Source organism: Ursus arctos, unplaced genomic scaffold (assembly GCF_023065955.2).
Source record: "Ursus arctos isolate Adak ecotype North America unplaced genomic scaffold, UrsArc2.0 scaffold_22, whole genome shotgun sequence".
Lineage (NCBI taxonomy): Eukaryota > Metazoa > Chordata > Mammalia > Carnivora > Ursidae > Ursus > Ursus arctos.
In genome coordinates, this window is record NW_026622897.1 from 23,712,854 (window position 1) to 23,857,032 (window position 144,179).

The window sequence follows — 144,179 nt, forward strand, 5'->3', positions numbered from 1 at the left end:
AGAAAGGTTCTCAAGCAGACTCCCTACTGAGCGTGAAGCCCGACTCGGGGCTTGATCTCAAGACCCTGAGATCATGACATGAACTGAAACCAAGAGTCGGATGCTTCACTGACTGAGCCACCCAGGTGTCCCTTCAGGACTTTTTATAAAAGTACACACTTTGTACCTTGCACCCAGGTCAGGGCATCAAGCATTTCCAGCACCTCGGAAGGCACCACATCTGCCAAAGGTAGACCCCATTCTGATTTATTTCACTACAGATTAGTTTGGTCTACTCTTAAAAGTAACAAAAATGGGGGCACCTGGGTGGTTCCTTCGGATGAGCATTTGCCTTTGGCTCAGGTCATGATCCTGGGGTCCTGGGATCGAGCCCCGAGTCAGGCTCCCTGCTCAGCGTCTCCCTCTCCCTCTGCCCCTCCCCCTGCTCTTGCTCTTTCTCTCTCTTGTTCTCTAAGTAAATAAATAAAATATTTTTAGAAATTCACATACCTCTTTAGGAGAGATGTTTAATTTAAAAATAAATAAATAAATAAATGGAGGGTACTTCATATAATGAGCATTAGGTATATATACAACTGATGAATCACTAAACTCCACCTCTGAAACTAATAGTGCACTATATGTTAATTAATTGAATTAAAAAAAAAAAAAAGAACTGTACCTGGCATGGAGAACGTACCATCATCATCATTATCATCATCATTATAATGGAATCACACTTTACTGATCTATTGTGCCTAGCTTCTAACACTTAGTTTTGTCTATGGAATTCATGCACGGTGTGTGTCTAGCAGTTGTAATTTGTTTGTGATTGCTGTGTAGTATTCCATTGTATGAATGTAACACTATTTATCCAATCTCTGGTTGATGGACTTTGGGGTTGTTTCCAATTTTTAACTATTACAAATAATAGCGCTATGAACATTTGTATATACAATTTTGTATAATTGTATATTTTCTTCTTTTTTAAGCAGATGTTTGGGGACGATATGCTTTTTTTAAAAAAAAAACATTTTTTTATTTGAGAGAGAGAGAGCACACAAGTGGGAGGTGGGGCAGAGGGAGAGAGAATCCACAAGCAAAACTCCCACGGAGCACAGAGCCCAACGTGAGGGCTTGATCCCAGGACCCTGAGATCATGACCTGAGCCAAAATCAAGAGCTGGCTGCTTGACCGAATGAGCCACCCAGGCACCCCTGATGGTATATTTTCAATTCTCTTGGGTATATACTGTTTAAATCCTTGTTTTGAGTTATTTATGGTATGTACCTCGGATCGGAGCTGCTGGGCCATATGGGAACACCGTATTGAGTTTTTGGAGGCATTGTTTTCCACAGCAGCATACCATCATATATTCCCACCAGCGACGTACAAGGGCTCCAATTTCCCCACCTCCCTGCCAACACTGGTTATTTTCCATGTTCTTTGATGATGGCCATCCTAGTAGGTGTGAGGTAATAACTCAGGGTGGGTGTGATTTGCGTTTGCCTGGCAACTAAAGACGTTAAACATTTTCTCATGTGCTTATCAGCCACTTGTGTCTCTTCTTTGGAGAAATATCTATTCACAGCCCTTGCCTACTTTTTAATCGGGTCGTTTGTGTTCTTGTGGCTGTGGGAGTTCTTTTTACTCTGGGTATTAAATGGATCTCATTCTTGACTTTGCCTTCCTTATTTCCCCACCTCAAAATCATTCTTGAGTCTCGGATTCTGTTTTCTGAAAACCACTTCCACCTCTCCGTTCTTCTCATCCCCTTTACTTCGGAAGACTACCGCCTCTCACGTGGGTTAATGTAGTCACTTCTGAACTCGCTTTCCTGCCTCCAGGGGGATGCCCTGCTCTGCTCTGGTCTGTACTCTGCAAACACGCATGGCCAGGGCTTTCGGAAGCACAACTGGGGTTATGTCATCGTCCTGCTATAGACCCTTCAGCGCCTATCATTGTTTCAGAATAAAATTTAAATCGAAAACGTAGCTTAAGAGATGCTTTATGATCCGGCCCTATTTTCTCCTCTCACTTCCTCTTAAGACTTTCCCCTCTAAACTATGCTTCAGCCACATTCAGGACTGCAGATGCCAGGACCACAGGACACTCTCACTTGGCTTTAGGTCTTCGATGATTTTCCTGTCTGCCTCGAATGCTGTCCCCAGTTCCTTTACCCCTTGCTCACTCCTGCTCTCCCTTCCAGTCTTAGCTAGGATAACAGTTCCTCTCGAAATCCTTCCCTGATCCCTCTTGACACTAGGTACCTCTCTTTCATGCTCCCATAGTTCCCAGTACATAATCTTGGGTATCAGTCTGTCTGTTTTGGGTGTATTACTCTGAGGACTAGCAGTGTGTATTTCTTTGAACAAACGCGGTGCCTGGGGCAAAGTGGATGCTTAACAATTATTCGTAGGTTAGATGATCTCTTTGTTCAATTTGCAGACATTAGATATGTCACAAAATCACAAGGCACTGCCACCATTAAGACAATGCAATGCAATGCAAAAAAGAACATGGTACTAAAGATATTGAAGTATCACAGTATCCTGTCCCCAAACTCAGTTATCTGATTGGCTGAACAGTCGTTAAGAAAGTAGCACTTCAGCCAGCTTCTTAACCACTGTCCATGGGCTCACGGTGCTTTTAGCAAGTCACGTGAATTGAAGTTTTGTTTTGAAAATTTTGTGGAGGGCAGGGGGAGTTGCTGTAGTTACGTAAAAACTTGTTTTTCATAACTGGCAAGACTGATTTGCTCAGGATGATCCATTGCAAAAAGAGGGAGGATAAGGAAATAGGGTTTTTTGTTTTTATTTTTTATTTATTTTTTGTTTTTATGAGAAAATAGCAAAGACACTGGCAGCTTTGAATTTACAATTTATAGGGTCAGGGCTTTCTCTCCATAGGAAATATTGAGTTCTTTCTCTTTCTCTTCTTTTATATTCATCTCATTATTAATATTTTACATCTTACATTTTCCTTTGTCGGACCTTCAACTCTTCTTTTCAAGAGGGTTTATAACCTGAGTGAAAGGACACCCGGTGTCACATATGAATTCAGAGTACTGTTAGTGCACCTGATTCATAATTAAAATGTAAAAGTATGTACATATTGCTGAACACATGAGAGACCTACCAACATCCACTAATTAGATCTCTGAGACCAACTTGGGAGAGTGAGCCTTTCCCTACAGTTGAGGCCCCCAAAGCTACGTGGGGCTGGAGCTGCATTCTCTCTTAATCCGTGGCTTGGGGGCACAGTCCGGGATCTTGTAATTTCGTGCCGCAGACTTTTTACCTAGTATTATGGGTTCTTTTCATATCCTCCCTTGTTAAATGCCTTTAGTAGAATTAAATTATATAAAACCATTTTAGCTGGAGAGTTTGAACCTTTGAGAGTGATAGTATGAGGACGAAGACTAGAGTTTAAGATCAGCAAAGAGAAAGAGTATCCCTTGATCCGCTTCACTATTTTAGGAATGAATAGCCACTCCTGACACTTGTGTCACAGAATTGGGGTTAAGGAGCCCCCAGACTGGAGAAGAGGAGAACCTGTTAGCCATTGGCTGAGTTACTTAAATTTGCCCTGAACACCCATAGAATGATAGCTGCTGAAGACCACGTGAGCTTGGCTGTGCAGAGACCACGTGGAGAGGACGGACCACAGACGGACAGTCGTGGACTCCACATCACTGAAGCGGATCTTCGGTGTAGTTATTTTTTCTGCCAGTAGAGGGAGACGGGATTCCACAGCACAGACGCTGCACTTCCTCTTCATCCGATAGAGGGCAGTGTCGGCCACACCGCAGTCCTGAGAAGCGGCTGCTCCCTTAGAATCCCCTCCCTGTTCCAGGCGCGGTGGAAAGCCGAACTTGTTTGGCCCCAAAGCTCTGTTGGACGCCTGGGCCTGACAGCTAGGAGCTGAACAAACCGGTGAGAGCTCAGAGAAACCCCGCTGACAGTCCACATTCTACATCATTGTCAACTCACTTGCTTTGCTCCTGGAATTTGTTAACTTTTAACAGGCGATTGGGACTGTATTTAGAGGGCTGCTTGTGTCCCCCAAAGCTGCGGGGCACGTGAATGGTGAAGACTGGCATCAGACACCTGATTTTGATATGTTTCCATATCAGGCTTGTTAGTATTCAATTTATCTCAGTTTTATCAAATGCTTACCTTTTTTTTTTTTAAATGCAGAGGATAAGAAAAATACACATCTGTAAAACTGGAAATCCCTCCACCCCCGTTTTTTAAGATATTAACTGGGATCAGTGAGGAAGCAATGTCCAGTAGAAAGTATGCTGTTGGGCTCAGAAGACCTGGGTTTTCTCAACCCCTAGGATCTGCGATGTAAGCAGTGTGTGGGTATCGAGTAAACTCCTACCTTCCCTTTTCTCATCTGTAAAATGGAAATAAAACATCCTTTTTCATTCACAGGCCTGTGTGAGGCTTCCATGAAGTCACATACTTGGAAATTGTCTGTAAATGATAGTGTTATACAAACATAAGATATTATTGAAGTACGATTTATTTTTTTGAAGTTAATACAATGTTTTGGGAGGAAAATGATAAGTGTTAATTGTAAAACAATTCGAGCAGTACTCAAAACTTAAGAAAGGAAAGTAAGTTCCCTTGAAATTCCACTGTCAGGAACTTATTGCTGTTATGTCTGAACGGGCTCCAGGATGCCCCTATATGCATATGTATATAAACAGTGTTTCAAAAATTGAACTGTGGTATACGTTCTATTACTTAAATACCTTTTCCCCACTCAACATTGCATAATGTAGCTAGCATTTGTTGATCTTTAACAACGTGTCAAGCATAGTCTAAGGCTTTTATGTGGAATCCTTACTTAATCTCACAGCAACGGCATTGAGTATGCATTTTTATTGTAAAGACAGGGAGCTGAGGTTCAGAGATGTGAAAGAGATTTTCCCATTCCTGCAATTTTATGGAATTTTACAGTTAACATATTTGTTTCTGCTTACGGCTTTCCCCACTTTTACTATTATCTCTTTAGCACCTGTTTGATAGACAGTAGCAAAATTAAGAAGGCCGCTTGTTTAAAAATACCAGCTCTCACACCTACAGATCTCCGGGGAGAGAGACCCAGGAGTTGGGAATTTTTAAACAAGCTCTCCTACCAGGTCGTTATGCGTACAGTCATGTCTGAGAACCACAACCTTGGTTTAAATTCTTAGGTTGGGCTTACTGGATTGATTTTGAATTTGAGACACAATGCCAAACTGCCTTCCAGAAATGTCATACCAGTTTACATTCCCACAAACAGTGTGTGACTAATTTGGCCTCTTTTGTTTGGGTCTCTCTGTATTCTACAATGTAACCTTGTAAATTACTTCTTACTTTGTCATCAGGACAGTAAGCTGCTTGTAGGCTAGTTGGTGTGCCTGCGCATGTGCGTGTGTGCATGTGTATTCTAAAGTTTGAAGTCAAGGTTGAGCACTTTCCTTTAAGCGCTCGTTAATCATTTTGTGGTTCTCAAGACCCTATCTGCATATTCTGTTCACAACACCCAGTCTGGGGCTCTCATCTCTTCTGCACCCTCCCTTAGGCCCTGTTCTCTGTCTGGTCTCCAAGCCATTGTCTTCAGGGCAGTAAAACCTAGTCTTCTAAAATTATACTGGATACATGAAGGCATAAACTCTGCATAATTAGTCCTTACAGATGGAAAACAAATTCTCGTTCTTTCCACAAGAAGTGAACTACGAGCTACCCTCCACACCATTTCATCTTCCTCATTCTTCCTGTTCTTGGTTCCAGAATCTTTCTGCCTAATTCCCCAAAAAGTCTTGACCCTACCAACCTCTAGCCTCCGTGTGTCAAAGCTAAAACCCTTGCCTTAATTGGACCCCAGATTCTATAAAGCAAGATGTTCCTTGGATTGAAGTTCTAAATACAACTCTTTTTTTCAAAAATTATCTTCCTCCTACCTGGAAACTGGATTTCTTTTAATTTTTTTGTCCTTGAAGTAAAGAACTATTTTCTCTCCCAAAGGAGACAGACTTTTTTTCTTTTTTCTTTTCTTTTCATTCTTTTTCTTTTTTTTTTTTCTTTTTTTCTGATTCACTGACAACCCTTAACAGTTAAGCTATAGACAGTTAACAAGTTATACGCAGACATCAGCCTAAGAGATCATGTACTCTGGAATATTCAGTGGGAGGGTGAGTCATCTCAGACAATATAAAGTTTACATTATTCAGTTATAACAATAATTATTTCTAATTGTCTATGGCTTTAAAAAAACTTCAAATAAATGCACAGAGAATAAAGCCATATAAAATTGGACATGGGTAGATTAGCTGTACTTAATGTTGCCCGAAATGAATATGAAAATATTTTCTTCCAAGTGCATTTATTCAAGTAGGAGTTTGCATTCTAATACAGATTTCTGAACCAAATCATTCCATAGAACATTTTGAATCAGAGGATTTTTAGTCCCTGAGTGAGAACCTTAGTGTGAGAGGAAAATGGGGTAATATGAGCAGAAAGTTGGGCTGGGATCCCAAAACTCGCCCTCCCCTTCTCTGAGTAGTTGTTTCTTCTTGGGGCTGTCTCTATGCACTCCATAAAGATAATGATTTGAAATTCCAAATATCCATTGAAGATATCTTAGAAGATTATCTGAAGAAATAAAAGAAGTACATTATTTCTATTTTACAGAGAAACATTCTGTGCAACAGTGACTTAGATGAAAGCTATATGCACCTACATTTGGTAATTTAAATCATGTGTCAGATTCCTCAAAGTGAGGTCACTTGCTCACAGGAACGCTAGTAAGTTCCAGGGGGAATAAATACTATTCTGTGGTTTCTAGTTTTGCTACTTTTATTTCTCAACATTTAGCAAACACAGTCCGGCTTAATTCTGGCGTGGTCCCAGCCTGGAGAACAGAGAATTCAAATGAGCACAGAATTGTCTCAGAAACGTGGCTATGTCATCTTCATACCGATAATGTTTTGGACTGAAATTCTGTCAGAACACCTCCCAAACATTAACTTGATAAAAATCACAACCTCCTTCAGGACTATGGACTGTGTTCTGGTTTCAGAAGAGAAAACCAAAACCTTTTGAGCTGTATCCACTTACTGTCTTCCCTGAGAAAACAATCCATTGTTCTGCCCATACAAAGGACTAATTTGACTAATTTTTCCCTTGGCTTGGCAGAACCTTTTATTGAACTGATTGAAATGGCCAGATGTTTTGGCAGCTTATGTAGACATAATCTAAGAGACTCAATAATTGAGTTAAGTAAACGTATCAGGATGTGGATTGGCAATAGTTGCAGGGATTCTCTGTTCTGTGATGACTTCAACTCCCTTTTAAAAACGCAGGCTGCTTGGGTCATTGAGATGCATAGAGATTGGCACCGCCTCATTCATATACTTTGGTAATTTATAGCCTATTTGGATCTTAGCATCCCTGTAACTTTTGAAAGTAAGCAAGGAGAAGCATTAGAGATCTATAAAGATGGTCCTTGAGGCTGTCTACTCAGAGTGAAATGGAATATTTCTCTGCATAAAAGTCTCCAGATGAAAAAAATTGAAGCAAAATTTCATTTGACTCAGATTATCTAAAAAATGATATGTTTGCATTTTTCTTACGTTCTGGGCCTTTTAGATGAGAGTGTTTAATACCAGAACTTTCCATATTATTTTTTGATGCTCCATTTTGCTTGACCACATTTGCTGTGTTGTAATCTCTACTGATAATAAAAGTATTCACTATGAATAGCTTACAGAGCTCAATTTTCTCTTAAAAGCTAATCATCATAAGAAATATTTCAAATTGAGGTTTATTTCTTAGAAAAGGAAACAGTCTAGGGGCACCTGGGTGGCTCAGTTAGTTAAGTGTCAGGCTCTTGGTTTCCACTCAGGTTATGATCTCAGGGTCCTGGGGTCAAGCCTTGTGCCCAAGTGGGTGCTCAGCACGGAGTCTGCTTAAGGATTTCTCTCCCTCTCCCTCTGCCCCTTCCCGCCTTGCTCTCTCTGTCAAATAAATAAATAAATCGTGAAAGAAAGAAAGAAAGAAAGAAAGAAAGAAAGAAAGAAAGAAAAAAAGGAAGGAAGGAAGAAAGAAAGGAAGAAAGAAAAAGAAAGGGAGGAGGGAGGGGTGGATGAATTTAAAAAAAGAAAGAAAGAAAGAAAGAAAGAAAGAAAGAAAGAAAGAAAGAAAGAAAGAAAGAAAAGGAAACTGTCTACATGCCGTTCCCAGCATCAAGGCCTACTAACCCAGACTGAGCCCAGGAGAGGAGGACCCTGCAAATATGAACGTTTGGTGGGGCAACTTGGCTCCATTTTCTTTTTTCTCCTGAAATTAAGGCTTTCTCTTGAATGTGTTTCGCCAACAAGGTTTTTTTGTTTTGTTTTGTTTTTTGTTTTTTAAGATTTTATTTATTTTTCAGGCAGAGAGAGAGAGAGAGCACACAAGCACAAGCAGGGCAGAGGCAGGTTCCCTGCTCCGCGTGGAGCCTGATGCGGGACTCGAGCCCAGGACCCCGGGATGAGGGCCTGAGCCAAAGGGAGATGCTTAACTGACTGAGCCACCCAGGCATCCCGATCAACAAGATTTTGAAATATCTCTTCTTAACTCTTTAAAAATTCCTCTTTCCTACCCATTTCTTCATTCCTCTTAAAAAAAAGAAAGTTTACAGGCTCTGGGCCCAGGCAGCTGTGTGAGCAAACAGCTGTCTAAGCCCTCTACGCTTAGAACTAGGCAGGTGCTTACCACCTATATCCAGGAGTTTCTACAATCTTCCTTTCGTAAGAACCTGGAGCGCCGAGAACATTGCATTCTCTGATGGGCACACGGCACGCCGTGTTGCTAGTCAGTGCTCTTCTGTATTAGCTGATAACAGTCATGTCAGCGATTTCTTTAATCACCCAAAGCTCTCATGAATGTTATTTTACCTTCATGGGTTCAGAAGGCTGACTGGCCCTTCGAAGCTTTCCCTGTGCTGGCTGACACAGAAACTTTCTTGTCCTTGATAGCAGGATTTGGGAGTGTTCAACTGCTCCCCATTTGTTCTCTGAAATCCTGCCTTGCTGGGTAGCTGACTGGCCCCATGTTAGGGAAGATTAGCAAGAATTCATGAGAAACCTAGCCGAGGCCCGCTTGAGGCAAAACAGAGAATAAAATATTTTATGAGATAATTTGAATGGGATGTCACCCAGTGGGTGCAGGATCATGGTTTTTTTGTTTTGTTTTGTTTTGTTTTGTTTTGTTTTGTTTTGTTTTGTTTTGTTTCTGGCAGACAAAACAATGTAACAACTATAACTGAGCCAGGGCCGGTTGGAGTGATTGACTCCTGCAGATGTGCTGGGTCTGTGGCTCGAGGTGCCAGATGTTAAGGAGCACTTTGGGGACTCTTGGTGGCCAGGCCATTTCCTTGATAGTTAACGACAGTCCCACACTCCAACACCTCCCCCCCCCAACTCTTTATTTCTCCGTTGATCCTGGCTTTTGAACACTGAGCCAACACCGACCCCAAACACATGTGAAACAGCAAAGGCTCTGGGCTTTTGAAAATGCAGTTTTATTTTGTGACTTTTTTTTTTTAAAGATTTTATTTCTTTATTTGTCAGAGAGAGAGAGAGGGAGAAGCAGGCTCCCTGCTGAGCAAGGAGCCCGATGTGGGACTCCATCCCAGGACGCTGGGATCATGACCTGAGCCGAAGGCAGACACTTAACCGACTGAGCCACCAGGCGTCCCTGGGGTGGTTTTTGGTAGTCGATTGCTTAGTATTGCGCTCAGGGTAAATGTGGAGGGAAGACTGGCTTTGCATAAGTGAGTGTTGGGCACACACTCTTCCGTGAAACCCTCCAGCAAACCTTGCAGCGGGCTGTATCACTCACATGGTACTGTTGGAGACCAGAGGTCAGGGAAGTTACTGAGTGATTGGGTAGGGATGGCTCCCAGATTTGCCTGGGTCAGAAGTTCTTTCCACTTAGCCCAGACAGCGAGGGCACCGCTCCCCTGAATATTGAGAAGTGCCTTTTTTCTTTCTCTCTGGCTGTAGCTTTCTCCTTAGTGAAGGGTTAAAAATAATGTCCAAGCCTGGGATGCTCTAAACGTCCATGTTTGTTTTCACCACATTATGAAAAAGATAGGAAAGATTACATTTTATTTTCCTGGCTATGTCACTCAGCTGAGATAATTGAGGCACACAGGCTAGTGGCAGAAATAGGGCTGTTTGAGGCCAGGGAAGCACCAGTAAAAAAAGGGGGGGGGAGGGGAAGGGAAAGGATTAGCAAAATAAATTATTTTAATCTGTATACCAAACTTCTAAAATTTTTGGAAACATGGGGTGGCTTAGTGGCATTTCCATGCACCGTAGATACAACTATTGTCTGAGTCGATATGCTTTTTTTTTTTTTCCAGTTAAAACTTTTCCTCCAGAAAGATGTTTTGAGAAAGGACAGAAGGATTTAGTCAGACCTTCCCAAACCCATTTATCAAGTGGATGACATTTGCGCCCTCTCTTAAAAAGATGCTTTACAATGTATGAGAGCAGTTTTTGTAAATTAATATCATCATTACAGATAAGCCGGCCTCCTTGTGTGCCTCCGATAGCTTCTTGTGCAAGACGGCCGCGCTGGGCTCCCCATACGGCAGTTTTGGCATGGCCCTGGGGCCCAGGGGAATATTAGCTTACAAGGCTTTCCCTCTCTTGCTTTTACATGTCTGAAACGATTTCAAAACTTCGCGACTGAAATACAAGTTATTAAATACACTTTATTAGAATAGAAAAAGTTCTTTTATCCCCTTCTCCTCTTTGGAGAAAAGCTGGTGGGAATGTACTTATAAGACTTCTGGCACGGCTCGTTCTGAATATGTACATCGACACATAGTCCAAGATCAGAAACGGCATAAACTAGACATCAAGCTGAGTTCATCTAGGGTTAGAGCCTGCATGCAATTTAAATGCAGCCCTAGGATTTTCAAAACCATTTTGTTTTAGGGACACCTGGGTGGCTCAGTCGGTTAAGCTTCAGACTCTTGGTTTCAGCTCGGGTAGTGATCTCAGGGTCATGGGATTGAGCCCCACATTGGGCTCCACACCCTGGATCGGGCTCCATGCCCCCGGTGGGGCTCCATGCTCCGTGCGGAGTCTGCTTGAGATTCTGTCTCTCCCTCTCTCTGGCCCTTCCCCCCACCCTCTAAAATAAATACATACATCTTTTTTTAAAACCCACTTTTATGAGTTTTAGTTGAGTGGAGATACCAGATACGAGCTGAAGTAGGAAAGAGGGATTCTTTGGTTTCTGATTGTCAGAGCCTCCCAATGTTGCAGAGATGTCCTCGTCCCCTTCTTTCTGGCTGGGCTCTATCCCGAGGTATCAGGTGCCAGATGGAATGGGGGGGCTGATTTTCTGAAACCTCTGGGAGGGTATGAATTGTTAGCCCCTTCTATGCCTGCCCAAGTGTGGCTCAGTGCAGACGGGCCCGTTCCTCTCTGTGTGTGTTCCCCTCCCTGGGCACGGGGGGCAGACACTGCCTGGGTAGAGTCACTGGAGGCTGGGAAGTGTCTGTGGGTCTCCAGCAGCTGGAAAAGGTTTGAGTCTCTTTGGCAGATGTTTGCTATTCCAGCCACTTCATTAATGTTGGAAACTAAACCCCTGACTATTCCTGACCAAAGCCCCACTTCGTGATTGACAGCCGGGGTGTGCTTCCTCCCACAGAAGCCCTTTACAGCCTGAGAGAAGGAGAGAGCGAGTGAAAAGAGAGAAATGGGAGCGAAATGGGAATTGGGCTAGGTGCCATTCCTAAAACACCAAAAATATCGAGGAAAGAGAGTGGCAAAGACTCATTTGAGGAGAAAGACAAATTCAGTACAACAAATTAAGATTTGAAGTCCCATCATGTGCTTGGGTCTTTCACACACATTATGTAACGATCCCAGCTTTCATGCATTCATTTCTTTTAAGAGATTTTATGTATTTATTATAGAGGAGGGGGAGGGGCAGAGGGAGAGGGAGAGAGTCTCAAGCACACTGGGCGCTGAGTGGGGAGCCCCACTCCAGCTCCATCTCAGCCCTGAGATCATGACCTGAGCCCAAACCAAGAGTCCAATGCTTAATGGACGGCGTCACCCAAGCTCCCCTCTGCATTCATTTATTCATGACACGCTTACTGAAAACCTACTGTGTGCCAGTTGCCAGGCTGGAGAACACACCAGGAGTTTGTCCTCCAGTGGGTGAAATAAACATGCAACAATAGTGCAAAAAGGAACCACTAAGGCAGAGGTAGGAATCAACAGCCTTGAGGAGTGGGGAGACGGTTCTCAGCAGAGGTGACATTTGAGATGGGTCTTGAACTAGTTTTTCAGGCAGTGAAGGAGGGAGGGACTGAGCTGTGGAGGGCATTCCCATAAGGGACACAGCTTGTGTGAGGGCATGGATTATGAAAGGCCAACCTTGTAAGTAGGTAGGTATTCTGATTTCCACTTATAAATGAAAAAACTGAGGCTCAGCTTCAATTATAAGCGACAGAGAGCTGGAGGCCCCAGATTCCACGATCTGGAATCTCTCTGCCCCCTACACCTGGAACGTATGTCCTCAGGCCTCCTCTGCGAGGCCTGGCCTCTGTAGCAGAAAATCGAGAAGGTGGAAAATCCAAGGAGTTGAATCGAAATTCTTTAGCTATTTAAAACCCTGCAGATTTCAAATCAAAGGACAGTCTCCAGGAGAGTGTGAGCAAATTTTGGTCAAGAGCCCTAGCGGGGAGCAGAGGGCTGGGGGGCGGGTGGGGGGGCGCTGAGGCGAGGCCGATTTCCGCCCGCCGGGCACGGTGACCCGGACTTTCGGCGCTGTCACCGCCGCGCGCTGCCGGCAGCCTCTCGTGTGGCAGCGCCGCGACTCAGGGACACGCGAGCGCGGCTGCAGATCCGGATGTGGAGAGAGGGAAGGAAGAGAGGAAGAGGAGAAGAGGCAAGGGAGGGAGGAGGAGGGCAGAAAGAAAAAGAGAAACCAGGATGGAAGATGGGGTGAAGAAGAGAAGGGAGGGCAGAAGAGAAAAGAGGAGGGGGACGTCCCACAGGGGAGGCGAGGCCGAAGTGTTGGGAAGAGTGGGGGAAAGGGAGGATTGGGGAGGAAGAGGTGGAAGGAGTCAAGGCAGTTAAAGGAACAGGGAGAGTGAGACGGGGAAAATAAGTCCGGGAAGGGAGAAAAGACTTCGCAGGGGGAAAGGGCCGGGCAGAGGCAGGGCCTGGAAGAGTAACTCGGGGTAAGCGCGTCCTGTAAGCGCCCGGCAGGACCCGGCAAACAGTCCCCACGGGTAACGCTCAGTCCCTCGCAGGGTCGCCGGGTGCAAGGAGAGTCTGTCGCTCAGGTGCTGTGCCCCAAGCGCTCGAGCACGCCTCGCGGTCCGCGTTGCGGGTGGGGTCGCCCCCACGCCGCGGTCTCTCGAATCCCACCAAACACTCCGTTTCTAGGCTCCTGTCAACAGCTCTGCGCTTGCCAGGGGGAAAATATAACCCCCCACCCACGATTGTCTTCGGAGCGGGCGTCGTGCCCTTGGGACCTGTCCCCGGCTCGCAGCGCCGCCAGTCCCAGCTGCGCCCGCGCCCTGGAGAACCCCTCGGGGCTGGCACCCGGCGGCGGGGCCCGGGCTCAGCCGGGAGAGGTTCCCCCACCCCCACCCCGCGCCGGACAGCGGACAGGCGGCGGGGACTGCTGGTCACCAGAGCCCGGGGCGCTCCCGGGCCCCTCGCGGCGACCTCGCGTCCCTGCGGGGGGACGCGCTCCGCCGCCGGGACACCTGACCGCAGTCTCCGCGGGCCCCGGAGCCGCCTGCGCGTGGGGAATGAACGAAAACAATTCTAAATGGAGAGGAGGAGAGGAGTAGGGAGCCCCGGCACCCGGGAACACATCGAGAATGAAGATCCTCAAAGTCGCGTTGTGAGCCATGTCTAATACCAGGCTCTAATTCGGCTTCTTGCTATCTATTTTCTCTAAGCGCCTACTCAGTCCTCCAGGTGTGTCCCTTCCGTCCGACTTGAAACCCCTGCCCAGGGGCGCGGGTCCGCTTGCAACCGCGGCAACTCGGGCTCCTGGGCGAGCAACTCTGCACCGAGCCCGCCGCGACTCCGGGCCGCCTCCAGGTTTCCAGCGAGATGTCACCAGCCCCAAACTCGGTTTCGGAGAAGGCCATCCGCGTCTATAATTCTCAATCTCCCTCTCGTGCTTTTTCCTTCCGGCCCCGCGCACACCAGTTCAGAGACAAAATCGTGGGAAACCGGTGCTACCGGGAGGTTGTGGCCGGAGCCTTCCCGGGCGCCGAGACTGGGTGGGGGGGTGGGGGGGTCCCCCTCGCCCACCAATTCCAATTTAACACAGAAGTTCGTACAGATACTGATTGGAACAGACTCGGAGGTTGGGAGCCCAGGAGGAGGGAGGCAAGCCACCCAATAAGCGCGTGTCTTCGGGGCTCCCCGAACCCTAAGCGTCGTGCAGGACCCAGGAACGAAAGCCGCACTGCAGGGAGCATCGGGCGACCAGAATCCTCGAGAGGGACTGACCGCCGGAGGGCCCGCGGGAACCTCGGGATCGCGCTGCTCTGGCCCTTCCGGCGGCGAAAACAGTTCATAAACCTTAAAATAGAAAAAAGAACGCAAGCTTTTGGGGGATTGCTTTTTCATTTGTATAATTTATTATTGGGATAACGGTCAGGGCAAGGGTCAGGCATGGTTTGGGATCTCGTCGGGGCGGTCAAGTGTGCGGCTCCGCGCGGGCCCAGAGCGTAGTGAACTGCAGGGGAGGCCGCGGGTCCTTGGGAAACCGGGGAGAAAGACACACAGGTCCTTGGGGCGCTGGCTCTGTGGCCCGCAGCCTCGCAAGCCTCAGCAAGGACTCGACTTCTTTCTGGCAAGAGACCTAGACGCGCCTGCTCACCGGGTTGCGGGTTGCGCGCACGGGACCCAGCCCAGGAGGTGCGCGGGGTCGCGTCCCGGAGGAGCAGCCCAGGCCCGGCCCGCGGGCGGGGGCGGCGCGCGCTCCTCGCACCGCGCGCACACCCGAGCGCGCACACTCGGCACACACACCTGGAGCTCGTCCCAGGAGGGGGGCGGGGAGGAGAGCCAAAGCGAGTGTCTTAAAATAGAGAGGCTGGCAGAGGAGCGCGAGACACCGCGAGGCGGGAGGAGGCGAGCGAGAGAGGCGGGCACGAGGCGTGCAGGTCCGAGGCCGGCTTGCACGGGCGGGCTGGGCGGGGTGGGCGCCGACGCCCCTCGGCGCTGCTCGGCACCTGGCCCCGCAGGAAGCGCGCGCTGATTGACAGCTGCGCTGTCCCAAAAAGGCTCCGCGAAGATGCTGATCCGCGGGTGGGTCTAGACGCGCGGCCGGCGCGCCCGGTGCCCGCTCCCCTCCGCGCGCCTCCCTTGCCCGCCGCCTCCCCGGCGGCCGAGGAGCGGGGCTGAGGCCCCCGCCGGCGCGCCAGCCCCCGCGGCCCCGGCCGGCCGGTGCTCTCCCCGGCTCACCATGCACTGCCACGCGGAGCTGCGGCTGAGCTCGCCCGGCCAACTCAAAGCAGCCAGGCGGCGCTACAAGACTTTCATGATCGACGAGATCCTTTCCAAGGAGACCTGCGACTACTTTGAGAAACTTTCCCTCTACTCCGTGTGCCCGTCGCTGGTCGTGCGACCCAAACCCCTGCATTCCTGTACGGGTAAGACGCCCCGCCGAGGGTGGGGGACTTAGTGGGGTGCCGTGGTTTTCGCGCGGGTGTCGGGCGCTTTCCCGCCTCCGTCCTCCCACCGGAGGGCGAGGGGATTCTTCTCCCGTGCCCGTGCCGGGGGTCTGGACTCGTCAGCGGCGGGCATCGCCAAGGCGTCCGCGACCTGGGACGGGCCAGGCAAGGTGTCGATCGCAAGGCTGGAAGTGGAGCGGAGGCGGCGGGCCCCTAGCAGCGGCCGCTCGTGCCACGCCGGCGACCCTGCTCGCGGGAGAAAGCCGCCTCCTGCCCAGCGCCGCTGTGGTTTTCGGTCAGAAAGTTCAAACACTTGACCCGGTTCCCCGCCTAAAATCACCGTTTCAGGAAGTGGTGTCGCTCCCCTGGAGTTAGCTTGTCCAACCTCCTCTTGTCTCCACTGGGAAATTAACAAGTAAATCGGTATCCTGAGCTTCTCAACAAAATCCTGAAATCCTTGAACTTTTCCTAAAAAGATCTCCCTCTGGGGCAGTGGTTCTGGAATACGTGGCCTGTGGTGCCCGCTGAGCAGGTCACCCCCTTTTGTTTTAAGCGACTGAAAAAACAACAGTTATAACAATAAAAACAGTCTTCACGTCTGGATTCCTCTAACCACAAGAGCCTAACTAAGACCACTAGGAAAGATAAAAAAAAAAAAATTTAATAAACATATTGAAAAAGTCGTAGGTTTATGTGGAAAGGAAATCCGAAGGTATTTTTAAAACTTTGAGCGCATTAAGAGAAGCTCCAAGTTTCAAAGTGCCCTGGCTGTATAAAGATTTAGGCTATGGAAAAGCAGGTATAGAAAAAAAAGAAGTTAAAACAGTTTTTATCAAAAACAAGTGACCCCCTGTGCTTTCAACTAAAGGTAAAAATTCAGTATTTCCCAACTAAAAGAAACTTTGAGGTTATGTTTGTTGCGTGGGTGCCCTGAAATAAATAATTTTGTTATACTTCCGTTGAAAAAGTAAAGTGAAGAGCTAGCAGTGTTTTTAAAAGACTTTTTTTTTTTTTTGAACTTTTAGGCCAGAAGCTTCTATTGCACAAGGCTTAGAATCCTAGATTTTTCTTTCAGTTTGATGAGTTGTCCCTGTAGGACAATCAGTTCATAATGTATGTAAATACTTACAGCAAAGTTCTTTGAAAACCAAGTTGTTTCCATATGTATTTGGTTATGAAATGAATACAATATTCAGGTATGCCTTCATAGAATAAATTTTATCTGTAAGGTAGAATTAGGCCTGATAGCCCATAACAGTATGCATGCAATACTAAATTTTAAGGACCAAGAAGTATATGAGACGAGAAACAAATAAAAAACTTTAGAAATAAGGTAAATATCCTTGATGTTTATATTTTTACAATTATGTGCCTGCCATGGGTGTATAAACCCTTGAATGAATAATCTGCATGTATATTAGGTAGGGGTGGTAGGCTGAGTCTTGTATTGAGCGTAAATCATCACTTGCTATAATAACTCAAGCCTCTCTGAGGAAAAAAAAAGATTTAATCACAAATTTCAATGCATCCTGCTACAACATTGCATTCCTGCAGGACCCTCGGACTAAACAGAACGATTCTCAGCACTGAAGTATAGCACAGGGCCGGCAAAATTTTTAGTGGCTTTGTGCTCTGCATGGACCCAAAGGCAGATTTTCCTGGCTTTTAGCAGTTACAGAATTGGATCATAGCAAAAACATGCTAAAAGAAAAAAAGAAGAGTAATAAATAGCCTCAGAAAACAGTGGTCCAGTCATCAATAGGGGCTGAGTAAGTTCTGTGTTTCACGGAGCCTTGTATGGAAATAAGTCAGAGGAAAATAAGGTGATTCATATGCAGTTTTGAGAATGTATAAGGGTGAATTGCATGTGTATCACGAACTAAGTTTTGCTTGGTCTTGTGCTTTTGAAGTTCATTGATGGTTTGTGTGAAAGGGTGGGCTGTTGGTAATGGTTTTCTTGCCTTGTCATTCCAGTGTTTACTTTCTTTAGATTGTTCTTTTGAAAAATGTTGTGATTTTGTGCTAGTTGAGATTTAAAATATAGAAACTGGGATTTGCCAGTGGAATGAAACCCATAAAAACTGGCTACAATATTCCATACTTTCAGGTCATAAGCCTTTAGTGGGTTTACGATTACAGTTAAAGCCTTACATGTATTAGATCATCGGAATCCCATTAGTGACTTCTCAAGGGTTTTGCAAATACCACACCTTCAAAGCATTTTTGTTGTTTTTAACGGTTATGTTCAAGATCAAAAATCTTAGCCTAGATAAATTTAATCTTTTTTTTATTAATTAAAAATGGCATTAAGTTACTGGCATTCTGCATTCAATACAAGTGTGTGTGTGTGTGTGTGTGTGTGTGTGTGTGTGTGTGTATTTTTTTTTTCCTGGATAGAAATAAATATTTAGCACTTTTGGCTGAACCGATGTATAAAAAGTTCAAATCAAGTGAAAAGCATACATTGTAATTAAAGTTACTGAACTTTCTCTCATCCTTCAGTTTGCTGTTATTAAGATTTAAATAGCTACCGAAAGTGAACTTTGTCAGGTAATGAAATAAGATAATAATGAAATAAGATAAAAACCCAAAAACCCAAAAAACGTTACTACCCTGCACAATGAGTGTATAAAATTGGGGTGAAAAAAAAAAGCTACAACATTTAAGAAACCTCTGCAGAATTAAGCAGTCCGCATTGTCTAGATTTAGTAATCCAAATGCCAGTTTATGGTACGGAGTCTCCTCGGGCAGAAGAGCATGTATTCAAGTAAATTGAGAAATGGAAACATTTTTCATGAGGCAGATGATCACCTAACAGAAATGTATTCTTAGACACTCTAACCGTGACGGAATACTCAACCTCCAGAAAAAGTGTTGTTCGTTGGAACGGGCCCTTTCTTCTTACAAATACAGTCATTTTAGGCTTCGAAGGCTGTCTCTAAATTTATGTAAGTTTCCCAAGAGATGTTCTACATCACGTAATAAGCAGTGAGAAAGGGAATCCTGTCCTTTGAAGCCAAACTGAAGGAACATTTGTCATTAGATTTAAAAGAAAATTTAAGAAACCAAGCCCAAAGAGAGCCTTGCTTTGGAAAAATGTTTGTTACTTGGACCACTGATGGGGTGTGAAATATGTTTAGGATTTATTTAGTGTATAACACGTTGGGTTTTTTTTTTTTTTAATCTGGTAACCGTCATTCTCATTGAGAATGGAAATATATTGCCATTTAGAAATCACGAGCAACCTCTCATAAACGTTAGAACGTTGTTGACAGTGATTAAAGGCCAAAACGGAGGTGCCGTTGAGGATATCATACATACTACTTAACCCTCGAGTGCATTTTTTCATTTTCCTGGTTGTTGATTAATGTTTTTTGGTGGAAGTTGCCCGAAGAAATCTGGCTTCTCAGAATGGAGTATAGTGCAGAGATCTCAGCAGGTCGTTGTTGAAGGCTCTCTCTTTCAGTTTGATCTTTAGAGACAGGCAGAGTTTGGAAAAGATGAATAGCCTGCTTCACGAAAACAAGGCTACAGCCATTTATCCTAAGATACATTGTCTTGTGGATACTGAGAAGCCAACCTACTGTGCTAATTACTTACAATTCTATTATAGTTATTTATACTTACAACCTAGAATTACCCTAGATGCGCACATGCGCATTCTGTGGGGGAAGGTGAATGTAGCTATTAGGACATTTTGCAGCCTGTGACCAGCACATGGCTTTTAATTAATCCACTGAAACCTACAGGCGAACGTCTTCCTCCTTCTCTGGCGGGACGGTTCTGTTGGGTCTCCCGGTCACCCTCAGTGGCCAGCCTTGGAGATCCGACTGTTGAGGTCCGGAGCTGGAAGGGACCACAGAGATCACGGACCAATCTCCCTCAGCAGAATATCCCTTTTTTTGTGAAGCACCAGGGTCACATCAGTGCTTAGACACAGTTTTAGTCCACGCTGTACACCACTGTCCTTCTTTTTAGGGTACTCAGAAATCAGGAAGACTTTTCCAAGTTGGTTACATACCCGGGAGAAATCCGTGCAGTCACACCCAAGGGACAGTCAACCAGCCAATTAAAAGGGGCACTTGGGGAAGGGTGTTTATCTTAAGAGGTGGCACTGAGAACATTTTATCCTTTGGTAGGTCCAAGAGAAACACGTACTCTGGGGTGGTGTCCTTGGGTTCATTTTTATCACAAAGATTGGGTGTCATCCCAGTGAAAAATGAAAGGAGGTGGGGACATGTGTAATGACTTCTCTGGGAGTGTGGCAGCCAGCTACTGCTTCGTGGAGTTGGCCCCAGAGACGCCCCAAATCTCAGTGCGGTCTTCCAGTCTGAGACTAAAACCCGTAGGATCTTGGGAACCTGAGGGTAGGGAACTGGAATGTGAATGGAAAAATGTAAACTGGGGTTCGGGAGAGTGATCATTATCAACACGCATCTGTATTTCTGCCAGAGGCAGATAGTTTTATTAGCAGTCATTCATAACTGCTTCTCCTGTTCCCATTCTAAGGGTAAACAAACCGAGGGATGCCCAGCATATAGGACTCATCGAGGGTCAGAGTATATTTGGAGCGGGGCTCTTCGGGCCTCCTCAGCCGCTGTCTCATTGACTCCTTAAATTTTATGACTCGTTTGTTCAACAGACGCTGAGGGGCTCCTCAGGGGTCAGTTTTAACCGGTGAATGGAGTTCATCCGCAGGCTCTTCTTTGGTTCTGATTTTCCTAATAACCAGGGGAAAGTGATTTGAAATTGAGTCCACAAGTTAAAATGCCTCTCCAGATGTCTTCAGTCTTCAGTATCATTTAATTCAACAGTTTCGCTCAGCAGATCTTCCTTCTTGCTCGGTGATGGCCCTGTTAGCGAGTTCATTACATTTCAGTCTATTCTAAATCTTTTTTTCCTTTTTTTTTAAAAGATTTTTTATTTATTTATTTGACAGAGATAGAGACAGCCAGCGAGAGAGGGAACACAAGCAGGGGGAGTGGGAGAGGAGGAAGCAGGCTCATAGCGGAGGAGCCTGATGTGGGGCTCGATCCCATAATGCCGGGATCACGCCCTGAGCCGAAGGCAGACGCTTAACCGCTGTGCCACCCAGGCGCCCCTATTCTAAATCTTGACTCACAGTTGGGATACTTCACAAATTCTTCTACTCTCTCTGTAGAACCACTGCCAAGCCCTTCTTTGTCGTTCTCTAGAATATACTGGGCAGTTTGGAATTGGGATCGGGGAACATTGTGACGATTTAATACTTTTGCTCACCAGATGGAATTTTCTGTTTGAACTCCCCCTAAAGGGTGTCATCGCCAGCCAACTTGTCATAGTAGCCTTGTTAAATACAGCCAAAACGAAACGGTGTTCATGGTACCTGTTTTATGAAGCCAGCCTGCCAGTGTTCTGGTGGGCTGTCCTTCTGGACTGAACCCGCATTTGGATGTAAGCGTGGACTGTGAAGTGGCTAGTTGTAACCCACCTCAAGAATCGAAGTGAAAAGATGGTTAGGTTGAATAAGACCCAGGAATCTACAGGAAAAGCAGTAAGGATTTTAAAAGGATGTTAAATTGTAAGGAGAGATTAAACTAAAAAACAAAAACAAAAACCTACAAAAGGAAGGAATAGGGAAGAAGAAAAAGAGCAGGTTTCCCTGGAACTTCTGTAGCTGCTTGACGGAGCCTTGCTGCATGGGCCAAGCTAAGGGGGCATCTGAAATTCATGTCGGTGTCTGGATAGTAAGTGGCGACGGTTGATTTTACTTAGATATGCACGGACACCCTTGAAAACAAGAGACCCAGGGCCTGGGCCCTGCCCCACATTCAGCATTCGCTGTGGACGACTGAATACATGTCAGGCCAGAAGCACTTTTGGGTGTCATTTGCACTTCATTTTTGAGGTCTGGCAGGAACAGAGATGGAAAGCTAGGTAGGCCACGCGAGCTGAGGCTCCCTCATTGGTATGAAGCCCATGAACTTGTATGGGTGTCGCCCCCGCACCGCCGGCCTCTCGTCCAGCTCCAGATCCAGGTGCACTCGGGGTCCTGTGGCTGAACCCGCTGATGGACTCTTCGCTGGAAAGTGGGACTCGAGGGCTGCCACAGAGGGCCACAGGGATTGTGATGACATGTCCAGATTTAGCCTCATTCGCCATTCTTCCTGGGGGAATGCTGTCACCGCCCCCTGTCGTTCTGTCACCGAGTCGTTTCTAGTGTGTCATCGGAGCTGAACCCCACTCTCACAGCTTCCTCACAGAGGGCTGCCCAGAGCCCACAGGGGCTCACGGAGCTGTCAGGAGCCGGGGCCGCAAGTGACCCACTTCCCTTGGCAGCCACAGGAGCAGAGAGAAGATAAGGGGACTGCGGGATATTCAGGGGGAAGGCCCCCCACATGTGACAGGCCCCTGGGGGCCACCTCTCCGGTGCCTCCCCCTGCGTTAGCAGCCTGTGACATTGGAATGGCTATTCCTTTCTCCACAGCACAGATGACAGGATGAAAATTGGCATTAGACTATATTAACAATGCGGTTCGGAGCAGAACCTTGTATCAACTTGGTGATATTCACAAAGTCAGTGGTTCCAGAAAGAGAAGTGTGTGTGTGTGTGTGTGTGTGTGTGTGTGTTTCTTTTTAACCAGAAAACCTCTGCAACCCCTCAGGATTTAATGTATTTTTATTGCGGCTTAAGAACAGTTACGAAAAAAAAAAAAAAGTCTTGTTAAAATGAATGCTCTAAATAAAAACACAGTTAATTTTCCATTACAGTGTCTAATTACTCATCATCACCAGGGCATTTTTATATGGCAATTTAACTTCTTGAAAGTGGAAACCTGGCACACGTTTAAGGAAGAAAGCAGTGCTCCTAGATAGGTATCAGAAGATGGTCTAATTATGTTTGGGCTGGGGTTGACTCTTACACATGATTGCTCTGGACAAGATAGGGGGATAGTTGCCTTTAGTTGCAAAGGCAAGTCTCTGGTTTCTTCAGTGCCCGTTGAAATTGAATACGGAGGGAGAGAATTCTGAACGTTAAATGATGTGCAAGTACATCTGAAAAGGGACCCTGCCAGTCCCTGGTGGAAGCTGATGTCAGGACTACTTGATAGGGCTGGAGGACAGCTATCTATGCTTTCTGACTCCCCTAGCAGAGTTCATAAAGATGAACGTGGCCTTTCTCCAAGGAAAGGTCAAGATACGACTGAATAGAAGCCAATCTGGGAGGATCTCCACACGAAACTAGATATGTTAAGAGTCCAAGCAGACAAGCTTACGTCGTTCCTTTTTATTGCATCGCTCTAGCTTACCAGCATGTCCCTAGGAACATATTCTTCTGGATATTGGGGATAGATAAGCATTCCCACAGTGTGCATCGAACAGGATTACCTGCTGCCTCGGTGATGTCAATGTCATTATTAAAAGAAAAACACCTCAGTGCGTGATAAGCGATGTGATGATTTTCTTTTCGCTTTTCTAATTCAAGGATCGCTTATGACGTGTGGGAAAAAGGAATGGTCTAGGGCTTGGTGGAATCTTAGGAAGTTGTAGCTGTGTTTCCACCCCAGGAATGCCCAGCAGAATCCCTAATACTGATTCACCTGCCAGCCTCCACCACCCGCTTCCCTCTTCTCAGAGTTCTTTGCACTCTGTAACTTCACCTTTGTCGAAATTCAGGATTATGGTCATTTCACAGACAAGATCACAGCCACTTGTGTATCGAAGGAAGTGTAACGTGGCAGTTCAGTTTAAGTGATGTCTAGGAGAATCGACTTTGTACACTTCCTTCATGGTACCTTACGAACAACCAAGTCCTGGTATTATGTCTTCTGTGGTGGGGGAACAGCCTAGGCAGAGAGGGTTGCCGAGACTCCTCTTCCTGAGTCCTTCTTTATTTATATCAAAGGCAGCTACAAACTTGGGAGAAATGCTAGAAATACCCTGAACCCCTCTTCTTCACATTTGTAACAATAATGGAAAAGTGACTTTTTTTTTTTTTTTTTGAGTGCCTCTCATGTAATAGGCATTGGACTAAGGGCTTTAAGATCAGCTAGAGATCTTCCCTAGGAGGTCGGTAGTATTATTGCCATGAATGGGAAGCTGAGAAATTAAGTAACTTTCCCAAACACAGGACACATAAAGATCACTTACAAAGCAATAAGAAGGCAAATAGAAAAATTTGCAATTCATAGAGATGAATACCTAGACAGTAAAGATGAAAGGATGTTCTTCTGCCTCCCTGGGAATCAGGAAAACAAATTAAAACGAGATACCATTTCACACCCATCAGATAGGCAAAAATGAAAGAATCTGCCACTATTGATTGATGGCAGCGATGTAGAGTGATTGGCATTCTGATACACTGATGGTGGGAATATTTTTTTTGGTACAGTTCCTTTGGAGAGCAGTGTGGTAGCACCCAGTAAAGCTGCGAGTCCACACACGTCCTGCAGCTCAGCAGCTCCACCTCTGGGTTGATGCCTTGAGAAACACTACGTGTGTAAAGGGACACGTGTTTAAGAAGGGCCATTTCTGTGTTGTTTCTGATAGTGACAAATCTAAAACAGTCAAACCCTTCTTCAGGAGGAAAAAGGTTGAAAACCTATGTGCTCTGTTCATGCAATGAAAGTCTATGTAATGAAAATGAATGAACCAGAAAATGAATGGACCAGAGCCATATTCTACATGTATGAATATGGATAAGTTTTAGAAACACAGTGTTGAGAAAAAAAACCAGTTGTAGATTGATACTTACAGTCTGATACTATTTTTATCCCGCTTGAAAACATGCAGATTAATATATTGTTGGGGGAGGTAAGGGTATGGGGTGAGGAGGGCTACCCACAGGTTTTTATTTTCCTGTGTCACAATTTATTTATTAAGGAAAGAAAAGGCCTAATGTGACTATGGCTAAGCATTAAGCTTTTAACAAGGCTGGGTCATGGGTATACAGATGTTCATTACATTATGCTTTGTACTTTTTCTGTATGTTTGAAATTTTTCATGATATAAACATTGAAAAATGATAGTATGGGAGACCTCACATGTTCACAAAGGTCTTGATCTTGCGGAATGCTTGATGACTTTCTTAATAGCTTTTCTGTCCTGAAACAGAAGCTTTTAAAGGCAGAGCTTGTTGTACACAGCCTCACAGTAGGGAAGTAAGAACGCGTTATAATTAGACACATGTGTACAACTCTCACTAAAACAACCACTGTAGCTTCTGTAATTGGTTGTTGGATCTCACTTACCTACCCTGGCTGGATGGGGATACTATTTATCACCAAGATAGCGGCTGTTCCTCCAAGTGATACTTTGGCAGATGAGTAAACAGTCTCTGTGCCAGGCACGAGGACTAGAAGGGTGGGCACTGGAGCTAGAAGGGGTTTGCTCTGTGAAGTATTTGTTTATTTCATATATATATATATCAATATTCATACAAGCAAGAGCCATTAGGTTTTTTTCTCTTCTCAATGATGTTTAAGATCACAGTAAGTTGTCTTTTATTGCATCTTGCTTTTGTATCTATTTGCTGAGATGGTATACCGCCTGTGGCTTTTGACCTGTGGTCCGTTGCTTTTGACAGTTTAACTGAAAAAAAAAAATTGTCTAGGGACAGCTGTGAATACCAAAGAATTTAAAAATGTTCAAATGTAGCTTATTAGCAGGGAAGAATGATGTTGGTATTGACGTATAAACTGGCTGTGTTCTCCTTATTCTTTGGAACCGTGATTTGCTATGAAAACTTTGATGTGTGGTAGCAGGGCTTGTTAGGAAGGGATGAGAACCGTTACCATGGAAATCCCAGAGAGCTGTGTGTTAGGGGTAGTAAAGGGCCATCCTATGGTTTGAAGAAGGTAACCTAGATCGTGTTACTCTACCATGACATCTGCGGTGGCAGGTGCTTTGCTCAGTCTATCTTAACAGCGAGAACCTTTTTCGTTTCTCTGCAGAATAGTTCCAATTTAGAAATAGTGCTCCAAGACATTTTGACCAAAAAGGTGACCTTTGGGAGCTTTATCCTTTTGTGTCCCTTGAGAGGGAAAATACTCTCGAGTGTGGGTGGAACAGTTTGTACAGTCAAGAGTTGGCCAGTGTGTTCCCCTTCCTAGACCACCCCCCCTGTCTAAATATGGCAGACCCTTGAACAGCACAGGTTTGAGCTGCATAGGTCCACTTACTCACGGATTTTTTTTTTGTGGATACATACAGTACAGCACCGTAGATGTATTTTTTTCTTCCTTATGATTTTTTTCGTAACATTTTCTTTCCTCTAGCTTACTTGTTTGCAGAATACAAGATATGTGTTAATTGTTGATGTTACCGGTAAGGCTTCTGGTCAGCAGTAGGCTGTTAATAGTTAAGTTTTTTGGGGAGTCAGAAGTTCAATGGTGATTTTTTGAGCGCACCCCAAGCCCCTTATTGTTCAAGAGTCAACTGTCCATACAAAGAAGCAAATCAGTCCAAGCACTACAGGGCCCGCGTCCCACCCAGACCATCTGCCGCCAGTGTCCTAGAGCTTTCTTCGGTGCTCGGCAGTGGCAGCCACGGTCAGCAGGAATTAATGACCACATCTAGAGGCCTGTGGCCAAATTGGACTTGACTGAAGGGACGGTGGATCTGTCAGATTTGTTGCCAGTGAACAGACTTTCACGGGTTGCAGGAGTCAGTCTGCAATTTATCTGACCCGCATAGATACAATGCAATGGCTGGAGTAGATCAGACGGACTGCAATTTTCGCCCTGTCTTCCTCAGTCAACCTTCTGGATCTTTTCAGTGGAATCTTATCCCTCATAAAATGGACTCGCGGCTGGAGGCTGCAAATGGAGAAAACATTACGAAGAAAAGTGCCAAAGAGCTGCCGTGCGACTCTCTAAGTGAGACAAAATGCAGAAAGACTTGTTCTCGCGACCCGTGGAATCCGTTCACTGGCAACAAATCTGATAGATCCACCTTGGATCTTCTGTTTGGAACTACTTGGGAAAAAACGGGCAAGGACTTAGAATGTTTACGGTCGCTTTTGAGAAGTTTCACTGAGGGAGAGAGAGAGGAACACATTTGACTTCGGTTCCAGTCCAACTCCTTTTCTTCTCATGACTGAACGTTTTATTGGAATAATTGGTAAATCGCCCCAGAGAAGGTTGTTTGGGAAGACGTTGTTAATTTTGTTATCCCTGGATATCATGGCAACTCATTATTGCTCTTAGCACGTTAGACAGCTGTGTAACTTGGAAGCGTGTTTTCAATCCTCGGTTTAGAGCACAGCGTAAAGGAACGCTCTGTTGGAGTGCTGGTTTGGTTTTTTTAAACTGGGACATTGAGCCTGGGCAGTTGGAACAATGAGCTGCACAAACAGAGTGCGTTTCACTTTTTAGGTAACTGCAAAGTAGCAAAACTAACGATAATTATAAATGGTAACCCTGTGGCAGATACGAGGTCCTTGGGGCATTCAAGTTAACAAAATAGTTGTTGTGATCACTGCTTTTCCGGTGAGAAAAGGGAAACTCAGGGAGACGAAGAAATGGCAACAAGGTCATGTGAGTAGGTGGCACAGTAGAGATTGGAACTCAGGTCTGTTTCTTTTGGTATAAATCTCCATACTATATATAGTCATACGGAAATATGCAAATTAGAAGTCAGGCTGGTCCCTTTCCATGGGGGGTCCATACTGTATAGAAAGCAAGGTCCGATGAACGTGAAGGAATTTATTTGGCACCTGTTAACTCCCTTATGCATATTTACAATCACTTAGTATGTGCCAGTGTTTCCTTTCCCCTGATTATTTGGGTCTCTGAATGATTCTAGATGAATTCTAAGAAGTGGTACTGTCTTTGGAGGAAGCGGGAACATAGACCTCCTGCTTTCCGGTGCTGTAATTCTGAACTCATGTCCTTGCTCCTGGGTGTCCTCTTCAGTGTGACATGCCTAAGGCTTCTTTGGTCACTTTGCTTCCATGGGCTGTGGTTCTCTGAATAAAGCTTTTCTGTGGGGCTCAGGGGTGGAATTCCCATCCATCCATCCATCCATCCATCCATCCATCCATCCATCCATCATCCATCATCCATTCATTATTGTGAACCAGAGAGAATATGCTTAACAACTAAATGACAGCCTGGAGAGTTAAGACTTGGAACGTTTTTCATGAAATACTCGCTATTAAGTTTAGCGGGGAAAAAAATCTGGCCACTTGTTTTGCATCACTTCAAAGGTTAAGAGACTAATTTGTTTCACATTATATGTTGTGGAGCTTGGGGTGGTTCTGGAAATTTCTGTTTTTAAAAAAGGTTATAATATTTATAATGAAAAGTCAAGTTTGGGAACCACTGTAGTGTAGATAACAGCCTAATGGTGAGATTGATGTAATTTGCACCCCACAACTCAAATACAGGAAGCCGTTTAATGGAATGACCCTAGTGGATGGATTTTGAGTCAGATGGTCCTGGGTTTGTGTGCATTTTATTGTTTCTTTGACCTTCGGCAAGTCATTTAACCTCTCTGACACTCGATTTCTTCATCAATAAAAGGAAGAGAATATTAACTGCCTAATGGGGTTAGTCATGTAGGTTAAATGAGATAATGCCTTTGTGTAAGTGCTCAGTAATTGATAGCGTCTATTAAAAATAATCACCTTATAATCATTACCACCTCTTCGTTGACTGAAGCACAGCCCTTTAGAGAAAGATCGCTCTTCTTGATGAATTAAACTCAAGAAAAACTAAATATCTTTTAAAAACCCACTTCACTCCAGGGCATTCTTGTGAGTTATGTCATAGCACGGAGTGCCTCTTAAGGCCTCTCGCAACCTGGGTGGTCTGTGTGCCAAGGTCAAGTCTTCATGAATAGGTATGTTTGATTCCCCCACCTTCCTGTTTTATAATACAAATTCAGAATTTTGTAAATTCCTAAACGCGTGGCACAAACAGGTCAACACGACATCGTCACAAAATGTGCTTTGTTACTTTATTCTTTTACAAGAGTTGCTCAGGACTAATTACCTGTAAGAAATGTTTCATCATGCAGCTGTGTATCTCAAGGACTATTGCAGGAAAGTGGCAGAATTTCCCAACAAGTTTGAATTCTTTCCTTCTTTGAAGAGTACAGTTAGGGATAGTCTTTTCCTGTGCAAGAGAATATGGACATTCTCTTATTTCAGAGTACTGAGAGAGAGAGAAAAATCAGTTGTGATCCTTCTTAATTGGCGATGTGGAAAAGGTAGCAGGTTGGGAAACAGTTGTTGTCCTAGTATATTATTGGGTCTGTGATTCACAGGGAGTTCCAAATAAAGCCCCTGTTTTACAGCTTTTAAATTGCTCATGGGACTAGTTTGAGATCACATTCTAAGTGGTCATGGTAGCTGTTGTGTTGAAGGAGCTGCGTGGACAAGGGTCTGACGTGGATTTCTCCTGGAATTGTGTTTCTCAGCTAGTCACTGCTATCTTAGGAGGTCCAGTACCTGCTAATGAAATACTTTAATCGACGAGTCCACTCCACACGGTGAAAAAAATTCTCTTGATGAGGAGTCCTCTCCTTCCATGGTGTGAAGGAAGCCCCGATGAACAGGGTGGTACATCTCTCCCACCATTTATAGTGATGATTCCTGCAAGCAGTGTCTGGTGACATCATCCAGGCTCAGTGGTGGGGGGAGGCAGTGGAGGCAGGTGGAGTAGGACGCGTTGGTGTGTCATCATGGCCGCCATGGAGTGGGGCTGATTTGTGTAGAGAGGACTCACCTGGTTCCCTAAGTTCCTCAGGACCATTGTTGAAATAGGACTCAGCGGGAGATACAGATTTTGGGGCAGCCTGTTGAGAGTATTCTGTTAAAGCTATGAATCTGGAGAAGCAGTGTGCGAGCACTTATAACCCGGTAGGAGGGGAGTAGGCAGAAACGGGTGAGAGGTGGGAGGTGGGGTGTGAGAAGGAATGCCCGCAAATGGGAAAAGAAGAGTCAGGGGTCAGGAAACAGGTTGAACTGCTGAAGCCTGAAGCATGGCTCCTTCGACACCTGTGCAGCACGTGCTGTCCCCAGTAGGAAAACAGATTTAAAAATGAGAATGGAATATTTCATTTTGGAAACTGCCCTGTGAGTACCTGCTTATTACCAGGGGCGTTCCTCGTCGCTGACAGCAGTTGATGACTTCTGATTGGGCAGCGGCCCGCCCAGCCACACATGTTGCCTAATTATCATATATATTAATGATGTGTTGAAGAATTTCATCATCCTGGGTCACAAAAGATCGTTATTATTATACGATAATACAGTAATCATATGCGTGCAGGGCCAGGCCGGAAATCACGCGTCCTTGATGTAAAGAGGCCTGTGGGAGCAGGGTTCGCAGTGCAGATCCTGTGGGAAAACCTCTCTTGGGCCCTTCGCTGCCTCCGTTTCGGGGTAATAACACGCATTATTGTGTTTTTCTAGACAGGGGTGGGCCACATTTGGCCTACACCTGTTTTTCTACTGCTAGGAGCTGAGCATGGTGTTTACATTTGTAAATGGAAGAAAAGAAATCAAAAGGAGAAGAATATGTTGTGCCCTGTGAAAATCACACGAAGTCCAGGTATCGGTGTCCATGAAGTGTGATGGAGGCGAAGCCACGCCCATGTGCATAGCGTGTTTGGTGGCTTTGTGTTCGGTGGTTTTCATGGGGCGACAGCTGAGGGGAGCAATGTCAGCAGAGATGGTATGGCCCCCAAAACCTAAACTCTTTACTGTCTGGCCCGTTACCGGAGAAGCTCGCGGGCCCTTAAACTGGACTACTGGAAGCAGGGTTCCTCAGTTGGCTAATAAAGTTGTTACCGATCCATAATAGATGACGTCATCCTAGTTATTCTAGGCCACAAAATCCTTCCTTTGATTCATCACGGACCAAGGTTCTGTTGTCATCTTGTGATGTGTGAACGGCCTTGCAAGTGGGAGTTTAGTGGGGAATTTTGCAGGGCCTCTCTTAAATTGAGACAAGGCTCTTGGAACTAAGGATGCATTTCTAAACCTTTCTAGAAAGAACACAAGATTTTTCTGCACCGAGAGAGGGGTTAAAAAATATAAAAATAAAATAAAAATAAAGTGGTCAAGATTCAGCTGAATGCTGGGGACTTTTCTTTGCTGTCCCCACCCTCAACTGGTTTTCCCAGAGGAAGGCGATGGGTGACAGCTTGTAGGAGCTCGGGAGTATCAAAATTACAGACAGTTATCCATTTGAGGTATGGGTGACATTTTATATACTTCTTATTTGACTTGAACTTATTGTCCACCCCTGGAAATACTAGCAATAATAATATAGCCCCACGTGGGAGGCTTTGCCTGGTTGGATAAAGCCGTTGATGTGTTCGCACATTCTGCTGTGGAAATGCACGCCCGTCTGTATGTGCCTTTGGAAGTTTCAACTGTTCAGGGTCAGGGGCTTCCAGACCTTTCAAGAAGGACAAAGCATGAGGCTCCTGGTGCCTCGGTGCACTCTTACTTTGTTTTTGGCACTTGGGTTAGGGTGAGGCTTCTCGTGTCCCAGGCAGCCTTCGAGCTGATGAAACCCATTGGGAAGTGGGAAGTGGGAAATGAATCTGACTCGTGATAACTTCCGCCCCATCGTGTGTATCCAGCCACTGGGCTGAGAATCCCGCAGATGTTGCCCTTACCACTAAAATGGACTTGGCGGGGGTGTGTATGCTTGGAAGGCAGGTTCACTCGAGAAGAAGCAGTCATTGATGTTGGTAGGTAAAATTCGACCTCAAAGAGAAGCATGTGTGCTACATGCAACCTCTGATGTCTTATTCCAAGTGGAGATGAATTTGGCCAAAGGACAATAATAACCATGAGAAACAAAATAAATATAAAAACAAAAACACATATAACAGCAAACACTTATTTGATACTGTGTGCCAGGCACTGCTCTGAATGCCTTACAGGAATTAATGAATTAAATCCTGCCACCATCGTGTGAGAGACTATGATTCTTTGCACTTAAAAATGAGGAAACAGAAATAGAGGGACAGATCTCTTCTTGGGTGGCATGGTAGAAGAGAGGAAGTCACATTTTAGGTGGTTAGAGATGAACTACATTAGGGGATAATTTCTAGTTTCTACAATGCTAATACAGACTGTGACAAAAACGATTCTCAAAAAATATGGGCGCCAGAGCAGAAGGTAAATCCCAGCTTCGTCACACATGGGGAGCTCTGTTGCGAAATTGGGAGCTTAGACTCCAGAAGAGTTTCTTATTTTTATTTATTTATTTTTTATTTAAAAAAATTTTTTTAAAGATTTTATTTTTAGGTAATCTCTACACCCAGTGTGGGGCCGGGACTCACAACCCTGAGATCAAGAGTCACGTGCTCGGGTGCCTGGCTGGCACGGTTGGAGGAGCGAGCGACTTTTGATCTCCAGGTTGCAAGTTTGAGCCCCGTGTTGGGTATAGAGATTATTTAAATAAATAAATATATATTAAAAAAAAAAGAGTTGCATACTCTACCGACTGAGCCAACCAGGTACCCCGAATTTCTTTTCTGAGCCAACCAGATACCCCAAATTTCTTATCTTTAAAAGCAATGCTGCGTACAGAATAGATCGTAAGCAATTTTTTTTTTCAATTTCTGATTTTCTTTTATTACAACTCATGCGATTTTCCTTACCTGGTTCTTTATTTCCGGACTATACAACTGTCCCTGGAATGACTAGGACATATTTTTCCCCAAGGAACAGTGAGCTTCTTGGATGGCTGAAGTCCTAGGGAATCTGTTAGTGTCCGTATTTGCAGAGGGAGCTAAAGACGGACGCATTCAGGATTTTACTCATTACGCTTTACTGCCTTAGGTGCTGGTCCAGGATGAATATAATTTAACTCAAATTTATCTTATTGTTAATATCGGAAAAAAAATTAAATGTGAGTAGATAAAACTATTTATACGATATACATACAGTGTAAAGAATATCAGTGCAGTGAACACCTGTGTACCTGCCATTCAGTTGAAGGGAAGGACATTTCTTCTGTGGTGACCCTGTGCCCTTCACTGATGCTGCCCCCCCTTCTTTTCCTCCACTAGAGGCAACCAGTGTCTCAGTGCTCTGTTCATGCCATGCTCTTCTCTGTAGTTTCACCATATGTTTGCATCCCTAAATCAGAGATTGCTTCGCTTTGTTCATTTTTGAACCTGATATAAATGCAAGTGAGCCGAGTGTATTTTGGTGACTTGTGTTTGCAGGTAGCATTGCGTTCCCAAGGTTTATGTATGTTCTGTGTAGCTGCAGTTTGTTCAGTTTTTCACGGCTCTGTGCTACCCAGCGTCTAAATATAATGCAATATATTTACCCATTCTGTTGATGGACTTTTGGGTTGTGTCCAGTTCTCATTAGAGATAGTGTTGCTTTGCTTTTTTTTTTTTTTTTTAAGATTTTATTTTTAAATAATCTCTATACCCAATGCGGGGCTCAAACTCACAACACGAAGATCAAGAGTCGCACACTTCCCACTGAGCCAGCCAGGCACCCCAGGGGTATTGCTGCTTTGAGCATTTTGTTAAATGCCTTTTCTTAAAACCGAGTGATGAGGAGGACTCACTTAAACAGTTTTCCTATGAAAAGGATAGTCTTACAGTTTTTTGAAAATGGTAATACCTATTTTTTGGACAGGTAGGTATAGTTTTTATTTGGGGACACAGACTGCATATTTAATGGATCTATTTTTAATTGCTTTTTTGGTTAACTTTTTCCCAGAATTGACAATGATTTGTATATTTTCTTTTCTAAACAAATTGAAACATTTATTGTAAAAAAAAATCACTGGAAAATAAGTCTGTCCACTTTTACAGTAGAGATTATATATATATTTTAATACAATAAGTGTTTGAAAACACTAAATAATTTTAACTAGAATGTGAAGTAAGCTTTTGTCATCCAGAGCAGCAAACAGCAAACCGTGCAGTTAATTAGGTAAGATGGTCTTTGCCCCACCCCTGTTTATTTGGAGACTAGAAAAGAAATTTTTAATTTGCACCTTTTTCAGCTGAAAAAGGTAGTCCTTAAGAACTTCCTGAAATGATCTGCAGAATTGTACAAAGGCACAGAGGTTTAAAGCAGGTAAGAATCCACAGTCCATCCCGCTGTTTTTGACTGGAAAGAGAACCAAAGCCCAGAGTGCCTGAGTTACGATCACAGAGAGGCCTCGCTATGCCTTTTAAATACAGCTCCTCTAAAATAACGCGATGAACCTGTAGTTCCACGGGGGAATTAGCAGCCAGCAGCGCCTGCTCAGGGTCCTGTTTTGGGCTTCATTGCATCTTATTTAGCATCATTTAAAAAACAAAATCGTCAATGAAATCTATCATGACAGTGGAAGGTTTGATTTTTCCCCTTGCTTCTCCCCACCGTCAACTGTGCTGACCCCAGAGCGATTGTACTTCGTTCCCGGAGCCTGGCTTCTGTCACTGACAATATTTCCATTGTCTCGTGACTCAGCTGCCGCCACCCACGTTCGAGGAGAAGCACTGAGCTTGAAGAATCCCGCTGTTGGGTCAGCGAGCCCCGGCACAGGGCACCTTGTCCCCAGCTCTTCCGCACACCGGCCTGGGGCTTTCCCCCTGAAGGAAACGGCCGCTTTGCAAGAGAGATCTTAATGAGGTCATTTGCATTAGACTGGGTTAAGGGGCAGTGAGTTCCGGGCATGTGCTTGGAATCTCCCCGGCCCTCCCGTCACACCCCTGCAGCGCCCTGTCCAGCCCTCTCCCTCTGCCCCCATCCAGAAATAACCACAGTTCAGCACGGAGGACATTCGCTCCCCTAATCTTCCTGGGCTGGTGAGCTCTGCATTTGCCAGGGGGATGGGCAGGGAGGGCGTGGGTGTGACTTTTTTCCTCCTTAAGGACAGTCTCCAAAAGCTTACAGTCTGTTTTAAGAACCGCACAGGAACGCAGTGGGACTTGGAGACACACCGCGCTGCTCATTGAGTGGGTGACCAGACAGGCGGCTGTGCTTTTCTCGGCCTCTCCCTCCTGGACTGGGAAATGGGTGTGTAATAGCGCAGGTGCTCCTGGATTTACTGTAGACACTGACTGAGCTAGATCTCCTGAATCGCATGTGGACAGCTCTGAAATAAAATTAAAATGCATCTATATCTATATGTATATATCCTACATGTGTCCTTATGTTTCTGTATCAGAAAGCCAGGGAATGCATCTGAGAGTCGGAGGTCACAGGGATTGCTCGATGCTGAGCATGTCACACCAGCTGGCCTCTATCCCGGCGCTCGCCTCCAGCAGCACCTGGCTGAGCCAATAGACTGTACTGAAATTTTGTGTTTGACCGTCTCTCCTGTGGCGCTGTGAGTTTCCATTGGGCAAGAATTGTGCCTTATTCATCTTTGTGCCCCTAGCACCTACCATATTTTGGGTACTTAAGAGGTCCGGAAAACAGTGTGGTTTTGAACCTTACTAAAACTTACTGACCCTGAGATTTGTCTCTGTCTGGTGTTTCCTTCCAGCCCTTGTTTTACTCTAGGCAATATATTTTTCTCTTGCTCACCTTCTCCCTGCTTTCTCCACGCAATCCATCTTTCTCCTATCTAGGGACCATCTCGATCTTACACCTCCAATTTTCAGATGTTGCTGCTCCTCCCCGGGCCTGCTTTTTTTTGGCGGGGGGGGGGGGGGTGTCTAAGAATTTATAATATGCAGCTCGTCACACTTGGCTAATAAACTTTATTATCTGGAATTGTCTGCTCTGGTGTGCGAATCCTTAAATTAAGCCCTTATTATTTATATTAAAGTGTCTGCTATTGTTTTAATTCTCTAAGTTCCTATTGATTGTACTTCCCCACGAGGGATAATGGTTCATTTCAAGTTAATCTACAAGACTCAAGTGTAACCTACTGGGGTGGGGGGATAGGAGCTCCATGGCAGCTGTTAAACAGTGCATAGCAACTCCTCACAACGGCTTAAACATGAAAAGGGAATGGGAGTAATAGAATATGCTGGAATTTGATGAGGACACCGCGTGCTAGAGGACATGGGATTGGAACTCGCAGTTGTAGACAATGACTATGCCTCATAAGGCCAGAGCCCCTGAAGCCTTAGCCCCACGACGCCCCAGAAGAAAGGCTGGTGGAATCATCAGCCAGGTTCAGCATAGCTCAGGGAGCTTTACACTCTGTTGTCACACAACATCCGTTCCTTTCTTCCTTAGTTAAATTTCCGTATAATAGAAGCCTAGAGTTCTTGCCACCTTTGTGTCCCATAAAGTTAATGATCGGAATAATTGCAAAACATTCTAGGACTTTGCGGGGTGAAAAGCACTAAGAAACTGAAAGAATTAAGTCACCTGGTATATAAAATGGGTATTAAACGTCTTTGCATGAAAGAATCTATCCCATGCTGGAAGTTATTGGAAGATGCCCTAAAATGTTTGGAGTGGGACCCATTTGGAAATAAAATTATTAATGAACTCGCTTGCCTCTTTTCATGCACAGGAAATTGTACAAATGGCCGTGATTTTATCAGATTTTATTCAAATCAGATTCTAACCCCCCCCCTTTTTTTAAAGATTTTATTTATTTACTTGACAGAGAAAGAGTACAAGCAGGGGGAGTGGCAGGGAGAGGGAGAAGCAGGCTCCTGCTGAGCAGAGAACCTGACGCGGGGCTCAATCCCAGGACCCCAGGATCATGACCCAAGCCGAAGGCAGACACTTAACCGACTGAGCCACCCAGGTGCCCCAGATTTTAAACAAGTTGATCAAAAATTTACAAAGTTTGCATTAAAAACTTTAATGAGTTAACAATGAGATACCACCTCACACCTGTCAGAATGGCTAAAATCAAAACCACAAGAAACAGCAAGTGTCGGTGAGGATGTGGAGAAAGAGGAACCCTCGTGCACCTTTGGCGGGAATGCAAACTGGTACAGCCCCTGTGGAAAACAGTATGGAGGTTCCTCAAAAAATTAAAAATGGAGCTACCCTGTGATCCAGCAATTCCACTACTGGGTACTTACCTGAGGACTATAAAAAACCACTAATTCAGAGGGATATATGCACCCCTATGTTTATGACAGCGTTAGTTACAACAGTCAAATGACGGAAGCAGCCCAAGTATCCACCCGTAGATCAGCGGATAGAGAAGATGCAGGGCGCACGTGTGCACCCATGCGTGTGTGTGTGTGCGTTTATAAAATGGAATTCTGCTCGGCCATACAAAGAATGAAATCTTGTCATTTGCAAAAACACGGATGGATCTAGAGAGTATAATGCCAAGTGAAATAAGTCAGCCAGAGAAAGACAAGTACTGTAGGATTTCACTCATATGTGGAATTTAAGAAACAAAACAAGTGAACAAAGAAAAAAAGAGACAAACAAAAAAAATAGACTCTTAAATACAGAGAATAAACTGGTAGTTGCCAAAGGACAGGTGGGTGGGGGGATGGATGAAATAGATGAAGGGAATTAAGAGCACATTTGTTGTGATGAGAACTGAGTAATGTATAGAATTATTGAATCACTATATTGTACCCCTGAAACTAACATAACACTGCATTAATTATACTGGAATTAAAAAAAAAAAAAACTAGTGAATTAGGGGCGCCTGGGTGGCACAGCGGTTAAGCGTCTGCCTTCGGCTCGGGGCGTGATCCCAGCTTAATGGGATCGAACCCCACATCAGGCTCCTCCGCTATGAGCCTGCTTTTTCCTCCCCCACTCCCCCTGCTTGTGTTCCCTCTCTCGCTGGCTGTCTCTATCTCTGTCAAATAAATAAATAAAATCTTTAAAAAAAAATCATTTAAAAAAATAAAAATAAAAAAATAAAAAAAACCTAGTGAATTAAATGTAACTCTTAAATGATGGAGTGATCCACAATGAGCTTTCTGATTAAAACTAAGAAAAGGCAGGGCTCCTGGGTGGTTTAGTCAGTTGAGCGGCCGACTCTTGATTTGGTTCCAGTTGTGATCTCAGGGTTCTGGGATCAAGGCTGCATCAGGCTCCACACTGAGCAGGGAGTCTGCTTGAAGATTCTCTCTCTCCCTCTGCCCCTCCCCCTGCTCACGTGTACGAACTCTCCCCCCCAAATAAATAAATAGATCTTAAAAAAATTAAAACAAACAAAAAACCCCCAGGCCTTATTGTTTCAACTGGAGTTTGTTAATAAAAAAACCCTCAAGCACTTACCCCCAGGTGTGATGACAGAGCGTCAGAGTCTCTGCCCTCATTCTTGTGGGAGATGCAGAGGAGTAAATACGAAGTCACCGGTACGATACAAATGGCACATTCCATGATGGGGGTGGGTCGGTGTGCTGAGTGGCCGCTAACCCAGACAAGGACTGGGGCAGCCGTGAGGGAAGGCGCAGGGAAGGCAGCCTCTAAGCTGAGGCGTCCAGGATGAATAGGCAGAGACAGACGTTTCTAAAATGAGTTCCTTGGGGCACCTGGGTGGCACAGCGGTTAAGCGTCTGCCTTCGGCTCAGGGCGTGATCCCGGAGTTCTGGGATCGAGCCCCACATCAGGCTCCTCTGCTATGAGCCTGCTTCTTCCTCTCCCACTCCCCCTGCTTGTGTTCCCTCTCTCGCTGGCTGTCTCTGTCTCTGTCGAATAAATAAATAAAATCTTAAAAAAAAAAAAAAAAAAGATTTTCTCAAAAAAAAAATAAAATAAAAAAATAAAATGAGTTCCTTTTCCTGAATGTCATAGCGAATAGGATTGAACATTATTTTGATGGTTGAAGATCTTATGACCTTTGGGGGAATTATTTTTATCACCAGGCTTTATGTTGCATTGTAAGTGTCACTGTATAAAATATTAGTAGAATATTAATGATAATACTGTCTGAAATGCCTCTTTGTAAGTTGTGTTTTAAAAATAAACCCACGGAGGACCTGGGTGGCTCAGTTGGTTAAGAGTCTGCCTTCTGGGGCGCCAGGGTGGCACAGCGGTTAAGCGTCTGCCTTCGGCTCAGGGCGTGATCCCGGCGTCATGGGATCGAGCCCCACATCAGGCTCCTCCGCTATGAGCCTGCTTCTTCCTCTCCCACTCCCCCTGCTTGTGTTCCCTCTCTCGCTGGCCGTCTCTATCTCTGTCAAATAAATAAATAAAATCTTAAAAAAAAAAAAAAGAGTCTGCCTTCTGCTCAGGTCATGATCTCAAGGTCCTGGGATCAAGCCCTGCATGGGACTCCCAGCTCAGCAGGGAGTCTGCTTCTCCCTCTGCCTCTGCCCCTTTCCCTGCTCGTGCTGTCTGTCTGTCTCTCAAATAGATGAAAATAAAATCTTTAAAAATAAGCCCACATAGGGGCACCTGGGTGGCTCAGTCGGTTAAGTGACTGACTCTTGATTTGGGCTCAGATCACCATCTCAGGGTCCTGGGCTCGAGCCCTGTGTTGGGCTCTGTGCTTAACGTAGAGTCTGCTTGTCCCTCTCCCTCTGCTCCTCCTCCCACACTCATTCTCTATCTCTCTAATATGTAAATAAAATCTTTAAAAAAAAATAAAAATAAAAATAAACCCACATAAACTCAGCCTAACCCTGTGTAACAGAAGGACAATGCAAACCATTAGGGTAAGTTGTGTGTTTTCTAATCATGACTCACTGTTGCTTCAAAAATCCTCCCTTTTCATCATTACTGTCTTACGGGGTCAGGATAACATCCATGTCTCTTGATGAAATTAGGGCTTTGTTTTACCAGGAAAGGAGGCTCGTTTTTTACAGAGTTTACTTTTAATTCTGTCATGAGCTCCTGGAGTGACTTACGTTCCTAGAGTAAGTTGTTTCTCTTCTTTCGAACTTTTCTTCTGAACACAGATAATGTGTTCACAGGTGGTGTACTTGAAGGTTCTTCAGTATCGACAAGGAAACTTAGGAAAATGCACAAAATATAATTACGTGCATGCACATTTGCCTGTTCCAAGCAGATGCTCAATGTCTGCAGGAGTAAGTTTAACTGAGACTTCAACCACGCACAGTTCATTGCAAAGCATTAGAATCCTAGTTGCAACAGGTGAATTAAAAAAAAAAAGTGTATCATTGCTGTTCCCTTTGGCATTTCAGAGCTTCAAATGTGAGTATTTTGATTCTGGTTCATGGATCATTTGGTTGGCCGAGTTCACCAGAATCTGTACGGGAGCCCAGCAAATGTGTTATTCACCCTGTTCAGAACACAGTTGGGCACTATTGGCAAAAGCCATCCTTGATTCCAGTTCTAAATACGTGGCTTATAAAACCTTGAGAGAGCATGGTGCCCATATTAGGGTTTGTGGGAGAAGGGGCCTGTGTAGATCTGAGTTTTCTCATTCTTAGAACCGTTGGGATGACTGTTGTTCCTTAGTGACAGCCGGTCTCAGAGAAAATCCTGCCAGACTACTTTACCTACCTAAGCTACCCTTTGGGGATGGCAGTTCAACTGTAGGGATATTTTCAGAAAGAGAAAGAGCATGACCACGTTTGTCAGTAGCTGCTCGAGGAACAATATGGCGGACGACCTGTATGGTGGTCCGTGTACCTACGCGATGGCCGCTGGAGCAGCTCCTGGCTGCCTGCTGGATCAGCCCATCAGTGTTGCATTGGTCACACACGGTGCGTCAGGCTTGTAGTCTCTCCAGGAGGCCACCAAAATAGCCAGCTTCCCATTTGGATTCCTGTTCTCATGGGAAGACTTTCAGATTGACTAAGGGGGCAAAGTGGGAGGACAAGAGAACAAATTCGACTGGAACTCAGCTGCTGTGTCTCTTGAATCTAGAGAGACCGTCCTTTGATTAGAACCATAGACCCTTACATGGCTTCTCATTTGCCGAGAACCTTCGTTTAGCACGGGAGCGATAGAGATTTAAGTCAGCTCGGAAAACATTCATTGAACGCCTACTCCCTGCCAGGGTGAGGGAGCAGCTACAAAGATGAATTATCCCCTCAGAGCTTACTGAGTGGTAAAGAGATACAAACATATTAGAAGTCAATTAAGTACTCTGTGGAGAGCCCTGGAAAAGGTAAGCGTGGAGGCACTGTGGGAGCACAAAGGAAGGGATTTAGCTCTCTCTGTGTAGGAGGCAGCAGGAAAAGGCTGGGGAAGGTTTTATGGATGAGAAAGCCCAAGCTGAAATCTTAAAGGATGAATAGGAATTAGCCAGGGGAATGAGACTCCTGGGGGTGAAGCCGGGGGCATTCTGGGAAGAGGGAGAATAGGACCAAGGATAATATGGCTTGAGACAGCATCGTACGTGTCTGGGAACTGTAGGAATGTCAGTATGAATAAAATGTGAAATGTGCTGAGAGGTGAGGTTGGCAAGGAAGGGTCCCATGCCTGTGGGGGCTTGATTCTGTAGGCCCTGGGCCATCACTTCATGGCTCCAAGCAAGGGACTAGCACTTGGGTATGGTTTGAGGGGAGAGTCATTTTAGTGGATGGCTTTGACAGGCACAAGACTGAAGGCAGGAGAACCAGTTAGGAGGCTGTCATTATCCAGGCAAAAGATGATGAACCAGGGCAGTGGTGGGAATAGGCCAAGGACAGAGCCTTGGGGAATCCCAGCATTTAATGAGCAGCAGAGAACCAGGAGCCTGAGCAAAACCCCAGTCAGAGAGATGAAAGAAAAATCAGAGAAGAGTGTCAGGAAGAGAATTTCAAAAGGAATAAGTCATCAGGGTGTTAAGTGCAGCTGAGGGATCCAATTAACTCAAGATCGAGAAGTGTCCAGAGAAGCCCTATCCAGAGTGTGGTCCGTGGGCCAGTGGCACCAGCAGTATCTGGGAGCTGTTTGGAAATGCAGAGTCATGATCCACACTTGGTTGTTGATGACCTTGACATATCATTTTCTTTCTTTCTTTTTTTTTTTTTTTTTTAAGATTTTGTTTATCTATTCATGAAAGAGAGAGAGAGAGAGGCAGAGGGAAAGGGAGAAAGCAGGCCCCCGGAGGAGCAGGGAGCCCGATGCGGGACTTGATCCCAGGACCCCGGGATCATGACCTGAGCCAAAGGCAGACGCTTAACCATTTGAGCCACCCAGGTGCTCGACATATCATTTTCATTCAGATGGTTGGGACAGAACCAACGTCGTGGTGAATTTGGGGGTGACTGTGTAATGAGAAGGCGAAGATAATACAGTATTGCCAGAAACTTGGCTAAAGTGGGAAAGGGAGAAGTTGTCAGAGATGGGGATAAGTCAAGAAACCATGTTTTTAGCATGACAGAGACTTGAGTGTCTGTTGTTTGGCCTACAGGTAGAAAGATTGCGGTTTATGACAAGGACGGTGGGTAACGTAAAAACAAATATGTCGAAGACATACATACCGTTATAGAAGTGTCTGAACAAATGTAAGTCATTGTCGTGTGGGATGAAGTGGGGTGATTGGTGCCCCGGAGTGGTGAGGCTTGGCTCTCAGTGCTGGCTCTGTTTTCCCAGGTTTCGTGGAGAAGCATCATTGTGTACGAATCATAGCCTACAGCTCTTCAAGGAACAGACTCGGTTTGAATGCTCCGTCCATGCCCATCAAGTGTGTAAATGTGGGCAAATTATTTAGACACTCTGAGCATGTTTCCTCATCTTTAAAAAAGGCATAATGATACCCACGACGTAGGATTGTTATGGTGATTAAATGAGAAGGTATGCATGTAAACTCTCAGATGTCACATACTGGTATAGATCTGATAAGCACATGACAACTGTCTGAATGAATGATTGAGTTGAGTGCGCTGATGTGAAAATCAGTGCGTGACTAGGCAGGCTGTTGAAGACAGGAATGTTGCAATTTCCTTACCTGTGAAGAAGGGTGAATAATAGTGCTTTCATTATGTGCAGGGCTTTATAAAGAGAAAAAGGAGCTATTTATGAAATGCTCTCATGAAATGTTAATGTTTTGGAAGTTAAAGGAAGTATTTCACTATGTTTGTAAATACTGCGACTTCAGTGGTCTGAGGATTAACTGGTTGGTTGACTCCTCTTGTGCCGGGTTCCTAGTAGACCCTGTCCCGGAAAAATCAGTCAGTTAATAAATCAGGCAACGACTGCTAAGTGAATGTCTCAAGTATGTTAGAGAACATTCTGGACACCGAGGGAGATCCAAAACAAACAGCCAGACAACAGCAGTAGAAACCAGGAGTGAGGTCTGTCCAAGGAGAAGACAGTCAAGGAGGGAAGTGCTTCAGGCCAAGGGAGGTGCTCCAACAGGGCACCTAAAGAAGTTGGTCTGAGGAGGAAGAGAACGGTTGCAAATCACTTGTTTACTCACATGCGCAGTATTTGGAGAAATTGACACATAGCAAGATGAGCAGTGGAATGCTGATGGTGTCCTTGCAGTAAAGTACTGCAGTCCTTGGGTTGAACCAGCCTCCCGGGCAGCTCTGCGGCTTTCTAGAGCTCTGAGCTCCACTGGTTTTCTCAGCCTCCTTCAGGGTTCTCAGTCAGCAGCTGGCTGTTTGGGACAGTCGTCACCGTCACTCAGTTGCATACTTAAAAATTCGTTCTTCCTTTCCCTTACTCCTTGCCTAGAAGTGGGTATAGCACAGCAGTGTTGCAGATGTAATTTTTATCACAGAAACTGGGTGATCCTTGCACACCTTCTTGGATGGAATCCTATTTAAAAGCTGAGTGAAATCTGGATCTGTCCTGGATGTTATTCCCAGGTCCTCCAGGAGACCCCTGTTGGCATCTCCACCTTCAGCCTTCCAACGGCAGCCTCCACCCCACATGCGCTGCTGCCTTTGGCCCTGGTGCTCACGCAGTGTGAGTGTTGTGCCGGCCAGCAGAATTGTGCAAGGCATATCCCTCTACCACCCATGACTGTCCACTGTATGTTGGTCATACAACTGACTGGAGTCTTTTGCTGTAGACTTGATGGTGAATTGCAGGTACCTGGACACAGAAGCCGTAACCAAAGTCCCCACCCCATTTCCTGCAGACCTAGGTCTTTATGGCTCCTGCTGCTAGTGGATTTGGGATCCAATGACAACTCGTACTTTTCGGAAGGCACAGGAAGGTCAGTAGGGGTAAAGGCAGCCCCAGAACAGGGGTTAGGGTACGGACCTAGGCTCCCATCCTAAATGATGATTTGATCCAAGTTTCCGTGAGAGAGAGTCTGTCTAGTGTCCTTTTGGCCCCGAAATTTCCCAGAAGTGTCGAAGCCCACAGTCACGCACACTGCCACACAGTTGATGGGAACTGGCACATCCTGGGTAAACCCCAGTCAGATTGGAGGAGGGCTTCATGGGAGGCCGCAGGCTGACACGGGGAACAATGCTCGATTCACAGGTTACAAGGGCCCGCCTGTCTCATGTGCCAAGCAAAATGGCGCTGGGAGTAGATGTCACTCTAGAGTCTTGCTTCAGGTGATTAGAACCAATTAAGAGGGTGACACATCGTGGAGACGGGAAGAGAAAACACAGAGGGTGTTGATTTCCCCTCCCCCCCACCCCGTTGGCCCAAGAGAGAAAGCAAGTATCTGCCGTCTGCCTGCTTCCCGAGTCCGTGTACAAACGGCTGGATACCTTTCCTTTGCCGGTTGACCTTTCCAGGCTCTTGGCCCTCCTTGGTTCATAAAACAACAAGCGATGCTACCTGTTCTGTGAGAGGAACGCTGTCTTAATAAACCTGGTGGGAAGTGCTTTTCTCTTTGGAGAGCCTGGCTGTTATTTCACGTTTCATTCCCAGGAAAACACAAAGCCCGTCCATTTGGTGTGAGCAGTGAAAGGAGGCTTCTAACAGGTGCTGTGGTAAGCTTGCCCGTGGAGGAGCCATTCGGAGGGCAGCAGGCTTGTTTTGATTTCCGCTCAGATGGAAGGCTTTAGTGGAATACCCTCTCCGGGCCGGGAAAGGGACTCTTTGATCTCCCTGCGCCTAATAGGCAGAACCCTCTGCTCTGTTTCCTCTAAGGACAAAAATAAACAGAGAAGCTGAGTTTGTGAACAGCTGCATAAACAATGCAATTTGGAAGTATGCAAAAAATACGTGGGTTATATATACATTCATGCATATATCCTCTTGATCCGTGTTTTGCTTCCTTGTGACCATCGCATGATCTGAGAGAGATTTCCATCGGATGCAGTGAAATCCAGCCCCTTAATGCTCTGAGGGGTTGAAGGCCTCCGAGCATTTGGGCAGAAGCATTTCTTTCCTCTGGACCTGAAGCAGTTCTGAGACATTCTAACAATAGTATAATAATGAGCGAATTTTCTGTGCTGCTCACCCTACGAGAGGGTAGGTGATTCGCGTTGACGGTCTCATGGAGGTGACGAATATACACTTCTACGACTGAGTCTGCAAGTCTGAACCCAAATTCATCTTCCTTCCTGTGCCCCTTCCTTCCAAGGAGGTCTGGCTTTTGACATCCATCAGTTATTTAATGGGATCGCCATTTGCCTGGACCCAGGCAGCAAGGTCTGGCATGAGTCTCCCTAATTTCTCCTTTCCCCCCCACCTCTGGTCCATCTCCATCAAGTGTGGAGTTTTTCTTTTTTTGCCTGTCTCTTCATTGATATTCATAGTTTTCAGGCCATTATGACCCGGATTAATGTAACAGCTTCCTAGCTCATAATATACCTTCGATAATAAATTCAAATCATTTTAGTAATGCATATGGTAGAAGGAAAAGCTCAGACATACCGTGTTGGCTCCCAGGAGAACTTGGAAGAAACAAGTGACTTTCAAGAGACAAGAGAGGTTAAAAGTATAGAAACTCCGTTTCCCCATCTGAATGCTAGTCTCCAGTTCTCTTCCATGACTTTTTCTCCCTAGCCTCTCTTGCATGTTTTGTCTTTTTATCTCAGGCATGATGTTTCTTCTGCCAACAACGCTTGCGTTCATTCCTTCTGCCGATCAAAGTCCTGTTACTCAGAGTGCAGCTCACTGCCGTTCCCTTTCCTGAACATTGTGGGGAGAAGTTTTCACCCCCTCTACCGAATTTCTACAGGCCTTCTATTTTTTATCCCACACTTAATTGAACACCTTACTTGATAGATACCTATGTGTCTAACTTACCTATTTCTGTACTAGATTAGGAATTCCTGGACAAAAGCCTTCTTTTTCTCCTTCTGTGTATTTGTTACTACAGAGCAAAGCGTAGCGCATTGCATAAGGTAACGCCTTAATAAATACTTTAAAACATGAATGGAACGTGCTAAACCATGATAACAACACGTTCAGCTAATATCCCTAGTGCCCATTATTGGTTTCCAGCTTTATTGAGGTATAATTGACAAGTACAGTTTTAAGATTTTTCAAGTATATATGATAATTTCATGTATGTATCCACTGTGAAAGGATTTCCCCCCCGTGGAGTTAATTAACATATCCATCACCTCACATACTTTCCTTTCTTCCTTCTTCCCTTCCTCCCTCCCTCCTTTTCCCCTTCCTTCCTCCTTTCTTTTCTTTCTTTCCTTGTTTTCCTTCCTTCCTTCCTTCGTTCCTTTTTCTTTCTTTCTTTCTTTCTTTCTTTCTTTCTTTTCTTTCTTTCTTTCTTTCTTTCTTTCTTTCTTTCTTTCTTTTTTCTTTCCTTTTATTTTCTTTCCTTCTTTCTCTCTCTTTCTTTCTTTTTCTTCCTGTGAGAGAGCATTTAAGTTCTACTCCCATAGCAAATTTTAATTATACATATAATATAGCATTATCAATTATAGTCACCGTGTTATACATTAGATCTTCAGAACTCATCTGATGATAACGGTGGTCCACTTCTATCAACCTGTCTTATTTCCCCCATCTTCGGGGCCCCTGGCAACCACTTTTTAACTCTGTCTCTATGAATTAGACCTTTTCTTCTATCCCATGTATGAGATACCAGGCAGTATTTGTCTTCCTCTGTCTCTGCGTCCATGGTTTTAAACAAATGTTTAAGGAGCTCTTCATTAATAAAACTCACAGAAATGTCATTTAATTCCCACAGTAATCCTATGGCATAATTATTATTTTTGTCTTCGTTTCACATTTTAAGAAAATGGAGCTCAGAGAGATGAATGAATTCCATCAGGACCACCCAACTTGTTAGTCTGAACTCAAATTTGGGTCTGACTCCCAAAACCTGCATTTGTATTTTGGGGCCATGTTGTCCCTCAGGTGTCCTATGTAGAGACAAGGTGCGTAAAGCACAGTTGCTTCTCGGGGGCCAGCAGGCTGGCGGGGAGACAGAGGGGCAGGCCATGACCACGCTGGCTGCTGGGGGAGACGCACCTGTGGTCAGGCACCGTGAGACTGGGGTGGGGGGGGACCCTGGCAAGGGCACTTCACAAAAATCAGTGGACTGTGTCTGAGAGGGACCTGTGAGGAGGATGGACGCATGGGTTTTCTCTGTGCTGGGCTAACTAGTCTCAATGGGGCTTGAATATATAACTGTTCCTTAAGGTTTCCCTTTAGCTCGACGTGCATTTTCTGGTAAACAGTGACATTTACCCTTGAGTTTTTGGATTTTTATGGCTTCTGAGTTAATAGGTAAGTCCATAAAATGCATAAAATTGATGAAGAGAGAGACCTGTGAAGAGACTACAGGAATTTGTTTTAAAGGGCAGATAAATGGGCAAAAGGAGGGGAAAGAGATTAAAAGGTACAGATTTGCAGTTATAAAATAAAGAAGACGTGGGTATACAATGTATAGCATAAGGAATGCAGTTAATAATATATAACAACTTTGTATGGTGACAGATGGTCGCGAGATGTATCACTTCATACACAAATGTTGAAGCAGTATGTTGTACACCGAAAACGAATGCAAAATTGTGTGTCAACTGCACTTCGATAAAAAAACAAAATAAAATACGTGTTTGGTAAAAAACAAAACAAAAAAAATCAACTTTAAAAATCAGTTTAAAAAATAAAAAGCAACTGCGATTTTCTGTTGTTTTCAAGAATCCACGCTGTGGAGAAAAACCAAAGAAGCACCGAGTGGGCATCTAATGAGAAACACCGACAGTGGTCTACCAAAAGGATATTCGAAACAGACACACCTTTCTCATGTTCAAGTGTAGAGCCTCCGAGTCCTAGAGCCCGCTGGATGGGACCAGAGAGGCCACCTGGTTAACCTCCCACGTGCGGGAGGGCACTTCCTCCCCAGAATTCCCAGAGTGTCCTAGCCTCTGCTTGCACGTCCGGTGGGGAGGGAACCCCTTGCTGGTCTGCCAGGCCACCCGCTCCTTTGTTGGCGTTCACGAAGTTAAAGCCACCCTACTCAGTCTTCATTTCATACTCTGGAGCCATTCATTAGAAATCTAATGGCCTAGGTGAAGGCCCCTCAAATTCAAAAGCAACTTCTTACAGTCCTGCTAAGTCACATCGGACTGAACTCCCTTTACCTTCATTTAAAGTATGCAGTGGGCCTACATGGAGCCCTTACTCTGTGGATAGTGCTACTTGCCCGGGATACAAAGATGGTAAGACACAGCTCTTCCCCCCTCTAGGAGCGCATAGTCTAGTTCATCTAGAAATTCCTGACATGATACTGTTTGCATCACCCCGTCCTAGAGAGTCAAGTCGCATTTAAAGGATGGTTTCAATGATCGGACCCAATGCTCTGCGCACGTCTGTGCTTGGTACTTCCATTAGTGAAGCCTTGGTTGGGCCCTTGGAACTGTGATCAGCTCAGATCCCCCTTTTCACACATCTGCACTCCACAAACAGCTGGCAAGCCGGATGGTTTCCGTGCTATATTTACTTAATTCATTTGTTCGTTCATTCAGTAAACTCTGAGTGCTAAATAGTTGGGGCTCTACTAGATACTGCTTCTCAGTTGCAGTTCAGAACCACGATGTAGTTTTGGAATCAAGCTCAGTCTTGTAGGAAAGATGTATAAATGAATGGAAATTTCCAAGATGGTGGGACAAGCGCTCTGATAGGAGTGTATGCAAGATACCGTGCAATCACCAAGGAGGGCCCTCAAACCCTCTGGGAATGGAAGAGAGAGTGTGGGGAGAGGGCCAGAGGAGGATTCCTGGAGGATTTGGTACCTTTGTTACCTCTTCAAACACAAATAAAAGTTAACCAGGTGAAGGTGAACCAGGCAGACAGAGCAAACGTGGCAAGACTAAGGGGCGTGAAAAGGCCCGAGGGTGTTTGGAGGACCCGCTGAACAATAGGCTCGCTGATGAGGGCGGAAGCTGCCGAGGTGGGCAGGGCTTTGCACGCCTTGCTAAGGAGATCGGGTTTTGTCCTGAAAGCCACTGAAGGATGGATTCATCCTTGTTGATTTTAGCCCCTTCCAAGCGTCAAAAATCCTGGGTATGTCATGCAACATATTACTTCTTTGTGGCATGAGAGGATTTGGTAAGCACACCTTTTGTGCTTCTAGACAAATTCTGGGTAAAAGTAGTGAAAAGGGATCGTAAAATAAGGGCTGAGCATCTCAACCTGCCTTGGAAGGGACCCTGAGCAGGACGGGTCAGCAGGCCTAACAAAGCCCACTTCAGCCTGCCTGGCCTGGCCCCCCCGGCCCCCCTTGCCCCCCCCCCCCCCGACCCCCTGGCCCTCCGAACTTGTGCTTCATCTCCATCTTCTGTGCTCTTCCTGGAATACGCTAAACTCTTCTCTGTTTCTGGTCCATTTCATATGCTGTTCTACTGCCTGGAACATTTTCTGTGGCTGGTTCTTAACCTTGAGATATCTTCTAAAAGATCACCTCCTTGGTCCCCAAACCACGCCCAGCTATGCTCCATCACTCAACCTGTTTTCTTTCTTTCATAGTCCTTGACACGAGTAACGATTATATATTTGTTTACTTGTTTATTGTATTATTATTCATGCATGCTCTCTATCTAGATTGCAAACTCTAAGAAGAGAGACCATCTCAATTTTGTCTACTGGAGGAGCTCAGGAAATATTCAGGCGCAATTAAAAGAGAAGGTTTCTGTGGGAATACTACTTGAATATGGTTGACTGTGAACCCTAAGAGACGGACGATGACCTTTGCTGCCCTCAGCTAATCAAAGATTAGTAAAGGGGAGTCTAATACGCTATCCAGAATCCAGAGTAATGGCCATATTAGACAAGCCCGCATTGTAACAGGATTCCTTCCAAGTACATTCTTGGACTGGCTTGAAATAGGTCTGTAATACAGCGGGATTTCACGGTCTCTCTGGTTGTGCTATGGTGACCCTCCATCTTAAGCTGAGAGTCTATAAGGAAAGGCAGAGAGTGGATATCAATGAGAACATTATGGACACAATGAAGTTAGGCTTAGTAAATAGCCCTTTAAATCTTCAGAGAGCTGGGCTTAGATGGAAATTCTGTAACTGAATGTTGGGCTACCAGGCCGGGTGAAATCAGGAGAACAGGAGGAGTTGGGATGTGGCTCATGTGGGGCAAAGGACACAGAAAAAGGCTTGATTAACTTAGAGTCAGGAAGGCTGGGAGGCTTCCCGAGAGTCCGGCAGGCCTGTGGATCAGTAAATCACAAGAATCCATTGACTTGTAGTTTGTATTTGGTTGTGAGTTACTCTGAACCCCGGGTGCACCATCGAATCCCCAGGCCTGGCCACCGGCCAGTGAAATGAGAATCTCTGGGGATGGGACCTGGGAATTAGTACTTTTTTTAAAAAGCTCCCTAGGTCATTTTAATTTGCGGTTGGAATGGACACTCCTAGGAATGGAGTCTCAGTGGAAGATAATCAGATATAAAATAGGGTTCCTGTCCTTAAGGTGCTTGACTGGAGCTTGAAATTAAGTGCTGAAAACTTAAGCGATCATGTAAGGTGTGCTGAATAAGTAGTTTATAAAGTAGGTGTAGGTGGTCTTGGCAGAGGGAGATATTTTTGTGCTTGGGATAGCCGGGGACTCTTGAGTGCCAGTTATGCACCCAGCCCCAAAGGAAGGTCTGAAGGAGACACCGGGGAGACTAACACACAAGAAACTTCTGTTTTGAGTGGAGGAAAACAGAAACGACAAGCCTGAAGAAAATAGGAGTTATTTGCTGCTAGGTTATGGCTGGGAATTTAAAGCGCGCTAAGAATTCCAGGAGGTAGCCCTGGATGAATTTGGGACAGGTTTCTAGTTGCAGGTGGACTTGGAGAGTTGCCTTAAAGAGCTGCAAAGAATTCATTTAATTTTATAATTTATAGAGCAAACAACGAGGACGAGCTTCTAGCCAGGCACCCTACGGAGCACTGTACGAGGATTATCTCATTTAGCCCGTGGGCGTCGTGCTTCGGAGCTGCGTGCTGTCCTTCCCTGTGCTGCTGGTGCGAAGCCATAGCTTATGGAGGCGAAAGAAGTGTGCCCACATTCACACAAGTTATTAAGTGGTGTTGGCTCTTGAGCTGAGTTTGTGACGACCATCTGTAGGACCGGCGTGAGCAGAAGAGGGAGGCCAGTGTGAGCAAAGTGGATATTTTGCACGTTGACCAAGTATCAGGTTAGGTTGAGTAGCTGTGTGATTATTGGAAAGGTAACTTGGGGACCAGTTCCATCCGTCGGGGGTTTTGATTTGCCGTTCTTGGAATTTACCTTTATCTTCTGGACCCTGGGGAGTCCTTGAAGGATTTGGGGGCAGGGAGTGCAGGGATGAAAAGTCGTTTTCAGGAAAACCTTCAAGCCTGAAGACCAGGGACACCAGTTAACAAGATGTCTCAGTGGTCACGGCATGAAGCTTAAGCAGAGTCAGTCAGTGGGATGGGAAAGGGTGGGAATGCTGTGGGGCGCCTTGGAGAAGGAGGGCTGTTCTTTGTGTCCAGAGACGGCAGGGCACGTGGGATTGGACAATAAATACTTCAGGGGTAATTTCGGTTTGATGTTAGTTTGAATTTCCTGCCATGACTAAGGTAGAGAGATTTTGGAGTGAAGAGCGTACATTTTTTGAGCGAATACTAAGAGAAAGGCGAGTGGCGATTTTCCTGCAGGTAAGCCCTAAGTGAGTGCTAGGCTTGTAGGGATAGGATGGCCTTTGATCCGGGTCAGTTCTGGCTGTAATTTAATTTAGGCCCTGTGACTAAGCTACTTTCTATGGCTTCGCTAAGAGCTTCTGACAAAAAGGAATTAAATGAAGTACCATCTTTGATTCTAACATGGGACTCTGGTAGTATTTCTCAGCTCGCCAATAAACCCTCTTCCTCATTCCCCTGCTGTCTTCTCTTTAGTATGAATTATGGTTACTAGGTACGGATCGTTCTTTAATGACCTGAGACCTTTCTCCGCTGAAGGAGATCTTCTCCAAGTCTGGGATGGGAAACTGCCACACATCCTTTGCGTCGACCTCCAGAATGCTCTCTTGAAACCTGTATCTTCAGATCCTTTGTTAGCTCTCTGCGGGAATGGGTTAGAGTCAGCCCGTAGCTCCGTTGTGATCCTTGTCCGGCCCTGGCTTAGGAAAGACCCAGTGCCTCAATTCCAAGTAGGTATGTGAAAATCCGTAGGTATGTGAAAATCCTACCTGAGCTAGGTGTGAGAAATTCAAATGCATTATTACTAATGATTTTCATAAAGGCTAAAGGGTTTAGGCCAAAAATAATCAGGGCGAACAATAGAGCTGTCAACAAAGCTCCCAAATAATGAGATAGCAATTAATGAATGGACTCATTGTTATTTTTGGCTCTAGGGCATTAAGTATTTCATTTTCAGTCGTGGTAAGTAGTATAATTCATTTATGCCTTTATTTAAAACTTAGTGGATTTTTCTTTTATTTATAATTGAATATTCAATCTTAATTTAAAAATTAGGTGATTCCCCTCACCTCGACCCCATTATAAACCTTATGAGCAAGAGACGTTTGGGTGCTCTCAGGTCCCTCCCTATGCTAGACCTCGTAATTAGGCTCTTAATAAATGTTTTGATGGTATTAATCATGACAATGATGCGTTTTGAGTGTTGCCTACTAAGACGCTCTTTGATGTTTTCCATGACGTCATTGTGTGGGCCCTGGCTGGCCAGTTGTTGTCCTCATGGCCCTTTTCTCCTTTTAGATCCAGCAGCATCAGGAAAAGCCTTTAACCTCATCATCATCATCATTATTATTATTTTATTTTATTTTATTCTATTTTTTTAGCAAAGCCTGCAGGATATCATGGGAAATGCTTTCACGTACCTATTCCACGCAGCAAGCTTTCCTTCCTACAGCTGTCCAGAGATTTCAGATAAGCAGTATCTGTTGCTCGGCTGAGCGCATTTATTACGACACGTATATTAAATGCATCAACCATCACCTTCAGCGCCTCCCTCTTTTCCTCAAGGAAGACCAAATGTTTACAAACCATTTCCTAGATCATGGAGCACTGGATCCTGGGACTTCTTTTTTCTTTTTTTAAGATTTTATTTATTTATTAGAGAGAGAGAGAGAGAGGAAGAGTGGTGGGGAGGAGCGGAGGGAGAGAGAGCAGCAGACTCCCCGCTGAGCAGGGAGCCCGATGCGGGACTCGATCCAGGATCCTGAGACTATGACCTGAGCCAAAGGCAGCTGCTTAACAGACTGAGCCACCCAGGTGCCCCAAAGGTTGGCCAGCTAATCTTTTGACTCTTTCTTTGACCTGGGACCTTTTGACTCCTTCTTAGAACTAAATTGTTCAAAGAGTCGTAAGCTGAGGAATGCTCAGGGTACGTTAAGACATTTATCACGATTTGGTTTTACAAACTACTCTCCTCTTACCCCAGCTTTCCCTCGTACCCTTCCTCCTGCAGAAAAGTCGTGACCCTGGGTGTTTTTGAAGTGAGTAGAGGGCTTAACATCCCACCAATTTCCCTGTATCTCCCATGATACTGTTTGTTGAGACTTCTTATTATGGGGTCTGGTATCACCTGGGCTTTTAGCTCCCTTCTTAGGCTTTTCAGAGTCCGTGCCCAGAAAGACCCATCCAGTTTCAGAGATGTGGGCTTCTTAAGAGTCTCCTGCCCTTTGCTTTACCTGTCTCTTTCATGGGAAAGGTTGGATTGGAGGGGCTCGCTGCTCTCTCTGTGGGCCTTCCCACAGTATGCAGGTGCGTTCAGGGCCAGGGGCTGGTACAGAAGATGAGGCCGAATGTGCTTTTTTATTTTTACGTCCTCACACTGTGTCCCTGTGAGTTCTGCTGCTTCCTTTCTCAGTGTTTGGGAATCAGGCCAGGGTCTTGGGCCTGGATTGTTTACCCAGCCTTGACAGATGGGTGATGCTCAGGGGTTGTTGTGGAGCGAGTAGGGTGTGGTTAGGGGTGGAGGTGGGAATGCTGGTTAAGAAAGACTCACGAATGTGAGCGCGTTGAGAAGCAGGAGGGGCAGTGCCGGGGAAGGGAGACGTTTAGCAGGACATTCTTTTCCTACAGGAACTTTCTTTGAGATGGCTTGGGGGAAGTGAGTTGGCTCAGTGTTTCTGATTGGTCATCTTTGAATATACGTGCAAAGAATTGTGAAGCTAAGATACAGAGCCTCGCTAGTTAAGAACAAGCAGAAATTGCAGAGTCCATCAACTGTATTCAGAGTGGGTATGTCGGGACCGATCATTCTCTCCCCCTTGCGCTGTGACCAGCCAGAAGTCTTAATCAGTAGGTGAGTGGGTTAACAAGTTGGCCCCACTAGTTTGTATTTAATTACTGCCTTGGAAAAACGACGACTTGAACCTGACTCCAATAACTTCATTATAGGCCTGAAAATGTAAAAGGTCAGCTGTGGTTCATCCTCTCTGTGAATGGATGGTGTCTACTGAGATGTTGGTATGGTATAATCTGGCTGCTGCCTGCGGCTATCTTTGGAAGCTTTTGGGGTGTCCTGGGAGTCTGTCTATCCAGTGGTTTTATCTGTATGTAGCGCTCCTGCCGTCCACCAGTCCTTCCCTGAGTCGTGGGGTAATTACGTAGACACATCTGGATCAGACAGAACACTGCTATGGTTCTGACTCACTCTCAGCCCCTGGCCCCAGGGCAGGGGAATCACTGGCCCCGGAGTAGCTCTCATCTCACGCTGTCAGCTGTGCGATGGGAGAGGGAAGGCAGGGTCTGGCCTGAAAGGGCCCTGAATGGGCAGCTGGATGGAGAGCCTGTGGAGTTGGGCCAGTGGAAGAGAGCCATGGCCCAATTAAAGGAGCACAAGGTGGCAGGGCAGATTGCACGTTGACGCTCTTCTCTTTGGGGGCCTCCAAGTTGCTCTTTTCCAACTCCTCTTTTCTGTCCTGCATCTAAAGAGCAGAGAGGAACACACATCGCAGGTGTTAGGGGGCCCGGGGCCTGTGCCAGAGCCAAGTTGTGTCTGTGTTGGTGGGTATACTTGGCGTGGGAAGTGGGATCTGCAATGCTGACAGCAAGAAGGGAGATATTCTAGGAAAGTTGTGCCAGCCCAGAGGTCCCTGTCGGGTGATAAGGATAGCTCACGTTTGTATTGCCCCTTTCAGCTGATAAGAGTACCTAGAAAGTGAAATATGCTGACCATGACATTAACATTTCTGATTACATTTCAGAACCTTGTTCTGACATCCATCTCATTTAGGAGGCCAAAGAGATCCTAAAATTTAAAAACATATACTTATTTTAAAAATCTGTGCCTTTGACATAAATCTTGGTCCAATTCTACACTGCAATTTATTGGCCTTATTTTTTTTTCTGTTGCTAGAATGACCATTTTTGAGCCTATAATCCTGAGCTCAGAATCTACTGAAGAAAGGGAGCTTTTGTTTTCCTCCTTACTTTTCTCCAGCATTTGCTAACTTGTTACCAGTGGGGAAAATATATTTGAGTAATTAAGGGAAACCCAAAGCAATATTGATACACATCTTTGGGAATAATGGTTGCAAATTCTATTAACATGCCTCTCTACTTCTCATGTGGTCAATGGGGAAAAGGCTCATGGAAAATGAGAAAGTACCTGGACATCTGGCTACAAACCTGAGTTCTTTGCCCATGTGTATGGCTTGGCTCACTTCTTTGGTCTTGGTAATAGGGCCATTATTTCTGTATTAGATGGATTTCAGAATGTCGTATGTTGTTTCAACTCAAGCTGTTCCCCAGGAAACACAACTGTTTGTTCTCTTTTCTGGTCTGGGCTAAAACCTTGGTGCCATCTTTCTTCCAAACAGAGCCTCTCCGAATAGGATCTCCTTTATCTTTCAGAAATCTGTGAACTTCGTTGGTTTTTCTGTATGTGAGAATATACTTTTTTTGGTGTCTGTATTTCTGTAGATTTAAATTTTATACATCGAAACATGTTGCTTCCTACTGGGAAAAAATTAATGTGATTTAAGATGAAACCAAAATATCTCCTTGCCTGCCTTTTTCTCTTGGGAATTGGGCACGATGTCACGAAAATTATGGGGGCCTTGAAATACGGATTGACACTTCTCAGGCAGTATGAGCCAACACTAGTGCATAACTCATTAGCACTCCCTGGAAGAAGCAGAAGGCTTTAACTATGTATGCATGTATATTGATTACCTGGAACACTAGGCACATCAGAAAGGAAAGTTCCCTGGTAAATTGTATATTAGAATTTTGGAAGGTAGCGTGATATAATCAAAAGAGCATGGCCATGACTCAGGCAGGTGTGTGTTCAGATTCCAGATATGTGCCCACATCATTGATAGTTTTTGCTCAGACTAAGAGGTAGGTATGCACAGAGTCTAGCCTACATGATCAGTGCTCAGTAAGCTTTCCTTCTTTTGTCCCCTCTGTCTGTCCTTTGCCTTCAGATATGGGTAGAATTTAAGAGGCGTGAGACTAATTCAGTGTCTCGTTGAGCCCCTCTCTTCTTTTAGAGAGACTGACCCTTCCTACTGCCCTTAACACAGAGTGAGTTATTATTAGTAGTAGTAGTAGTAGTAGTAGTAGTAGTGAGCAAATCAGCATCAATGTTGCAGGCCATCACGTTGTAATACACAGATCAAAGGTCTGCTCTTACAGTCTTCCTCTCTTCCTAAATGTGTATTTGCCCGATTTAGGAGAAATTTCTAAGCAGAAGTCTTTCAAATTGGTTTGTGACATATCAGATTATTAACTGTTAATCTCTGAACCACTCAAGCTTCCTTAAAAATGGGCTTCCTGATTATCGCTCCTATGGAAAACGGTATGGAGGGTACCTCACGAAATGAAAAGTAGGACCACCATATGACCCAGCACTCCCACTTCTGAGTATATATCCAAGGGAAATAAAATCATTTTCGCAAAGAGATTCCTGCACTTTTATGTTCGTTGCACTATTAGTCACAGTAGCCATGACATGGAAGCACCCCGAGTGTCCACTGACTCGTTGTACCGTGAGTATGTACGATACGTGTGTGTTGTAGTGAACACATACAATGGAATGTTATTCAGCCTGGAATGTTATTCATCCTGCCATTTGTGACAATCCGGATGAACCTGGAGGACATTATGCTACGTAAAATAAGCCAGACACAGAAAGAGAAATATTTTTTGTGGTCTCACTCAGGTGTGCAGTCTAGAAACTCCTAGACACAGGGAAGAGTCACAGCGAGCTGGTGGTTGGGGAAAATGGGAAGATGCTGGTCAAAGAGGACAAACGTCCATTTATGGGACAGATATGTTCTGGAGACCTAATGCACAGCAGGTAATGACCATAGTTAATGTTTCGTATTCTCAAGATTTGCCAAGTGCGTTCTTGCCACACCACACACAAAGAAGGCAATTATGTGAGCTGATGGCTATGGTAATTAGGTTGATTGTGATAATCATTTCACAGTGTGCACCTATGTCAAATCATCATGTCGCACACTTTATATGTATATAATTTTTATTTCTCAATTATGCTTCAGTATAGCTGGGAGCGGGGGGTTGAAAGGGAATTGCAAAGGCCCAGAGACTTCCAAAGTAATATTTATGATGTCCTCTCAGATTGTTAAAATGGCAGTGCTTGTAACACTAGGTTGCGAAGTCAGTTAATGATAAAAAATAAAATAAAATAAACCACACGAAGGAAAAAGAGAAGTGTCTGAGGTCAACCACTACTCAGCATTTTGGTAAGTTCCTGCCATGGACAGAACATTTGGCCTTACCCCTAGGGGTGTGAGCTCTGGTCCTAGTTCAGACATCGACTTTCTGTGTGAGTTTGTCGAACACCATTTGCCTCATACATCAAAGGCTGGGCTAGAAAAAATAATCTTTGTGTTCTGTTATTCACTGTGTCATTAGCTAAAAATCACATAGCCTCAAAGTCCACATTGTACATGGTTAGATTTAATGCAAAGATAGTCTTTTGCCTTGGGTAGTGCGATTTGGGTCCCTTATGGGGACATCAGATGAGTACACAGTTTATCACTGCACTTCCTTGTGAACGGAGATTTGGCTCTGCTGGAGAAGCTTACCTGAGGCATTAATACTCTCATTCTCAGCACACTTGTTTAATTCAGCTAATATTTACTCGGTATCCTGGCAAAGTATAGGAAGTACAGTGTGGAAGATAGAAATATAAGGCAAAGACTTTAATTGGGTTGAGAAAGGCAAAGAGACACCTTATCTCTGAATGTGATCATTGCTGATAAAATGATTGCATCTCGGTACCAAAAAGGGACCTTAAAAACTAACTCCCCCGTGACCAGATGAACAAGATTCAGACAAAGATCTCACTATGGACTAAAGGCTACATAAGCTTAATGTTGGCATTCTTGAGGGTAGAGTTGGAGCTTAACAGACAGGGTTTGGCTCAGTGCAGGGAAGGGGAAGGCCTTCTTTGGTCCTAGTTGTAGGGAGCAATCATCTTTGGTCCTAGTTGGCCAGTTGGGTAACCATGGTCTACATGATTCACGTTCACTGTTTTGCAGAACCTTACTGCTGTTATTCCAACTATGATCCCTTATTACTCTTATCTTTTATTACCTACAAGAGCAAGACTCAAGCATGAGTACTTATTGATATTTATGCTGTGGAATGTTCCAGCTACTCTTTGTCTGCCTCTTGATCTTAATGGCGTGAGTAGAAGAGAGAGGGAGAGGAACTCATCCATTCTATCTAAGAAGATCCTTCCACCAAATATGGAGCTTCTCTTTCCTCCTCTCTTTGGTAGGGTGCATCTCTCCAAAGTTTGAGCCCTTTCTGCCACGTAGGTCTGTGTTCCCTGACCTGATTCACTGTATAACCTTTAACGATGCACTTTTATCAGAAAACAAGGGGATTACCAGGAAGAGGAGACTTGACCGCAGAAATACACGACTGACTGTGTGACATCGAGACAATGGGATGAAAATGCCTGGAGGTTGCCGATCGTTATGGCAAAGGGAACTCTTCTAATCCCTGACTATACCTGGGGGGCCCTACCAGACCCTGGTTTGTTTGAAAGCAGTCCAGTTTAGGAACCTGCTTTCTTGTTCCAGCAGAGAGCTCTTCCCACTGGCCCCACTCAGCAGAAGCAGTTTCCACCTTAGAAGCTCTTTAGGTATTCTCTGGTAAGGTCCAAATGCCTTTGCATCCTGTGTTTTTTGTTTTTCTTAAAAAAATATATTTTTATACAGTATTTGGCAAATTTGTATACATTGACCTTTTTCTTTTTATTCTCTATTAGTCTCTGGTTAGAATCTCAGCTAATCTCATCCTTCACATCTCTGTTTAAGTGATACTCTTTTGGGGGCATCCTGACCGCCTATATTTGGTTCGGTCCTCTTGCTGAATGCTCCTTATAGCACCCTGAATGACTGCTTTCTTAAGTGTCTGCCATCTGGCCAGACCATAAGCTGGGCAAGGACCTGGTCTGTCTTGCGTACTGTTTTATCCCCAGTTCTTGGCACAGTGTCTACTTGAGGTATTCCGTAATTCGTTAAATTAAATTGAATTTTATTCTCTTTTATCCCACTTTGTTTCTATTCTTTGCAACCAAAGGCAAGCTAGAGAGAATACATTTAAGCCAGGATTAAAATACATAGGGAGAAGGAGGAAATGAACTTGAATTTGGAAAATTACATTTTGGCATGAGATAGGTTCTAAGTTTGGCAGATAATTTTCCTTCTGGGTAATCAGGAGCTTGCCTGTGGGCCCACGGGGCCGCTTGCAGAAAGGTAACCTCCTGTGGCTTTTTCTAGAAACTTTGCTCAGTGCCCTGGTGTGATGCACATTTCCCCAGCTTGCCTGGTAGAGAGATGCCCGTACTATGAAGATCGGTCTGGACATAGCAGAGAAGGGGGGAAAGTTTCAGAACTGAAATCAGAAGATTTCCTAGTGAGTAAACTTACTGGAAGTTTGTCATTCTTGAAATTCTCTGGTAGGGGCGCCTGGGTGGCGCAGTCGTTAAGCGTCTGCCATCAGCTCAGGGCGTGATCCCGGCGTTCCGAGATCGAGCCCCACATCGGGCTCCTGCGCTGGAAGCCTGCTTCTTCCTCTCCCACTCCCCCTGCTTGTGTTCTCTCTCGTTGGCTGTCTGTCTCTGTCAAATAAATAAATAAAAATCTAAAAAAAAAAAAATGAAATTCTCTGGCCATTTTCATTGAGCCTTTACTCCTTCTCCTTATGTGACTTCATCCTTAGACAAGTCTGTCTTGCTTGTTGTTGCTTTTTCCTTTTCCAGCTATATTGACAAAGTCATACCCCGGGGCCCGGTCCTTGATCCTCTGTTGTTCATAAGTATTTCTTTTCGGGAGATGGATTTGACTTTCAGCCCTTCAACTCTTGATTCTCGGGACAATCTCCATATCTGTCCCCGAGCGCTCCTGGGCAGGACAGTCTTTGACTGTCCCTGCCTGTTAGGTATCATCACTTGGGTATCTGATTGTCACCACAAACTAAATAAGCCTCTGTAAGCCTCGTCTTTTCTACCAGGACATTCTCACACTGCAGGGGTGCCACAGTTCTGGCAGGCACCACTAGAGTCTTTGAGTCTCCCATGTGTCTGCACCTGTCTCCCACCCCAGTCTCGTGGTTTTCCAGATCCTGTTGGTTTTTCCTTGACCGTGGCTCTGGCATCCATTCCTTCCTTTCTCCCCACAACCCAGCTCCTCTTCTTTTCGCAACGAGGCCCTGTACTCTCTAGAACCCAGCCATCTGTCCTGAATTCCTAGGCTTCTTATCACACCCAGCATTGTCACATGCTTCTTTGTTTTCTTAGTTTGTTTTTTTTTTAATTTTAACGTCTCATTTTCCCAAGATAATTAGCTTCTTGAAGGCAACGATGAGGAATTGTTTGTCTTCCTGTCTCTAGCAGTTAGCATAGAGCTGCGTAGCTGTGGGTCAAGTTCACTGATGATAGTGACAGTGAACGAGAGGACTCCTCCTGGTCAGCTTTGCGTAGACTGCCTCCATGGGACGCCAGGACCTTAATTAGAAATGGCAGAGCACAAGATAAGAAGCGAGGGGTGGATTCGGTTAGCACAAGAGAGCGGTGTTGTGACTTCTACTGAATAGAGGCATCTCCAAAATACGGAACATGAGTTTCTTTTGAGCGCTGGAAAAAAATCAGGGCCTCTTTTGGTATCATTCTTCATTGTTGGAAGATATTTCTTTTCCTGCTCATTATCTGACGTTAACCTTCCGCAAGCTTGTGGAGAAGTATCATTGCCATTTTATAGAAGAGAAGACAGAAGCTTGGGAATGTGGTTTGACCCAAGGCCGTAGAGCCCAGAGGTGGTTCCCGGTAAAAATCAGTTCAAGTAAGACGCGGAGTTAAATACTAGGAAGACGCGCTTCCCACTCTTGTCCTAAAGAAGTTTGCCATTTCGTGAGAAAGAAAAGAGTAAACAAATGAACTCTTACTCCAGGGTTTGAATTGAGTTAAGGGTGAACAAGGACACCAACAAAATGCTGTGGGCGCATGAAGGTAGGAGTGATTAATTCAGTCTTTGCGCTGAGCAACAGCTGCTCTGGGGAGCTTTCCGTCAGTGAGTGGTTATGAGGTGTGGATGAAAGCAGGTGTGGGCGTCTGTAGAAAACAGAATGGCCAGGAGGAGAGAGCCAGTGCCATCTCCAGTATGTTCCTTGTCAGAAGGAGCCGGGGAGTGGCGAAGGCTGAGGGTGGATGGTGACCACATTTGGGTCGTTCAACGTTCTAGGCAGGAGAGGAAGGTCCCTAAACCTATCGGCCCCAACTGGCTTAATTGACTGCACCGAGCTCTCTCGGTGTAGCCCAGCGCTCCTGTGGGCAGCTGCAGTTCTGATGACATCGCAGGCTGACTGCGATAAGACTGAGCTTGTCTCTGTGCAAAAATCAAGAATCTGGAAAGATGGCGCCATGCCATCAGCCTACCAGGGTTGCTCCAATGGCCTCTGCTCATGTTCCAAACTTCCTATACTTTTCTAAGTCCCCCTCCCCCCAATGTGTTCTCCCAACTTCCTTTATTTTTCAACCTTTGTGAACCTTCTTAAGTTTTTATTTAGCTAGATGTTTATTCCAGAGTCGACAGTACGGCAGTCTCATGTGGATTTTGGAATAAATTTTTTCCATGTGTTTTTATTTATTTTTTATTTATTTATTTTTTAAGATTTTGTTTATTTATTTGACAGAGATAGAGACAGCCAGTGAGAGAGGGAACACAGGCAGGGGGAGTGGGAGAGGAAGAAGCAGGCTCATAGCAGAGGAGCCTGATGTGGGGCTTGATCCCATAACGCCGGGATCACACCCTGAGCCGAAGGCAGACGCTTAACCGCTGTGCCACCCAGGCTCCCCTCCATGTGTTTTTAATTCATTTACACTTAACCCATCAAAATGCCCTCCCCCCCCGTTTTTTTAAATGAAGTAGTTAATGGCTAAGGCATTTTTGTCAGCTTTTGAGTTGGCCCCTTAAAATATTTTCTCTTTTCTTTAGTCGTGCAAATCCATGCTAGAAACTTGGTGCGTGCCAAAGTTAAAAGGCCCCTCGGATCATCTTTATATTTGCCTTCATCCCTCTTCCCCTTCTTTCTCATGCTTGCAGATTATCCCTCTAGACGCACAGTGACTGAACTTTCGTGTCTGGTTACCACTTACCCTCCACTCAGCCTTTCCTTCGCCCACTTTCAGCATAACCCAGGGCCAATGAATTTCAACCCCTGCATCTCCTTTCCCTTGCAGTTGTCAGAAATGGACTTGGGCTGTGCTTTGGGCCTCTTAAGTGTTCTATGAATTTTTTTTTTACAGGTTTGCAAAACCTGCAAATGATTTCTGGTGTCTTTTTTTTTTTTTTTTTTTTGACTCTACAACATAAAATACCAATTTTATTGTAAATTTGGTAGTGCCAAAATAATTGCTTTGTCATTTAAATGAAATTCACAGTAATTTTGCATCTCACAGTCACATTTTAATAATTGCAAACTAGCAGAACATAAGAAAAAAATGATTGAAGCAAGAGCACAATAGAGATTAAGAGAAGCTGCTTTTCACTGTGCTGTACATGATTACTGCAGGAATAGATCAGATTTTAGAAAATAGAGAACAAATTAAGAAGAAGTAAAAATCACTTTATACTTGTCAAAGAGGGCCATCATTGGCATATTTGCATGTTGTATATTTCTGTTCAATATTTTTCCTACATCCAAATTGTGATCAAACTCCAAATGTAATTTACGTAGTGCTTTTCTCACTATTTATTTTATTTTATTTTTATTTACAAATATATTTTAAACAAGAAATTCACAAAGTAATGAAACACAAATACATGCATGATGCAAATAAAAGCAATGCAAATAGACTAATAGTACAACAGTTTTCCTAATCAATACATAAAATAATATTTGGAAATGTTACTAACCCAAGTGGGAGCACCTAAAAGCAATCAATCATTTATTATCAATTTAGCAAATATTTTCAAGGATTATAATAATAAGTTTTGTCATGGAAATAATGAAATGGGCAAGCTATCTGAAAGTGTGTATCCGTATCATTCAAAAACCTGGAAAATATATATACCTTTGATTCAGTTATTCCAATTTTTCACTTGTAATTATAATTTCCAGAAGACAGTGCAGCGAAGTTACAAAATCTTTTTTTTTTTTTTTTAATTTCTGGTGTCTTGATAGTTTTAGGGGATGTTGGGCTAGGTCAGCCCACCCACTGATTTCCTTCAGCTTCTTTGCTGGGCTCAGTCCCACTACCCAGCTGTAAGGGCATCTGAAGCCGTCCACATGGCAAAGAGAAACTGGCAGATTCTGGTGTGGCGGTCTCGCTTTGCATATGAATGCACAGAGGATGAGGGGACCCATGTGTGTAGTTTGCAAGTAAGGTCTGCTTTCTCAGTAAGAAAACCTATCTGCTTTCCTTTGGCTTCCTCACAGAGCATCAGGCAACTCCAGTGGAGGCAGGAAAGGAAAGGGAGGGAACAGCAATGAAATGCCCACTGGGCGCTTCACAAACGGTAACGCGTTTCATCCTCACAGAAATCTGGGGTGAACTGTGATTAGCCCTGCTTTATGGAAGAGGACATTGAAACGAAGAAAGTGTTGGTAACCTGTTCGAGATCACTCCACACGTCAAGGGTGGAGATCCTCTTCTTTCCCCTACCTCAGATTACCAGCCAATTGGTAGGAATGTGAGCCTACGGGAATCGTTTGGCGGGGGGTGATTCTAGGATTTTTCCCAGGAAACTCTGCTCGAGCCACCCGGTTGTCCCATTGAGTCTGTCAGGTTATCTGAGTGTTTCTACACCATGTCTTTGTGTGTGTTGCTTTCGACCCTCTGAAGCTTTCAGCGGATATATAGGTCACACATTCCTGGAACATAAATCAGTCAAGCAGGCAGCTTAGAGATTCTTATCCACTCAGACCTTTGGCCCCCGCCTGTGTCAACCGGAAATGTGGGTGTGGAGAGTCAATTTGGGGACTGGTATGTTGGAAGAGTGGAAGAGAAGCCCACAGGAGATGCGTAGGAACAGAAACTTGTTCTTTGGGGATTCTCCTCTGAAGTTCAAGTACAGCTGTAGTTGGAGGGGACGGGCTTCTGCCACAAAGGAGGATTTATACTGAGGAGATGGGCCTGGGCTCTGCCTCCCCTTGGCCCCAACACATTCCCAGGCATGAGCTTACAGTTTCCAGACTCAGCACCAGCGGAAAATGATCTGTATTTCGCCTGCCCAATGTTCTGTATCATCCCAGATACCCTGGGATGTCTCGGGGCCTAGCGACCACTGATGCACTCAGAAAAACCAGATTCTCAAAGCAGCCAGTCGTTTGGCAGGGAAGGACTTCTAGGTACACAATACACACAGTTACGTGATAGCCGTCCCGCAGCAAAGCATTGGTCAGGGGGATTGGTGGAGGGAAAACAACGATTAGAAAATGCATTCATCGTGGTCATGTTTACACTCCGTTTGTCAACTAAAAAATGTGTTTGTTTAAACAACGTCCTCGGTTTATGACCGTCATTACTCGGTAGCAGATAATGTGCTTAAATTTCACAAGTGTATGTAAATGACCCAACAGAGCAGGCAGCTGTCTTCAGTCAACATTTTCACATAGTGATCATTCCCAGGGAAAGAGAAAGACACACTTAATACATAGCGTTATACATCACCGCCTTTGCAGTGGCCGCAGTGCCCCCTAACGTATGTGCGCATTGTGAATTTCCCCCTACTGTTTTTAAAACCTATGTTTGATTTTTAGCCAAAATATAAAAATGTGGCTGGGTGATCTCACAGTACTCTTGTGGGAATATGAAATGGGAGTTGCCAGTGCTTTGTGAAATCAAAACTCGGGGCCAGTGTTGTTTCGTTGGGAATCGGGTCAGGTAGGAAAACAAGAAAAGACGGCAAACAGCTGGCTCACGTACGTTTTGTCTCACTTTTCTGCTCCCCGTGGGTTTGTCTCTTGGGAGAGTCAGCGCTCTGCAGCCCGTTAGCCACCCTGACTTCTGCTGCGGCCGAGCCCCTTCCTTCCAAGCACCCAACACTCCACACATTGCCCCACTGCAGTCGGATTACGTGCACGGGCGGTCCTCCTGAAACCCCCAAACGTTTACGCTCATGCCAGTGTGTGCACCTCCGACATCACACGGTGCCCCCAGCCAGCGAGGAGAGCGCCACATTGTCCCTGAACTCGCATCGGAAGCTCGGGTCTGGATTCTGCAACTGTGGGCTTGGGTGAGGGACGTTGCCTTAGATCACCGACGTTCATCAGAACTTTGTCCTTTTCTTTTCAAGTAAGCTCTACGCCTAACGTGGGGCTTGAACTCCTGACCCCGAGATCATGAGTCGTGTGCTCTACTGACTGAGCCACAGGTGCCCCTGTTTGTTTTGTGTTTGATGAAGGTTTTCTGTTGGGTTTAAGCGTTGAAGAACCAAATCGCATGAATCTCCAAAGGCCATTTCTCTGTCGTTTGAGTATAGTTCACGTACAATGTTATGTGAGTTTCGGGTGTACAACATTGTGATTCAGCAAGTTTGCACATTATACTGTGTTCACCACAAGGGTAACTGCCATCTGTCCCCAGATACAGCTGTTACAATATTACTGACTATCTTCCCTATGCTCTACCTTTTATCCCCATGACTTACTCATTCCATAACGAGAAGCCTGTACCTCCCACTCTCCTTCACCCATTTTGTCCATCCCCCAACCCTCCACCCCTCTGGCCACCATCAGTTTGTTCTCTGTATTTATAGGCCTGATTCTGCTTTTTGTTTATTAATTTTTTTTTTTAGATTTCACTCATGAATGAAGTCATACGGTATTTGTTTTTCTCAGTCTGATTTATTTCACTTAGCATAATCCCCTCTAGCTCCATCTGTGTTGTCTCAAATAGCATGATCTCATCCTTTTTAGGGCTGCATAATATTCCATATTATATGTGTGTGTGTGTGTGTGTGTATATATGTGTATATATATATGTGTGTATATATATATGTATATATAATTATGTATATAATTAATATGGCCCACATCTTCCTTATCCATTCATTTATTGATGGACACTTAGGTTGCTTCCATATCTTGGCTGTTTTAAATAATACAACAGTAAATATAGGGGTACATATATCTTCTTGAATTGATGTTTTATACCCAATAGTGGAATTACTAGATCATTTGGTATTTGTATTTTTAATTTTGAGGAACCTCCATACTATTTCCTACAACAGCTGTACCAACCTACATCCCCATATGAGTGCTTCTCCAAAAGTTATTTTTAAATAACAGCAATTGCTTTCAACCTACCAGAGGATAGGATCCTCAAAAGAGCAGCTTTCCCTAAATTAATCTATAAGGTTAGTATAATTTGAACCAAATTTTTAGTGGGATTTGCCTTTTTAGAGACTAACATGTTGCTGCTAAAATTCAACTGGAAAAATAAATTAATGACAATAGCCAAGAAAAATTTGTAAAAAGAATAAAGGGGGTGGGGGAGACTTGTTCTCCCAGATAACAGAACTCCCTTAAAAAACCATGATAATTCAAGTGGAGTTGGTCAGCTTGTATATTAGTTCAGTAGGTCAGAAGAGTCCAGTACATAATATCACCTATTTTTAGGGCCCCATGTGGTCCAGTGCATATACAGAATTATATTCAAAGACAATAGAAATCTAGCCACAGAAGCCTTGAACATGAAGATCTTTAGTTTTTCTGAAAGGGTATATTCATGGATTATACACAGTGTGTACCCTCAATGTTTTTCAGAAATCTCCTTTAAATAGCCATTGCTCTCTGCAAAGTTGCAAACTCACGGCAGCCTCTGGAAATGTACCCCTCTCTCTGATCTCCTGACCCTTGCCTCTCCCCCCTCCCCTCCCCCCTCTCCCCCACAGCCTTCATGTAGCAGTGGGTGACCGGAAGGCAGCCTTTGGGAACGGTAGTGCTGCTTTCCTAGAGAGCAGGAGACTCTCAGAATTCTGGTGACTAGAAGTCCCTAACGGACTCCCAGAAGCCCCAGAATGAACAAGAATTCCCAATTTCATTTCTTTGGGAACTTAGTGAATCTTAAAGGTAGGTAGCATTTTAAGTCACTGGACTGGTCAATGTATGGTGTTGACATCGTTGGCTACCCATTTAGAAGAAATGAAGGGGCATATTTATATTTTACAAAATGAACCCTTTGTAACTACGTGTCTCAATACACTAGCACACACATTACTAGATTTGGAGAATCTGTATGTTGTGCTAATACATAGGGATAGTGATGGAAGTTCAGCTCTAAGGCCTAGGGTTGACCGTGATGAGAGGAGACTTATACTTTATATAGTTCTGAATTGTTTTAAATTTCTTTTATAACAGATTATGTTACTTTTATAATAAAAATAAAAGAACATTTTCATTTTCTTTGGATAAATACCCAGCAGTGGAATTATTGGATCGTATAAGGTAGTCCTATTTTTAATTTGGGGGGGAACCTCCATACTGTTTTCCACAGTGGCTGTATCGAGTTACACCCCCACCAACAGTGCACGAGGGTTCCTTTTTCTCCACAGCCTTGCCACCACTTGTTATTTCTTGTGCTTTTGATTCTAGCATTTCCCTGTTGAAAGAAAATGTGGTATATATACACAGACACAGGCAGACACACACACACACACACACACACACACACACACACACACACACACTGGAGTATTACTCAGCCTTAAAAAAGAGTGAGATCTTGCCATTTCAGACAAAATAAATGGACCTAGAGGGTATTATGCTAAGTGAAATAAGTCAGAATGAGAAAGACAAATACCATGTAGTTGCACTTATATGTTGAACCCCCCCCCCCCAAAAAAAACCTAAAACAAATGAGCAAGCAAACAAAATGCGGAATCAGACCTGTAAATACAGAGAACAAACCCTTGGCTGCCAGAGGGGAGGACTGTGGGAGGATGGGTCAAATGAATAAAGGGGAGTGGGGGGTACAGGCTTACAGTTATGGAATAAATAAGTCACGGGAATAAGAGGCACAGCCTAAGGAACATAGTCACTGGAATGGTACTGGCATTGTACGGTGACAAGTATCAGCTACACTTGTGAGCTTAGCATAATGTATAAACACGTCGAATCACCCTGTTGTACACCCAGAACTCATGTGACGTGTGTCAACTATGCTCAAATTTTTAAAAAAAATGTTTTTAACGCCCCCCCCCCAAACAAAATAGCAGTTAAAGTATTTATTGACTGTTTGGGGGGTTTTAAATTTTATTTTTAACTTACAATCAATAAAAGTTCACTATTTTGGTGTATGGTCATGAGCTCTGACACGTGCATCCAATTGTATAACCCAGAGCCACAGTCCAGGTAAAACCAGTCCTGTCACCAGATGGTAGCTACACTCGCGGTGAGCGTAGCGTGAGGTGTGGAGTAGCCCAGTCACTCTGTCGTACACCTGAAACTAACGTCACACTGTATGTCAACTGCACCTCAATAATAATAATAAACCAGGCTCGTCACAGTTACCTTGTGTCGCCTCTTTATAGTCAGATTCTTCCGCCACCCTTAATCTCTGGAAGCCACTGAGGTCTAGCCGTCTTCTCCATCTCTAGTTTCGCCTTCTCCAGAATGTCGTGTAAATGGAATTCTGTAGCTTTTGAGTCTGGCTTCGGGCACTTAGTGTAATTTGAAATTCGTCCATGATGCTGCATGTATCCGTACTTTGCTCCCTTATTGTTCCTGAACCATAGTCCATTATTCCATTGTATGCAGGTACCATGGTTTGTCTCTCCCTCCCAGTTGAGGGATGTTTGGATCGTTGGCAGTTTTTGATAATGACTAAGGATGCCACTATAAACATTTACATATAGGTTTTTATGTTTTCTTTTCACTTGGATGAATACCTAGGAGGGAAGATGACTGGGTTCTACGGTAACTGTAAGTTTAACTTCATAAGAAAATGCCAAACTGCTTTTCAGAGAGGCTATGCTGTTTTGCGTGCGTTCCCATCAGCAACGTGTGAGAGAGAGTTTCCGTTGCTCCACGGCCTCGTCGGCACTTGATATTGTCAGTTTATAAAAATTTCTAGATCATTCTAACAAATGTGTAGTGGTATCTTGTAGTTTGGTTTTTTTTTTAAGTTTTTATTTACTTGAGAGAGAGCAAGAGAGAGCATGCATGCAAGCAAGGGGAGGGGCGGAGGGAGAGAGAGAGAATCTGGAGCAGACTCCATGCTGAGCGCAGAGCCCCACGTGGGGCTTGATCCCATGATGCTGAGATCATGACCTGAGCCGAAATCAAGAGCTGGCCACTTCACTGACTGAGCCACCAGGCGCCCCTTGTTGTAGTTTTAATATGCATTTCCTTAATGGCTTATCGTCCTAAGCACCTTTCCATGTACTTATATACTGTCTGTGTATCCGCTTCAGGGAGGTGTCTGCTCAAAACTTCTCTCTTTTTTTTTTTTTTTTTTTTTTTTTGGTGATTTTTTAAAATTGTTGAACTTTGAGAAGTTTTTTTTTTTATGTATTTTCAATACAAATCACTTGTCAGGTATGTGATTTGCAAATATTTTCTCCTGGTCTGTAGCTTGTATTTTCATTTTCTTAATAGTATCTTTTGCCAAGTAGAAGTAGTTACTATTGATGGAGACCAGCTTTTTACCTTTTTCCTTAATGTGACATTCTTTGGGTGTCATAGCTAAGAATTCCCTGCCTAATGCTAAGTCACAGAGATTTTTCTCCTATTTTCTTCTGAAAGTTTTATAAGTTTATGTTTACTTTTGGATGTATGATCCATTTTCAGTTGATTTTTAAAATAAGCTATGAATTCTAGGTTACCATTTTTTTTTTTTTTTTGCATGGGGATATCCAGTCATTCCAGGACCGCTTGTTAAAGACTATCATTTCTCCACATTATACAATTTTTATCTTAAAAGAAAGAACGTGATTCTGTCTAGCACGAGAATTCAAACATCTTCTATCATGAAAGGAGAAAATTCCTTAGACCCATTGGCTGAGGAGTGGCTGAGAGAGTGTCCCCTTTGCTCCAAATACCACACTATTTGTTTTACTAGCAGTGTCCTAAAACCAAACATACTCGATACTCCATTACTGGTATTTCTAGGTTGTTGAGGGTTTTTTTTCTTTGTTTGTTTGTTTTTGGCCAGCTTTTTAGAAGAAGTTTTAACTATTTATAGGCCTGAAAATTCTTTTTTGACAAATTGGACATATAGTAAAACTTTACAGTGAGAACAAAACTAAAGTTCATGTAGTCTAACGCTTCCTCTTTAAAATTACAAAAATAATACACGCTTGTAGTAAAACCTAAATACAGTTGACTCTTGAATAATAGAAGTTTGAACTGCATGGGTCCACTTGGACACAGGTTTTTTTTCAATAAATACAGTACAGTACTATGTATTTTCTTTTTCTTACCATTTTCTTAATAACATTTCTTTTCTCTAGCTTACTTCACTGTAAGAATACAGTATATAATACGTGAAACATACAAAATATGTGTTAAGTGCTTATTGGTAAGGCTTCTGGTCAATGGTAGGCTATTAGCAGTTATGTTTTTGGGGAGTCAGAATTTATACATGCATTTTCAACTGCGGGGTCAGCCCCGCACAACCCCCCACGTTGTTCAGAGGTCAGCTGTACTACAGAAGTATCATCTAGGCATTGGGATATCATGGGGTAATGGCTTCCTACTACTTCTCTGTTCCCTTTCCTTGGTCCCTTTGATGGGCTCTCTTCCTTTTCATGACCCCAGATGTTGGCGTACCCCAGGGCTCCATCCTTGGATCTCTTTATTTCTTTATTCCACTCGCTGTCTAGGTGGTGTCATTTAATCCTGTTGTTCTACGCACCACGTGTACTCCCAAGAATCAAGGTTGTGTCTTCAGCCTAAGCTCTTCTCTGAACTCCAGACTGGTACGTGTAGTTGCCTTTTCAACACATGCACCATGTGTAACAACAACTTGTCTAAAACAGAAATCTTGGGGATGCCTGGGTGGCGCAGTCAGTTAAGCGGCTGTCTTCGGCTCAGATCATGATCCCAGGGTCCTGGGATCGGGTCCCGCATCGGGCTCCTTGATCGGCAGGGAGTCTGCTTCTCCCTCTCCCTCTGCTTCTCCCCCTGCTTGTGCTCTCTCTCTCTCAAAATAAATAAATAAAATCTTTAAAAATAAATAAATAAAAAGTAAAACAGAAGTCTTGGTCTGCTCTTTGCCCCGTCTTTCCCTTCTTAGCAATGGCACTGTCATTCCTCTATGTGCCAGGCCCCAAAACCCAGACCTGACATGGCAGCTCTCTGTAGCTCAGACATGACATTCAACCCTTCTGCAGGCTCTTCCACCTCGCACTGTAAAGCACAAGCCAAATAGACCACCTCTCACTACGCAGCTACTACCTTTCTGGCTCATGCCACAGTGATGCCTGGTCTAGAATGCTGCCTCACCTCCCAGCATACTTCTCTGCTTCCACGCTCACCCCTACGGTCTGTCCCCCGCACGGCAGCCACAGGGATCTTCAGGATGTAAACCACAGCATATCCTTCTCCAGCTCAGATCTTGCCAATGCTTTTATTACATCCCAAAGAAAATCCAAACTCTTTGGCCTGGCCTTCAAGATCGGACTACGTGATCTGACTACAGCATACCAAATTTTTTTTTTGAAGACTTTATTTATTTATTTGACAGAGAGGCAGCGAGAGAGGGAACCCAAGCAGGGGGAGTGGGAGAGGGAGAAGCAGGCTTCCCACTGAGCAGGGAGCCTGATGCGGGGCTCGATCCCAGGACCCTGGGATCATGACCCTAGCCGAAGGCAGATGCTTAACGACTGAGCCACCCTATGTGGGCGCCCTAGCATTCCAAATTTTTATTTCCTGTGACATCCCCCTGCCCTGCTCACTCTGCTTTTTTGCAACTCCTTGAACGCAAGCCCATTCCCACTTTAGGGCTTTGCTTGAGCTGGTTTCTCTGCCCCTGGGGTGCCCTTCCCAATGTTCTCCTCTCCACTGAGTCACCTATCTGCCAGAACTGTTATCTCCTCCTTGCTTTGCCTAGCCTCGCCTCCCCTCTCGGAAATACCCATGTCCTCCTTCCCTGCCCCATCTTCGCAATCTGCTGTGTTTTTCTTCATAGAGTTTATCACTACCTGGCATTATATATGGATTTGTTTGTTTGTTTGCAGTCTACCTTCCTGACTGAAGTGTAAGCTTCCTGAAGGTGGGACTTGATGTTATTCACTGCTCTATCCCCAGCTTCCAGAACAGAGTACAGCCCAAAGTAGATGCTCAATGAACATTTATGGCAGGATTGAATACAGGGTTAGAGTCCTACATGTAGATGACGTTTCGCCCTGCTTCACTCCCACGCCTTCCCTAGAAGTAATCGCTGTTAATAGTTTGCTGACTAACTTCCTGGGCTTAAAAGCAATGCATTTATAAATGCAGACACATATCCGGATTTTTTTATATGGAATGCGAATTGTTCCATAGCTTTATTTTCTCTCAGTACTTTAGAATCTTTTCCATTTTAGTTTATTTTTCCATATAATCTATCTATTTATATAGGTCTTTTTAGTGGTTACATTGTAGTTCATATTATAGATGTACCCCAATCCATTTAAACATTTTCCTATTGCTATGTGGGTTGCTTTCCCTGTTTCACTATTATAATCAAGGCTGCAGTGAATACGCTCGTACATAAATTGTTGTGCATATGGGAAAATTGGTCTCAAATTATAGAATTGCCTGGTCAGTACTTTGAGAGGTATTGCTTAGTGTGTCTTTCTAAAAGACTATACTGATTTGCACCCTCGCCCATTTCCCCAAATGCTGGCCAACACTAGATATTACCCATGTCCAAAATATTTTTTAATGTTAGGGGGGAAAAAGTTTAACTCTCTTACAAAAGAGAAAGCCAAAACTCTGACGACTAAAAACCTTACGGACAGGTAGATAACGAGCCGTTTCCTATACTGGTAAGCTCCGAAGCTTCTAGATTTTAAATTAGCCTGTTTAATCAAGAGAGTTCCTTTTAAAAAGAAATATCAGAATTAAAGGAGTAAAATGATTCAAGATGAGAACTACCTTGTGCCTGTAAAGAGGCTTTCAGATACTGTTTTCAAGAAGTGACGTTTCATAACGCATCCTGGGAGATCCCAAACTGCAAGCCAGGGCATCCTCCTTTTCTTGCTATAATTCATTCCCAGATGATTTTTTTTTTTCCTCAAAAAGAATCCACAACACGAAACCTCAAGTGTTAGCATTGGCTGGAGAGTTAATAGAAAACATAGGCATTGGTGATTTATTATTTAACAACTTTGTGGTTTGTACTGGGCTTTATGAAAAGGAGTCAAAGAACAAGAGAAGTTATCTGTTTTAGTAACTATGACTGGGGCCCAGAACAGAAGCACGGGAATGAATAAGAAAAGAAATGCCAACCCAGAGGACAGAGATCCGATAGGTAGCACCCTGCTGTTTCTGTGACATTGGTTGGTTTTAACCCAAAGCTACTGTGAGCGTTGGTTGGCTCACAGGCTTGCCTTTGCCCTTGTAGTGAGCTGTCAGGGCTGGCCTGAGTCCCAAAGGGCGACCCCCCAAGTCTTTTCTATTTTCATCAGGTATCAAGGTGGGCTTGGGATGAGAGGAACTTTTATGGCACCTGTCTAGTAGAGTTTGAAGAATTCCTTGAAATTACCTACTTTTACTTGCTATGTGGATGGCAAGACTGAGGCCCAGAGAGATAAAATGACTTACGTAGGTAATGATCATGGCCTTTTAAACATGATTCTATTGAATAATGGAAAGGGAGAGCTCTTGTACTTGAACTTTAGAGACGTAACAGATTCTTGGACAGAAAAGTACTTCTGCCTGGAAATTCCTAAGGCAGGAGTGGCACATAACTAGCATACGTGCCACCATACACCCCCGCACATGCCCATGGCAGACACGGGCAATCAACCTCAGCTCTCTTTCCTCAGCCAGGCTCTGACCCAGCCCAGCAGTCTTTCACACAGTGCTGCAGGCAGCAGGCAGCAGGGTCGTAATGGATCTGAGTTTTCTTGTGAATTAAAATCTATTCCTCTTGCTCCGCCCGCCCCCCCAGATTGATGTATCCATGTGATTTCACGATGTGATAAGAGCGCTAGACTTTAAGCCAGAAGAACTTGGTGTGACTCCTGGATCTCCTTACCCCTAGCTCTGTGATCTTAGGCAAGGCACTGAGCCTTTCACTCAGTCTTGTCGCTGAAAGGAAGAAGTTGAATTAAATCATCCTTAAGCTTCCTTCCCGCTCTGAAAAATGTCATGATTCAAGGTCTGGAGACCTCTCAGCAGGAAGTCATAGTGGCAACTATGTATTTTTATCAAGACCAGAGGGGGCTCTCCAGCAGTTTGTATATTACAAATCTATTCTCTCACGTTTCTCCTTTTTCTGACTACTTCTTTTCATCGGCTCAGACTATTGACCCATGTCTCTGAAACCAGAATTTAGGGGTTTAAAAGAGAGGGGGCAGGGAAATGCCCACTTAAAACCAGACGAATTGCAAGAACCTCTTCTTGGCCACAGGGAACTCGAATGTTCTAACACATCAGGCTGAGCAAAGCTCACCTGCCCACCCGGCAGTTCCAGGTCTTGAGTTGCTTGCTGCTTCTTCGTCTTCTACCTCCTTAGGATTGGGAGGCCCCATCCGTCAGATGGGTGTGGGCCAGTGGTCCTCTGAGGGCCCCTGGCTTCCCTGCACCCTGGCTCCTTTCATGACCTGCTGCCCTGTTTGTCTTCCAGGCCCCGCTTCCCTTCGGGCATACCCTCTCCTCTCAGTGATCACCCGACAGCCGGCGGTCATCTCCCAGCTGGTCCCCGCACCCCCGGGAGCTGCCCAGGCCTTGTCCTGCCACCCAGCCTCTGAGGCCTCCTCTGCTGAGGCCCCGGGGGGCGAGGCTCTCGGCAGCAGCGAGTCGGAGACGGAGCAGCCCACGCCGCGGCAGAAGAAGCCCCGCCGGAGTCGTACGATCTTCACCGAACTGCAGCTCATGGGCCTGGAGAAGAAGTTCCAGAAGCAGAAGTACTTGTCCACCCCAGACAGGTGAGAACCCGGGGAGAGAACTGTCCGCAGGGAGGGCCCTTGGGAAGGGGAGACGCCTTTTGCTCTCGGGGTGGGACAGAGAACCACAAGGACCGTTTTAGAGAGATTTTCCACACGCTGGCAGGAGTCTCATCCTTGGCCCACATAATCTCAGCCTGTTTGACAGAACCCAGCCCACGTGCACGCGTCACACTCAAGCCCCGGCTCTATCCCCGTATTTAACTTAACTGCTTCAGGAGAAGGAGCAAAGTCAAGTTTAGTGAATGGTTGCCCGGGCTCTGAGCTGGAAAACGGGTCCGGTTTTTAAAGCCACTTACATGTAGGATCAGATGCAGTGGGGTTCGATGTGGGATTGGGACCCGTGGCCTTCTCAGGCTTCTCCCCACCCTCCAACTCCCAGCTGGCTCAGGCTGTGGGCCTGGCTCTTGACTGGGGAGGCTCGGACTGATTCCGCTGAGGAGCTGTTAGAGGTCCTGTAAATTTGATGGATATCAAGTCAGAGCCACTTGGTTGAGAGACGAGCAACACCCAGATGTGTGTTCTTTGAATCCTCTTGAGATCCAGATGAGGGGACTGTGACCCCTGCTTTACTCAGAGGCTTTAATTATCTCACCTTATTTCTTTAATCTAGTATCGTAACTGCAATATGTGCAAGAATGGGTGTCTTACCTTGTTCTTGCAAACTCGCTCTGGGATCTGGAGATGGCGGAGCTAATATGTGATCCTGTTTGCTGGGAGGATTTTCTAGGTCCTTTTTCTGTTCTTTTGCTCACTTCCTTGTCTTATTAGATTTGATCCCAGCCCTATTAAAGAGAAAGGGAAGGAAAGTCAGATGCATCTCTAAAGCTAGTTAGTAGCTGTTTGACACAAATTTAAGAGAGAGAGGCGTTTACAAATCACTGACCAGAGGACATCCGTTTACTGATTCACTTACGTGAGCCCCATCAGCTGTGTGCTGGGGGTTTGCTGGGGGCCAGCCACGGTGGCAGAGGCTGTGAGTCCGGAAAGCTGGAGACAGGAGTCCTGCTCTGGACGCGATCCTAGGGAAGGACAGGACAACAGGTACCCACAACACAGGGCACGGGTCCTGGTGCTAGTATGTTACCAAGGGCTGGAGGAGCCCAGAGACATTGCTGAGTGTGTCAGATGAGGTTCGGTAAGGCATCTCGGAGGAGGCAACATTTAAGACCTTTGACTCTAGAGGGAATGGCCCCACGGGCACAGAAGCATGTCCCACTGGGCACGTTGAGGGACATGCAGGTGGTCAGGATGTCTCCAGGCTAAGGTGTAAATGGGAGCGTGGCAGGAGATGAGGCCGGAGGTGGGAAGGCTCACATGCCTGGCCAAAGAATGCGGACTTCGTCTTCATTGGCAGCCACTAAGAGCTGGAAGGGACGTGGCCAGATTTACATTTTAGACTCCTCGCTTTGGTGGCACTGTAAATGGTTGATTGGAGAGGGAAGCGATGGAGCAGGGGAGAGGGAGGGAGTCCAGGGATAGTCACCGAAAACCTGAATTAAGGTTGTGACAGTGAGCACAGAGAAAAGGGAATAGATTGGAGAACAGTTTTGAAGGTGGAATGGACAGAATTGACATTGGTGTGAGGAAGAGAGAAGAGAGCTGGGAAGTCCGCGCCTTCTGGATTGGGCCACCACATAGACAGGGACACCGTGACCGAAGTTGCAAGGCAGAGGGCAGAGTGGGTTTGGTGGGGGAAAGTGAGTTCTCTTTGGACTTGAGCATCTGGGGAGCCGTTGGCTAGACAGTGGAGGCATGGCTGTGAATTGGGGATTGACAGAAGGGATCCCCAGTTATCAGCAGCTGTTTTGGTACCCCCAACAGGTAATGGGGAGCCTCAGGGAGTTGGGCAGCCAGTGGGGGTCAGTGCCATCATTTATGACTTGTGTGGTAGGACACCGAAAGGGCTTCAACAAGCCTGGGTAAAATTTTAGGCTTATTTTCTAGAAGTCAGAGAACATTTTAACCGAAATGTTGATTCCTAATCAAGCTCCTGGGACTTCCTGATACCTGCCCAGGCACCTCTCAGGTGACCTACGCAGGACTGATTCACTTGCCTGGGGAGAAGGACACCATCTGGCTGGCATGGTAGCTGCCGCCTTAACCCGCCCTCTCCCATGTTCCTCACCTCCCTACGTGACCAGGGCCATGAGCACTCCCTCCTCCCACAGCTCTCTCCCTCTTCCCCTTTGTTTGTTTCTCCGGTTTCCTAGGTGACCCCATTTAAGCGAATATGCAGGGAAGTGAGAATTTGTAACGGTGGCAGGTAATGAGAGAAAGCTGATGACAGTGAAGCGTGTTTCTGTAGCCAGAGTGAGTCAGGGGTGCATTTTTCCCAAGTGAGCTAACACCATTTGCTAACGCGGCGGCAGAGCTGTGAGCTGAGCCTGCCGTTGACTAATGCACCTGATGGCCTCAGGTGAACCGGGCTGGAAGGCGCAGAGGGAGCCTGGGAGACCAGAAGCCTGCGGGACAGCCCCCTGGGTTTTTGGTTCTTAATGAATGGCTGCTTGGGAAGCAGCGCTTCATTAGTGGGGAGAGCTCACTGCTGTTGGCGCTGGGAATTTATTAGCTCCTGTCTGTTAATCACTTTCAATAACACTGTGAGCTTCCAGTAGCCCTTTTCCTGGGACAACCAGATATACGTGAATGCAGATTTAAGACAGGTTCTGAAGTTTTTTGGAAGAAAGAGTGTTTTTATTATTGAAGATTTAAATCATGCCCTCCGGTCAGAGCAGGGGGGCTGGGCAGCTGCAGTGCCAGCAGTCAGCACCTGGAACCTTCATTGCCGATACCCATTGGTCCTGCTCACGGTGAGATGTTGCTCAGCGCTCCTTGGGGAGAGAATGTCGCAGCTGAGAATGTGCACCTGGGAGTCTCCCATGCCTCAGGCTTGCAGTCGTGACAGTGTGTGGGACATAAGGGACCTCAGAGCCACAGACTGTAATCCTCAGACACCTAGGACTTTGAAAGTGGTGACCACCGCTCCCTGTGGCAAGGGTGCCCATCCCAGGTTGCTGCTTTAGAAGTCCATTCTGCTGCAGGAACGAGGGCTGGAGCCCCAGGGAGACCGCTGATGTTGGCTCAAGGAGGTGGTCCTTCCACATGGTGCTCAGGCAGCAGACTTGGGGTTCTTCTCAATATAGGTCCGTAGTTGTGTCTTGAGGACTGAGTTTGGAAGCCTGGTTCGCTTTCTCATTTAATATACTCCAGGTGGGTTGTTTGCATTTCCTCCTCTAAAGCCTGAGGAAGGGCTTCCTGTTGACAGATCGAACTTGAGCAAAAATATGGTGGGTGGAGCGGAGCCCCCATACAGGAGCAGGCAGAGAAGCCAGATGAAAGTAGGTTCTCATCCTGGCTCCGCCTCTCACTCTAGGATCATCTACCAGGGGTCAGCAAGGTTTTTCTTGTACAGGGCCAGGGAAAAAATAATTTCAGTCTCTGTCACAACCACTCACCACCGGGGCTGGAGCAGGAAAGCCGCCGTGGACAGTACGCAGACGAATGGGTGTCCGTGTTCCAATAAAAACTTTATTTACAAAAACAGGCAGCAGACAGCATTTGGCCATGGTTACCAAGAGATTCTAAGCTATTCTCATCTCTCCAAGCTTCAGATCTCTCATCCATAAAATGGGAATAATTATACCGACTTCAGAGCGTCGTGAAAGGAATAAATAAGACAGCATAGGTCAGGGCTGAGCCAGGGGCCTGGGATGCCTCGCTTCTCCGGAAATGGTTGCTGTGTTGTTGGAAGTAGCTCCAGCCTCACGCTTCCCAGGAATGGCTTTGACGTTCAAGACTTTCCAGAAGGCTCCAGGGAAATGCAGAACCACGGTTAGCAGTAGAATGGGAAGCAGGAGGGGCTACGGATTGAATGTTTCTTTTGGAACCCAACATTATAACAGTTTAGGGCAGCTACAATGAATGAATCCATCCTTCGGAAAGTATTTTTGAGCCCTTGGTCTGGATTGAGAACCTGATAGGCATTTTTGTGGACAGAAAAGAAGTCCCTGCGGTTGAGTCAGGGAGGTAGAAAGTACTCGTGGGGGGGCGCCTGGGTGGCACAGCGGTTAAGCGTCTGCCTTCGGCTCAGGGCGTGATCCCGGCGTTCCAGGATCAAGCCCCACATCAGGCTCCTCCGCTATGAGCCTGCTTCTTCCTCTCCCACTCCCCCTGCTTGTGTTCCCTCTCTCGCTGGCTGTCTCTATCTCTGTCAAATAAATAAATAAAAAAAAAAAATCTTTAAAAAAAAAAAAAAAAGTACTCGTGGGAAGCAGTTAGAGAACGCTGGAGAACGTGGAGCCACGCAGGTGACCAGAAGGGAAGGTCCAGAGGGCAGAACCTGTGGGAGGTGTGGTGGGGGTGGGGAGGCTCCCCTGTAGGAGGGGGTGAGCTTGGACCGCATCTGGGGTGATGAGCAGGATTTTGACAAGGATGACAGGTCTTTACTTTCCCTTTCCAGTTTGGATTTGGGGGCAGAGTTCTCATTTTTGTACGGGATCCCAGTAAAGACTCTTTCAGGTCAGAAAGAGGACTTTGCGATCAAGGCTGAGAAATCCTTTTCGGGTCCAGGGCAGACAGTGAATGCTTCCAGGATGATGGTCCTAGGTGTCCTTGTGTTGTAGGCATCTGTGTCTTAGGTTCCCAGAGTTTCATCCGTGACATTTTCGGAAGGAAAGTAAGGCTCTTTGGGGAAGTACTGGTTTGATGGGGGAAGTCCGTGCTTTGATAGCGGTGCCTGGATCTAGCCCACAGGACCCCGTCTCTCCTGCCCCTTCCTTCCTTCCTCATCCTTCCTCTGCATCTCACACCTTCTAGGTTGGACTTGGCCCAGTCTCTGGGACTCACTCAACTGCAGGTGAAGACTTGGTATCAGAACCGCAGGATGAAGTGGAAGAAAATGGTAAGAACGAAGAGAGTGAGTCTCAACCGTGAACCCGTCATGATGGGGGAACTCTTACTACAGGGCTGGGAAGAAGGCAGGAAGGGACCATTTGGTGGTTTGGGCTTCCAGAGAGTGGAAGGCCTTTTATGATGCTGGCTGGGAGGGAGGTCGCTGGGACAAAGAAGCCATTCCTCCTGACCTGGATTTCCTGACCAGAAGGATGTTCTTTTTCACAGTTTCCTTAGAAATAAAAGAAAGCCCACAAGCTTCTCCATTGCTAGTTTTAACCCCACCTGCTAGCCTTTTCAAAGAACTTCCTTCCCCCTCCCACCAGTCGCTAAGAATAGAAGTCAGGGCTCTTTGTTCATAATGACGTATAGGGCACATCTGTCCCTGCGGCTCCGTGTGCTATAATGCAGGGATGGTCAAGCTTCGGTGGGTGTCAAAGGAACCTGGATTGCAGGTGAAAATGCGGAACTCGAGGCCCTCCCAGGATCCCGAGGGCAGGTGGTCTGTGATGGGGCTGGGAATGTGTATTCACAAGCTCCCAGGTTCCTCTGATCGACGTGGCCCCATGGCTACTATGGTTTCCCTCACGCTGCTTTATTACCTAGCTAATGAATCATTCCATCTTTGGTTTCTAAATGGATCTACTAGCATAAACATCTCTCAAAAAAAAAAAAAAAAAAAACCCACAAAAAAACCCCAAATAGACATCTCCATATTTTGAGGGACTCAGCTTTATCATAGTTCACTTTTTCTTGAAAAAAGAGCAAATTTGAATAATCTGTTAATCCAGCTTTTCCAAAGTGGTTGTGTGTTTCATTGCCAGTTTTGTAAACCACAAGGGAAAAGGTCAAAGCCCAGAGAAGAGGTGAGCTGGAAAAAGAGGGCGGCAGCAGCCTGTTTTCTTGAGAGACCAGGTAGACCATGGCCTGTGACCTGGGCCTTCCTCAAACCCTCGCCGAACCTTACTGGCCCTTTTTCCTCTTATGCGGACCAGGTGGTCCAGTCCTGCTTGGATGACACTCTGATTTGTGAACCCATCTGGCCATAAGGCATCTTTCCTGATGATCAAGGGCTGGAATATGATTTTTTTTTTTTGCAATTACTAAAACTGAGGTCCTTCTCTGGCCCGTAGTTTTCAGAAAAACAGGTAAGTTAATAGATACTTTTAATAGCTAATAGATACAGAGACGTTTTCTCAATTTTGTGCTTTTGTCCAATAATTTTTTTCTGAAAATGTTAGTTCTTGCTAACAATGAGAAAAATAAATACATTGTAAATTAATATTAATGGGAAACTTTTTTTTTAAAGCCAGCAAGCCAGCGTTTATTATATTCCCGGAAGGGAATTCCTGGGCAAATCTCATAATTTCCTCTGGGGGAACCTGAGCCTGCGAGGGAAGGGTGTTCAGGTGGAGGTGGCGTGGCTCTCAGAGTCCTTGCAAAGTGAGGCCGAGATGTCAGTACACACACATATATACTGGGGGAATCCACAAATGTGTATTAGTGTCTCTTGTGAACAGTGCCTTATCCTCGGCACTGTAGGAAATAGGGAAATAAGAGAGAAGCTTGCCTTCGTGGCATCTGTGATCTCGTTGGAGAATCAAGGTCTGGAAAGCACCCAGGGAGCACATAATAGTGAATTATAATTATTGTATGTGTGTAAGCCCGGAGGTGTTCAGGGGACGGGTATTGGAGAAAGGTGTAGGGAGAAGTTGAGAGATAAATGGGATTCGATTAAATATGTAGTCATTCCCTCGAGAATGCTATAGACACATGAAAATGATGGTGGAGGGACACCTGGGTGGCTCCGTCGGTTAAGCGTCTGCCTTTGGCTCAGGTCATGATCCCAGGGTCCTGGAATTGAGTCCCTGAGCAGGGAGCCTGCTTCTCCCTCAGCCTCTGCCTGCCACTCCCCCTGCTTGTGCGTGTGCACGCGCTCTCTCTATCTCTCTGACAAATAAATAAATAAAATCTTAAAAAAAAGAAAAAAGAAAAGAAGAAAATGATGGCAGAAACCTCCCTGGGAACTGATCTCAGAAAGAACCAGATCTGGGAGTTAGAAACTCTGGGCCGAGTTCCCATGCCTGTCCCTCCCTGGCTGATTTTGGGCAAGTCCGCCACCCACCTCCTTCCTCGTCAATCATCAGCATCGAAATCAATGTCTCCTGAGTGGCAGAGGCATTGTTGAAATCGGTTATCAGCGATCTCTTCATGAGTCAGATGATTAAGGAATTGACAGCCTGCCAACCCCACCAGCTCCGCCCGATGCCGGTGGGTCGAGCGTGTGCCTTCGCCTCTGACGTCATCTGGGGTTCACCAGCCACTGGGCTGCCAGCACAAGTGTGAGCTGGTCACTGAGGGTCATCCGTGTCGCATAAAGCAAAAGGGAAATTAGTTAGCAGATTTAACCTCAGAGAGCATTCCACCGAGTTCAGGTCCCTTCCGGAGGCGGGAGTGCCACGCTCTCTGTCCACTCGAGCAGTTCAATGTGGAGCCGAGAAATGTAGCACCAGGCAATGGAGACGCCAAGATAAGTCACGAACGTGTCCATTACAAAATAAAATTAGAAAAAAATACTCCATCAGGTGGGAGGACACTAGTGAAACTAGTAATTTTTCAGAGGGATCAGGGCCACAGTGGGATTTACTGGGTTCAGAATCAGGGTAGAGAAAGGGAGGGCTTCATGGAAGAGGTGCCGTCTAAATTAATCTCAGTGGATGAATAAAAGAAGTGTGCCAAGCAAAGGTGGGGGGGGTGTCACGAGCAGAACGAAGGGGCTGGAGCACCTGGGGCACTTTGAACGACTTCACAATGGCCAGAGCTCAAAATGTGGGGATGGTTGTTCCGTCGCAGGTCTGAATTCTGACTCCCCCAGAACAGCGAGGCATTGTTGGGATCCTGATTGCCTCATATGTTTTCCTGGTAGAACTCTTTCAAGGCTATCTCTTCAAGTACTGGGAGGAAAAGAAAAAGCTAATTGGGTAATAAAGATGTCTCAAGGCTAGTCACCTAATTGGAACTGGAAAAAGATTAGCACTTGATTCTCAAGCGTTATTCACACAGCGGCCAAGGCGAGCGCTGCCAGAGGCCAGATAGCATCTCAGACTAGTTTTTACCGGTCAGCATTTGTAACCTATAGCGGGTTGGGTAAATTTCATCGTGCCGTCAGGTGGGGCGCTCACTCTCTATTCCATTTCTGTTTGGCTTGCGTTCCAGGAGGACCCAGCGTTTTGCAAGAGGCTGAAAGTGCCTCATCATTCAGGGATCTCTTTCAGCTCTCAAACCCAGTTCTGTGGGATGATCCAAATGGATCCCCCCCTCCTGCCCTGGTCACAGAATTGAGGGGGCCACATACCCTGCACCGTCGTCATCTTTGGCGCTGCAGATCTCCAGATAGTTAACAATCCCAAGAAATGGCCACTAGTTACCATCTGTGTGATCTTGACCAGGTTACTTCACCTCCGTGGGCCTGTTTCCTCATTAGCAAAATGCCCCATACTTACGTGCCTTATGGGGTTTCTCATGCTAACTGAGCTCATCCCTGTACGAGCCTTCTGTCAGTGTTTCCTGCACAGAACGCAGCTGAGAATGTTAGCTTCTCTCTTCCTCTTCCTCCTCCTTCTTCTTCATTATCATTATTATTATTATTATTCTTTACTTATGCATGTAATTCACGTCTCCAGAGAATCCAGAAGATATATAAGTGGGAAATGAATTCTACAGGTTCCTGGGGCTCTGAACCTCTCTTCTGGATAAGAACAATCCTGGCTGCTTGTTCTTTCTTGTTCCTCACTTGCCGGGCCCGCTCCCAGTCAGTGCCTTAGCATGTGGGGCCCTGTCTGAGGTCGCACTGCGTCTTCAGGCAGAGAAAGGCTGCCGAGCAGGGTGCTGGGAAGAGGTTTGCACCGGAGAATCCGAGCTTGCTTCTCAGCTTCATGGAAGTAGTCATCAGTTGACCCGACTCTCCCTGCTCCAGAGAGCCGTACATGAAGATAGAGAAAAAGGGGTGCAGAAAGTGAAGGAGTCCATGACCCAGGGTCTGCCGGGAGACCAGAGAACTGCAGATCAGTACTAGAATCAGAAATCACAGAGGCACCTTTGACGTATCCCTCACTCATTACGCACGATGAGATGCTGGTAAGAGCGTTAGATTCAAATGGGCAGGGTAGTGTGTTCAAATCCCAGCCCTGCCCTTGGCTTTGCTCTTGGACCATAACAAGCTACCTTTGGCCTGCTTGGTTGCCTGTCTGAGTAATGGGGGAGGTAGAAGGTTCCTCCCTGCACTGACATTCCATGCTGTGCTGTCAAACTGCCCCCCCCCAACACCTTGGGAAGGAAACAGGCCTGTCCTGACATCTTCAGCAACAGAATATTTGAATATCTAGTTTAAGGGTTTTTTGGGGGGGGGGGGGAACGGCAGCTGGTAGCAAGCACAGCTGATAGAAGTAGATGGTGTCTAGCTGGTTTTCGGAGAGTCATGTGACCTCAGGTGCTGCAGTGGGTTGTCTGGACTCCCCCGACCAAGGGGACTAAATTGGCTTTAGGAATAAATTGGGTAGAGGGATCCCGGGAGGAGGGCCACGGGGTGCATGAAAATGTGCAGCTCCTGGCATGGGGCGGTTGTGAGATAATTGCGTGTCTCAGGTGTGCTGGGAGGCAAGGGGCCAGAGGTCGAGCGCGGGAAGCAGCCAAGAGGGTAGTTATCTCCTAATTATTGCTTGCGCTGGAATGTTTTATTCCATTTAGAAAATGGTCCGATTGTTTGATTTTTTTTTTTTTTCATGCAGTAGGAAAACAGCCAGGTGGGGTCTATCCAAGCTGTGTGGGTGGTGTTCTCTAATTGCTGGGCTGGACTTTCTTTTGCCAATTAGGTGGCTTCCTTAGACCTGCCCTTTTATAACTTGATTACTATATGGGGCAACTTAATTTTGTATAACCTCTTTCATCCCAAGTGGAGCTGCTTTCAACATGTACATTCCATCTTGGCACATCTGTGTACTTTCAACAGCCTGCGCTCGAAATAAAAATCAGATGCTGACTTCTGTGAAAAGGAATAGAGGGACGCCTTCTCCCCCGAGGAGGATTCTGTCAGCATCCGTACCTTGTTAGAGGTCCCCTTCGTATTTGCGTGTTAGCTGTGCTCCTGGGAAGCTCAGTGGTTAAGCAGATGCCCAGCTAAAAGCAGGTGTTTATTGAGAGCTTAGGGGTTTCCTCACACCTTACACAAAAAATAACTCCAAGCGAACCACAGACCGAAATGTGAAAGCTAAAACTGGTAAAACTGTTAGAAGAAAATTTTAGAGTAAATATTCATGGCCTTGGATTCGGCAAAATCCTCTGAGCACACCAAAAGCACAAGCAACGAAAGAAAAAATAAACTGGACTTCATCACTAAAAACTTCCGTGCGATGAGGGACATCACCAGGAAAGGGAAAAGACGACACACAGAATGGGAGAACAGCTTTGCAAATCTTGTATCTGATAATGGCCTTGTCTCCAGAATGTGTATAAAAAACTCTTAACAACTCAATAATAAAAAGATAGCTGAATTTTCAAATGGGTGAAGGACTTGAATAGACACCTGTCTAAAGAAGACATAGGGCTGGCCCGGAAGCACAGGAAAAGATGCTCATCTTCATTAGCCATCAGGGAAATTCAACGCACAGACCCAGGGTACCGCTTCCTACCCGCTAGTGCGGCTGTAGTTGGAAAGACGTACCATCAAGCATCGGTGAGGATATGGACAACTGGAACCCTCATACACTTGCTGATTGGAACATGGTGCAGTCGCTTTGGCAAATAGTCTGGATGGTCCTCAAAAAAATAGAGTTACCATATGACCCAGCAATTCCAGTTGTAGGGATACACCCAAAAGAAGTGAACAGATGTTTCTATATTCCCCTGCATAGCAGCACTCTTCACAACAGCCAAAAGGTAGCAGCAAGCCAAGTGTCTGTCAGCTGATGAATGGGTAAGTGGGATGTATTGTATTCCTACAATGGCTGTTGGTTGGCCATTAAAAGGAATTGAAATATCGATATAGACAATAGCATGGATGACCCTTGACAGCATCATGCTGAGTGAAAAGAAGCCAGTCACAAAGGATGTCATACTGTATAACTCAGTTCCTATGAAATGGCCAGAATAGACAAATCTCTACGCAGCTGAGCGGTTGTCTAGGGTTGGGGGACGGGGCCTGGGACAAAATACCAGTGGCTGTTAGTGGATACCGGGTTTCTTTTTGGGGGTGATGAAAATGTTCTAAAATTGGATTCTGGTGATAGTCGTACAATTCTGACTGTAGCAAAAATCACTAAATTGTCACTATGAATGGATGAAGTATATGGTATGTGAATTATAGCTCAATAAAGCTGTTTAAAAAAAGAACTTACACCGCCTATTGAGTTACTGCCCTCGTTCCTACAGTGCAGCACCCAGAGGTCCCATGCCTCTCGAAGGAAAGAGGTGTAACTGACAAGTATTTAATGACTGCATAGAGTTAGTTCAAAGTTAGTTGTCTGGAGCATGAGGCAAGGGATAGATGCAGGGTGTACCTTCAAGGAACCTCTGTTCAACTACGGAAGGTAAGAGTAAGCGGGTTACGTAAGTAGCAAATATAAGTTCACTCCTAATTATCTGTGCTAATCCAGGTCCTCCTGAAGCCCTTCTCACTAGCTGCCCAGAAAAGCCACCACAACACCAATTCAGAGTTCAGAGCCAGTGGAAGAAGGGACTGTCTGTGATATTCTAAAGTAACATACACATATTTATAAAGCTCTCCCTTCGTAAGTCACGGTATTCTCGTGGACATCACACGTTGGGATAATAAATGTGCAAGTCCTTCGAGATCAGCAGAGGCTGTTTGGGGCACTGTTCCTTTGCTTGCTTTGTTCTCTTTCTTCACCTCCAGGGAGAGGCTCGTTGTTCAATCCCAGTCGTTGAATGCCTGCTGCTCTGTGCAGGGGCTGAGTGGGAGGGGCAGGCAAGTAAACATGCAGGGACGGTGGTTTGTGCAAAGTGCTCTAGTGGAGGAAGTGTAAGAGCTCATCGTGCACACGTTGGAGGGCCTCTGATGTGGACCTGGGAGGTCAGGGGAGGCTCCCCGGAGGAGCGCTCTCTAAGCTGAGTTCACCAGGCGAGGGGGGTGGGAGGCCTGTTCTGCCGAGCAGGAGGAGTTCTTGCTGTCTTGTATACATTATGTCTGCTGCTCGTCCTATCCTCGTTATCACCCTGTGGGATGAGGTATTATCATCTCGGTTTTGCAGACTAGGAAACTGAGGCTCAGTCTTTGAAGAACGCTCCCGAAGACGCAGCTGCTAAGGAGCAGAGTTCGAATTTAACTTAGTTACTCGACTTTCAAAGCTAGCTAGAACGTTCTCTTCTCTGCTCCGTCTTTGAACCATTCTGTTGTATATTCCTTATAACATTTTTTCTGATTACAGAAATACTTACCCACGATCCTTATACCAAAAAAAATGAGAGCATACAAAAAACAACAACAACAACAACAACAACAACAACAAAAAACAAAAACCCTAAAGAAAAAATATAAAAATTCTCCATGATCCTGACACTGGAAATAGGTTGGTTGTCCTCCAGATTGGATTATGCTGGTTCATAACCGGTTTTCCACAAAAGTACATTAATGATATTTCCCATGGCATTAAACATTCTCCTATATGATGATTGTAATGGTTATCAAGTGTTCTTTCTTTGGGATATACTATAATTATGTACCCAATTGTAGAGCAAAAGTTTAGAGTATTCCCCCCCAATTTTTGCTGTTATAACCAATTTTTTGATGAATGTTTTTGCAAATCAATCTTTATCTCAGTCTTTGATGACTTACTTAGGCTAAATTATTAGAAGTGGGATTTCTGGGGCGCCTGGGTGGCACAGCGGTTAAGCGTCTGCCTTCGGATCCCGGCGTGATGGGATCGAGCCCCACATCAGGCTCCTCCGCTATGAGCCTTCTTCTTCCTCTCCCACTCCCCCTGCTTGTGTTCCCTCTCTCGCTGGCTGTCTCTATCTCTGTCGAATAAATAAATAAAATCTTTAAAAAAAAAAAAAAGAAATGGGATTTCTGTGTCAGAGTATGCACATTGTAAGACTTTCGATTCGAATTCTCAGATTGCCTTTTGGGAAGGTTGTACCAATTACATTTCCACACTAGAGTGTTTATTTTCCCGCTTGCTACAAATATTGTCTTTTTAACTTGTAGACTTGATAGATATTGCATTAATATTTTTAATTTTTATTTCTTTCCTTACTGTTGAAGTTGGATTTTGTAATGTGTTTGTGATCATTTTATTGAAAGCCGAAATATGTGATACTCACTGAAAGTACATTGAACATTTAAGGAATGAAGGTATCTTGGGACGCCTGGGTGGCTCAGTCAGTTAAGCGTCTGACTTTGGCTCAGGTCATGATCTTGGGATCTTGGGATGGAGCCCCCACATGGGGCTCCCTGCTCAGTGGGGAGTCTTCTTCTCCCTCTCCCTCTGCCTCCCCCTGACTCATGCTAGCACTCGTTCTCTCTTTCTCTCTCTTTCTCTCTTTCAAATAAATAAATAAAATCTTTTTTAAAAAGTCACTCTAAAATAATAATAATAATAATAATAATAATAAAGAATGAAGATGTCTTTAAACTCTAGAGGTGATGGGTTGAAAATACCTTTTGCCAGACTATCACTGCTGGGAAGGAAAGGTATAGACACTGTTGAGAGGGAAAGTGGAGGGAGGGAGTTATGTATTAGACTTAATGACTACTTTTTCTCCCACGTAGGTTCTTAAAGGTGGACAGGAAGCACCCACAAAACCCAAAGGTCGTCCGAAGAAGAACTCCATCCCCACCTCGGAAGAGATTGAAGCTGAAGAGAAGATGAACAGCCAGGCCCAGAGCCAGGAGCACCTTGCACCCTCCCAGAGACAGGAGGAGCTCTGTGACCCACAGGAACCAAAAGCATGCGATGTCCCCTTAGAGGTGGCAGAGCCCCCCGGCCAGCCCCAGGAGTTGCCAGTAGCCTCTTCGGAACCCCCACCATCAAGCTAAAATAAAAACTCTCTGGGGGGAAGGGGGAGCTGGGGAGGAATGGAAAGAGGGAAGTCAGGGAGAATAGAGAGAGATCCGCTTCCCAAAGCCTGGTAAACTTGGGGAGAAGAGATCCACGTCTCCCAACCCCCACGGGTCTCAGTGGTTTTCATCACAAGCATTTGACGAAGACTTGCTTGCCTTAGGCCTTTCTCTTCCTGAAAGGCTGCTTTAGCCACGGGATGCCCTTAACGAAGGGAGACAGTGCCTTGGAACTGCCTGCCCCCACGGGGGTGAGGGCGGGGGGGGGGGCTGGGTACCAGAACCCTGCCCGCATGCCCAGCCCCCTGTCCTGGGCTGGCACGGTGGAGGGTGGAGGATGGCCCCAGCTCGCTCCCTGCCAGCCCCTGGGCAGCCAGTCATCAAAGCAGAGAGATCATAGAGGAGCTTGGGCAGCAGGCCTGGCTTCCTTGCTGACTCAGCACTTATTTCTGTCGTTTTAAAAGAGAATTTAATGTTTTTGGTTGTTTTTTTTGGGGGGGGGGTGGGGGGCCGGTGAGGGTGGGCAAAGAAGAGTTGGGGGAAGCGAGTTCTGAGTTACTAGAATTGTTTCTGAATAAAGTTCGTTTTGAAGACACGTGTGCCTTTGTACCCATTATAAGACGGCGAGGTGACCCAAGAACCGGAAAGCCTTGGTTTTCTTGCTTTATTGAGTTGCCGTCCCTGAAACTGCAAAGCAGATATGTTAAGATAACTTTTATTTTTTAATTAAAAATAAATCTTTCGAAAGGATTGGGTGTTCTGTGTCTTCTGGGGAGTATATTTAGCCCTGTCTGAATACGTCTTCTGGAAAGACCCAGAGAGAGAGCCCGGCTCCCTGGGCTTTAATTTCCCCCGCTATAAAATAAAAGATTGGTCTCTGCCCACCACCCCTCCCACCGCCTTCTGCCAGAGCGGCTCTGCTCTCAGCCACTTTCCCTTGTGGGCTTCCAGCTTTAAATACGGCTTTACTTTTTGGAAGAGGCAATAAATGTATGTGCTTCAAAAGTCAAACAAAAAGAAGTCATGCTTCTCCCCCCCCTCCCCCCTCCCCCCTCCCCCATCCAGCATAGGTAACCTTATTTTTATGGCTTGTTTATCTTTCTTTATTAAGTATCCATTTGGATGATGGGCTCTGCAACTTGTAACAAAAGATTTGCGAGCTTCTTGGCTAGAGGTGCTCTGTGATTTTAAATTTAAAACAATGTCCCACTTTCAGGAAGACCAACAAAGAGGGAGGGTCCAGACTTGCTCAAGCAGGAACTCTGACCCTTTCTTGTCTGATGGTGGTGCCCACCGGCCCGAGGCCGGAGCCCATAGAGCTCCTCTTTCTCAGCACCGATGTCCCGTGGGGCAGAGCGCCTATCCTGCCCACTGGAAAGTATCGATCGTGCGGTACGTCTGCCCAGTTGTGGGTTCGGGAAACATCCACCGGGCTTTCCTAATGGCTACAACTAGGGAGCAAAACCTGCTGCTAGTTCTGCAAAACAACTCATGTCATTCTTTGGAAAGTTACACAGGGATGATCTGCTTGTTTTCAACAATCGGGCTGCCGGCTTCCCTCCATTAACACTGCCAATCAGAGTGACTGCCGTTTTGACTTGGCCGGGCAGCGCCTTCATTCCCTTTGCTATTGAGATCAGCAAAAAGAAAGCCGGTCTTTTTTTTACCTCTCGTGAACAAAGGAGCTAAGGATTTGGCCTCCAGAACCAGTATGAGCAGACCACACCCAGCTGTGTGCGAGGTTTCTGGGGCTGTGCGGGCAGAGAGCTGCCTCCCGCCCCTCTAGCACCCTCCCCCCCAAGGCCAGTTTTATGATCTGCCTACCGAGCGGTGTCCCATGAGCCCGAGTGTACCCCTGGCCACAGTACGCAGGTGGGTCTGTGCCAATCTGGGCTCACTCCTAAGGAGCCGCTCTGTCCTGCTCAGCCCCATCCCAGAAGGACTTTTCATTTGGCTGCTGTTTCCTTGTGGTGGTTTTCAGTCTCTTGTCGTGGGCTCTCGTACCATCTTCTTCTGAGGTGTCTGACAGTGACTGTTGTCACACGCACAGTTTTCCTGAGTTCGGGTTCTGGGCACTGTTTCTGACTTGCAGCCATCAGGCCTTGGCCTGTCATCTGTAGTGTTTCCAGGGGTTGGAGGTATTTCAGTGCATGGTCTCAGACCTGCCCTGATCTTTCCTGCTGTTTTGGAAGCCCCGAGCCCGAGGTCACCTCCGCTTGGGAGGCCTGGGCTTGTCCTCTGGTCTCAGCTCTGAGCAGCCTTGCCCTGGGACTCCAAGAGGGGTCAGGGTTGGGCTTTGGGAATGTGAGTGGGCATTGACTCCTCGCCGAGCCTGGCTCGCCCTCCACCTTTCCCTTTTCCCTCTACTTCCCAAGATATGTGATGGCCCCCAGAAACCCAGCTCCACAGGGCATCTCTGTGTTGTGAACAGGAGGTCTTGTTCGGTGAAGTCTAGAGCAGGGTTATTCAGGGACCTCTGACCCCAGGGTTTCCCTGCACCAAGCCCGGTCTGCTCGCTTTCTTGGCCGCTTTCTAGGAGGCCTCTCTCTGGACCTTCACTCTCCCAGAGTCCTCTACCTTTGTTGGCCTTGCTAAACAAAAGCATTCCCTCCCTTGTCTGGCATCCAGGATGGTGACCGCGTGAGGGTTCAGGGTCTTATTGCAGGGTCTGGTCACTTGAGGCTTTCTGAAGTTTTCCAGAAGAAGGGAGAGAGCCGAAGCCAACTGTCCACACAGGGAAGCCGGCCACAGAGACCTCGCACCCTCCCCTTTTTTTTTTGCAGTGTCTCTGCTCTGAGCATCGGAGAACGCTTTTATGAGCACTTTTAGCTGATGCCCCCGCCCCCGGGCTGTGAAATGAGCTGTTTCTTCCAGTGTTATAGGAAGCCTGTTAACCAGGAGAGGTTAAGTTGGCTCTCCCTGGGTCAGGTAGCTGGTCAAAAGCCATGCTGAGAACCATGGGGTCAGGTTCCCTGCAGGGACCTTCAAGGTGAGTGCTAGCACACTGTCCCTCCCAAGGTGGCAGGGCGGTGGGGAGGGTGGGGGGCTGTCAGCAGCAGTCTGCCCCACTGTCAGCTTTGTCCTAGGTGGGGATTGGGGGGGGGGCTTTTCTGGCTACAGAAGGTGAGGCCACCAGGGGCCATGGCCTCTGCTCCCACCACTTCTTTCTATCTATCTATCATCTATCTATCTATTTATTTTAAGATTTTATTTATTTTTTTGACAGAGAGGGAGAGAGCACAAGCAGGGGAGTGGCAGGCAGAGGGAGAGGGAAAAGCAGGCCCCCCCGAGGAGCCGGGAGCCCGATGCAGGACTCGATCCCAGGACCCCAGGATCATGACTGCCTTCAGCTGCTTAACCAGCTGAGCCACCCAGGCCCTACCCCCCTGCATCTTTTACATCAGCAAGGATTCCTGGAGCAGGTTCTAGGCCCTCAGTAAGCGGCCAAGTGTGCGCGCCTAACAATGGGTTTGTGTTCTGGGTCACCGTACCCTCTGACTTGCTTCTCCCCAGTCTACGAGGGTTGGTTGAGACACAACCCTCAGCCCTAGCTGGATGCAAACAATAAGCCAACGGGTCTCCTGCTGGGAGCCTGGAGTCCTCAAACCAGTCTGAACAGATCCATCAGACACCAGCCCTCACCAGGCTGGTTTTACGTTTTTCTCAGAGACGAGTCAGTTCGAAAGCTGCCTGCGAGAAGGGGTCTGGGGACCTCTGTGAGCCCCTCTTCCCTTCCCCAGGCGCTTAGAGTGCCCTGTCCTCCTCACGACCTTTCAACTTCATGCCACCTGCCCCACTCCCTGGGCTGGGCCACACAACATAAAGCGCTTTCCTCCGTGGGCTGTGCTTTGTCAGCCTGGTCACGTGTTGTCCACTCAGCAGAAAAGGAGCAGGACCAGATTAAAGCGTGTCCCAAGGGGTCCTCCCCCATCTCTCCCCTGCTTGGACCGGCCATTAGGTCACTGCCTGATCTTCCGCCATTTTCTGGAGGTGCCTAACTCTCGCCCCCTATCACCTCTGAAGGACCTGTGACGGGCAGGAACTATGGGGTTAGAGGGTTGACATGTGCTTTGCAAACAAAAAAAACAAAAAAAAAAAAAAGCAAACTCGTTTCTCAGGATTTCTTTGCACTGAGTTGCTTGTTTGCCTAAAGCCCTGAGGAGCTGCTGGGGCTCTTTGTCTGGATAGGCACCCCCTCACCCCCTTCGCTCCTCTCTTCTCCCTTGTGTCGCCTGGTAGTGCATCTTTCACGGGAGACGCCTCCTTCCTCTCTCTCTCTCAGTCGCACTCCGAGGGGCTGCACCCCATCCTGCTCCATGCCCAGGAGACTGCGTCCTCTCTCCGACCTGCCTTTGCCCCCCTCTCCTTTACCCTTCTCAGCCACCTCTTCCTGTTCCTTATTAACCTCACCTCCTCTCCAGTCTAACCTGTTAATTCCCCTCCACCTCTTCCTCTTAATGTACCTTTTGTCATTAACGCCATGGGCCTGCCATCTTTCCAAAGAGGACGGATTAGTTTTGTTTCCCTATTAAGAGCCTAAATTCCTTGAGGCTGTTTTTCAGTTTATGTGTTCTGAGTCCTGTCTCTACACTCAGGGCTCCGAAGGCCCACAGGTAGGTAATGAGAGGAGCTGCATGCTCCTGGTCTCCTGTTGACATCTTTCTTGGAGGCCCAGAGGTTTTGAGTTCTCAGCAGTCTGGTGGGTGCAGGCCACTGTCACGAAGCCTTGAGGCCCCAAATCATGAAGCAACTCTCCTGGTCATGGGCCATGGTTAGCGCCACACTCATTGGCTACAGGGCTTGGGGCTGCCAGCACTTTTCAGAGACAAGAGAGAAGGCAGAGCAAAAGATCTCTGTTGTCTGCAAAAACATTCCCATCACCCAAGGGAAGCAAGGCTGGGCCCATTTCCCCAGGGCCGAGGAAGGCAAAGGATGATGAGGATCCCACACTCGAAGACCCTCATGGCCAAGGCTCAATCCCCCCACTCCCCCTCCATTTTGCTAATTCCTTTTGGAAAAAGTACTGACAGGGCCCTGAAGAAGATGCCCTCAGAAGACTTCTCCTCAAGATCACAGGCAGTGTAGCAGGGGGCAGGCTGGGGGGAAGACAACGCCTACTAAGACGTTTGTCCAAAACAAAAATTAACATCCTGTCCATACCAAAATCATATTTGGTAGCTGGTGGTGGGTTGGTGAGGTTGTTAGACCTGATTCATGAGGTGATAGGAAGTGGCTGAAGGGAGGTGAATTCACCCTCAAGTATGGCTGGGAGAGCCAGTGTACCCTGAGGCTCGGCTTTGAGGACTGTAAACAAGTCTAAAATCTTGGGATGGGCAGTAGCCAGAAATGTCCTTTCCACCCACAGAGGGGGAAACAGGGAGAGGGGACCCCCCCCCCCAGCCGGCTGGGGGGCAGGCCTGTGCACTCGTCCTGCGCCCTCAGGAAGCCGAGCGCTGCAGGCTTCTCCCACCAGAAGCAGCAGTAGCCACCATTCAGACCCACCGGTGGTTCCTGAGCACCTGTCTTGTGCCCAGCACTGTGCTGGAGTGGGGGTGGGGGAGGCTGGCGGGGGGGTGGGGCGGATAATACAGCCCCACCCTCAAATACGCTAACCTCTTGCCAGAGAAACAACCACTTGACTGAGTTTGGAGGAGCGGCAGGGATTCCAGCTAGGTTTGTGAGGTGTTTACACCTGCCCTCCCCTGCGAGATGGTTCTTTCAGAACAGCAAGGTGATTTATGGACAGTACATCCCCCGGCTTGTCATGCAGCAGGCTGGGCCCCCTAAGGGAGGGTTAATGTTTTAAGTAGGCCCCTTGTTCACCTGGGAGGGTGATTAACACCGGGACAACAGGTGTTTGCTAGTTTCACCTGACTATGCCTCTAGTCCCAGAGATTGCCACCCAAATCCTGGGTGGTTTGGGGCAGGCAGAAAGCTGCTGATCATGCCATCTGCGATCTGGGCTCAGATGCCCAGAGGAAGGAGGTTCGACTCCAGCCCACCTTTGGCTCCTTGTGTTGGGCGCTTGCCTCACCCATGGGCAGTAGGTGCAGTGGCCTTTCCTGCGTCGTCTCCCACCCGCACCCCGGCTGTGTCCACCCGGCCGTGCTCTGGAATGGCCTCCACCCAGGGCTCTCTGTCAGCCTCTCGGATCTCCAGGTCGACGGAGGCCAGGCGGGGACCGAGCGGACGCTGCCTGCTGAGGGGGGCAGTGGTAAATCACTGTGACAGGCTCCTTTCATACCTGACCTCCTTTCTTTCCCCAACCCGCTTCCCTTCTGTTTATTTTTGTTGCAGATTTATTAGACACGCAGTTAAGTGCCCATTTAGCTCTGCAAACTGTCATCACGCCTGCTTTATGAATAAGATCATTCACTGACAAAACCCTTTAAACATTTTTTAAAAAGCAGGTGGGGAGGCATGGGGGAGAGGAGGAGGAAATAGTGCCCCAGGTCAGCGAGGAGGCCAAGAACAACCGAAACCTAAACCACGGCCTCTCCTGGAGCTCAAGAATGTAGCCGGGGCCCTCGGAGTTGACTTGAGTTCACCCTGTCCGTCAAGACGTGTGTCATCTCTCCCGCAGGACTCTGGGGTCTAGAGTTCATCCTTTGTCTCGGCTCCTGAGAGCACACCGCTTGGGGCGGGCTGAGTGGCCGCCGTGCACCTGCTCAAAATGGTTGCCAAGAACCTCAAGGCACGTCAGGCTGAGCCCCTGCCGTTTTGGGAACCGTAGACAATGTCCTTGATCCAAGCCCTCTTGGTCCTGCCAGGGCTTCCCTCCTTCCCGTGGCATTTCTTCCCAAGCACCTGGAGACACACACACACACACACACACACACACACACACACACACACACGGAGCTCCGCTGGAAGCAGCGAGACTCTGGGGTGGTGTCTTCACGCACTCTGACTACGTGCCCGGCCGGGTCCCAAGGGCTAGAGTCACATCAGCGCCCTGCATCATGTCGGTAGCCCTGTGAGGGAGGCACTATTACCAGCCTCGCTTCAGACGCGGGGAAGCTGGGACAACGTGTGAGCTAAATCACCGCACAGAGTTGCCCAACACAGCTGGGAGGACTGCTCATCCCTGAACTGGGCCGGTCTTACTGCTCCCGAGGCCGAGTTGACTGAGCCTGATCTCAGGGCAGAGGATGGAGGTAGGTAGAGCCCTTTGTCGCTCAGCTTCCCCAGCAGGTGCCTTTGCCCCCTGCTCTCCCACTGTTGTAACCCGGAGTATCTTTCACAGCATGACCTCGAGAGACCTCGGTCTGCCCCTCCGATGTGAATGATCAAGCCCTCCATCTACCCACTCGGACCAGCAACCAGTCCCAGCCCTTGCCAGCTTTTCTGTTGTGGATCCGGGGGCTTGGGAATAGTCCTTGTACGGTGTTGTCATTGGCAGTGACTTTGGAAAAGGATGCTGGTCCCAGGAGGAAGCTCGGAGGAGGGGGGTCCCGTCGGGAGCACGCTCACAGGACAGCATCCTTACTCCGGAATGGCAAGCAGGGCTAGAGGATGTTGGCTCCCATCCCGGAACGGGAGCGGCACAAGTAGAAGCTTGAGGATGCCGGGTGGAAGCTGCTTGGAATGCTGAGTCCTCTGTTCTAGCTCTGAACGCGGACGCGGCTCTTTCTCAGCGGCTCTTGGAGTGACCTCGGAGGTCAAAGCCAGCGTTGGACCCCTGGTCCTGGCCCCAGCTCATCATGCTTCCACCCCTCAGAGACCCTAGAGCCAGTCCTCCTTTTCCTGCTCCTTGCCATCCTCCTTCTCTTCTTCTCGGCTTCCCTGTCAGCCAATTTTTTTTTTTTATTTGAAGTTTGTGCGCAATGCAAAGAAATTCCATGCGAGAAAGTCACTATGAATCACAGCATAGTTACACAGATACGATGTACAATCAAAGCAGATGTTCAGCATGCAAATATGAAGCAAGAAGTGGGGTTCATGCACGCATGCAAAAGCTCGAGATGTGTTGGAGCTGGTTGTTTTGTATTGCTTTCTAAGGATGGCAAACATTGGCTTTTATTAAATAATCGAGGCCGTTGTGTCTGTTTGGACCCCGAAACACGTGTGTGGTCATGACAATCAATTCAATGAGTGCATATTTCTTAAAAAAAAAAAAAAAAAAAGGCTTCTGCACACAGAGGCAGCTATACAAGACTTACTTTCCAGAATCAAACTGGTTTTCGACTGTCAGGTTCTAACTATTTAAAACACCAGCTGATAGAGAATATGCTCCCGAAGCAGCTAGTTTGAATTCACGACGGTGGGGAAAAAGGTATTTACGGAAGTAGCATAAGAGAATTTTTGTGAGTTTAGTTCACCCGAGTCTCCAGGGTTCAATTCACCTTATATTTTACATCTTGCAAGATTTATAAATACGTGCTCAAAATGGATCTTTTCCGTTTTTACATATTATTTTACACATGCTAAAGGAAGGTTCTAATTCAGAGTTATTTGGGGGTCATCTTGTAGCTAAAAGAGTCTGACTCTCTTTTGGTGAATGGAACTATAGGAAGGGAAATGCCCAGCTCTTTACCTTTCTAGCATAGAAGCAGGAGTCTGAGCTTAAGAGCTAGTGTGTCCCTAAGTCTCTTTTTTTGTCTGTAGGTTCCCCTTCTCTTTTTTTCTCACCTCCAATTTATTGGCTAATGGGACATATTGTTTCCATGAATATTAAAGATATTGTCATCAGTATGAACTCATGATGTATATTAGCTTTTTTAAAAAAGTGTTTTCTAGCTCTGCCTTTGGAAGAGACCAAGAGCAATGGTCAGCCCAGGGGCAGTGGAAACTTCTGGCACCTAGGTGATGATCTCGAAATTTTATTTTCCACTAAAAGGAACAGGGACTCCTTGGAAATGACTCATTCCAGGTCAAGGGCAGAAATTGCGTAAGGTTGGTTTGGAACGGCTTGGGCTAGAAGGCAGCGAAGCTATCAAACGTTGCTAGATCGCGTCAAAAGAATAGAAGGGCCATCGGAGCTTACTTGAAGAAGCTTCCCCCGACTAAAACTGGGGCCATGCGAATGTCAGTAAGAATAATAATTGCAATGGATTGAAGTACATCAAATATGTATACATCCATGTGTCCAGAGTTTAAAAAATAAAACGAATCCATCACCTTTGAAGGGAGGCTAGGAAACCAATTTATGATTTTGAAAACTACTAAATAAAGGGAAAGCATCAAGCATCTACCTTCTATGAACTGTGCCCCCAGGTAATGAAATAACTGATGAGGGAAGTTTCTCTTTTGAAAAAATAGTAAGTGAACAAGGAATGATTGATTTCAATGTCACCATTCAGAGCCTCATGGAATGAATGAATCAGGTGGAGATCACCAGTGCATGTGCTTGTATTACAGAAAGAGCCACAAGCAGGCAGTATGTGTATCCTGATTAAAGTACACACCACTACCTATGAGTGAGTCTTGCAAAGGAAAAAATAATTGAATCTGAACGTGATCCAGCTCCTACGTCAAGATAGCAATTTTATAGGAAATAAACGGACAGGGGACATGTTAAATGATTCTCCAGTGGAGGGATCAGCAAAATCCAGACAATTCCCCCAATAACGCATCTGAATGGGCTTTCTTCACTTCCCCCAACCAAGTCCCCCTCAATGTCCTACCTCAACAATCACGCCGTGAACCTCGTCACCCTCCCAGACTTACCTACCTGGGAAACGACTACTTGAAACATTTTACTCTGATCACAACTTTCCATGCTTCCCATTCTTAGTTCAGCCGTTTCCCCTACAACCATTCTCAGATGCCGACTTCCATTCTTCTTTCTTAAAGATGTGTTTATGTATTATTTGAGAGAGAGAGAGAGCCTGAGTGGGAGGGGCGGGGGGGAGAGAATCTGAAGCCGACTCCACGTTGAGCGTGGAGCCGGATGCGGGGCTCGATCTCACGACCCTGAGATCATGACCTGAGCTGAAATCATGAGACAGGCAGTCCACTGGCAGAGCCACCCAGGCACCCTTCTTTTCACTAGACACCTTGTGTTGCATCTGCAATGATACTTCCCACTTTCCACTGAAAAAAGAAGCCAGTAGATGGGACCCCCTCAACACCTTGCTACCAAAGCCACGAACCTCTACCGTTGTCCCCAGTCTCTCTTTTCTTCCTCTTATTACTGAAGAAGTGTCCTTACATTTGTGCACGATTACTTCTCTGACCTGTGTTTTCAATGCCTACCTCCAACTTTTGGAAGCTTATCACATAGGTTATACCTTCTCATTTCTCAACTCTTCAATCTCTGTATCTATCACATAAGTATCATTTTAAATATTTTTACTCAAGCACAATTGACATGCAATACACTTCACCTAAAGTGAGTAATTTGACAAGTCTGACACATGTATATACATGTGAAACCATGACCACAATCAAGATAGTAACCAAATCCACCACCAAAAAACATTTCCACATGTGCCTTGCTGATCTCCTCCTGCCCCACTTCCCCAGGCGACCCCAGACCTGCCTTCTGTCGCTGGGGATTAGTTGGTGTCTTCTGAAGATTTAGAGAGATGGCTACATCTCCTATCAGCTCATATTGATGGTTTCAATTCATATGCTTTTGTCTGGCTTTCATCCAAAATTCTTAGTTTTAGGTTTTTTTTTTTTTTTAAGATTTTATTTATTTGACACAGAGAGAGAGAGCAAGCCCAAGCAGGGGGAGCAGCAGAGGGAGAGGGAGAAGCAGACTCCCCGCTGAGCAGGGAGCCTGATTTGGGACTCGATCCCAGGACCCTGAGATCATGACCTGAGCCATGGGCAGATGCTTAACTGACTGAGCCACCAGGCGCCCCTCATTTTAGATTTTTACCTTTAGGTCAATTTTTGTGTAAAATGTGAAGAATGGATCAAAGTTCTTTGTCATTTCTTTCATCTTCCTTTCTCTCTCTTTGCATGTGGATAGCCAATATTTTCATAGCCATATTGAAAAAATTATAAGTGAGTTAGATTTGTTTTATTATTTTTTTTGTCAAAAAACAGTTGTCTATGTCTAGATTCACTCACATACGTCTGAACTCGCTATGCTTTTTCATTGATCTATTTTCTATCTTTATACTAATACCAGACTATATTAACTACAATAGCTTTATAATAAGTCTGGAAATCAGCTGGCATTCACCTTCCAAGTTTTTTTTCTTCTTTTGCAAAATTCATTTGGCTGTTTCAGGTCCTCTGCATTTCCATATGAATGTTAGAATCACCTTGTTAATTTCTACAGAAAAGCCTGCTGAGATTTTGATCGGAAATGCATTTAATTTGGGTAGAATCAACAATTTAACAATATTTAATCTCCCCACCCATGAATAAGGCATACCTTTCCATTTATTTAGGTCTTCTTTAATTTCTTTCAGCAAGGTTTTGTCATTTTTGGTGTGCAAGTTTGTCCTATTGTTAGTCAGATTTATCCCTAAGTATTTTATAATCTGATACTATTGTAAATAACTTTCTGCTAAACACTCAAGGGAACAATCTTCAGCTTTCCAGGATTCTCCCTGTGGGCCGTGTTCTCCTTTTTTGGTACCCTGGCCTGCAAACTCTAGTTTTCTTGGTGTCCCCAACGCCTTAGATTTTCCTGTTTAAAGGGAGATAGGGAGTCTAGCAGGTGTTCCCTGTCCATGAACCATGAACCCTGAATTCCCTGTCCATGAACCACAGCCTGGAAACTCTCTGAAGGCAATAAACTGGGGCAATCTTATGGCGTGGCTCATTTGTTTCCCATCTCTCAGGGCAATCTCTGTCCTTGTTTCCTATAATTTGTTTCATATATTTTATCTGGTTGCTGTTGCTTCAGACAGAGGGTCAATCTGGTCACTGTGACTCCATATTGGGCAGAAGCAGAAATCTATCTCATACATATTTAAATATAAACTCTCCCATTTTAAGAACCAAGCAACATTGTAAAATATATCTTTAGGATCAGCTACTGACCTTTTTCTTCCTCCGGCCACGTTTCCTGGAAGAGTTGTCTGTATTCCATTTCTTTGCTCAGTTGCCTCCAATCTAGCTTCTGCTCTCCCTTTACTGAAGCAGGTTTTTGGTTTTGTTTTTGTTTGTTAAGTTTACTTAAGTAATCTCTATACCCAATGTGGGATTCGAACTCTCAACCCCGAGATCAGGAACAGCATGCTCTTCCCACTGAGCAGCCAGGTGCCCTGAAGCACTTTCTAAATTAAGAAGAGCTAAGATTTTTCTGTCTCTAAAGCTGGTGGACAATTCTCAGCCTTCAGCTTACTTGGCCTTTCCACCTGTTTGACCATTCCCTCATTCTCGGATCCTGTCTGCCTGGATTTGATGACACCATGCTCTTCCACTCTCCTGTCTTTTGACATCTCTTTCATGGGTTCCTTTGTACGCCCATCCTCATCTCTCGAGGCCAGTAAATTCTCGCGGCTCTCTAGGTTTTACACAGACCACTATTTTCTCTATAATCTATATTGCCTCCCTGGTCCTTAAAGAAGACTTCAGCTGTCTCCATTTGGACCTTAAACTTTCTAGTTGGGTTCTTCTTTCCAGCGGGTCTCTTGGCTCAGGCGGAAGATTCTGCCGGCAAAGCATCCCATGATGGGAACCAAAACTACCCCCTCAAGCAATAAGGGCACCATGCCAGCAAGACACCATGCTCTGTGTAACTGACCCCAAGACAAGGATTGACTTGACCTTTCCTGTCCACCTGCGCCTACCCACCCACCTTTGCCCCACATTTCCCTTATATAAACCGGGAAGTATTTTCAGCACTTTGGAGACAGTCTTTGAGATGCTAATCAGCTGTCTTTTTCTGTGTTGGACTCACTGAAATAAATCCCTTTCTTGTTTCGCCACCACTCATTTCTCTGCCTGTGGATTTTGTCAGCAGCAAGTGGTCGAACCTGCTCTTCCTGGGCCCCCCAGAACCAGGTGCTCCTGCACCCCTGTGCCTGGCTACAATCCATCTCATAAAAGTCCACAACTTCAAATATAATTTAGTTGCCTACTCAACCTCTATACTTAGTTGCTGAAAAATGCATCGTAAACTCAACATATTAAAATTAAACTCATGATTATTCTCCCAAACTTGGTCTTCCTTCCTTCTTGAAAAAAAAAAAAAAGACAATAAAGGTAGATCATGCTGTGTCTCTGTGAGTGGCATTATCATCCATCTAGTTATACAGGTCAGAAACCCAGAGAGCATTCTTGACCCCTTCTACCCCCTCATGCTCCTTATTTCATATATTACCTCTATCCTAGCACTTTGCAGCAAACTACCGTTTCCTATTAGCTAATTGTACTGTCCCATTACTACAGAGGTTAATGTTGCTATCTTCCCCAGGGGGTGTTTGATTCGATGTGGTTTAACAATAATATAACAACATATAATAAGATATTTTGAGGGAAAGAAAGAAACCACATTTACATAATTTTTATTACAGCATATTGTTATAATTATTATTTTTTCTTACTTCTTGTTGTTGGATCTCTTACTGTGCCTAACTTGTAAATTGAGTTTTACCATAGGTGGGTATGTATGTACAAGAAAAAACATAGTATATATATAGGGTTTGGCACTGCCTGTGGTTTCAGGAATCTACTGGAGGTCTTGAAATATATCCCCCGCAGAAAGGGGGGAGCTACTGTACAGAACTCAAATTTTATATATTCTTGGGACAGGGGGTAAGGGAAGGAGATAAGTGGAAGGCAAATAATTCCTTTTATTCAAGTGACAAGGAAGTTGTGACATCACTTCCTGTACAGCCTTGGTACCTAATTCATGCTTGTGGAAGTTTTGAGGCCCAAGGATTGTTTTGAGCTGGACCAGTGAAAGATTTTTTTTAGTATGGTTTTGTGGCTTCTCTGTAACGTAATAGGCTTACAAGTTTACCGGCCTTGCATTCTGTGTGGTTCTAGCCAGTGCCCTTGCCAGTAACTATACCTGGATTTCTTCCCCAAGCATAATTCTCAACCTTGCTTAGTTACTTTGCTCCCTCACCAAGCTTATTTTTTCCCTGGAAGCTAGCTGTGCTAATAGGCTTGGGTGAGAAGGCCACAGCCTTTAATCTCATCTTTACGAAAGCTCAATTTCTTTCCTGAGTTTCTCTCTTTCTTGGAATATTTATTGAAGGCAGCCCATAGTAACCAGCACACTGACACGTGCGTTCTTTCCCGCCATCAGGAGCCGTACGCTCGGAGCTGTACGCTCGGAGCTCTACGCTCGGTACCCACGGGGCTGCTTTCTGAGTTAGCACGGGCAAATTGGTACCAAATATTTTGCCATTGTAAATACCTTTCCCAGCCCTCATTCCCAGTTCTCTTCTCATCGCACTGCTAAGCCAATGTCATCTATCATAGTGGTTTTTTGTGGGGTTTTTTTTTGAGATGGCAGCACTCTTAAGTTTTGTGCAAGTCAAGGTACGCTAATGGCTTTATCAGACGTTCCCCCAATTTCTATCACATAGCACGTGAAATTCACTTGTTCCTGCAGTGGTCCAACATGTATATTCCTAGTCTCATGCTTCTCCTCCATGGTTTTCCTTCAAACCGAGCATCAGGGACCTCATTCTGGGATTCTGCCTTCTCTCTCTCCCTTTCTCTCTTGATTTTTCACATGGTTTTCTTGTCTTATTCGAATAGATTTAAAAAAAATTTTTTTTCATCATGAGTGTACTTTTTAATCCCCATCACCTATTTCACCCATCCCCCCACCCACCTCCCCTCTGGGAGCCATCAGTTTGTTCTCTAAGTTAAGAGTCTGTTTCTTGACAACTAACGAATCATCGAGCCTTACATCGGAAACTGGGGATGTACTGTATGTTGACTAACATAATATAATAAAAAATCATTAAAAAAAAAGAGTCTGTTTCTTGGTTTGTCTTTTTTTCCTTTGCTCCTTTGTTTTGTTTCTTAAATTCCACGAGTGAGATCATATGATATTTGTCTTTCTCTGATTTATTTCATTTAGTGTTATATTCTCTAGCTCCATCCATGTCATTGCAAATGGCAAGATTTCATTCTTTTTTTATGGCTCTGGAATATTCCATTGTATATATACACACCACCTCTTCTTTTTTTTTTTTTTTTATAAAGATTTTATTTATTTATTTATTTGACAGAGATAGAGACAGCCAGCGAGAGAGGGAACACAGCAGTGGGAGTGGGAGAGGAAGAAGCAGGCTCACAGCAGAAGAGCCTGACGTGGGGCTTGATCCCATAACGCCGGGATCACGCCCTGAGCCGAAGGCAGACGCTTAACCGCTGTGCCACCCAGGCGCCCCACACCACCTCTTCTTGATCCATTCATCTCTCGATGGACACTTGGGTCACCTCCATTGGCGGTTGTAAATAATGTTGCAATAAACAGATGCGACTGTGCATGTATCCCTTTGAATTAGTGTTTTTATATTTTTTGGGTAAATACCTAGTAGTGCAATTACTGGATCCTAAGGCAGGTCTATTTTTCACTTCTTGAGAAACCTTCATACGGTTTCCCAGAGTGGCTGCACCAGTTTGCATTATCCCCAACAGTACAGGGGGTTCTTTTTTTCCCACATCCTCGCCAGCACCTGTTGTTTCTTGCGTTGTTGATTTTCGCCATTCTGACAGGTGTGAGGTGATAGCTCATTGTCGGTTTGATTTGCGTTTCCCTGGTGATGAGTGATGTTGAGCATCTTTCCATGTGTCTGTTGGTCCTCTGGATGTCTTCTTTGGAGAACTGTCTGCTCATGTCTCTTGGGGCCCTGCCATCTCTTAATGCCTCTCTGAATCCTCTGCATCCAGCTGGCAGATGGGCGGCAGGGAACACAGTAGAGATGTCAGTGGCCCAGGCCCAGAGGGGGGATACAAGCTTCTGCCAAGACTAGCTAGAACTTAGTCACGTGCTGCATCTCATTGAAGGAAACCCAGGAGATAGAGTCTTGCTGTGTTCCTAGGAAGAAGAGGAAATGGGTTTGCTGAGCATCCAGCCGGAATCTGCCAAATCAAGAGCAATTTTCATAATTATTACAAACATCTGAAAATGAGAGCACCTTGTCACTGAAAGTTCTTGGTGGCAGATAAACATCCAGCCAATACAGCAAAGGCAGTTATGTGTTGGGAGCCAGTTGGGCTAGATGATCTTGGAGGTCTCTACCAGTTTCGTGACCAGAGAAGACTCAAAGTCAACTAATAGCCACAGCAACCAAAGATAATGAATATGTTCACAAATCATGGTCCCGTTTGCCCTTCTATTCAGGCCAATTAGCTGTTTACATAAGGTTCTCACTGTGATTAGAGGTGATAACAAATGTCTAGTGATCTTGGCTAGATCTGTGAATTTCAGGCATACTTAAGGAAATGCAAGTGCACTTTGGTTTATTATTATCTATAATCAGGCCAAAATATTTCCTTAATAATCGCCTCTGGGAATGAAAATATAAACCAAAGCACAGTGAATACATTTACTAATTACCAGCCTCTGTTGAACCCTTGGCCATGGCGTTAACACCACTCCGTGAGTGGAGCTGCCCTAAGATGGCCGTCTTTGACCTATAATCACAAAGTGTCAGGGGGTCTCCTAAAAAGATTATCTTTCACCACTCCAAGAATTCAGGGGGCTGTTTTCTTTAAAGGGAGGCTTTATCGTTACAGTTCTTACCCTGAATTCTCTTTTAGCGAATTACCTTTGTCATATGACCACTCAGCCATTACAAGCACAAGAAAATGCTGCAAATGCAAGAAGTTCCTAAAAGGAACGGCAGGAGTTACTACCATTTTTATAGTGTTTTACACTGTGTATTTTTTCTATATATACTTTATATTTACATATACATAATATCTATTTATATTATAAAGCACACTCATTTTTTTCTGTCATCAGATGGATATTGATTGAGATTTTAGTGGTATTAGGAGTGCATCAGGCACCAGAACGTAACATGAGCAAGATATATTTCTTTTCTCTAGGAGCTCTTAGTCTGGTAGAGGGATATAAGCATGGAGGAAGATGTTTGGAAATCTCTACAAAATGCAATAGGGCATAAGACAGGAAGTGATTGTTTCCAACTAGGGGATCAGGAGACTGAGAACAAAGAACTTTCATAGAAAGGGTAATGGTTGAGTTGAATCACTCCTCTTACCTCATGATAACATCCCAGGAAGGCAGATATTATTTCCATCATTCAGACGAAGAGACTGAGACTCTGTGTAGTCATGTGACTTGTCCAAGCAGAGTTGGGAGATGAATCCAGGCCCCCTGCCCTTTCTGCTCCATTACACTTTTTTTTTTAAAGATTTTATTTATTTATTTGACAGAGATAGAGACAGCCAGTGAGAGAGGGAACACAAGCAGGGGGAGTAGGAGAGGAAGAAGCAAGCTCCCAGTGGAGGAGCCTGATGTGGGGCTTGATCCCAGAACGCCGGGATCACGTCCTGAGCGGAAGGCAGACGCTTAACGACTGCGCCACCCAGGCGCCCCGACACTTCTACAAACTATATACAGGTTGTAGATTATAGAGACACAGCAGAGTTGTAGACCCTGATTTTAAAGCTCAGTTGATAACACTGATATTTGCCTCTATTTCCCCCTTCATTGGGTTAAGTTTTTTTTCGGAACAGGGCTACTGAAGTTCTGTCTTTGAGGAGACAAAATTCTTCTCGGCTGGTACTACTCATGCAGGCTGCCCCCTCACCGTCACATCCCTTGGCTTCCCATTCACAGGACTTTGGCTGCATTCCACCCTCCCTGTGAAGTCCTCCCTGTGGCCCTGGCCCCGGGGAGTCAGCTCCTGCTCTGACCTTCTCTAGTACTGATTGAAATGGACTTGAATTGGTCTTCAGTTGATAACTCGCATCCTGAGCCCCTCATGCTTCCTAGGCTGTAGGCCCCTCAGGCAGGGACCATTCTCCAGTGTCCCCCACCTCCCTGTACCTGGGCAAGGGCTGAGCCCATGCTCAGATTCCACCAACGAATGCTTCTGGGCTGATGGTTTTATTCAGGAGACATAAAAAACAATGTGCTTTTCTCCTGATGTTTTATAATATCCTTATTGAGCAAAATATAAAGTTGGAAGCCTACACGGAGTCCTTCAATTGCATTTGTGTGTGCGTGCACACATGTGTATAACTCTGGCTGTTCTGTGAAACCCAGAAGTTTAGGATCCATAGCCCTAGTGGGTAGTTCTTAAATCTGGGAGATGTAAAAATCATTTGGGACAATAAAAAATAGATTCCCGGGCTTTGTCCCAGAACTAAGGAACTAGAAAATGAGGGCCTTGGGGAATCCATGTTTTTAAAAAAAGACCTGCAGATTATTCTGCTAGTGGGTGGCATTCAAATCGTGCCTCAAACAATCGAGACGGTTTGGGCAGATGATGATGGAGGGAGAGGGGTAGGAAACAGCCCTCAGAGCAAGGCAAGTGTGAGCAAAGGTGAGGAAGTGGAGAAGCCAGCGCGGATGTTGTTTGGATTGATACAGTAAGACTTACTATGAAAGATTTCCTGAATATGAAGCAGCTTTGGTCTATTTTAAGCAGATCGTACAGTACAACTTTCATGATGTGGAAAGCTGTACATTTTCTTGACAGAATGATTGAGAAGGGCTTGTGGGAGCAGGGGGAGCTGCTGGAGGTTTCTGGGAAGAGTTACGGGAGCTCAGAGTGGGTTGCGGAAGGGAACTGTTGAAGGTGGAGGAACCAGTGAGGAAACTGCTCACATAGCCCCAGGGTGAGGGCACGAGGACCTGCCTGGAGGTGAACAGAGGTGGGTTTGACGTCAGCACCATAGTCTGTGGTCTGGCTATGAGTCAGCTGCTCCCTGCTCTTTGTCACATGTCCGTCCTTTACAGAGCCATCGGAGCCGCCATGTCTGTGCTGAGTTATCTGTCCCCCGAAACAGGGGATGTACCTCTTCTCTTTCTGCAGAGTCTAAGAAGAGCAACTGGAAATCAGGCTTTTTATGAATGTGTCCCCTTAATGATGATCTTCCCACATAGCCCTTCTGGCTTGAAAAGATCCCCCTGAACCCAGAGATCTATTTCTCTGGATCAAATTATTGTCCTGAATGAATGATGATAGAGAAATGGGGCCAAAGAACAGCCTACTAATAACTCTGAGAGAGATCAGATTTAAAGGGACGGCAATCCTTTAATCCCAGGTGATATTGCTTCCGCTGCAAACCTCGGAGTCCACATCACCATACAGAAGAGCCCTGGCTGCGGTCCCCAGCCACCTGATCCCCAGAAGAGGCAGGGAACATTAGCTGTTCCAAAAGTGGGCATGATGGGCTTGGCTACTGGGGTCAGGTGGGGCTGAACACTTAATTTTAGCCACAGCCAGCCTATGTCTCTTCTGGGAGTGATTGGTGTGACCAAGATGCAGAGAACCCTAATCCTATCTTGGCACAGAGGCAACCTGACATTCTCCAGGACTCTTCTACCCAGAAACACTGTTTTATAAATAGAGGAACCAGTATGCAAGATTGCAGCGAGGGCCACTGAAGCACATTGCATGGTGACAGAGTGATGGGACTTCCAGGATGGAGAGGCGTTCTTGGCCCTAGGTCTAGCTTTCTTGTCTTAGGCGAGACTTCACTGCGGGCTAATTTGGCTTCTTTCTATATCACCTGTGCTTCCATTTTAGTGCAGGAAAGTAGTGTATGAATCCAAAATCTAGATTGAAGCTTTTCTGAACCCTAAATCTCAGAGATCTTTGGGCAACTGAAATTGTGTATCTATGTATATTAACCCATAATTGTGCACTAGGATTATAAATGACAATGTTGTAGAGAGGACATTAATTTTTTGTGGTCATCCTGCAGCTCTCATTTCTGCCTTACATTTTGGTAAGTTACCATACTATGAATCCCCTCTTCCCAAGGTAGAAGCTGGAAAATTCACAACTGCAGACCTCACCCAACTACGGTGCAGTCATGTGATCTAGGTTCTGGCAATCAGGCACACCTCATGAGGCCTGGATTCAGAAGTCAGAAATATGAGGAGATAGCCACACAGGAGTGATCAGTCCTCAAGCAGGTGTAGCAGCAGAAGTCTCCGGATCTTCGGGAGTGGTGGAGTTTCTGGTTGTGAACTGTTGTGAGCCTAAGTGTCGTGAGGCTACATGGATGGACGTTGTTTTGGCTGCTTACCTTCGGGGTCTAGCTTTCTTGGCCTCGAGGACATTTGCTGAGTTACCTAATATTCTTACCTTTTTTAGCTTAAAGTGCCAGAATAGCTTCTACTCTTTGCATCTAAAGACCTTGCTGGATGCACTGATTGGTACTTGGAATGGTTGCCAGCAGTAAACGCTCAAGGAAATGAGAACCTGGTGGTTGGTTATCTGAAGTGGTTGGACTTGACAGCAAGGCAATGATTGTTTAGCTGGTGTTGGAGGAGAGGATTCAGGTAGCCCATGAGGGACAGTGATGAAACAGTTACATAAATTACCACAGGACCTTCTTTCCCAAGGCATTGGTGGCCTCCACGGTGGAGGGCCTGAGGCATGCAAGCACTGTGGACTGATCTTGGTGTTCTTAACTCTGTTGGAAGTTTTAAAGAAAGAAAATGTTAAGTCAAAAGTTAAAATTTTTAGCACATGAGATTATCCTGTAATCAGGTAGCTTCTGTGCTATCTCTTACAGCCACAGGCCTGAGGTAACTGAATATAAAATTCGCAGTGGGACACCGATCTCTAAAATAAGTTGAATTTTTGCTTTAAGAGGATTCTTATGTAGAAGTAAGGACACTGACTGGGAAAGAGTGATGTATGAAGAATTGGTATGGGGAATGTTTGATGCATCTCGATTCTCAAAGTTTCAGCAGGAAGGGACTTTCTCCCCTCCTCATTCAGTCTGCTGTTTCTGCGTGATGTTACCGCAGAGGTAACATTTTGTCATCATGGGCTGTGCTAACCACCTCGCACTGCCTTCAGATCTATAACTAATGTCAAATCCTTGGATATGCCAGGAAGGCGATTACAAAGTCAATCTGTGGAAGTAACACAAATAATGATAAGATATTCGAAATTTCGATGGTTAAAAACTGGGAAATAGATATGGTAATAGATGATCAGAGGCTGGCTGAGGTAAGAGTACAAATGTAATCTTAGATGGGGTAAGATGATTCATATGGGTTCACTTAGTGGAGATTTTGAATTGAACGTGTTAGCTTAAATGGTTGAGAACAACTTTAATGGTTTATTAGACATCATTAGGGAAAATGTAGGGAGAAAGAAATCCCAAGATTACAGAACGAAACTTGGAGTGGATTTATCATATGTGACCCACTCACTAACCCTTAACTATGTCCTTGAAAGGACCCAGAAGACATTCCGTCTCTAAGGCCTTGAGATATAATATTAGTGAAGAGAACACCAGTGGATCGGTGTTGTATTGTCACTACTGTTTTCTGCAGGCTGGGGATACATATGGAAGATATTTCTATTGAAATCATCTCTTTGATCGAATGAAGATTATGGAGTAGTATGGGAGCAGAGGTAGCAGAATTTATCCAACAAGAGGCAAGGCAAGGTTGGTGTATATATTAGTCAAGGTTCAATGGACTTTGGCTCCTGAACAAGATAAAAGAGCCAGAACCAGAAAATATCAAAAAAAGAGAGAAAATATAAGAGCCAGAACCTAAAATATCAAAAAAATGAGAGAAAATATAAGAAACAATGGTTTAAAAAATTGAAAATCAGGTAATAAAGGCAAATTATCCCTGAGAAGTCAGAAACAAATGAGGGAACTCTTATGATGGTACCAATTTATGTTCTGGAGACAGTTTCTGGGGAACTCTCCTTTGAGGTGGGGAGGGAGACCCAGGCAGAATATGTTATGTCTCTGAATAGCTGGGAGTGTAAAAAGAACAAAATGGTTAGAGTTTGCAGAGCAATGGACCAAGAGGAAAACCCTTGCATTGAGAGAGGCAAGGCTGTAGAAGATTCCCCCTTTAGGGTAAATAAGAGTCACCATTAGCGAATGTATGTGAGGAAGCTACCCTAGGTCAGGGAAAGAACCACATTAATTAGAAGGAAGAATGTTTGGAGTTCACACAGGGCTGCGAATAGCTCCTGTTCTCACCTGTCAGAGCACAAAACTTCATAATTCATGAGGCATCCGCTGGAGTTTTCAGAAGGTTTTGCTTGAGTAATGGGGAAGTATTAGTCCTAAATGCTGCTCTGACACCAATAAAGTAAACATGAACACAAGACAGGAGAGGATCAGCCTATTTCCAAGCAATTTAATTGGATTGCAAAACAAAGCTACAGAGCATTTATAGAAATATAAAATATTCAGCAGCATAGTAAAATAGTAAAATTCAATCAAAACTTACAGACATGCAGATAAGCAGGAAAATATAGCCTGTAATGAGGAAAGGTGAGTTAATTACATGAAACTGACTCAGAAATGACACAGATGATAGAATTAGAAAACAAGGTGTTTTTTTTTTTAAGATTTCATTTACTAATTTTAGAGAAAGAAGAGAGAGAGAGCACAAGCTGGGGGAGGGGTAGAGGGCAAGGGAGAGAATGTCAAGCAGACTCTGTGCTAAGCATAGAGCCTGACATGGGGCTTGATCTCATGACCCTGAGATCATGACCTGAGCTGAAATCAAGAGTCAGATGGTTAACCGATTGAGCCACCCAGGCGCCCTAGAAAACAAAGTTATTAAAACGGTCGTTATAACAGTTACAATGTCTGAGATGAAAAATTTGCTGCATCAGATTAACAGCAGATTAGGTATTACAGAAGAAAAATTAGTAAACATTTAGAATAGAAACTATCCAAAATAAAACATTTAGAGGAAAAAGATTAAACAAACCCATAGAGCATCAGTAAGCTATAGGAAAATCTCAAGAAGCACAATATACATGTAATTAGAGTCCCAGAAGGAAAGAAGGGGTGTGTGGCAGAAAAAAGTATTTGAAGAAATAATGGCTGGACATTTTCCAAATTTGATGAAAATTTTAAGTCTGCAGATTCAGCAAGTTCAATAATCTTTTTTTTTTTTTGAGAGAAAGAGAGAGGTGGGGGAGGGGCAGAGGGAGAGGGAGAGAGAGAATCACCAGCAGGCTCCGAGCTCAGCACAACGCTCAGTTCCACAACCCTGGGATCATGACCTGAGCAGAAATCAAGAGTTGGACAGCCAACCGACTGAGCCACCCAGGCGCTCCAAGTTCAATAAATCGTAAACACAAGATACATGAAGAAAACTACACCTAGGCATATCCTAGTTAATCATTTACTTAAAACATGTGATAAGAGAAAATCTTAAAAGTAGTCAGAAAAAAAAATCATGGGGGCGCCTGGGTAGTGCAGTGGTTAAGCAACTGCCTTCGGCTCAGGGCGTGATCCCAGCGTTCTGGGTTCGAGCCCCACATCAGGCTCCTCCACTAAGAGCCTGCTTCTTCCTCTCCCACTCCCCCTGCTTGTGTTCCCTCTTTCGCTGGCTGTCTCTCTCTATCAAATAAATAAATAAAATCTTTAAAAAAGAAAAAAAGAAAAAAAAATCATGTACAGAAGAACAAAATAACAACGCCTGCAAATTTCTTGTTGTAAGCCAAAGACAGGGGAGTAATATTATTGAAACACTGAAAGGAAAAAAAATTCCGCCTAGAATTCTACCCCTAGCACTTCTCCAAAAAAGAAAGTGAAACCGACTTTTTCAGACATCAAGAAACTGAAAGAATTTATCACAATTTATCATTGTAAGATAGAGACCAATCTCACAATAAATGTTTAAAAAAAAAAAAAGTCCTCTAGGCAGAAGGAAAATGAAGCGCGTTGGAAACTAGGATCTACACACACGAATGAAATGATAACCACATGGATCAAAAACAAATATTTTTGTCTATTATTTAACCTTCTGAAAAGGTAATTGACAGTGCCAATAAAACGAACCACAACATATTATGGAGTTTATTATAAGTGTATAAATAAAAATATGGATACCAGGTGAAAATTTGAATCTACACGAGTGATTAAAGAGGACTGGAAATGGTAGCTATGTGGATAAATATACAAGACTTTTTCCCCTTTTTTAAAAAACCTTTTTTAAAAGTAACTGACTAAGCAGAGCACCTGGGTGGCTCAGTCGGTTAAGCATCCAACTCTTGATTTCGGCTCAGGTCATCACCTCTGGGTCGTAAGATCCAGCCCTTTGTGGGGCTCTGCACTCAGTGAGAAGTCTGCTTGAGAGTCCCCCTTCCCCTCTGCCTCTGCCTCTCCCCCCGCTTGCACTCTCTCTCTCAAAATAAACAAATAAAATCTTTTCCAAAAAATTAATAAATAAGTAAGTAAAAGTAACTAAGCAAAAATAATAACAATGCATTGTGGAATTTACAACATATAAAGAGGGGAAATGTATGACAACAATAGTATAAAGGCCAAGAAGAGAGAAATAGAAGGATATTGTCATAAGGCTCCTATACTTTATGTGAAGTAATATAATATTATTTGAAGATAGACGTTGGTAACTTAAAGATATACACTATAAATCTGAAAGTAACCTCTAAGATAGTTTGTAAATTGCTATAGACATATATATATATATATATATATATATATATATATATATATATATATAATATATAATATATATATGTCTACATAGATATTTATATCTATCTGTGTGTGTACATTAGAGGATTTTATATATCTGTATCTATCTATCTTATAGAGAGAGAGAGAGAGAGAAAGAGATTTAAAGAGAGAAATCAGCTATGTTGCTAGGCATATGAACACGTAGGATTCTCACGTCCTCTGATGAATTGACCCTTTTATCATTGTGAGATGACTCTCAAATGAAATTATAAAGATACTCAATCTAAAATTGGCATTAAAAGAGGAAAAATGAACCAAAGAACAGGTGGAGCAAATAGAAAACAAATAGTAAGTTGAAAGACTCAACTAAATGTAAATGGTCACAGCACTCCGATTAGAAAGCAAAGATTGTGAGATTGAATAAAATACCAAGATACAACCACATGCTGCCTTCAAGAAACCCACTTCAAATATGAAGACACAACTAAGTTAAAAATAAAAGGGGGGCACCTGGGTGGTTCAGTTAGTTAAGCCACTGCTTTCAGCTCAGGTCATGATCTCAGGTCCTAGGATCGAGCCCCACATCGGGCTCCCTGCTCAGCAAGGAGCCTGCTTCTCCCTCTCCTTCTGCCCCCCGTCCCAGCTCATACACTCTTCCACACTCCACCTCAAATAAATAAAAATTTTAAAGGAAAAAAAAGTAAAAGGATATAAAGCTATACCCTGTTAACACTAGTTAAAAGAAAGATAGAGTGGGTATTTTAATATCAGATGAATTAGATTTCAGGACAAAGAATATTACTGGGGATAAAAGAAAGTATGCTCATAGTGGTGAAGGGATAATTTTATTAGAGGATGTAACAATCTTCAAGGTTAATAACATGACTTCAAAATATATGAAGCAGGAGCACCTGGGAGGCTCAGTTAGTTAAGCATTTGCCTTTGGCTCAGGTCATGCCCCGGGGGCCCTGGGATGGAGCCCCTTGGCAGGCTACCTCTGCTGCTCCCCTCCTCATGCACATTCACTCTCAAATGAATAAATAAAATCTTTAAAAATATATGAAGCAAAAACTGAGAGAGCTGCAAGGGGAGATAGACAAATTATGGTTAATTGATAGAACAAGTAGACAGAAAGTCAGTAAAGGTGTACCACACTTCCTTTGCCGAGATAAAGAAAGCATATTCCAGGCTATAAAACAAGTCTGAATAAATTTTAAAGGATTCAAATCAAATTTGTTCTCTCTCTACAATGGAATTAAATTAGATATCAATAACAAAAAGATGGGGCGCCTGGGTAGCACAGTTGTTAAGCGTCTGCCTTCAGCTCAGGGCGTGATCCCGGCGTTCCGGGATCGAGCCCCACATCGGGCTCCTCCGCTGGAAGCCTGCTTCTTCCTCTCCCACTCCCCCTGCTTGTGTTCCCTCTCTCGCTGACTGTCTCTCTGTCAAATAAATAAACAAAATCTAAAAAAAAAAAAAGATACTAGGAGAATTTACAAATATTTGGAAACTAACACGCAACTAAATAACCCATGGGCTAAAAGAAGACAGTACAAGGGAAGTTAGAAAGTATTTCGAACTGAATAAAATTACAACATATCAAATTTTGTGAGATTCAACTAAAGCAGTATGTAAAGGGAAATTTATCTAATGTCCGTATTAGAAAAGGCTCAATGACAAGTCACAGAAACCACTCTATCAGAAAAGGATTAAGTACAGAGATTTAATGCTTACAAAAATCCTTACAAGAGCTGAGGGATTGACGTTTACAGCAATACAGCCAGTCAGCTGAGCTTCTACATTTTCAAGAATCAGGAAGATAGGGAATCAGGAATCACCACTATAAATGATAGCTCGAGAAACATACCACCATATACACCATCCATGGAATAATAAGCCACCATCACGTAACAGCTAACTCCAGAATCAAATGAGGCCCACTAGACCCATACTAGCAAAACATAAATGCTCCCCCAATCCTGCCTCTTAACACCCATAAATTTAAAGAACGGATACTGGGAATCCAGCCAACCCTGAAAAGAAAAACTCAATACAGCCACACACATGTATGTAACTATTCTTGCTAGGAGAATCAACAGAAGCAGCAAAAGCATGGTTTCTTCCTCAATTCAGCCTTTGAAATCTTCTGCAAAAAACATCAGGCTGGTGGAATGTCAATTACACCCCAGAGCTACACAAAAAAGTGCTCACCATCACTCAGCATCAGGGCCATGCAAATCCAAACCACGATGAGGGGCGCCTGGGTGGCGCAGTCGTTAGGCGTCTGCTTTCGGCTCAGGGCATGATCCCGGCGTTGCGGTTGGGAGCCTGCTTCTTCCTCTCCCTCTCCCCTGCTGTGCTCCCTCTCTCGCTGGCTGTCTCTCTGTCACATAAATAAATAAAATCTTTAAAAAAAAAACCACAATGAGATATCACCTCACACCTGTTAGAATGGCTGTCATCAAAAAGACAAGATCTAACAAGTGTTGGCAAGGAGGTGGAGCAAAGGGAACCCTTGTGCATTGTTGGTGGGAATGTAAATCAGTACAACCACTATGGAAAACAGTATAATAGTCCCTGAAAACATTAAAAATAGAACAACCAGGGTGGGGGAATGGGGTAACTGGGGGATGGGCATTAAGGAAGGCACGCGATGTGATGAGCACTGGGTGTTATATGCAATTGATAAATTACTGAGCACTACATTTGAAAATAAGTATGTACTGTATGTTGGCTAATTGAATTTAAATTTTTTAAAAAGTAAACAAAAATAGAACTACCATATGATGCAGCAATCCCATTTCTGGGTATACATCTGAAAGAAATTAAGATAGGATATGGAAGAGATAGTTGCACTCCCATGTTTATTGCAGCATTATTTGCATTTACATTACTAAGAACTGACCGATGAATAGATAAATAAGACGGGATATAGGCACAATGGAATATTATTCAGGCATGAGAAAGAAGGAAACCTTGCCATTTGTGACAACATGGATGGAACTTCAGGGCATTTTACTAAGTGAAATAAGCCAGAGACAGAAAGACAAATACTGCCTGGTATCACTTCAATGTGGAATTTCAAAAAGTCGAACTTGTAGACACAGAGTAGAACAATGTTTTCCAGGGGCTGAGAGGTGGTGGAGTGGGGAGAGGTTAGTAAAAGGAAGGGTACAAACTTCCGGTTATAAGATGAATAAGGTCTGAAGATCTAATGTGAAACTTGTTGACTGTACTTAATAACACTGCATTTTAATTACAATTTGCTGAGAAAGTAGAACATAAATGTCCTCACAAAAAAGAAAAAGAAAACAGATAAAATAGGTGAGGTGATGGATGTGGGATGGTGGGAATTTTTCACAATGTATATGTGTATCCTGTCACCATGATGTATGTTCTAAAGTTCTTATAATTTTACTTGTCAATTATACCCCAATAAAGCTGGGGAAGAAAAGGAGTGTCATTGTAATGCGGAAGGTGGCAGTGGTGACACCATAGTTTGAATACCTTCTAATCTGCCCCTCAAAGTAGACAAAGCTGTAGAACACAAATGAAAAACCCAAAGGCAACACTTAACTGCAGAACAAAATACACATCATCCAGCAAAACACAAGAATACAGGCAGGTAAGGTTAAACCACCTATAGCTATACGTCAAAAATATTGAAATTAGTGAATTGCATTTAACACTTGTTAGATCACTTTAAAAAATATGTTCACAGTTGGTATTTTAGTGGCACTTTAATTGATGAGGAACTGGAGCTCGGAGAATGTAACTCATAAATAATAGTCATAAGAATTTGTGCCAGGCACTTCACATACATTATCTCATTTAATCTGTAAAAAATTCTCATGAAGAAAGGGTTATTATCCTCATTTTGCAGATGAGAAAGTGACGCTTATAGAGTTTATAACTTGCCGAATATTTCACATAGCTAGGAAACAGGAGAACCAGGACATGAACATGGATTCTCCAATTCTAAGCCCCAAACCTTTCCAAGAATTCTAGAGCAGAAGAGGAAAGAGGAAGCTGGAGGTTCTTCACACAAATGCTATATAAACTGGGCGTTGAGATTTCAGTAAGATTTAGTCAACTAGAGAGTAAATGGATAATTAGCTGGGAGAGGAGTTCAAGCAAAAAACAGTTTCAACAAAAGATCAAGACACACACCTGGCTTATTTAGGGAATTGGAGAGAGAACTGAGTGGCTGGATTCTGGGGTGCAAAGGAGGTGGTGTTGGGGGTAGGGCCAATCATTAGATTTGGCAGGTCCTTAAAAAACATGCTCTTTGTTCTGTGAACAATGGTCAATTGTTTCTGGATTAGAAGTTTCCACACTCTGGAAGCAGTGTGGGCGGTGCCCTGGAAGAAAGAGAGACTGATAACCAGGAGACTTTGGTAATCAATAATTCAAGCAGAATAATGGCGGTTCAGCTGCTCTAACGGGACATCTTTGCTTGGCCATGGTGGACTTGGATGCTTCTGAGAAATGACATTAGGCCTCACCTGCTACCCCCAGGGTCTTGACTGAATGTGCCAATGTGCATAGGACTCTTTCCCCCTTAAGAAAAATCATCCAGGGGTTTGGGGAAAGAAGAGGGAACCTTGAGGAGAATGGTTGAATGGCTTGACAGCTGTCTGTTAGACTAGTTTGGAGACTCTGCAGAGAAAGAAACGAAGCTAAAAGATAAAGGAGCCATTTCCACAAGGATCTTTGTGGACCCCCAGGTAGAAACTGTGACCAAGTACAGCACAGTGGGCAGAGGGACTTTGCCCTGATTGGTGTGGAACCCAGCCCGGGTCAAACATGGGCATCCTACAGAAAGTGTTGGTAACGGAGTTGGTAGTGGTGTGCGTGCAGATGCGTGCGTGCGTGTAGATATTGATCAGAAGACTGCGTATGTTATGAGCATCCATGACAAAACTGAAGAATCCCAGCCATCCAGGGAGACTTTGAGAAGGGCTGGATTTTCTTGTGGCAGGTAAGGGTTCAGATCTGAGAGGAGCAGTGTGTATCTGTATGTGTTCCCACCTACATTCACAGACCTGTGAAACCTTGGGGCAGGTCACTGGGGGGGGCGGCAGTAAGGAATGGAAAGTGGGGAATGAAATCATGAATTATTTTAAAGGTGGGACCCACAAGGCTTAGTGACCAGTCAGATGTTCCTATCATCCAGACAAAGTTGCAGATCTCAAAGCTGTGTCTATAGGGCACACAGGGCAAGTGTGAGCTGTGGTTAGTGGTCATGGCCGCCAGTGCGTCAGGCTTTTAGGCATCTTGAGTTGTCTCTTGTTGTGCCTTTTTAGTCTTGAGTGGCCTCATTTCCAGAATCAAGCCCCCTTGCTGGCTTCTGCTATAAGCTACTGATTCCACGTCTATAAACGCATCTTCCCCAAGGAGACGTACTCAGGAATCAAACTGAAGATAAATCTTTTCTTCTTAAGCCAACAGGGATAGTCTAACTAAAATAGCAAGGTCTGAAAAAGTTTGAAAGAAGGGAGGAATTAGAACTCCAGTTGATCTGAATTTGGAAGAGTTTCTGGGTTTTGTTTGTTTGTTTTTGAAAAAGAACTGAGGAGAGAGAACAAGATTAGCATTTCACTTTTTTGTGTCACCCACGTGGCAGAGTAACCTTGGTCAGAGATCTGTCATGCTTAGCCCTGCCTCGAAAGTAAAAGGAGGAGGGAGCATATCATCAAGCTTCCAGCATAACACGGCCTTGTGTTCCTTCATTCCGGCTGGATTCAAGCCCAGTTAGGTGGGATTGGGCCTGCGAGGCACCAAGTCACCAGCCCTCAGCCAGCCTTTCTCCAGCATGTTTGATGATTTGGCCTTGACAGGATGTCTCTGTGGCCTTTAAACTCAGGGTAGCTGACAAGCCTCCCTCCTCTGATCCAAGCTTACACTGTGGGTCCCTAAGGCACCAAGAATGATAGTCCCAACTCCCAGCACTAGGGTTTTTCCTCCTAGAAAAAAAAATCCACTAAGCCTTGCTTTTGCTCTTGACTCTAGGGTTACAAGTGAAATGGTCCCTGCCATGAGAGGCTTAGAGGTGAGTTGGGAGTCAGATGGGGTGATGAGGTGGGTAGACACAGAATCAAAGAATTTTACAGCTGGGAGGGAACTTGGAGGTCATCAGTCCAACCTCTCACTAAAGGAGAAGATACTGAGTCCCAAAGAGGTTAAGTGACTTGCTCAAGGTCACAGAACCAAAAGACCCAGAATTCAGATTTAACCCCTGGCTGGTCATTACAGAACCCTTTCATTTTACCACCTACCACTTACTGAAGAAGTACCGTATGCTAAGTACTTTCTAATGACATTACTGCATTTAATCCTCATGACAGCTTACTCATATGTCCTAAATCCCATTTTAAGGAGGAAGAAATAAAGTTTAGAGAGAGAGGAGTACATTTTTCTAAGTTGATCTAATGAATGAATAGTGCCAGCATTTGGGCCCACTTGGGCGGTCTGGTTTCAAGTTCATGTTCTGAAATGCTCCTCTGTGCAGCCTCTCCAACATTAGCTGCCTCTTTCTTTATGCCTGTCAGTGAGAACTTATCAAAGATGGAGAATATTCTACAAGCTGTGTAAATTTCCTGTCCCATTGTCTTTCTTGGGGCCAGTTGTTTTGTACCCTAACCCAAATGTCACCATGTCAGGAGTCCTTGAGAGGGCCTGCTTGGAAAAGAAGAGTGCTAAGGCCTAGAGCAGTGAGGGCTTTTAAATACTCCTAAACTGCTCAGGATTCCAGAGCTGTTATTTAAGCACTGTGTTTAAGCAACTTTAGGTCATGAGGGAGCACTGAGCATTGCAAGGGAGTAGTATATGTCCTACAAAAAGACTCAACTTCTCCACTGGGCCCCTGAAACTACATAATTGATTCTAGAGTATTGAATGGACCAGAGAACTTAGTGCAGTAGAAAGAGCATAGAATTTTGATTGAGTCTTGGCTTTGAACTTGTCTCTGACCCAAGCATGGGTCACTTTATGTGTGTGTATTTAGTGGCCTATGAAATGCCTCAGGAAAAGGCATTACACACAGACCAGCCTGAGAGAATGCCCAACGAAGACACAATCGGAGCAGGAATGGGAATAGTTGGGAAGGCTTCCTTCAGTAGGTGAGACATACAAAAGACTTTGGAAGTCCTAGACCAGCCACTCTCACCCTGGAAAACACACAGATGCCAGGGTTACCCCAGAGGCAACCAGCAAATCCCATCCTTCCGGCACCCCTCACAGAAGGCTCCACCTCATCTGGGCTCAGCCTCCTTGGCTCTCACTTCGGGCCTTTGGGGGAAGGTTGACATTAACTAACAAAGGGATTCTTTGAAAAGCCTGGGAGCCCAGAAAGAAAAGCACAAACTGGACTCTCCATCTGCCTGCTCGGCTGTTGTGTAAGAGCTGGAAGGGGAAGAGGAGTGGCTGGGGCGGGATGGCTCACAGTAGCCACAGTTAGTCCCCTGCTGCAGAAGAGCCAACTCTGCTGACAGGCTGGGCCTCTCCCACACGTCTTCCCTGGGACTAGACAAAAGAGGAATAGAGAGCAGGAAAAGGGTGGAGGCCTCAAATAAAAATTAATTAACACTATCTATTTTTCTTTCTTTTTTTAAAGGTAAGCTCTTAATCCTAAAACCTGGGATTCATGTGTGCCCTTTGGTCTATAACCAAAAAGGGAAGGGTCAGGAGGAATCCATCATGTTCAAGGGTTCACCTGTTAGATTTTCTTTTCTCAATGGCTCTTTGTGTGGCAATCTCCTGTCAGGTGAAATAGACGTTCGAGGCTCTGAGTAAGATGAGGCAACCATAGCCAAGGTGAGCCAGCACCAGGAAAGCTTTGACATGGAGAGATTGGGAACCGCAGGGAAATTGGCATCCCAGAACTTGAGTTACCAAGGGAAAGGGGAGGACAGCAATCGTCTCTCATCTGCCATCCAAATCACTCTTCACCCCATGAATAGATCTTTCTCCATATCCCATTATGCCCCGCCTTCTCTCTGTTTCCATCCAGTCACCATTGTAAGGACTAAGAAATGAGAAGTCTTAAAGTTAGAAGGTTCTTTCTGAGGTCTTTTTGTCTAGACTCCTACACAATGAAGATAGGAAAGCCTTTGCTATCCTGGTCTCCATTGTCTGGAAGTGGAAAGAGAGAGGAAGAAAAGAGACGACTGGATGGGAAATGCGAAGAGCAATTTAAAGCCAACTGGAAAATGGGAAGATATTCTCATTATTCTTTACCTAGGCAAATGGCACCACCATCCAGATACTCGGGAGAGCGAATTCCTTTCTCTTGTCTGCTATACCTCCACAGCCAATGATCTAGGCCCCTATCATCTCTTGCCTACCTTATTGGAATGTTCGTAATTGACCCCCTGGTCTAACACATTGCTGTTCTTCTCTCTCACTTGCAAAGCATAGCCAGAATCTTCTTTGTACTACACAACACGATCATGTTTCTCTTTGGTTTCAGTGGCTCCCTACTGCTTTCAGAATAATTTCCAAACTCCCCAGTACAGTCTTCAAGGCTCTCCTTGGTCACCAGCCCCTGCTTCTCCTGTCATATAGCCCCAGTATTCAAAGCCTATCCTGAACTAGTATGATATGCTCCAACTTGCCTCCTAATCTTGGTATGTTCATCCTGGATCATCTTTTTCCTAACTCTGGCTAACTATTCTCTGTTCTTCAGGTCTCCAGTTGGCTGTCCTGTCTTGTGGGCAGCTTTCCTGACCCGTCCTCTACTGGATTACATATTTCTTCAATGGACTCCCATGACCTTTTACTTGCCTCTATTGTGGCAATTATCCTCCTTGCCCATTACCAGTCTGTCCTTTAGATTAAGCTGTAAGATCTTTAAAGGGGCTTGTAGAAATAGGGTAGAAAGGCCACCTCCAGGGTTTTAATTTGCATGAACTCACCTGTACGGCAGTATTAAAAAGAGAGAGAAAGAATGAGAGAGGGAGTAAGTGATTGTTATTTCAAAAGTACTCAAGCAATCTTGAATGCTTTCCACGCAATGCCAAACAGTACACGTGGGCCCCCACATAGTAAATCTTAGTGAGATGAATGTGAATGTCTGCTCAGAGGATTTGTTTGTTTGTGTTTGCTTTGTTTTGTATCACATGGCCACAAAACATAATCCACAGGCATCATCTAATGAGGACCTAACAATCTGTTCCAACACTGCAAGAGACACTGGTGACTTTGAACTTACTGCGATGCTGGATTTCAGGCTCTAATGCAGTGCATCCCTAAGGGATTTTCAAGGTTGACCTACGCTATATTTAATTTTTGCTTTTTGGATGCTTTTAGAACAACACCCCTGTGAAATAGAACTCTGCTCTATCAGCTAAGCCCATCCCCTTTCTCCCGGCAACTATATCCTTGCCCCATTTATATGACTTTTATAGGAGGTATCATGTTCTTATCTGAGATAGGCCAATAAATATCTTCTCCAAGATTAGTATGTTTGAGATCCAGATAATTAAAGCCTTATTCTCTCTTACGATTGAAGTGATAAGATAAAAAATGAAAGGACCATATTTTCAGCACATGGAAAAAGCTAGTCTAATGAAATAGATGAGATGAATAGAGAGGTAACCTAAAATGGCAAAGGCTGATTCAGCAGGTGTGTGCTCCTTACCCCTGGAGGGTCATAAGCAAGGGCTCGGTGGTGGTAGTAGTGGTAGAGATGGGGAGACTATTAATCAAGTATATGTTTCCTTGGTGCTGATCTTAGGCATATGAGGAAGGATGGAAAGCCCTGGTGAGCTTTAAGCCTGAGTTTATGTGATTCTAAGGGGTATGAGACTAAGGGGGGGGGGGCAGTAAATGTGAAGAATGAGAGCTGTCTTGGAAGGGAGAAAAAGGTGATAAGGAAGAACGGTGAGTGAGGATGGGAGATAACTGAGTTAGTTGGGACAGGAAATGAAGTAGAGTGAATTAAGATAGAAACATTGAGGGGCGCCTGGGTGGCTCAGTCGTTAAGCGTCTGCCTTCGGCTCAGGGCGTGATCCCGGCGTTCTGGGATCGAGCCCCACATCAGGCTCCTCTGCTGTGAGCCTGCTTCTTCCTCTCCCACTCCTCCTGCTTGTGTTCCCTCTCTCACTGGCTGTCTCTATCTCTGTCAAATAAATAAATAAAATCTTAAAAAAAAAAAAAAAGATAGAAACATTGAGCTTTATAGCTAACCTAGCCTGGACAATTAGGAAAAGGAGGCAATTGTGCCTCAGAGAGTTTAATGACTCCAGCGTTACGCAGCTGTGAAAGCGGCAGGGTCCAGATTTGAATTGTGATCCATGTGACTTTAAGGTCCATGCTTACCAATCATCTGATCTAATCTCTTCTTATGACAGATAAAGGCAATGAGACTGAGAGGTGAAGTGACTTGCCCTAGGACACCAAGGTATTCCAGTAAAACCAACCCTAGGACCACCAAACCTCAGTTATATTCTCCTTCTAGGCCATTCATTGTTACCATAATCTGAGAGGCAGTGGAGAGTTACTGAATCCCTACAAGGCTCCGAAAGAAACTCTTCCCTCATTTGTGCCACCGTCATCTCCTTGGTAAATGAAGGAGGATATTGACAAGGTGTCACAGGGAGTGAGACACTTGGAAAATACAAATCCCTCTATTAGGAGATTCCAAACAATTATTTACTTGTTGATTTAGGAAGGTAGGGCAGGATTAATTTGAGCGCAAAGGATCAGGGTAAAAATAAAGTGTAATTACTATTATAATAATGATAATCATTTAATAATCTGTAGATTCTATACAGATATTACTCCACCTTCAAGTAGCTTACCTGTTATAATAGGGGATAAGCCAGTGATGAAGGTGTGGATTGGAAGGAGGAAGCAACTGGCACAGGGAAGGACAGAAGGTAGACAAGCAAGCTGAAGAAAGCATCCTGCTTTGGTAGCGATGGAAGGTTGAAGATAGTCTGACAGGCAAGCAGTTTTACAGTGGATTATAAACTATTCATATGATGGGAGATTTTCCAGTGGATCCCAAATTTTATATTTTCCTTATTAGGAGCAAAATACAAGAATGTTCAGGGAACTGCCTAAGATCACATAGCTGGTCAGTGACAGAACTTGGATAGAACTTTCGTCTTTTTGTGCTTAGTTCTGTGCTAGTCCAATAAGAGCCCACCTGGGCGCTGGAGACATCAACAGATTGAAGAGAAGACCAGAAGAAAATATGTTAGAATATAGGTCAAAGGGGCTAGCCCAGTAAGATCAAACGCCCATCTCTGTCTCCCATCCACATCTCCCCCATGTGTATTTCAAAAATTGTAAGTGCACCCAAGTGTGAGGAGGGGCCTTTAAGCCTCCGTATCTGGGGCTGTTTTAAATCAAACTGACTTATGGGAATGGTAGGGAAATTTTAGGCCCACGAAAAGATAATGTGGTCCCATTGAAGCTTTTTAAGTTTTTCAGAAGCAAGAATCCATACAAATGAAGAAGAAAGTGAAAGACACCATGAACAAATGTCTAGTAATTGTGCACCTGTTATATGCTAATTCCATACAATTTCTCATGTAAATCTCACAACAACGCCGTCCATTCCACACACTTTTATTTGTGACCTACTATGTACCAAGCACTGTGTGGGGCCCTGGAGGTTTACTGTTAAGCAAAATATATATATAATCCTTACCCTTATGGAGCTTAGATTGAAATACCTACACTGGTTCAAGAAAGAAGACTTCGGCACTTCCCCAAAGGTGGTTAGTTAAAACTGAGACCCTCATGTAATCTAGAACACTCACAGTATTAGGGAAAGGATAAACTTAAAACAAACAAACAAACAAACAAACAAACAAACAAACAGAAAATAACTGCCAGCAGGTAAAGGAGATGAGAACACTTATTTGTATTAGTCTGGATTCTGGTGGAGGGAAATAAGTTCCCCAGAAACTTTATAATTACATAACTTCAAAGAATTTGGGGTTTAAGCATACATGACCTTGGGGAGGAAGTAGCATAAAAGGTAGTCCTATGTTGATATCTTAAGCAGGAACAAAAACAGAAATTCCCGGGAGGGACAGAGACCCTTCCTTTCACATCTACAGAAATACAGATGCAATCCAGGCTTCCACAATTTTCCACAAATAAAACCACACATAAATGACTGTCAAGATGAGTTCATAATTTAACATTACCAAACACAGAAAGAAGCACGTCATCAGGAGCAAAAACAAAACAAAACAAAATCAGACCTAACAAAATTGGACCCTGAAAAACTTCAGTAATTGAATGAGATGAAAAAGCCCATAAGAGAAATATAATTTAAATTATAAATATATTTTATTTTTATTTTTTTAAAGATTTTATTTATTTATTTGACAGAGACAGCCAGCGAGAGAGGGAACACAAGCAGGGGGAGTGGGAGAGGAAGAAGCAGGCTCCTAGCAGAAGAGCCTGATGTGGGGCTCGATCCCAGAACGCTGGGATCACGCCCTGAGCCAAAGGCAGACGCTTAACGACTGCGCCACCCAGGCGCCCCTAAATTATAAATATATTTTAAAGACACAAAATGAGGATTGTAAAAAATGGGACCAAAAATGCTTTAAAAAACTAGACAATTATAAAAAAAAGAACTAAATAAAATTTTTAGAAGGAAAAAAATACAGTCACTCAAATTAAAATGAACTAAGTAGATTAGAGGCTGCTGAAGAGAGAATTAATAAACTGGAAAATGAGGTAAAAAATTAAAGAAAATGAAGCTCAGAAAGAGAAAAAAATGGAAAATGGGAAATGAGATTAACAGACATAGAGAATAGACTAAGAATGCCAAGTTATATCTATCATGGGTTTTAAAATGAGAGACTTGAGAAAATAAGGAAGAGAGAATGTTCAAAGACAATTTCCTAGAATCATTAAAGAAATGAATCCTCTAATAGGGGGAGCATACCGAATATTTAGCATGATAAAGAAAACCCACATCCAGACACAATGTAACTAAACTACAAAGACAAAGAATTTTTTAAGATGAAGAAAAATATGTTTAACCAGAGAGAAAGACACAGAGAAATGTTTTTAAACATAGCAAAAGATAAGATACCGACAGAGAAATGGCATGTGAACTGATGGCTGACTTACAACACTAACCATTGGCAATAGAATACTATCTTCAAAGTGACAAGAGATTAACATCATAAACCTAGAATCCTATACCCAGCTAAAGTATCATGCAACAATGGCAGTGAAATTAAGATATTTTTGGATAAATGAAAACTAAGAATTTATCATGAACATAAACTCACTGGAAGAACTATTAAATTGTGTACATATAAAAAGAAAACTAAATAAAAAACTATCAGAAAGAATGTTGAGCAAAGAAATTCATAGGCTTGTACATAAATACACGAATTGACTACTAAACAGGAAAAATAATGCCGGTTGATTAGGTGGGGTATAAAAACAGTGAAATTAAAATACTGGGCAAGTGACTTATGTAATATGAAAAGATACTGATGGTAGCTAAAACATATTCATATAAAATACTAATAGAATTAGAGCATATAATTTATAAATCAGTAGAGTGATAGGGAGAAAATAAAGAAACTTGAAGCAATCTAATAGATGGCAGGAAGTGAGTACACAGATCTGAAGGGTGAGTAGGAGGAATCAGTTTGGGGTGTAGGGGTGCAGGGGAGAAATATAAGGTGAGGCTGGAGAGAGAAACATGGCCCAGATCTTGTAGGGTAGATTAAGAAATTTGATTTTGATTTTAAAAGGTAGATATTCTTTTTTTTTTTAAGATTTAATTTTTATTTATTCATTTTAGAGAGAGTGAACACAAGCAGGGGCAGAGAGGGAGGGAGAGGGAGAGAGAATCCCAAGCAGACACCTTGCTGAGCCCAAAGCCCAATGTGGGGCTCAGTCCCACAACCTTAAGACCAGGACACTAGCGGAAACCAAGGGTCGGACACCTCATGAGTGAGCCACCCAAGTGCTCCAAGAGGTAGATATTCTTTTCTAAAAATTGTGGAAATTGAGTCTCAGAAGTTAACTAACTCATTTAAATTTATTCTGCTAAATCAGAGGTAGAATTGTAGGGGTGTCCAATTCCACAGCCTTCCCTCATTCCACTATGGCATGCTATAATTGCTGTGCAGACATCTGAAGACAGAGAGTCTGACTCAGAACATTGGCAGAGCTAATGACAACAACGGTAATAATCAGTAACATTTACTAAGCACTTACTATATGCCACAGACCATAAGGACATGCTTTGTCTCATTTAATCCTCACAATTATGAAAGAAGAATTATTATTACCCCATTTTACATATTTGAGAAAACCAAGGCTTAGATGCTTTAAGTGACTAACAAAGCAAGTGGCGAAGCAAGCTATGAACCCGATGCATCTGTTTCCACATTACAGGGCTGGGATTTCTGGCCTTGAATACCCAGGCTTGAATCTGTTCCATTGACATAGGAACTCTTCGTTTTTCTTTATTCCTGTCCAGACTTTATGCAGATGGATACACTGTTTACGGACTTAGAGTAAGATAGCGTAACAATTTTATGTGTCTCCTTTCTGTATGTGTAAAATAGTCCACTGAGTGGAGGTCCATAATTTGCTTCATTATCTCTTTCTTTCTTTCTTTCTTTCTTTCTTTCTTTCTTTCTTTCTTTCTTTCTTTCTTTCATTCTTCTTTCTTTCTTTCTTCCCTCCCTCCCTCCCTCCCTCCTTTCTTTCTTTCTTTCTTTCTTTCTTTCTTTCTTTCTTTCTTTCTTTCTTTCTTCCTTCCTTCCTTCCTTCCTTCCTTCCTTCCTTCCTTCCTTCCTTCCTTCCTTTCTTTCTTTCTTTCTTTCTTTCTTTCTTTCTTTCTTTCTTTCTTTCTTTCTTTTCAAGATTTTATTTATTTATTTGACACTGAGAGAGACAGCCAGGAGAGAGGGAACACAAGCAGGGGGAGCGGGAGAGGAAGAAGCAGCGGAGCAGGGAGCCTGATGTGGGGCTCGATCCCAGGACCCTGGGATCACACCCTGGGCCAAAGGCAGACACTTAACAACTGTTCCACCCAGGCGCCCCCATTATCCCTTTCTTGTTGGACATTTAGTTGCAATCACCCCCTTTCCTATAACCTCAGCCTGTCCTTCATAATGAGCCCTTTCCTCTGAACATAAAAACACACTTTCATCTCTCCCATCCTACAATTAAAGTACTAAACCTACTCCCCTATCTTTCTCCTTCACTTTTCTATCAAGGTCTCTGAATAAGTATTCCTGCTTAGAGTCTCCACTCCGTTATTCATGCATGCCTCAATCTACTGCAATCTAATGTCTTCCATCCTGTCTCCCACTTTCCTTGGACAACCTTATCTAAGTGCATGTCACAAGTGCTATATTTGCTGATGACCCACACCCAGACTTCTCCAAATAGTCCAAGGGTCTGAGGGCAAAGCTGGGGTTGGAGACCCGTCTATACAACCTGATGACTTTCTCCAGCAGTGTGAGCAGCCTGGGAGAAGTAGAGGAGGAGGCATAGTTAGGCTTAATCCTGGTTTGGGCTTTGCCTAACATAAGGCAGGACAAACTTAGAAGGGATTTGAGAGTGCTGGTGAATGTGGAAACTAAGACACAAAATTCAAGGTTATGCTCAGATGGGGCAGTGCAATGTGGAGATATCCCACTCCATGTAAGCTGGAAAGGAAGGAAGTGAGGCCAGGGGTGGCTGACCAGGAGAAAATGAAGGGACCAAGAACAGCCGTTATGGGAGTAAATTACAAGCAAGCTGGAAGGATAGAAGATTGTATTCAGACAGTGGGATATGACATTTAAGATCCGACATGGTACAGTTTGGGGGCTGAAAAGGGCAAGGTGAGTAGGTGTGAGTAGCCAAAGTAGAGTCAGTGAGATCCAGACGTCTACATAAATAGAGGTCACTCAGAATGACAGCTTGACATGAAATAGAAAGTCTGGGCCACAAGCCAAAATTCTCGCCAAATGTGGGGAAGGACCAAGAGAAGAGTCAATACCTGTCAGCGATAAGGGAGGGCAATAATATTGCATGGACAGGAAGAATAAACCTCAAAGGGGAAGATTTGTGCATGAAGATGGAGAGGCAATGGCTTGGACTCAGCAGTGGACAGAGGAGAGGAGGCAGAAGAGTACTTAGCCTCTCTTTGAGCTCTTGGTCTCCCTTTAGACCACACACAGAACAACTCTTCCCAGCTTCTTGAACATTCCATGCTCATTCACACCTGTTCTTTCTAATGCTCCCCATTTCAATGAGGATCACCACTCCTTATCTACTTGCAGAAAACCTAGCATTCATCCTGAACATCTTTCTCTCCCTCACTTCTTTCCCAGTCCATCTACAAATCCTGTTAAATATCCATTAAATCTCTCTGGAATCCATCGATTTCTCTCCATCACCACTATTATCCCCCAGGGCTGAGGTCCCACCAGCTCCTGGCTGGTCTGCTGTCATGGCTGCCTCTCTGCTGAAATCTGGTCTCTTTGCTGCCATCATGACATAATACATCTCGCCTTCATATGCAAGTTGGTCTGGTCACTTCCCAACTCCCCACACACCATCATACTCTTTCTCGAAACTCTTCAATGAAACTGTGTTGTTCTAAGGATAGAGGTCAGATCTTTCACATTCCCCACGGCACGTCCCCTCTCCAACCTCATGCCACAGCTTGTCCCTCTCCACTCTCTGACTCTAGCCTCATTGGCTTCCTTTCACTCTCTTGAAGGCACAAGACCCAACCTTTGCTTAAGCTATTCTCTCTGTCCTGAATATTGTTTTCCACTCCCAAATCAAGCACCAGCAGGTCTCCCCTCCACATATTCGTATGGTAACATGTACCGCTTCTTAGCAGCACGAGCCACTGACGTGCTTTTACCAGGAGTTGTGGGGTTATATGACTAATACTTGTCATCCCCTGCTGCCCTGCAAGTGTGGTAAGGACAGGGGCTCTCTGATTTTATCACCACCTCATCTTGATTCCCAGCATGGAGCTCGGCTGTGTGTAGTAGACAAGACGTGCCACCAGACAACCTTCAGGGAAGAACTTGCCGCCCACCTGTGGAGAACACAGCCGGCAGACAGCCTCCAACTGTCGGCAACGTTAAGGTCTGCCTCAGTTGCAGACGGCGGCATCTCTGAGGGCTGTACCCTTTGGGGGACTGAGTGAGGCAGGGTGTCGTGGGTTGAGTGGTGGTCCCAAAAAGACAAGTCCATGTCCTAACCCCCTGAACTTGTGAATGAGAACTTAGTTGGAAAAAAGAGTCTTTGTGAATGTAATTAAATGAAGGCTCTCAAGATGAGATCATCTTGGAATTAGAATAGGCCCCAAGTCCAGGGACGGATGTCCTTATAAGAGAAAGGCAGAGGGAGATTTGAGGCTCCGACACACAGAGGAGAAGGTCTGTGGAGACAGAGGCGAGATGAGAGTGTCGCTGCCACACATTAAGGAGCACCTGGAGCCACCAGGAGCTGGAAGACACGAGAAACCATGTCTAGCGCCTTTGGAAGGGGCCTGCCCTGCAGACACCTTGATGTTGGACTTCAGGCTTCCAGGACTGCGAGGGAATACATCTCTGTTGTTGTGCTTTGTTATAGGAAACTGGAACTCAGGGGCATAAAGGCCTGCATTTGGGCCACTGTGGAATGACCAAGGAATGCTCCCCACTCCAGAGTTCACTATGGGGTCCTAAGGTTCTGTCAGGCCTGCATCATGGCCAGCTTTTTCTTCTGTCCGTTTCTGCTTTCCCCCTGCCCCCTTTAGCAGGTTTCCATCCCTAATAAGCATCTCACACTGCACACTCGGTCTCACAGACTGCTTCCAGAGAGCCCAGAGTGACACCTGATAGTAAGATAGTTGTTAAATGAGCTAGTTAAGTAGATGGTGAGTTCCTGAAAGGCAAGAATTATGTCTTATTCATGTTTACAATCGTAAAACTTAGCAGCGCCTCACACAAAATACATGTTCAATAGCAATTTGTTAAATAAAAGAAAGAATGCAGGAACAGGCAAATAGATTGAACTGAATCTAGAGACTGAAATGAATTCTGGTAAAATGCTTTGTGTATTTCCTGTGAGCCTACAGCGAGGAAAGAAGAATGGAAAGAAGGAAGGAAGAAAGAAAAGAAGGAAGGAAGGGAGGGAGGGAGGAAGAGTGTTTGATTGTTGCTTGTCATGAACTCGGCCAAGCATTGCCATCAGGCTCTTTTGAGGGTGGGAATAGAGAGGACACAACCTCCACAGAGGATAGCTTTTCCCCCTTGAGGGCAACATTTTTGTTCTTGCAGAGCTAAGTCTCTCCCTATCAACATGCAGAAATCATTTCACCACCCTGCCCCCAGCCATTCTGACATAAATCCTTACAGATAAATGTTTTTAGTGTAAAGAGCAAAAACAGAAGGGGCATGTTCAAACAAGGCAATGGAATGTGGGTAAAGGAGAAAGAATTGTCACTATTTTCAACAGTTGAAAAGTCTCTGTGAAAGAGACGGAATTCCAGAATTGCTTTGCATCACAGCGTGTTTCAGGAGAAAAGGATCCTAGAGGTCATTTCCTGCAGGGCATCCGTTTATAAGAGAAGCTCAGAAAGAGCTAGTGATTTGCTCAAGGTTCTGCTACTAGGTCAGTGACAAAGAACAGGCTAGAACCTAGGTTTCTTTCCAATAAATCCTAATGGGTCATAGGAAGAAAGGAATGAAAGAAGAGAAGAAGGAGGTGAGGGAGGGAGAGGGTACTGGAAAAATGAACAGGGTTTTAGCATATGAGCAGGGAAGGAAATAATCAGGCTCTGGCTAGGTGCTTTGGACAGATGATGGCATTTATTCCCTACAACAATGGTGGGAGGCAGAATCTACTATCTTCATTTTATCATCTGTGATGGTGAACTCAAAAACACTGGGTGAGTTCCCAAGTAAATGGCAGAGCTAGGATGCAAACTCTAGTCTGTCTGACTCCCAAAACCATTATTTTCCGAGACAACAGGCTACAAAGGAGAAGAGCAAGATTAAAGTGGAAAGTCAAATGAAGGGACGCTGCTAGGTGGGTTACCTGGAAGGGGGAGATTGAAAAGGAGACCAGGAGTGAGGTTGGAGTAACTCAAGAATCCCCAGGAAAGTCGGAAAGCTCATGCTGCTTGTAATAGGGCAATGGAAGCTGTCTTCTTGTCCCCAAGTGTCTGAGAAAAACAAAAGATGTCAGTACTGTCTCTGTCTGAGTTTGAGGGAAGAGGTGGTGTTAAAGGGGGAACACTGGGGGGGGGGTAGAGGGGTCCTTATTGTCTCGTGGGGAGATGACTATAACTCAGAAGTGTTAAGGGCATGACTCTGCAAATGACAAGAAATAGGGAGACGTGCAAGATGGCATCAGTGAAGGAGGGAGAGAGGTTGGGGGGAAGAGCACAGGGCCATGCGGGGCTCTGAGGGATGACTGAGAGGTGGGCTCCTGGAGGAGCCCAACAACCAGGCATGCTGCTCCTGGTGACTAGGGGGTGGTTCCCGAGAGGCTAAGAAGGGCCTGAAATGGGAGGACAATGTGTTTGAATTCATAATTGATGAGAACTAAAAAGGACAGTGACGGCCACTGAGACCAACACAGTAAAGTGATGTTTTAGGAATCTTTTTGTTTTTTATTTTTTTGTTATTTTTAAAAGATTTTATTTATTTATTTATTTATTTATTTGAGAGAGAGAGCCCAAGTGAGGGGAGGGACAGAGGGAGAGGGAGAGAGAATCTCCAGCAGACTCCTCGCTGAGCCCAGGGGGGCTCAATCTCATGACCCTGAGATCATGACCTGGGCCGAAATCAGGAGTTGGACACTCAGCCCACTAAGCCACCCGGGTGCCTCTAGAAATCTGTCAGAGTCAGCACATTCTTTTCCAGCTGTGATGGAGTAGCTTGTAGCCGGCCAACACCCCTGCTAAGAAGACCTAGAAAAGCCAGGCAAAATGCAGATATTCTCTCTCTCTCTCTTTCTCTATCAATCTCTTCTTGCAGATTTTCTCTTTGAAGGCACTGGGGATCTGGCAAGCAGTAGGACTTGAGGGATCACATCCTATAAAGCTTATTGAGTTTTGAGTTGAGCCCAACTTTCTACACACTGGGCATTTGTCGAGGCCTGGTATGGGGCAAGAGGTGAAGAAGCCAGGCAGAGAGAGTACTGCTAAGAGGCCGAGACTCAGAAGAGAAGGCAACCTCCCGAGGTGGAGAGGTACAAATGGAAGTCTCTCCAAGGTGGCCAGGACTTGAGAGCTAAGACTCTAGAGAGAAGTGAGCCTGACACCCAGCACTGATCCCTGAGGCCTTTACTGTCGAAGCTGTGCCAAGCAGAGGCTAAGAAGTCAGGTGGGAGAGACTGAGAAGCAGGACAAAGCTTTTACAAGTATTTCGGTCCATGGGACAAAAATTAGGGTTCAGTATCTCCTCAAGGATGGGGGTGGAGAGGTCCTAGACAACACCTTGGGTTCTCAGTGGGGACCCCCAAAGAGCTACACTCTAAGAGTAAGAGCAAACCCACTGTAGATGGAGACTTACAAAGACTGGAAATAGGTCTCAAGACAACTTAATTCCTGTTGGATTGAGGAGCTCTGATTCCCAGTTACCTGCCAGAGAATAAAGTGAGTCTTTCCTAGAGTGAGGAACCGTCATTCAGAACCTCTAGAATATTCAATGCACAATATCCAATATCCAGCAAATGACTACCGGACATTGGAAGCAATAGAACCAATGGAAAAAACAGAACAGGGAAATATATGCATAGCTGACCCGGATAGGAATGATCTGGCACAGATTTTAAAAGACCTATGACTATGTTCAAAGAATAGATGACAAAGCAGAAACTCATGGATGGCACTGGAGGAGATAATGCTAAGTGAAATAAGTCAAGCAGAGAAAGACAATTATCATATGGTTTCTCTCATCTATGGAACATAAGAACTAGGAAGATCAGTAGAAGAAAGGGATAAAGAAAAGGGGGGTAATCAGAAGGGGGAATGAAGCATGAGAGACTATGGACTCTGAGAAACAAACTGAGGGCTTCAGAGGGGAGGGGGTGGGGGGATGGGACAGGCTGGTGATGGGAAACACTTCGCTCCCGTCCTCTGTGCTCCTGTTGGTTTTCACAGCCTGCATTTCATATGTTCAACTCACCCTTTCTTCGATAGAGAAAACTGGACCCCTCTCCAGGCAGTATACATAAACAAGTTCCCCATAAAGTATACACACCCACGTGGGCAAAGACGAGCACGTATCTGCACACAAGCATGCACTTGTACGTAGATATATGCACACACATCCATACACACATGGGTACCTTCCCTTTTCCTCAAGAGAGCTTTCTCTATTGATACTCCAGAGCAAAGGGCTCTTTCCTGTAGCCCTCTCCCCATCCTTTTTTTTCGCCTCTCCCTCTCTCCTTTTCCAGATGCTTCATATAAAGCTCCGAGTCACGTAATTTTGAGGTTCCTCTCCTTGGCCCTCATGCGTTGGCCCATAAGGAACTGGGCATGGGGAACGTGTGTTACTAAGGTGCTCTGTGAGTGAATAAAAAGTCTGATCCGGGGGACGCCTGGGTGCCTCAGTCCGTTGAGCATCTGCCTTCAGCTCAGGTCATGATCCCAGGGTCCTGGGATCTAGCCCCATGTCTAGGCTCCCTATCAGCAGGGAGCCTGATTCTCCCTCCCCCTTTGCCCCTCCCCCTGCCTGTGCAAGCTCATATGCACTCTCTCTCTCTCTCAAATAAATAAAATCTTTTTAAAAAGTCTCTGATCCAGAGATCTTTTTTTCTTTTTTAAGATTTTATTTATTTATTTGACAGAGATAGAGACAGCCAGCCAGAGAGGGAACACAAGCAGGGGGAGTGGGAGAGGAAGAAGCAGGCTCCCAGCGGAGGAGCCTGATGTGGGGCTCGATCCCAGAACGCTGGGATCATGCCCCGAGCCAAAGGCAGACGCCTAATGACGATTGCGCCACCCAGGTGCCCCTCTGATCCAGAGATCTTACACCAGGATATAAAAACTGAACAAAAGTTATCTGCCCTAAACCTCTATTGTCTTTTTTTCCCTAGACTTGTCTGTAGCAATAATAATGATATTAATTATAGTAATAGCTGCATTTATTGGATGCTTACTCTGTTCCAGGCAGAGAACGAAAGGCTGTAATTTGCCCAAGGTCACCCAGCCGGTGGTGGTGGCCAAGAGAACAGGTGTCTTTGCCCAGGATGCTCTGCATTCCGCTCAGCTGCTTTACTGGGCACAGGCAGCTCGGGCTATTTTGGACAAAGCACAGGTGAGCAGACTCCTCGGTTGTAGACAGGAGCTCTGGGTCACAGATGGAGGAAGTCCACAGTCCTCTTCCTCCTGATAACGTTAATGAAATGCCTCTGTACCTGACCTCAGTAGGCATGCATTAAGCCAGAGACCCCACCCTGGGCAGTTACAGACAGCATTCACTCCTGCCTCTGCACATCTTTATTTTTTTTTTTTAAGGTTTTATTTCTTTATTTGAGAGAGAGAGAGAGAGAGAGAGAGCACAAGCAAGGGGAGCAACAGAGGGAGAGGGAGAAACAGACTCACCACTGAGCAGGGATCCCGACTCAGGACTCGATCCCAGGGCCCAGGATCATGACCCGAGCCGAAGGCAGATGCTTCACCGACTAAGCCACCCAGGCGCCCCTACCTCTGCGTGTCTGCTCATGCTGTGCCTTCCCATGGAATGCCTTCTCTCTTCCTCTACACCAGCTCAAACCATACAGGACCCTCTCAAGTCTCAGCCCCTGTGAAGTTCTCCCTTCTGTGAATTGCCTAACAATTTACCTCTGGCACAGAGTCTCGCAGACATTAAACCTCACAATCTAGATTCAAGGCAGCTATTCAGCAAGGGCAGTATTTGTAAGTGACCTAATCCGTGTTGTGCAAGGTGTTGGTGATGGGGGAGCGGGGGTTAGTGACTCTTACCTCACGGGGTTTACAGTCTCGCGTGGAAGACAAATGAAACAAAGAATTGCAAGGATGAGTGGTAAGACAGGGGAGGTAAAGACCGCTTGGGTGCAGAGAACGAAGGAACTTATCTGAGCCAAAGGGATCAAAGAAAGTCTGCCAGATTACAAGTCCCCCCTTCCTTAGCGGACTTGTGAATTTAAGTCTTGTCTTCTCTATAAACAGCATATGCTTCAAGACTAATAACAGTGAGTGATGTAGCCCTAGTGTCCTGCATAATGGTTAGTCCCTGAGAAATCGTCAGAGAACACTGATGGCCAGTTTGAACAAGACCCACATGAGCAATGTCTACAAGGAACTTGCTATCGCCGCCTCCCCCCCACCCCGCGTCCTCCCCCCAGCATTTTCCCCACCTTAGCTAACACGTTCATTCTCTTATTCTCGCTGACTGCACCAGAAGTAGAATTTAGGAAAATCCAGGGGCTTCATAATGAAGAAAAAGTATGTTTGCACAAATTTTGCTGCCCTGATTCCTTTGCCTTGTTTCCTATCTTAGTATCCTGTCTTTGAGCTGCCCGGCATAGGCCTAGAAGGAATTCTGACCCCAGATAAAAAGCACACGTGGGACTGGTGATGGGTAATAGGGAGGGCACATATTGCAGGGTGCACTGGGTGTTATACGCAACTAATGAATCATCGAACTTTACATCAGAAACCAGGGATGTACTGTATGGTGACTAACATAATATAATAAAAAAACATTAAAAAAAAAAAAAAACACACGTGGGTCCTGCACAGGCCTGCAGGAGATTATTCAACAGAAAAGTGCCGGGACCCTAAACCCAACGGCCTGAGCGGAAGGCAGAAATTCTGCCTTTCTTCCCAAAGAAGTCCTCAGTTAATTCATTTGAATAAAATTAATTGCATTCAGTGTTCCTAAAAATTGTACTCTGTGCTAAGTGCAGAGGCTCTGGGAGGGGACGCAGGTGTCTGGGGTGTGAAGCGCCTCAAGGACCTCACAGGTGAGTCAGAAAACAAATCCACGCAGAGATGATAATAATAATAACAGGTTCCAATTAGTGCATGTCCCCCAGTGCCAGGGCCTGCGGGCTTTGGGTCGGGTGCCCCCTCCCCCCACCCCAGTCCTCCAGGTAAGGTATTAGTGTTCCCATGTTTAGGGTAAGGAAACCGAGGTCTTAACTTGCCCAAAGCCGCAGCAGGCTAGCTGCAGAGCCAGGATCTGAACCCGGTTTCTCGGTGTGGCTCCACGGCCTGCTTTTGTGTTTCGCTCCAGCCTGCTGACCACAGATCGGAAGGGACTGCTTTCACTTCATAAAGGAGAATAATGTAAGGGCTCCAGTAGGGGTACGGAAAGTGTCATGGGAATACAAAGGGGGTCAGATGGCTCGAGCGCAGAGGGGTTAGGAAAGATTGCATGTGAAGGTGGCAATTTTTAGATACTAGCTTTTGTTTTGTTTTTATTTTTTGGATCCAGAAGGATCCTTAAAGATCAACTAGTTCAGCATTTCCAGGATGTAGGGCGAGATGTTCCTTTAATAGTGTGTGTGTGTGTGTGTGTGTGTGTGTGTGTATGTGCATAGTTTCAAAAGCCTAGTTTCAAAAACCTTCAAAAGGTTGCAAATCATATCCCACTCTTGGTGACCCACCAATGCCCATTAGCAAATGAAAGGCTCTGAAAAGTCCTGTGGAAAGGAAATCTGTTCAGTCCAGGGTTTCCTGAACCTACTTGAACATGCCACCCTCTTTTGAAAAGCCCTGATGCGCATCCCCAGGAATTCCTATTCCTCAGAATATCTGGGTAGTTCAATCCCATGGTTTTACCAGCAAAGGGAAACAAGACCAGAGAGGGTAAGTGCTGGGCTCCCAGCAAGACAGGGATCGGGGCTGGACTGGCACAGATCAGGACTGTGGAGGGTGGGTAGATTCTGACAGCCACTGAGACCTGTGTGGGTCAAGGCCTAAAGGCAGGGAAGCTGCCCTTTGGTGTGGAGAAAGATGACTAGCCTTGTTTGTCCTCTGTAAAATGCCTGAGGAGCTGGGAAGATGGTGAGCCCAGCAGAGGGATGGCATGGCAGGGGTGGAGGGGTGGGGGGGAGGGAAACGTAGGGGCAGCTGTTGTCTTTATTCAATAGCGGGGAGTCACTGAAGGTTTGGGGCGTGGAAGAGGTATGATCAGACCTGTGCCTTAGGAAAACTTTAGTGAAAATGTGTGCAGGTAAGAACAGCCATGAGATGAGAGTGGAGGCGGGGGAATGAATGCAGGGGAGAGGCACTGGGAGCTAGGTACGGTTTCTCCCCGTTCACAGAGGAGCTGAGGCAGGGAGCAGAAGCAGCCAGCTCAGTGCCACGTAACCAGCCTCGAGCAGAGCCAACAAATTGTTACCTTGATCGTGGTTTACTCGTTTTTTTTCTTTTTTAAGATTTATTTATTGAGAGAAGGAGTGAGCTCCAGTGGGAGTGGGGGGAGAGGCAGAGGCAGAGGGAGAGAGTGAGAATCTCCAGCAGACTCCTCACTGAGTGGGGAGCCTGACGTGGGGCTCAATTTCACCATCCTGAGATCATGACCTGAGCTGAGATCAAGAGTCGGACACTTAAGCAACTGAGCCACCCAGGCGACCCTCATTTTGAGTCTTAAAATAATTTGTTAGATTTTTTGTTTAGAACAGCTTTATTGATATATCTGTGATATATGTCATATACCACACAATCCATCCACTTAAAGGATGCAAGTCAATGCCCTTTAATAGATTCATAGGCACAGGCATCAGTCATCTTAAAAAGAAACCTGTACCCTTTATGGGGTGCTTATCACGGAGTTTGCTTGTGATATTCTCGCCCTCTGCCCCCTCTGCTAGTGCACCCTCTTTCTCTCAAATAAATAAATGAATAAATCTTTAAAAAGAAAGAAAGAAAGAAAGAAAGAAAGAAAGAAAGAAAGAAAGAAGGAAGGAAGGAAGGAAGGAAGGAAGGAAGGAAGGAAGGAAGGAAAGAAAGAAAAAGAAAGAAAGAAAGAAAGAAAGAAAGAAAGAAAGAAAGAAAGAAAGGAAGAAAGAAAGAAAGAAAAAACCCACCCACCCATACCCTTTAGCCATCACTTCCCTATTTCTCCATAGCCCCCAGCCCCAAGCAACCACAAACCTGCTTTCCGTCTCTGTGGGTTTTCCTATTCCGGACATTTCATGTTAACACAATCTTATAATCCGGATTTTGTGACTGGATTTTTTCACTTAGCCTAATGTTTTCAAGGTTTATCCATGTTAAGAGTCATGTATCAATACTTCATTTCCTTTTATGCACAAATAATATTTCATTGTACGGTTATGCTACATTTAATTTATCGCCTCGTCAGTCGATGGACATCTGAGCTGTTTCCACTTTTGGCTATTAGGGACAACACAGCTATAAACGTCCATGTACACACTTCTGTGCAGACAGGTGTCTTTATTTCCTTGGGTATATACCGAGGTGTAGACTCGCTGAATCAGATGGTAACTCGATGTTGTTGTTGTTTTCTTTAAAGATTATTTATTTATTTATTTGAGACAGAGGGAGACTGAGAGAGCACAAACAGGGGAAGCGGCAGAGGGAGAGGGAGAAGCAGGCCCTCCGCTGAGCAGGGAGCCCGACGTGGGGCTCGACAGGACCCTGGGACCACGAGCGAGCCGAAGGCAGACGCTTCACAGACTGAGCCACCCGGGCATCCTGGTAACTCTATGTTTAACATTTTGAGAAACTGCCAGACTGTTTTCCAAAGCAGCTGCAGCCCTTTGTGGTTCCACCAACAGTGTAGAAGGGTTCAACGTCTCCACCTTCTCCCCAACACTTGCTATCGTTTGCCTTTTTCACCAGCCGTCCCAGTGAGCGTGAGGTGCTATCTCATTGCGGTTTTGATTTGCATTTCCTTCATGACTAACGATGTTGAACATCTTTTCATGGGCTTATTTGTTTATTTGTCTTGGAGAAATGTCTATTCAGATCCTTTGCCCAATTTTAAATTTGGTTATCCCTTTATTCTTGATCTGTATGAATTCTTTATACAGTCTATAAATAAGTCCTTTATGAGATATAGGATATATAACTATTTCCTCCCATTATGTGGGTTGCCTTTTCACTTTTCTTGATGGTATTCATTGAAGCACAGAACTATTCTTTTTTTTTTTTTTAAAGATTTTATTTATTTATTTGACAGAGAGAGAGACAGCCAGCGAGAGAGGGAACACAAGCAGGGGGAGTGGGAGAGGAAGAAGCAGGCTCATAGCAGAAGAGCCTGATGTGGGGCTCGATCCCAGAACGCCGGGATCACGCCCTGAGCCAAAGGCAGACGCTTAACCGCTGTGCCACCCAGGCGCCCCGCACAGAACTATTCTTTTAATTTTGGTGGAATCCAATTTGTTTATGTTTTTTTCTTTTGCTTGTGCTTTGGTGCCAGATCTAAGGAACCATGGGCTAATTAAAGCTCGCAAAGAGGTAGAGGTCCAACTTCGTTCCTTTGCATACGGATAACCAGCATCATTTCATTCCTTTTTAAAATCATTTTATTTTATTATTTTTTTTCATCACGATAAGTGTACTCTTTAATCCCCATCCCCCATTCCCCCCCCCCCCCAACTGCCTCCCCTCTGGTCACCATCAGTTTGTTCTCTACAGTTAAGAGTCTGTTTCTTGGTTTGCCTCTCTCTTTCTTTTTTCCTTTGGTCACTTGTTTTGTTTCTTAAACTGCACATATTCCGGGCGCCTGGGTGGCTCAGTCACTAAGCATCTGCCTTCGGCTCAGGGCGTGATCCCAGAGTCCTGGGATCGAGCCCCGCATCCAGCTCCCTGCTCCACTGGGAGCCTGCTTCTTCCTCTCCCACTCCCCCTGCTTGTGTTCCCTCTCTCGCTGGCTGTCTCTCTCTCTGTCAAATAAATAAATAAAATCTTAAAAAAAAAAAAAGAAAACTGCACATATGGTATTTGTCTTTCTTTGACTGACTTATTTCACTTAGTGTTATACCCTCTAGCTCCATCCATGTCATTGCAAATGGCAAGATTTATTTCCTTTTTACAGCTGAGTAATACTCTATTGTATCTCCACCACATCCTTATCCACTCATCTATCAGTGGACACTTGGGCTGCTTCCATAGTTAGACTATTGTAAATAATGCTGCAACTAACATAGGGATACATGTATGCCTTTGAATTAGTGTTTTTGTATTTTGTGGGTAAATACCCAGTAGTGTAATTACTGGATCATAGGGTAGTTCTATTTTTAACTTTTTGAGAAACCTTCGTACTGTTTTCCACAGTGGCTATACCAGTTTGCATTATCCCCAACAGTGCACGAGGGTTCCTTTTTCTCCACATCCTGGCCGACCCCTGTTGTTTCTTGTGTTTTGATTTTGGCCAATCTGATAGGTGTGAGGTGATACCTCCTTGTAGTTTTGATTTGCATTTCTTTGATGATGAATGATGTTGAACATCTTTCTATGTGTCTGTTGGCCATCTATATGCCTTCTTTGGAGAAATGTCTGTTTATGTCTTCTGCCCATTTTTTAAATTGGATTATTTGGTTTTTGGGTGTCGACTTGTATAAATTCTTTATGGATAACCCTTTAACGGATATGTCATTTGCAAATATCTTTCCCCACTCAGTAGTTTGCCTACCAACATCATTTCTTGAAAAAACTATATTTTCCCCCATTGAATTGTCTTGATATTCTTATTTAATATCAATTGACCATAAATGTAAAGGTTTATTTCTGGACTCTCAATTCTATTCTGTCAGTCTCTAAGTCTAGCCTTATGCCTGGGCCATGCTGTCTTGACTGTAGTTTTGTAGCAAGTTCAAAATCAGGAGGTGTAAGTCTTTCCACTTTGTTCTTGTTCGATGTTGTTTTCACCATTCTGCATTCCTGGCATTTCTATATGAATTCTAGAACCAGACTCTCAATTTCTGTAAACACGCCATCTGGGATTTGATGGGGATTGTATTGAATTTACAGACCGCTTAGAGGATTATTGCCATCTGATAATATTAAATCTTCCGATCTACAAAGAGGAGTTGTCTTTCTTTTTTTTTTTTTTAAAGATTTTATTTATTTATTAGACAGAGACAGAGACAGCCAGTGAGAGAGGGAACACAAGCAGGGGGAGTGGGAGAGGAAGAAGCAGGCTCATAGCGGAGGAGCCTGATGTGGGGCTCGATCCCAGAACGCCGGGATCATGCCCTGAGCCGAAGGCAGGCGCTTAACCGCTGTGCCACCCAGGAGCCCCTGCAATGAATATTTTCAACCGTGTTTTTGTGATGTTATATGTCTTCATTCTTCTTAGGTACACACCTGGGATTGACATGCTGTGTCATATGCAAGCTCCATGTCTTAACATTTTGAAGAACTGCCAGACTGTTTTCCACCAAAGTAGCCACACTATTTTACATTCACTATTTTTACATTCTCAGCAATGCATGAGAGTTCCAATTTCTCCGCATCTTAACTAACGTTTGTTTTCACCAATTTTAGCCATCCTAGTGGGTGTGAAGCAGTATAGCATATTGGTTATGATTTGCATTTCCCTAATGGCTAATGATGTTGAGCACTTTTTCCCATATATTTATTGTCTATCCCCTTCCCTTAATTCAAGGGCTTTCGGGGCAATGAAGAGGTGTGGGCGCCTCAGAGTAGTTGACTGGCCACTCCTGGCCTGAGGCACGGGCATCCAAGCACAATGAGCAATGCCCACTGCCTCTCTTGTGCGATCAGCTGCCCCGAGCACAGGCAGAGTAGTACGATATGCCCAGGGCAGCTCCTGCGAGCCACAAAGCAGCAAGTCGTCCCAGCGTGGAAGGTGGTAGAAAGACTTTGAAAGAAGCAGTGGCTCATTCTGAGCCCAGCTATTTGCTCAGCTGCTACCAAAGGAAGCTGCCTGCTGCCTTAAGTCTAAAACAGACAACATATAGAAGCACACAGATCTTTGAAACCTGGAAGAAGACAAAGAATTGACAAAAGGGTGGCATCTGGGAGATTCCAGCAGGAGCCATGAGTCTGTCTGACCTGGGCATTGTCAGAAAAAGAGGAGGGGGTGGTTCGGAGAATCAATACTGCCTTGTGAGTGTCAGGGAGCACAGCAAGGAGGCATCTGAGTGCCTGAGCATTTGCTGGGCCTCCTGAAGGCTCTGCTAGTAAAGAGGTCCTGCTGTCTGTCAGAGCCCCTCGAGGAGGCTACACAGACTAAGTGCCAGTCGTGAAGTCCCTTGGATAGCGTCATCGGTCAGTGCTGCATCCCAGCCAAGACCAGCTGTGGGAGGAGGTCAAGAATAAACATTTATTTGTTCTTCTCTGCTTGAGAATGTCATGAGGCTCAGAGAGGAAGCTGTGGGCATGGGTTGCTAGGGTCGAGTCCAAGCTCAATGTTCTTGGCTTGCATGCTCTTGGGTACGTATCATGAATAGAAAGTGGACATCCAGGGAAAATG

The 144,179-nt window shown here is 45.0% G+C and overlaps 1 protein-coding gene across 1 annotated transcript; it reads left to right on the forward strand.

The window, feature by feature from the left end:
• Positions 1 to 15,201: 15,201 nt before the first annotated feature.
• On the forward strand, positions 15,202 to 90,033 carry BARX2 (BARX homeobox 2). The gene is made up of 4 exons (XM_026505403.4): positions 15,202 to 15,666; positions 75,005 to 75,305; positions 80,142 to 80,226; positions 89,002 to 90,033. Exons 1-4 carry the CDS (start codon positions 15,480 to 15,482, stop codon positions 89,266 to 89,268), a joined length of 840 nt encoding a protein of 279 aa, XP_026361188.2. The 5' UTR covers positions 15,202 to 15,479; the 3' UTR covers positions 89,269 to 90,033.
• Positions 90,034 to 144,179: the final 54,146 nt, after the last annotated feature.

What these genes read in the sequence shown, in the direction of transcription:
- BARX2 (XM_026505403.4), top strand. Translation starts at nt 15,480, where the DNA reads ATGCACTGCCACGCGGAGCTGCGGCTGAGCTCGCCCGGCCAACTCAAA. An exon ending in TACTTGTCCACCCCAGACAG is followed by an intron (nt 75,306 to 80,141) that starts GTGAGAACCCGG and finishes CACACCTTCTAG; the next exon opens with GTTGGACTTGGCCCAGTCTC. An exon ending in GGATGAAGTGGAAGAAAATG is followed by an intron (nt 80,227 to 89,001) that starts GTAAGAACGAAG and finishes TCTCCCACGTAG; the next exon opens with GTTCTTAAAGGTGGACAGGA.